At 45.7% G+C, this 144,179-nt stretch overlaps 3 protein-coding genes and 1 pseudogene across 4 annotated transcripts; all 4 read right to left on the bottom strand.

The window, feature by feature from the left end:
* Positions 1–43,706: 43,706 nt before the first annotated feature.
* On the bottom strand, positions 43,707–52,220 carry LOC123427588 (probable LRR receptor-like serine/threonine-protein kinase At1g56130). Its single transcript, XM_045111665.1, has 24 exons — positions 52,010–52,220; positions 51,707–51,893; positions 51,511–51,582; positions 49,379–49,450; positions 49,223–49,294; positions 48,849–48,920; positions 48,640–48,711; positions 48,476–48,547; positions 48,264–48,335; positions 48,096–48,167; positions 47,952–48,026; positions 47,764–47,835; positions 47,616–47,681; positions 47,455–47,520; positions 47,309–47,353; positions 47,147–47,211; positions 46,665–47,044; positions 46,375–46,573; positions 45,598–45,759; positions 45,396–45,514; positions 45,020–45,230; positions 44,701–44,932; positions 44,457–44,607; positions 43,707–44,330 (listed from the first exon to the last, which is right to left on the bottom strand). The coding sequence occupies exons 1-24, from the start codon at positions 52,161–52,163 to the stop codon at positions 43,932–43,934; spliced, it is 3,159 nt and encodes a 1,052-aa protein (XP_044967600.1). The 5' UTR covers positions 52,164–52,220; the 3' UTR covers positions 43,707–43,931.
* Positions 52,221–53,682: 1,462 nt separating this feature from the next.
* LOC123427589 (probable LRR receptor-like serine/threonine-protein kinase At1g56130) lies at positions 53,683–62,820 on the bottom strand. 2 transcript variants are annotated; one of them, XM_045111668.1, is made up of 24 exons: positions 62,679–62,820; positions 60,656–60,845; positions 60,444–60,515; positions 59,953–60,024; positions 59,789–59,860; positions 59,406–59,477; positions 59,215–59,286; positions 59,065–59,133; positions 58,578–58,649; positions 58,412–58,486; positions 58,237–58,311; positions 58,044–58,115; positions 57,885–57,950; positions 57,734–57,793; positions 57,294–57,338; positions 57,130–57,194; positions 56,637–57,016; positions 56,349–56,547; positions 55,558–55,725; positions 55,350–55,468; positions 54,907–55,117; positions 54,589–54,820; positions 54,353–54,500; positions 53,683–54,245 (listed from the first exon to the last, which is right to left on the bottom strand). In XM_045111668.1, exons 1-24 carry the CDS (start codon positions 62,779–62,781, stop codon positions 53,901–53,903), a joined length of 3,054 nt encoding a protein of 1,017 aa, XP_044967603.1. In that variant the 5' UTR covers positions 62,782–62,820; the 3' UTR covers positions 53,683–53,900. The 2 variants fall into 2 exon arrangements, with proteins under 2 accessions (XP_044967603.1, XP_044967602.1); XM_045111667.1 differs by lacking the exon at positions 62,679–62,820 and adding an exon at positions 61,322–61,460.
* An 18,403-nt stretch (positions 62,821–81,223) lies between these two features.
* Positions 81,224–95,042, bottom strand: LOC123428704 (annotated as a pseudogene).
* A 5,434-nt stretch (positions 95,043–100,476) lies between these two features.
* Positions 100,477–108,013, bottom strand: LOC123427587 (probable LRR receptor-like serine/threonine-protein kinase At1g56140). Its single transcript, XM_045111664.1, has 24 exons — positions 107,864–108,013; positions 107,124–107,310; positions 106,937–107,008; positions 106,465–106,536; positions 106,302–106,373; positions 105,862–105,933; positions 105,662–105,733; positions 105,504–105,572; positions 105,060–105,131; positions 104,891–104,965; positions 104,713–104,787; positions 104,517–104,588; positions 104,363–104,428; positions 104,218–104,277; positions 103,812–103,856; positions 103,647–103,711; positions 103,153–103,532; positions 102,863–103,061; positions 102,253–102,420; positions 102,065–102,183; positions 101,651–101,861; positions 101,333–101,564; positions 101,099–101,246; positions 100,477–101,001 (listed from the first exon to the last, which is right to left on the bottom strand). Exons 1-24 carry the CDS (start codon positions 107,991–107,993, stop codon positions 100,648–100,650), a joined length of 3,087 nt encoding a protein of 1,028 aa, XP_044967599.1. The 5' UTR covers positions 107,994–108,013; the 3' UTR covers positions 100,477–100,647.
* Positions 108,014–144,179: the final 36,166 nt, after the last annotated feature.

Raw genomic sequence — 144,179 nt, 5'->3', positions numbered from 1 at the left:
ACTCCTTGTATCCGTGTGCCTGATTGCATGACCAATTATTTCGGGAATTCATAGGTGGGATATCTAGTAGTATCTTATAGGACTATCTTCCTACAGACGCTTGATTGAGGTTTGGGGAAATCTTGATCTTATGTTTGTTCCGAGCAGTTCTAGCTCACACTTGTCCGGCAGTGGCCCTTATCGGAATTTTGTCGTCTGTTACTTTGAGGATGCACTCTTGCTATGTTGTTCGAGTGCTATGCTAAATTCTATTCAGATATTCTGTCTTTTGATTCAGCAATATCTTCAATTATTCTGTGGTCTAATATGATGTCCGTCTTCAGGATGGCTCCACCAACTCGTCAGACCCCAGCGCGTGAGGATATGCCGCCTCCACCTCCTCCTCCGCCACCGCCGCCGCCTCCTCCTGCAGAGGCCTGGCAGGCGATGATGGCAGCTACCAATGCAAACACTCAGATGCTGTTGCAGTTGATCCAGGAGAGAGCCAATCATCAGCAGGGCAATTTCCAGCAGGGTGGCAATCACTTCGCCAGTCTGAGTCAGTTCCTGTCAAACCAGCCTAAGACGTTCACTTCTTGCGACCAGCCGTTTGATGCGGAAGATTGGATCCGTGATATGAACAAGCATTTTGAGTGTAGCAATGTGCGTCCAGAGGATTATGTCAAGTTTGCAACGTTTCAGTTGAAGGGGCAGGCTTCTATTTGGTGGCAGCAGCTTAAGGACTCCAGAGGTGGCAGGGTGATGTCTTGGGACGAGTTTTGTCGTGACTTCAGGTCCCACTACATCCCTTCCAGTTTTGTTGAGGAGATGCGTGAGAAGTTCAGGCGCTTGAAGCAGGGCAGCAATTCTGTGTACAAGTACAATGTCGAGTTCCACGAGCTGGCCCGTTACGCGCTGCAGGATGTTCCGGATCAGAAGAGCAAGATATACCAGTTCAGGGGTGGCTTGAAGGAGGATTTGCAGTTCGCACTTGCTTTGCACGATCCTGAGGAGTTTGACAAATTCTATAACTTAGCTCTCAGAGCAGAGGCAGCCTTACTCAGGGTGGAGAACTCCAAGAAACGTTTCAGAGATTCCAGCTCTTCCTCGACTCAGGTGGTTCAGAAGCAACAGAGGTTTTGGGTTTCTCCTCCTCCTCCTCGGCACTCTCAGCAGCCGAAGCACTCAGGTGGACGTGGTTCTTCCCACCCACCCAACCCTGGATTCCAGCAGAGATATCAGCATCAGAAGCAAGGGCCTCCTCAGATTCAGTTCCGGCAGCCAGCAGATGTCACTTGTCACAAATGTGGGCAGAAGGGTCACTATGCCAACAAATGCACTTCTCAGCTCCGTCTGCCGCCTCCTCCTCTAGGCAAACCTCCTAGCAACGCTCTTGTGAAGTTCAACCCCAGATCATCTCGAGTCAACATGGTGAATGCAGCTAAGGCAGAAAATTCATCGGATGTGATCATGGGTAACCTCCCCGTCAATGGTATTCCTGCTAAAGTCTTGTTTGATTCTAGTGCTTCGCATTCCTTCATGTCTTACCCCTCTGCATTTGATAATAATTTTGCGACCGAGTTCCTTCCCAAGTCATTGCAAGTTGTGTCTCCCGGTATGTGGATGAGCTCTCAGTTGTTCGTCCCACACATTTCTGTCAAAATGGACAATTATGCTTTTCTGGCATCTCCTATTGTCTTGGGCAAGTCCGACATTGATTTGATCCTTGGTATGGACTGGTTGGCCATGAACAAAGCATCAATTGATTGTGCAGCTAAAGAAGTGAAACTGACCCACTCTTCGGAGGATGTGATTATATTCGCGGCGCGCGATGACACAATCCGCTTGTTCTCTTTGAATGAAAAGGGTGAGATCAATCCCATTGAGCAAGTTCCAGTAGTCTGCGAATATCAAGACGTGTTTCCTGAAGAGCTGCCAGGGATGCCTCCGCACCGTGAAGTGGTGTTCATCATTGAGCTTGAGCCAGGCACAGAGCCAGTGTGCAAGCGGCCGTACAAGCTAGGTCCAGAGGAGTTAAAGGAACTCAAGAGGCAACTCGATGAGCAGGAGCGTTTGGGTTTGATCAGACCAAGCTCGTCTCCGTGGGGATTGTGGTGTTCTGTTTGTCAAGAAGAAGGATGGTACGGACCGGCTGTGTGTCGATTACCGCCCATTGAACAAGAAGACAATCAAGAACAAATATCCGCTTCCGAACATAAATGAGTTGTTCGAGCAGGTGAAAGGTGCTAAAGTATTCTCCAAGCTTGATCTCAGAATGGGCTATCATCAGATTCGCATTCGCGAGGAAAACATTCCGAAGACGGCATTCAGGACCAGTTTTGGCTCGTATGAGTATACGGTCATGTCTTTTGGTCTGGCTAATGCTCCTCCGACTTTTCGCCGTTTGATAAACTATATTTTCTCGCCATTCAAGAATGAGTTTGTCTTGCTCTATATCGACGACATTCTGGTCTTTTCTGAGGATGAGGAAGAACATGAGAAACATCTCAGGTTGGTGCTTGATAAACTGAGAGAATACAAGCTGTATGCCAAGTTTTCCAAGTGCGAGTTCTAGCTGAAAGAAGTGGTTTATCTTGGGCATATTATCTCTTCCGAGGGCATTAAGGTTGACCCGTCCAAGGTTCAAGCCATTGTTGAATGGGAACCTCCGCAGAATGTGAAGCAGCTTCGAAGCTTTCTCGGTCTTGCCGGTTATTGCAGAAGATTCGTTGAGAACTTCTCCAAAATTGCCAAGCCGCTCTCTAGTCTTCTTCAGAAGGGTGTCAAGTATGTGTGGTCTTCAGAGTGTCAACTGGCTTTCAATACACTCAAAGGGAAGTTTACCTCCACTCCGGTATTGGCTCCTCCGGATGATTCCAAGCCGCACCAGGTCTTTTGCGATGCTTCTCTCCAGGGTTTCGGTGCAGTCTTGATGCAAGATAGGAAGGTGGTTGCTTATACCTCCAGGCAGCTGAAGCCTGCGGAGAAGAACTATCCTGTGCACGATCTCGAGCTAGCAGCTGTTGTGCACGCCTTGATGACTTGGAGACATCTCTTGTTGGAACGTAAGGTTGAAGTTTTCACCGATCACAAGAGCCTCAAGTATATCTTCACTCAGCCTAACTTGAATCTTCGGCAAACACATTGGGTGGAAATGCTCCAGGATTTTAATCCGAGTGTTGAGTACACGCCAGGCAAGGCAAATGTTGTGGCAGATGCATTGAGCAGGAAGGCATATTGCAACAGTCTGATTCTGCAACCTCTCCAGCCGGGTCTTTCTAAGTCTTTCAGGAAGCTCAATCTTTAGCTGGTTCCTCAGGGTTTTCTTGCGAACCTTCAGATCTCTCCTACCTTGGAAGATCAGGTCAGAGCGGCTCAGCTACTTGATACTATGGTGAAGAAGGTCAAGATTGGTGTGGGAAAGAGTCTTCCCAAGTATAAGTGTTTCACTGTTGATGCCAGGGACACTTTGTTTTTCGAGGACCGTCTTGTCGTCCCGAAAGGTGATCTCAGGAAAGTGATCATGGAAGAAGCTCATAATTCTCTGCTTTCTATTCATCCGGGAAGTTCCAAGATGTACCATGACTTGAAGCAGACTTTCTGGTGGACCCGTATGAAGCGTGAAATTGCACAATTTGTTAATGAGTGTGATGTATGTCGAAGGGTGAAAGCAGAACATCAAAGACCAGCGGGCCTCTTGTAGCCTTTGCCGATTCCCGAGTGGAAGTTCGATCACATTGAGATGGACTTCGTCACAGGGTTTCCGAAGTCCAAGAAGGGCAATGATGCTATCTTCGTTCTCATCGACAAATTGAGTAAAGTGGCGCATTTCCTTCCAGTCAAGGAGTCCATTTCAGCAGCTCAGCTGGCAGAGTTGTACACCTCGAGGATTGTCTCGTTGCACGTTGTACCTATGATGATCTCATCAGATCGCGGAAGTATCTTCACTTCCAAGTTCTGGGACTCCTTTCAGTCTGCTATGGGCACGAAGATCCGCTTCAGCACAGCGTTCCATCCTCAAACTAGTGGTCAAGTGGAGAGAGTGAATCAAGTTCTTGAGGACATGCTGAGAGCCTGTGTTATCTCGTTTGGCATGAAGTGGGAAGATTGTCTGCCTTTCGCGGATTTCTCATATAACAACAGTTATCAAGCTAGTTCTGGCAAGGCTCCGTTTGAAATTCTCTATGGCAGGAAGTGCCGTACTCCGCTCAACTGGTCCCAGACAGGCGAGCGTCAGATCCTTGGCAATGATATGATAGAAGAAGCTGAGGAGATGTGTCGGATCATTCGCGACAACCTCAGAGCAGCTCAGTCCCGCCAGAAGAGCTATTACGATAGCAAGCACCGTGACATGTCGTATGACCTTGATGATTTTGTCTATCTCAAGGTGTCGCCTATGAAGGGTATGCAGCGTTTTGGCATCAAAGGCAAGCTTGCGCCTCGTTTCGTTGGTCCGTTCAGAGTGGTTGACAAGAGAGGCGACCTCGCGTACCAGCTCGAGCTTCCGTCAACCTTTGCAAATTTCCATGATGTGTTCCATGTTTCTCAGCTTCGGAGGTGTTTCAAGAACCCCGAGCGCACTGTGCATCTTCAAGATATCGATCTTCAGCCTGACCTTTCTTATCGTGAGCATCCAGTTGCGGTTCTCGAGGTGACTTAGCGCAAGACCCGTAACAAGACTTTCAAGTTTCTCAAAGTGCAGTGGTCACACCATTCCGATAAAGAGGCTGCGTGGGAACGCGAGGATCACCTCCGTTCCGAATTTCCCGATTTCCTTCAGTCTTAGATCTCGAGGTCGACATCTTCTTTGTAGTGTGGGAGAGTTTGTAATGCCCCAAGTGTAGGACTTTCCCTTTTTGTAACCTTCCATGTGGGACCACCTTGACTTTGTCATGAGAGTTTCTATGCATGTATGATTTCATGTGTCACCTTCTATTTTTCTTTTGCATGCATGCATCCATGCCATACCATCCTTGCCATACCTTATGATTCTATGTCATGTTATGATTGCATGTGATCTTGCTAGGTGTGATGTTGTGGTATTGTATTATCTTGTGTGATTCATGTGATGTTGGTGTGTGATGGGTAGAAGTGAGAGCTAGGTAATTTCAAAGCTCTTTGCTATTTCAAACCCTTTTCCTTTCCTTTTATCTCATGTTCAAAATTCCATCTTCCCAAAAGTTATTCTAAAATGTCTTGTGTTTAGGGATTAAGGTGAGTGTGTAGTTATGCTAGTTTGGTGATTTTTGAGAGTGATTTATACAGGTGGCAATGACACAAAACAACAAACTTAATGCTGTTTCGTAAAATATTTGCCTACTCTAAAAATCTTGTTCTTATTTTTTAAATTTAGGCCATATTTTTCTATGACCAGGGGATTTTTCCTTTTAAGTTTATTCCCACCAGATTATCTGTTTTATTTCTTTTCCTTCTTGGTGTTTCTTTTATTTGGGAAAGGCCACTCGGACCTTTCTTATAGTGGTCGCCTGTGGGCTCCCTCCTACTTGCTGGCCCATTTATCTTCCTCCCGGCGCTAGGAGCCCATGCGAGCGAGCCCCCTCCTCCTTCCTGACGCCGTCACTTCTCCCCCCGCGTGTCTCCTTTCCGTCAGTACGAGAGAGAGAGAGGGGAGTTGACGGTGCCGTGGCACAAACGTCGAGGGCTCCTATTTAGCTGGGCGTCCGAGCCCTCCCCTCGCCTAGGGTTCCCTCCTGCCGCCGCCATCTCCTTCCTCCCCCTCCATCTCTTCCTTTCTTCCCAAGGTAAGCTTTCTGTAGGGATAGCAGAGAGAACAGAGCAATGCCTCGTCGCGTCTACCCCTGTGTGCTCCGTCGAGCGGCAAGGCCGCCATGTCCGGGGGCTCGGGGTGGTTCCCCGCGACCCATTCCTGACGCTAGAAGCCCAGGGGAGCGACCCCTCCGTCGAGCTCGTCCTCGTCAACTCCGCGAACCTGGTGTACTGCTACCTCTACTTCGGTCTACGGCAAAACTACCTCGGCTCGCCTTCTTCCCTCCGGTCCGGCTTCCTCTCCGTCAGATCGGAACCCCCCCCCCTTCCTTCCCAAGGTGAGGCTGCGCCTCCCCCTTCCTTCCTCCTCCGTAGCTCGGCTCGGATCCACCCGTGGTGCGTGCTTACCTCTGTTCGAGTAGCAGCTGTAGTAGGGTGCAGTAGTAGAGGTAGGATCCGCAGCAGGCAGTGTGTGGGGGTGTGTTTACGCAGAGGGGCTTCCTCCCCCTCGTGGTAGCCGCGCCGTGGCTAGGCTGGCCCCCTCGCTGATGTTGAGCCGTAGTAGGCTACCCCGGCAGCTTCTCTGTCTCAGGCGTGCATGGTTGATCAGGGCAACAGGTTAGCGAGGAAATTCCACTTCTGTTTCGCTGCGCGTTAACATACAGATGTCGTGTTGTAGACAAAGTGGTAGGGGTGCTGTGTGTCTGTTGATTAGGACGTGGGTTCGATTCCCCCCTCGGGCTGTTTGTTTTACAGTTTTTCCTGCGCAAGAGCATCAGGGAGATGATACCCTGTTCTCTTCACTTAACCTGTCGACTTGGTGAGAGTGGTGTAGTGGCTAGGTGGTGCTCCTGGGTACCAGGAGGTACTGGGTTCGATTCCCAAGACCCTGATGCATGTTTTTTTGCTATTTTTGCTGTCTTTTATTTTGCTCTTCCTCTTCCTTATGCTTGGGCAGCAAGGTGGCATTTTAATTCTTTTTCCTGCTAGTGTAGTTAGGTGCAGAATTGTTTGTGTGGTGTGTGTTGCACACTAGAGAGTGATAGATGATGTTTGCTAGCCTTGTGAACCTATGATGATTGTACCTTTGTGGTGTCAAATTAACCTTGATAGGAGATGGTGCTAGTTGTTTTGCTACTTGGAGGTGGGTGTGCATTAAGGTGTGTGGATTGCACTAGTTGAGCATGTGTAGCCTTATCTTATGAGTTTAGATGGGCTATGATGTGTTTGTAGATTATTTGCATGTTCAGATTAATGGAGTGTTATTTTGGGTGTGGATGCCTCCCCCTCATCTCATGTATTTGGTGTGTATGTGATGCACTAGGTGGCTAGCTAGGATAAGCATGTGAAGGTGGAGCTTACGAGTTAAGCATGGGTAGATTCTTGTGGGGGTTGCACCTTGAGGATGACATGATTCCTAGGGTGTTCGTTGTGGTGCATGTGAGAGTGTGTACCATCACATGCCCATATGTGAGGGTGTGCAAACTCTCTTGTAGTATAGGAGTTATATTTTGTTGTGCTTGATGCTAGTGATAGTGTGTTATATGTGTTGGTGTTGTTGATGTGCATGACACAAACATGGGGTTCAAACCCCCATGTCACTTTCTCATTGTGCACATGAAACTCAACCTATGTAATTGTCATCTTAGAAGAATACCTTATGGAGTTGCATTTGCAGTTTTGTTGAGAGTTTGGTCCTTGATTCCATGGTATAGATGGAGCCCAAGGGCATGGGATTTTGTGTGTTAATAGTAGGGGTTTGTTCTCAACACTATAGTGGTGTCAACTACCTCTTGGTGACATGTGTGTGCAAACTATGCCTAGACAAAGTGGGCATGTGGCTGGAAAATTCCAGATTTTTGAACTCTGAAAATTTCACAAAGTCTGGGATGCTGGAAACATTTTCTTCCCCTGTAGATGAGGATGTGCTGGTCATTCTGTTGAGAACTGGCCTTAGCTCAGTGCTAGTATTTTGAACATGATATGTTTGTAAAGCTTCCTGTCAATTGTCATATCATTTGGAGTCTAGTAGCTTGTGTTTTGAATGCTGTCAAAAAGCTTCAGAACAGAAACAGAAACTCAGGTGCAGGAATTTTCACTAAGTCCCTGAGATCTGATGGTTTTGGGAAAGTTTGTGGCCTTGTATCTTCTAGAGTTTAATTCCTTTTGCTGTGATTATTGCTGGTGCTTGTAGTGCTCTTGGTTGGCAACAGACACATATATTATTTGTCATGTTTGAAGACCTTTAGCTATGCTTCATGTTGCTCCCAAACAGCTAAGATGCAGATTCTGGCAGATTATGTAGTTTTGCCATTTTGTTCAAAGTTTGTGCTTAATTGTTGTTTTGGTGTTCTACCTTGCTCCATTTCATTCATGTTGGGTTATTACATGTCTTGGCAACCTGGGAATACCAGATTTGTGCCAATTGTGTGTGTGGTGTTGAATCTTTCACGTAGAGCTTCATATCTTGTTTCGTTGATTCCCGTTGATCCGTAGCTCCGTTTGCAATGTTCTTTATATGGTTTTGCACCATTTTTACGAGCTGCATCTATTCAAATCATTCTCAGGCATGTCAAAATAGTTTAGTGCAAAGTTCTGTCCAGAAAATTGCTGTAGTTGATTTTGCTTGTGCTAGTGATAGAAATAGTGATGCATGATCAACTTTCATCCCATGCATCATGCGTTTGTTGCATCTTGTGGTGCTGCTGTTCATTGGCTGTTATTCTTATGTTGGTAAGCACCGGGAGCGGAGAACGAATACGTGGAGTCAGGAGAGTACGTGCAGAACGATCCAGAACCATTCCAAGCTGAGGATATCACAGGCAAGATGATATGACCTTGATTCCATCTCTAGACTTGTTATGTTAGTTTCGATTCCATGTCATATTGCTCGCTTCCTACCACTGAAATTAAATTGCCTCTTCATATGCCATGAGCCTAAACACCGTTCTCTTTCCTAGCAAACTTGTATGGCTAGGTAGGCTTGCTCAGCTACTAATGTTAGCATTGTTAGTTGCAGGTGTTTTAAACTCATGTGATGACATGAGCTTGATATAATTATATTAAACTCTGTTATTTATTTAATGCACCTATATACTTGGTAAATGACGGGAGGCCTAGCCTTTTGCCGGGTGTCTTGTTCCGTTATTGCCGCCTTAGTTACCGGTTACCGGTGTTTGATTCCATAATGATCGCTCCTAACACGTTCGGGGTTGTTTTGGGGACCCCCTTGATAAATCGCGTAGTGTTAAGGCTTGTCCGGCAGGACCCAACTTTGGTGTTAATTTGCTAATCACTTAATAATAATCTGCATAGGGAGTAGCTACCCCGAGGTTTCTTAATCAACAACCCGGGCCAGTGCTCCTCATGAGTGTTGGTCCAAACTGGTCTGCTTGCGGGGCCACCACAAGGAAACTTGAGGTTTGGTACCTGTAGCTAGTTCCATCCGGCGTGTCCTGAGACTGAGATACGCGGCTCTTATCGGGGTCGTCGACACGTCGGGAGGTCCTGCTAGTCTTGTCTTACCTTAGCGGTATATCTTGCGTATAGGAATCCTGGTGAAGCTTTGGTTTTCCCCAGAGTTGAGGTTTTCCTCTAAGGAATCCGACGAGATCACGAGATTCGTGATAGAGGATGCCTTTGCGGCCTCTGTTCGTTTGTGATGGACTAGTTGGAGCACCCCTGCAGGGTTTAATCTTTCGGAAAGCCGTGCCCGCGGTTATGTGGCAACTTGGAATATTTTGTTAATATCCGGTATTAGAGAACTTAAACATAAACTAATAAAAACTGCCAACTGTGTGCGTAACCGTGACTGTCCCTTCGAAGATCTCTCTTCGATCGGGAACACGGTGGGGTTATGAATGCCGTAGGTAGGTGTTCAGGATCACTTTCTGATCAAGTAATCCCGACCGTTAGCGTAGACCACCTTCCCTTCTCTTTTGCGTAAGTTAGCCACTTATTCTATCATAGGATGCAGCAGCCTGAAACACTTCATCCCTTCCTTACCCAATAACATGACTAGTTCTGGCACCAAGGTCTTAGATTGCTGAGTCCCCGTGGCTCACGGATTCCTCCGAAACTCCCAGAAGGTACAGGTACCCCAGAGACAGATGATCCCGACGGCACCCAGCTGGCGTGGCAGTACGACGAGGAGACAGACCGCCTTTACGTGAACTATCCCGAGGACTGAGGCGTGGTCGTGATCGTGGGCCTGCAGCGGGTAGCATAGCATTTTCCTTGTTTTGTAGTCCGTACCGGAACTACCTTGTTTGTAACTGCGTTGTACTCTGTTTTATTAATAGGAAGACAGTTGAATCCCAAATTGTCTACTTGTAATTATTATTCTGTGCTATGTTTACTTGCTTGCGAAACGCTTAGATGCGCTTCTTTCCTATTCGGGGCCTCGACCCCCAGATCGGAAAGGACCGCATCTTGGTCGTTACAGCATGGCACTTCAACATCAAAGATCAATCTTGCTTTGAAAGCCAAGCATGAATGTGACGAAGAAGAAAGTGAAGAAGAAGAGGGTGATGATGACTGCGAAGATGGTGATGATGTTGACTCTGATGAGAGCCCATCTTATGAGGACATTGCTCTCTTTGTAAAGAAGTTCAGTGCAGGAAAGTTCAAGGGATGATTCCCAAAGAAGAAGGTAAGGAAATGCTATAACTGTGAGGAAACCAACCACTTCTCCAATGACTGCCCTTATGAGAAGAGAGAAGACAAACCAAGGTTTCCAAAGACCTTTGTAAAGAAGAAGTTGCCAAATCCTATGAACTCCAAGTTCAAGAGGACAGATGGAAGAGCAATGGTTGCACAAGAAGAATCAAATCCAGAAGATGTTGGTGGAGTTGCCGGAGTAGCTCAGGATACACAAAACACCTTGAGGCTAGTCAACAAAAGTGGTGATGTTGTTCACTACAACTATATGAAGGACTACAAGGGAAACGCTCACAAGTGTTTGATGGCAAAGACTGCCATGGGAGATGAGGAAGACCAAAGCTCCCATGATAAGGTTAAGGTAACTCCACGGTTAAACTCTTTCAGTCTAGCTTCTACTCCATCTGATGAGTATCTTGATGCGGAAGATCACTATGAGGATAATGACTTAGATCATCCCATGTTTGCTAAAATAAACAAATTTATGTGCTCTCTTAAAGGAAAGAAGCTCACTATGTTTCGCATACTTATGGAAATGGTGAGTAAGCACACCAATACCATCAAGGAACTCGAAACCCTCGTCACTGAGGAGAAGGAAAGAAATGAAATCCTTGAGCAGAAAGTCCTGTATGAGGAAGCACAAAATGATGCACTATGCTCAAAAGTTGGTGAAAATCTTGATAAACATGCTAATGATCTTGCCTCCTTGAAAAAGGTTGAATCTGTGTGCAAAGAATTACTAAATGATAAAAACCGACTTGTGAACTCTCATGCTTCCCTTTCTAAGGACTGTGAGCGTCTATCCTTGTCTCTCAAAGACAAGGAAGAGAAACTCACTGTTCTTACAAAGAGCTTTGAGGCACTTAAGGTTACTTATCTTGACATTCTAGCTAAGGCCTACTCCTCACCTATCATTAATGTTGATACCTGCACTACTAACTCTAGTAGTGAACTGACATCTATCCTTGAGGAAAACTGTTCGCTAAAGGCACAGTTAGACAGAGGTCTCATGACATGTGCACAAGGACAAAAGACTCTCAATGAGATCTTAAGTCGACACAATGGAGGCTTCGCCAAGGAAGGGCTTGGGTTCAACCCAAGCACTGCCCAGAAAAGTGCATCTCCTCTCAAGTGTACCACTCCGCTTAAAGAAATATTTGTACGAGAAGGACACAAGGAGAAAGGTAAGGTTGTGAGTGGATCGGCCACTAGGGGTTCGCCTACTCACAACAAGACAACCGAATTCATGCCTCCATCCTATGTACTACGCAAATCAAAGGAAGGAGAGGTCTATGCTAAATTCGTTGGTCCCCGTAATGCATTCCGATTCTATGCTATCTGGGTCCCTAAGACTCTTGTGACTAATGTGAAAGGCCCCATGAAAAAATGGGTACCTCAAACCAAGTCTTAATTTGTTACAGGCTGTTTTCTCCGGAGGAGCCAAATGGGTGATCGACAGTGGATGCACCAATCATATGACCGGAGATAGTAACTTGCTCTATGCCTTCATGCAAGTCATTCGACCATACATGAGCATTGTATTTGGTGGAGGGTCCAAAGGGCAGGTAATTGGGTTGGGCAAGGTAGCAATCACTAATGACATGTCTATTGCAAATGTCATGCTTGTCCAATCTCTTCAATATCATTTACTTTCAGTTCGCCAATTGGCTTCCGTCGGTTATGACACATTATTTGGACTAACAGATGTGAAAGTCTTGAAGAGAGACACTCTCGAATTGGCCTTTGTTGGAGAGTTGGATGGCAACCTTTACACGGTTGATTTCTCAAAATAGAGCACCTTCCATACAACTTGTCTAATGGCCAAGGCCGACATGGGATGGCTGTGGCATCGCCGGCTCGCCCATGTTGGCATGAAAAATCTTCAAAATCTCTTAAACGGTGATCACATCCTTGGACTAACAAATGTATCTTTTAAGAAAGATCGTGTGTGCAGTGCATGCATAGCTGGGAAACAACATCAATCAAAACATCCACCCAAGAACATTGTATCCACTTCGAGGCCATTAGAGCTCCTTCATGTGGATCTGTTTGGGCCTCCTTCATGGGCAAGTCTAGGAGGGAAAAAGTATGGCCTAGTCATTGTTGATGATTACTCAAGATATACATGGGTGTTCTTTCTCAAGTCCAAGGACGAGACGAAGATCACCTTCATTGATTTTGCCAAACACGCCTAGCGGAAGTTTGACAAGGACATCAAGGCAGTAAGAAGTGATAATGGCTCTGAGTTCAAGAACTACACCCTAGAAGAATTTCTTAGTGATGAGGGAATTGAACATCAGTACTCCACACCTTACACCCCTCAACAAAATGGTGTGGCAGAGAGGAAGAACCGGACACTTGTGGAAATGGCAAGGTCCATGTTAGACGAATACAAGTCACCACATAGTTTTTGGGCTGAGGCCGTCAACACAGCATGTCATGCATCAAACCAGCTCTTCCTTCGATCAATATTGGAGAAGACTCCATATGAGCTCCTAACTGGGAACAAGCCCAATGTTAAGTACTTTCGTGTGTTTGGATGCAAGTGTTTCATCCTCAACAAACGGGAACGGTTAGGAAAATTTCAATCCAAAACAACTGAAGGGATTTTTGTTGGCTATGGGTCAAACTCTCACGCCTACAGAGTCTACAACAAATCCACTAGATGTGTTATAGAAACCTGTGACGTGACGTTTGATGAATTTAACCGCTCCCATGGGGAGCAAGTTGATCTAAATGATGCAGGTGAAGAAGACTCCCCACAAGATATCTTAAACATGGGTGTAGGTGCACTTCTTCCCATGGAACAAAGACCTCCTGATGATGATGAAGATGATGAGAGTATTTCTCATCCTCAAGACAGTTCACTGCCCGTACCTCCACAAGATACTAGCACACACATCATGCCAGTTGTTGAGGATCAAGTGGGAGAGCATGTCTCCCACCCTGATCACACTCAAGAACAAGTTGATCTTCAAGAGGTAGACCAAAGTATGGGTATGTTTGATGATGAACCTCAACAAGTGCAACGCGAAGAGGAATATCTTCCTCCACACATAAATGATCCATATGTTGAGGACGTTGATGATGGAAACGAAGTCGAACCTCATGAAACCTTGACCTCCATCATGCCACGTGTGGCCGGTCATGTTGATGTTGATCAAATCCTCACCGGCGTGTCGGAAGGTAGAGTGACTCATAAACAATTAACAAACTTTTGTGCTCACTTTTCGTTTGTCTCTAGTACTGTTCCACACAGGGTTCAGGATGCATTGTGCGACAATGACTGGCTCCTTGCTATGCAAGAGGAGCTAAACAGTTTTACACGCAATGAAGTATGGTCATTGGTAGAACGACCAACTGAGGAACATAATGTCATTGGAACTAAATGGATTTTCAAGAACAAGGAAGATGAGAATGGGACTGTCCTACGCAACAAGGCAAGGTTAGTAGCACAGGGGTACTCCCAAGTTGAAGGTTTGGACTTTGGTGAAACTTTCGCCCCTGTTGCTCGTCTTGAGTCCATTCGCATTTTATTGGCCTATGTTGCTTTCAATGGTTTTACTTTGCATCAAATGGATGTGAAAAGTGCTTTTCTTAACGGTCCTCTACAAGAAGAGGTATATGTATCACAACCACCTGGGTTTGTTGACCCTCACCACAAAGACCATGTATATAAACTTCACAAGGCTCTGTATGGCCTCAAACAAGCACCCCGTGCTTGGTATGATCATCTTAAGAAGTTCCTACTCGATGATGGCTTTGTGGTGGGGGTGATCGATCACACTCTTTTTACTAAGAGGGAAAATGGTGATTTGATCTTATGCCAAATCTATGTAGATGACATCATTTTTGGTTCTCCTAACATCCATTTATGCAAGAAGTTTGCGGCCTCCATGACCAAGACCTTTGAGATGTCACTCAACACGGACTTGAAGTTCTTTCTTGGTTTTCAAATACAACAATTTCAAGAAGGGATTTCCTTGTCTCAAACTAAGTACCTCAAGGACATTCTTGAAAAATTTGATATGACAAATGCTAAACCAATGAAGACACCCATGGGCACCGATGTAGTTCTAAATGAAGACACAAACGGTATTCCTTTTGACCCATCTACTTACCGCTCCATGATTGGTACGCTACTTTATCTTTGCGCATCTAGACCGGACATCATGTTAAGTGTAGGCATATGTGCTAGATTTCAAGCTTCCCCTAGGGAAAGCCATCACACGGCGGTTAAGCATATTCTTAGATACCTTGTTCACACCCCAAAGTTAGGCTTATGGTATCCTAAGGATGCTAAGTTTGATCTTATTGAGTACTCCGATGCGGATTGGGCCGGTGATAAAGTGGGACGGAAATCCACTTCCGGTGCATGTCAGTTTCTTGGACGCTCCTTGGTAAGTTGGTCCTCGAAAAAGCAGAACTGTGTTTCTCTCTCCACGGCCGAGGCCGAATATATTGCAGCCGCAAGCTGTGCAACCCAACTGCTATGGATCAGGCAAACACTAAAGGATTATGGTATCACGTATCGACACGTTCCTCTTCTCTGTGATAATGAAAGTGCCATAAAGATCTCCGTGAACCCCATTGATCACCCTCGCACAAAACATATTGATATTAGGTATCATTTCTTGAGAGACCATGTGCAAAAGGGTGACATTGATATTACCCATGTGGGTACCGACATGCAGTTAGCCGACATTTTCACCAAGCACTTAGCGTAGCTAGGTTCTGTCAACTTAGGCGTGAACTTGGTATCTTGGAGCTTGACAACATATATTGAAACCTTGCATACATACACACACTCACATTATGTTTGTGTCTTGATGTGGGCATGCATTTAGGGGGAGTGAGTCTTAATTTTCTGTTTTTTTAAAGCTTACAAAGTACGCATAAATCAATTTCTGTCTCCAAGTAGTATATGTTATGCTTGTAGGCAACTATGTTCGTACTTTTTGTGAGAAACCATGCAAGTCATCATCTAATCATCAAACAAAATCCAGCATCAGCCTCTGCCTCCTCCTCTTTCTCGGACGTCCAACATGTCTCGGACGTCCGGCGGGAAATCTCCTTCCGGTCGTCCGACCAGTGTCGGTCGTCCGACGCCACAATCACCTCCGAACGTCCGACGCCTGTCGGACGTCCGATGCCTCGGGCCTATAAATAGCTGGGCGCAGGGCTGGGCTCTTGCCCTAACCCTCGGCGCCCCTTTCGTCCCTACCGCCGCTGCCGCCAGCTCAAGGAGCCCGCGCCTGCGCCGCCAGACCTGAGATCGGGCCGATCTCCTCCGCGGATCCTCCTCTTCCTTCGCGGGATCCGTCTACAGGATATTGTGCTCCATGAACAAGACCAAGCACGCCGCTCGGAAGACCGTGGCTGGCTCATCATCTCGCGCCGCTCCTAGCACGGGGTCGGGTTCGGATGGGCCATGTCGTCCCTTCAAACAGACTGCCCGGCGTTCTCCGTCTCCACAACTCCCCTCGTCCTCTGATGGTGACGACCCCGACTTCGAGGAGGAGCTTGCCACCGAGGACTTTGCTGACCAGCACGCCGATTGGAGGTCCAAGCCAAAGCCTGGGACTCGCAGGGCGTCCTACATGCCACCATCTCCTCCTGCCCAGCCCGCAGGTGAAGCTCGTCGCATCTCACTAGAACCTCCTACTACTTTAGGTCGTGCAATGACGAACTTCACCACACTTGGCGCGGCTTCATACCTCACTTTCCGCCGCGACCTTGATCCATACGCTGTCGTACGTGACTCTACGGACTCACATTTCCACACACACGTCCAGGCGGACATTTTTACCACAGTCATAGTTCCTAAGGGTTTATCTGTTCATCTCTATATTGATGTTGAGCATATTCGCACGCACCCTGCGAAATATCCGGGTGCCATTGAGCTTATTGAGGCATCGGGGCTTGCCGGTCCGTTTGCCTTTCATCGCGACTTTAATGCTGCTGCCATTCACCAGTTCTATGCCACATGCTACTTTGGTCCAAACCACACTGTCAGCTGGATCACCTCTGACGTTCGCTTCACAGCTACTTATGATACATTTGTTGCCGCACTTGGTTTCCCCAACTCCGGCTTCAAAATACATAGGGATGATCCTAACCATGCGCATAAGTCCATTGAGGCGTGTGGGTATCTTCTCAAACCACTAACTGAGCTTGATGCGGATGAACGCGTGAAGGACCTTAACCAGGTATCCATCTGGCGCTCACCTTATTTCATCATTTTTCAGTGTCTCATCCGCACCATCTATCCCAAGATGGGTGATAAGGGTTCTTGCAGTGGCTATTGTATTGACATCATGTATCACTTGTTCGAGCACCCCAAGGGCAAAATTAATGTGCCTCATTTTCTATGGCATGAGATTCAGCTTGCTAGCTTTCAGTACAAGCGAGCCTTTCCTCCTTCCCCCTTCATAAAAGCTCTTATTGACCATCTTGCTGATTTCTCTGCGGCTGTCACTCACACACATCGCAAGTGGGTCATTCCCGCTCACATGGCGGATAACTATGCTCCCAGGAAAACCCCCTCCTCCTCCACATCCACTCGCCGCACTGCTGCCCGGTCCGCCACCCCCTCATCTAGCTCCGCTTCTCTCGGTCGCATTGCCAAATTCCTTGGCGAGGCACATTCTGCTTTGATGAAGGTCGTCTCTTTCCAGTGTGGTCAAACCAATGATGTGGTTTCTCGCTTAGTCTCCTCCCAGAATGCCCTCAAGGCTCGTCTGAGAGCCTTGGGCTCTCTTGATGTGAGTGATGACGAGGCCCCTCCTGCTGCTCCTCCTACTGATTTTGGCTTCCCATCTGGTCCTGAGTGGGCTGATTTCTTTGACGAGGCTGGTGGCAGTGGCTTGCCTGATGATGCTGATTATGATGCTGATGAGCTCTGAGCGTGGTTGGTGCTATTGGTGTCACCCTTTTTGGTACTTGGTGCCAAAGGGGGAGTAATGTATCGTACTTTTTAGTCTTTCGAGATTTAATGTAATGGATAAACTCATGTATGGCTACTTATGAATGATTGTGATTTGCTATGGATTGCTATGATATCATCATAGACTATTATGTTTTGCTCCACTACTTCTATGATGATCTATTGTCCTTCTATGATGATCTATTATCTTTACATGTTGATCCATTGGAGCTTTGATATTTTATCATGCATATACTAAGGGGGAGCTCTGTACTAAATATCTCCTAGGCTATAATGTATGTTAAATATTTTTGAGACCTATGTATATGTTGTCATCAACTACCAAAAAGGGGGAGATTGAAAGTGCATGCTATGCCCCTAATCGACTTTTGGTGTTAATGACAACACATACATAGGAAACTAATCCTATTTGTTGAGTGTATCTCAGGATGGCAAGTACTTTAGTAGATTGAGAATTATGTGCCAAAGGTTGTCTGAGAAGATTGGACTTTATATTTCGAGAAGGCTTGGGATTAAGAAAAGATGATGTAGACTATTCTTTTGAGTTTACTGATATTGAGTATAGGGATCCCGCACTATTAAGAGGGGATCACAGGTTTTTGCGATGAACTTGCTCATACCACATCTTCACTGTCATACCCAATACCACATATTCTCCACTCTGTTCTTATCTCAAAACAGTTCTATTGCCTCGGACATCCGGATCCCTCCGGACGTCCGAGGGCCGGACGACCGGTAGGCTTCGGAAATCCGTAGCCCTTCACCAGAAGTTTCTGAGTCATATAACTCGGAAATCCGGCTCCCTCCAGACATCCGAGGGCCGGACGACCGGCAGGCTTCGGAAATCCGTAGCCCTTCACCAGAAGTTTGTGAGTCATATAACTCGGAAATCCGGCTCCCTCCGGACATCCGAGGGCCGGACGTCCGACCAGCCCCGGAAATCCGGAGCCCTGCACCAGAAGAACATGAGCTCTATAACTCGGATTTCCGGCTCTCTCCGGACGTCCGAGGGCCGGACGTCCGTTCCCCTTCGGAAATCCGGAACCTCCCACCAGTAGAAGTTGAGTCGAATAACTCGGATTTCCGGTCCTCTCCGGACGTCCGGTCGCTGTTCAATTCACAGTATTTTCAGTCATATCTACAGGCCTCGGACGACCGACCCCTGTCGGACGTCCGACCCCTCGCGGACCCCCGGACTTCCGACAACTGTCGGACGTCCGGACCCTGTGTGACTTAAAGTGTCCCCAACGGCTGTTTTTCACTCCCCGCTATATATACTCTTCTCCCACCTCGTGAAATAGCTTTCAACACGGCTAGAATACATCCAAGAACACCTTTCCTCTCACTCACTCTTGTCTACACCAAATCCTAGATCCCAAGAGCATTTGTGAGTCCCTTTGAGTGTTGTTCCAATCAAAAGATAGATCATCTCCCTCTCCTCCTTCCCACCAAAGTGATTTGTGATTTGAGCAAGTTTTGAGCAATCCCCGTGATCTTGTTACTCTTGGAGGTTGGAGACTCCTAGGCGGTACGAGTCTTCGGAGAGGAATCAAACCATTGTGATTTCCCCCGGAAAGTTTGTGAAGGTTTGGAAGCCACCTCAAGGCTTACCTCTAGTGGTTGAGAAACGCCTTCGTGGAGTTATCTCAAAGGGAGAATAGGGTGAGCCTTCGTGGCGTTGGTGTGCCTTCATGGTAACATCCGCCCCTCTAACGGTGACGTAGCTTCCCTCCAAGGAAGTGAACATCGGGATACATCCTTGTATCTCTTGGAGTTTCGGTTATTCCTAACCCTAACTCTCTACTTGTGTTAATCCTTATTACGTACTTGTATTTGATTATTGTTTACCGCTTGTCTTACTTCACTCTAAATAGCTTACTCCTTGTCATAGCAATTATTAGGCCCACACTCATATTCCGCACTTTTGCCTAAAATTGCTAAGTAACTATTAAAATTTGGATTTGTACCTATTCACCCCCCCCCTCTAGGTCCGTCTCGATCCTTTTCAATTGGTATCAGAGCCTCGTGCTCTATTCTTGTGGCTTAACCGCCCTAGAGCAAGATGGATGGGGTTCCAGCTACGGTAGCTCCAGTGCAGAGGGACGGGACTTCCTCGGAAGTCAAGTCTTTCACCTCTGAGGACCTGGAACAGGCCCTTGCCAAGCAAAAAGAGGAGCATGATGCTTCTCTTGAGACCATGGTCCAAATGAGACTAGCATAACTAACCACGGGGACAACCACGTCCCCGAGGGCCTCAGGGCCACATGTCCACGGTACTTCATCTGGCCAACAACCTCCGGAAAGGAACCAAACTAGTGTTCCATGGCTTTATGCTAGATCTCAAATTGAGAAACCTAAGTACAATCCTGGAGGAAAACCTCCCTTGCTTGATGACAATTCCGATTTTGCTTTGTGGAGAGTTGGTATGCAGGATCATCTTAGGTACGCCAATGATGAGATGTTGGACATCCTCGAGCATGGGTACAATCCTGTAGATTCAAGGTGCCTCACTCCCAGAGAAACTTATGACAAGCATCTCAAGGACACTGCGATCATGTGCATAAGAAAAGGAATGAATGACAAGCAACGAAGACCTTACATTCACATCACAAGTGCCAAGGAACTATGGGATAGCATTATAAGGACCAAGACCGGTACCTCCACTCTTCGGCTTGCTCAATATGAAATTGCCAAGGGGCAATTACAGAATTTTTGTATGGAAAAGGGTGAATCTCCCAAGCAACTACTAGAACGGCTCATGACTCTCGCTGCAGACATTGAGTCATGTGACTGTGACAATACGCAAGATGGTTTCAATCTGTGGACAAGTTACTTCATGCTCTTGCTCTGTATCACCATCAAATGTTCATGAGGCAGTTTCCTACAATTTATTGACACCATCCATGAATAAAACAAAGTTGAAGAAAACCATAGATTGAAATCTACTTCATCAACAAAACATGAAAGTTTTCAAGAACCCTTTGAAATCTACTTCGCATGAAAACTGTCAAGCACCCTTTGAAATCTACTTCGCATGATTTTTTTTGCTTGGAGACTATCGATTGATTCATTACCAACCTGGAAAAACAAACATAAGATTGGGCTTGAATTGACTAATCAGTTGGTGCATTCGAAAACCTGCCCCACTCATGATCGTCTCGATGAGGTTCTTGCAGGAATACTTTGCGGCTTTATGAAGCATCATTGAAGGTCCAACTCAGGATCAGTTGAAAGGGAAACAAAATTGTGTGCTTGTATGGAAGGGATTTCCTTTGCTATCCAACGATCAAACCATCCAATTGTGCTTTAGATGGACTCAAGCATGGCGGTGGCGATTATTTCAAGTGACGAACCAAACCGGTCAGTGTATGCATCTCGCTGGTTGCAATTGGTGAAATCAAGTATCTATTGAGCCTTAGGAAAACTTGTATTACTCTTATATCTCGCTCTCAAAATAAAGCTAGTAATCGTTTAGCTAGTTTTGGTAGACTACAAGTTCGAACTATGACTTGGGTTGGTTGGGGTTCGGAGGACGTTTTGAAGTTGTTTCTTGATGATTGTTGTAAGGACTTGCAAATTGAGTAATACAAGTATTATTCCCGAAAAATACATGAACATCAACAAAACAAATCATATTTTAGAAGTTTTTACTATTTATATCCAATTTATTGTTCATCCAGGAGCAAATCCTCCCTAGAGCTAAAACAATTTGCCTAGGGCAAGGAAGAAGGGAGGAGAGGGGTGGGAGGGACGAGGGAGTATACGTGGCCGGCTGGAGCAGCGGCGTCGGGGCAGGGCGCGAAAGCATCGGGGCAGGGCAGGGGCACAGGTAGCAGCAGTGTTAGGGCAGGACGGCTCACGATGGGGAGCGGCGGCAGTGGGGCAGGGCATGGGCAGCAACGACGTCGTGGCAGGGAGGCTCACGACGGGGAGCAGCGGCGTCGGGGCAGGGCCGGGATGCAAGCAACAGCAGCGTCGCGGAAGGGCGGCTCACGATGGGGAGCGGCGGCGTCGGGGCTGGGCGTGTGTCGGGGCACGACGCGGCGAGGGCGTCGACAGCGAGGTCTGGCAGCCTGGCGGTGTCGAGGTGGTCGTCAGTGTCATCGAGGGAGAGGGGAGGAGTAACTGTATCGGGGTGAGGAAGCCGGTGGCCAGGAGGCTTTTATACCCATGCATTTTGTCCCGGTTGGTGGCTCCAACCGAGACTAAATGCATGTTCCCGGCACAGCATCGGGGCGGTGCAGTTTTAGTCTCACCTAGCCAAGCGAGAGTCGTGCACAACTCTTTATAAGCACCGCTGCGGCTCCCGATTCGACCTCCTCTCTAAAGAATGATGTGCTGGGTGTTGGAAATATGCCCTAGAGGCAATAATAAATTAGTTATTATTATATTTCTTTGTTCATGATAATCGTTTATTATCCATGCTGTAATTGTATTGATTGGAAACACAGTGCATGTGTGGATACATAGACAAAACACTGTCCCTAGTAAGCCTCTAGTTGACTAGCTCGTTGATCAAAGATGGTCAAGGTTTCCTGACCATAGGCAAGTGTTGTCACTTGATAACGGGATCACATCATTAGGAGAATCATGTGATGGACTAGACCCAAACTAATAGACGTAGCATGTTGATCGTGTCATTTTGTTGCTACTGTTTTCTGCGTGTCAAGTATTTGTTCCTATGACCATGAGATCATATAACTCACTGACATCGGAGGAATGCTTTGTGTGTATCAAACGTCGCAACGTAACTGGGTGACTATAAAGATGCTCTACAGGTATCTCCGAAGGTGTTCGTTGAGTTAGTATGGATCGAGACTGGGATTTGTCACTCCGTGTGACGGAGAGGTATCTCGGGGCCCACTCGGTAATACAACATCACACACAAGCCTTGCAAGCAAAGTGACTTAGTGTAAGTTGCGGGATCTTGTATTATGGAATGAGTAAAGAGACTTGCCAGTAAACGAGATTGAAATAGGTATGCGGATACTGACGATTGAATCTCGGGCAAGTAACATACCGAAGGACAAAGGGAATGACATACGGGATTATACGAATCCTTGGCACTGAGGTTAAAACGATAAGATCTTCGTAGAATATGTGGGATCCAATATGGGCATCCAGGTCCCGCTATTGGATATTGACCGAGGAGTCACTCGGGTCATGTCTGCATAGTTCTCAAACCCGCAGGATCTGCACACTTAAGGTTCGATGTTGTTTTATGCGTATTTGAGTTATATGGTTGGTTACCGAATGTTGTTCAGAGTCCCCGATGAGATCACGGACGTCACGAGGGTTTCCGGAATGGTCCGGAAATGAAGATTGATATATAGGATGACCTCATTTGATTACCAGAAGGTTTTCGGAGTTACCGGGAATGTACCGGGAATGACGAATGGGTTCCGGGTGTTTACCGGGAGGGGGCAACCCACCCCGGGGAAGCCCATAGGCCTTGGGCGTGGCGCACCAGCCCTTAGTGGGCTGGTGGGACAGCCCAAGAAGGCTCTATGCGCCATAGGAAGAAAATCAAAGAGAAAAAGAAAAAAAAGGAGGAGGTGGGAAAAAGGGGAAGGACTCCTCGTTCCAAACCTAGTTGGATTCGGTTTGGAAGGGGAGGACTCCCCCCTTGGCTCGTCCGACCCCCTTGGGGCTCCTTGAGCCTCAAGGCAAGGCCCCCCTCTCCCACCTATATATACGGAGGTTTTAGGGCTGATTTGAGACAACTTTTGCCACGGCAGCCCGACCACATACCTCCACGGTTTTACCTCTAGATCGCGTTTTTGCGGAGCTCGGGCGGAGCGCTGCTGAGATTAGATCACCACCAACCTCCGGAGCACCATCACGCTGCCGGAGAACTCATCTACCTCTCCGTCTCTCTTGCTGGATCAAGAAGGCCGAGATCATCGTCGAGCTGTACGTGTGCGGAACGCGGAGGTGCCGTCCGTTCGGCACTAGATCGGAGCGGATCGTGGGACGGATCGCGGGACGGTTCGTGGGACGGTTCGCGGGGCGGATCGAGGGACGTGAGGACGTTCCACTACATCAACCGCGTTTCTTAACGCTTCTGCTATGCGATCTACAAGGGTACGTAGATTGGAAATCCCCTCTCGTAGATGGACATCACCATGATAGGTCTTCGTGCGCGTAGGAAAATTTTTGTTTCCCATGCGACGTTCCCCAACAGTGGCATCAAGAGCTAGGTTCATGCGTAAATGTAATCTCGAGTAGAACACAAAAGTTTTTATGGGCGGTGATGTGCGTTTTGCTGCCCTCCTTAGTCTTTTCTTGATTCCGCGGTATTGTTGGATCGAAGCGGCTCGGACCGACATTACTCGTACGCTTACGAGAGACTGGTTTCATTGCTACGAGTAATTCTGTTGCTCAAAGATGACCGGCGAGTGTCGGTTTCTCCAACTTTAGTTGAATCGGATTTTACCGAGGAGGTCCTTGGATGAGGTTAAATAGCAATTCATATATCTCCGTTGTGGTGTTTGCGTAAGTAAGATGCGATCCTACTAGATACCCATGGTCACCATGTAAAACATGCAACAACAATTAGAGGACGTCTAACTTGTTTTTGCAGGGTATGCTTGTGATGTGATATGGCCAACGATGTGATGTGATATATTGGATGTATGAGATGATCATGTTGTAATAGTTAATATCGACTTGCACGTCGATGGTACGGCAACCGGCAGGAGCCATAGGGTTGTCTTTAAACTAACGTTTGTGCTTGCAGATGCGTTTACTATATTGCTAGGACGTAGCTTTAGTAGTAATAGCATGAGTAGCACGACAACCCCGATGGCGACACATTGATGGAGATCATGATGATGGAGATCATGGTGTGACGCCGGTGACAAGAAGATCGTGTCGGTGCTTTGGTGATGGAGATCAAGGAGCACGTGATGATGGCCATATCATGTCACTTATGAATTGCATATGATGTTAATCTTTCTATGCACCTTATTTTGCTTAGAACGACGGTAGCATTATGAGGTGATCTCTCACTAAAATTTCAAGACGAAATTGTGTTCTCCCCAACTGTGCACCATTGCTACAGTTCGTCGTTTCGAGACACCACGTGACGATCGGGTGTGATAGACTCAACGTTCACATACAACGGGTGCAAAACAGTTGCACATGCGGAACACTCGGGTTAAGCTTGACGAGCCTAGCATGTGCAGACATGGCCTCGGAACACATGAGACCGAAAGGTCGAGCATGAATCGTATAATTGATATGATTAGCATAGAGATGCTTACCAATGAAACTATTCTCGGCTCACGTGATGATCGGACTTGAGATAGTGGATTTGGATCATGTACCACTCAAATGACTAGAGAGATGTACTTTTTGAGTGGGAGTTCTTAAGTAATATGACTAATTGAACTAATTGTCATAAACATAGTCTAATGGTCTTTGCGAATTACGATGTAGCTTGCGCTATAGCTCTACTATTTTTATATGTTCCTAGAGAAAATTTAGTTGAAAGTTGATAGTAGCAAACTTTGCAGAGGATTGTCCTCATTGCTGCGCAGAAGGCTTATGTCCTTAATGCACCACTCGGTGTGCTGCACCTCGAGCGTCGTCTCTGGATGCTGTGAACATCCGACATACACGTTTCTGATGACTACACGATAGTTCAGTACAAAATACTTAATGGCTTAGAAGCAAGGCGCCGAAGACGTTTTCAAACGTCACGGAACATAAGAGATGTTCTAAAGAGATGAAATTGTGATTTCATGCTTGTGCCCTTGTTAAGAGGTACGAGACCTCTGCCAAGATTCTTTGTCCACAAAGTAAGGGAGAAAAGCTCAATCGTTGAGCGTGTGCTCAGATTATCTGAGTACGACAATCGCTTGAATCAAGTGGGAATTAATCTTCCAGATGAGATAGTGATGGTTCTCCAAAGTCACTGCCACCAAGTTGTGAGAGCTTCGTGATGAACTATAACATGTCAAGGATAGATACAATGATCCTTGAGAAATTAGCGATGTTTGACACTGTGAAAGTACAAATCAATAAGGAGCATCAATAGTTGATGGTTAGTAAAACCACTAAGTTTCAAGAAAGGCAAGGGCTAGAAGGGATACTTCATGAAACGGCAAAACAATTGCTGCACTAATGAAGAGACCCAAGATTAAACCCAAACCCGAGACTAAGTGCTTCTGTAATGAGGGGAACAGTCACTGAGGAGGAGGAACTCTAGATACTTGGTAGATAAGAAGGCTGGCAAAAGTCGAAAGAAGTATATTTGATATACATGATGTTGATGTGTACTTTACTAGTACTCCTAGTAGCACGAGGGTATTGGATACCGGTTCGGTTGCTAAGTGATTAGTAACACGAAATGAAAGCTACGGCATAAACGGAGACTAGCTAAAGGCGAGGTGACGATGCGTGTTGGAAGTGTTTCCAAGGTTGATATGATCAAACGTCGCACGCTCCCTCTACCATCGGGATTGGTGTTAAACCTAAATAATTGTTATTTGGTGCTTGCGTTAAGCATGAACATGATTGGATCGTGTTTATTGCAATACGATTATTCATTTAAAGAGAATAATGGTTACTCTATTTGCTTGAATAATCACCTTCAATGGTTTATTGAATCTCGATTGTAGTGTTACACATGTTCATGATATTGGTGCCAAAAGATACGAGGTAATGATGATAGTACCACTTACTTGTGGCACTACCACTTGAGTCATGTTGGTATAAATTGCATGAAGAGGCTCCATGCTGATGGATCTTTATACTCACTTGATTTTGAATCACTAGTGACATGCAAATCATACCACATGAGCAAAGCCTTGTTTTCATTGAGATGAAACAAGATAGTAACTTGGTTGGAAGTAATACATTTTGATGTATGCAGTCCAATGGGTGCTGAGGCACGCAGTGGATATCATTATGTTCTTACTTCAATGACGATTTGAGTAGATACAAGAGTATTTACTTAGTGAATCATAAGTCTGAAATATTGAAAAGCTCAATTCTGTTACAGAGTGAAGTTCGTCGTAACAAGAGGATAAACGATCTACGATATGATCATAGAAATGAATATCTGAGTTACGAGTTTTGGTACGCAGTTAAGACAATGTGGAAATTTTTTCGCAGTTCATGCCACCTGGAACATCATAGTGTGATGATGTGTCTGAACGTCATAGACACGCACTATTTGGTATGGTGCATGCTATGATGTCTCTTATCGAATTACCACTATCGTTTATGGGTTATGCATTAGAGACAACCGCATTCACTTTAAATAGGGCACCGCGTATTTCCGTTGAGATGACACAATATAGACTGAGGTTTAGAGAAATCTAAACTGTCGTTTCTTGAAAGTTTGGGGCTTCGACACTTATGTGAGAAAGTTTCAGTCTGATAAGCTCGAACCCAAAGCGGATAAATGCATCTTCATAGGATATCCAAAAACAGTTGGGTACATCTCCTATCTCAGATCCGAAAGCAAAGTGTTTGTTTCTAGAAACGGATCCTTTCTCGAGGAAAGGTTTCTCTCGAAAGAATTGAGTGGGAGGGTGGTAGAACTTGATGAGTTTATTGAACCATCACTTCAACCAGTGTGTAGCAGGGCGCAGGAAGTTGTTCCTGTGGCGCCTACACCAATTGAAGTGAAAGCTGATGATGGTGATCATCGAGCATCGGATCAAGTTACTACAAACCTCGTAGGTTGACAAGGTCGCGTACTACTGCAGAGTGGTACGGTAACCCTGTCTTGGAGGTCATATTGTTGAGCAACAGTGAACCTACGAGTTATGAAGAAAGCAATGGTGGGCCCGGATTCCGACAAATGGCTGGAGGCCATGAAATCCAAGAGAGGATCCATGTATGAAAACAAAGTGTAGACTTTGGAAGAACTACTTGATGGTCATAGGACTATTGAGTTACGATGGATCTTTAAAAGGAAGACAGACGATGATGGTGATAAGTCACTATTAAGAAAAGCTCGACTTAAGGCAAAGATGTTTCCGACAAGATCAAACAGTTGACTATGATGAGACTTTCTCACTCGTAGCGATGCTAAAAGTCTGTTAGAATTATGCTAGTAGTTGCTACATTATTTATGAAATATTGCACATAGGATGTCAAAACATTGTTTCCTCGACGGTTTCCTTGAGCAAACATTGTATGTGATACTACCAGGAGGTTTTGTCGATCCTAAAGATACTAGCAAGTATGCAAGCTCCAGCGATCCTTCAATGGACTGGTGCAAGCATCTCAAAGTTGGAATATACACTTTGATGAGATGATCAAAGATTTTGGGTTTGTACAAGGTTTATGAGAAACTTGTATTTCCAAAGAAGTGAGTGGGAGCACTATAGAATTTCTGATGAGTATATGTGGTTGACATATTGTGGATCAGAAGTAATGTAGAATTTCTGTAAAGCATACAAGGTTGTTTGAAAGGAGTTTTCAAAGGAGTACCTGGATTGCGCTACTTCAACGTTGAGCATCAAAGATCTATGGAGATAGATCGAAAGCGCTTAATGGAAGTTTCAACAAGATGCATGCCTTGACAAGTTTTTGAAGGTGTTCAAAATAGATCAGCAAAGAAGGAGTTCTTGGTTGTGTTGTAAGGTGTGGATTTGAGTAAGACTCAAAACCCGACCACGGCAGAATAAAGAGAATAGACGAAGGTCGTCTTCTATGCCTTGGTCGTAGAATCTGAAGTATGCCATGCTGGGTACCGCACCTGATGTGTGCCTTGACTCAAAGTCTGTTGAGAGGTACAGAGAGTGATCCATGATTGAATCACTAGCAGCGGTCAAAATTTATCCTTAGTAACTGATGGACTAAGGAATTTTTCTCGATTATGGAGGTGGTTAAAGAGTTCGTCGTAAAGGGTTACGTCGATGCAAGCTTTGACACTAATCCGAATAACTATGAGTAGTGAAACGGATTCGTATAGTAGAGTAGATATTTGGAGTATTTCCGAATAGCACATAGTAGCAGCATCTATAAGATGACATAAAGATTTGTAAAGAACACACGGATCTGAAAGTTTCAGAACCATTGACTAAAACCTCTCTCACGAGCAAGACGTCATCAGACCCCATAACTATATGGGTGTTGGATTCGTTGAAATCACATGGTGATGTGAACTAGATTATTGACTCTAGTAAAAGTGGGAGACTGTTGGAAATATGCCCTAGAGGCAATAATAAATTAGTTATTATTATATTTCTTTGTTCATGATAATCGTTTATTATCCATGCTATAATTGTATTGATTGGAAACACAGTGCATGTGTGGATACATAGACAAAACACTGTCCCTAGTAAGCCTCTAGTTGACTAGCTCGTTGATCAAAGATGGTCAAGGTTTCCTGACCATAGGCAAGTGTTGTCACTTGATAACGGGATCACATCATTAGGAGAATCATGTGATGGACTAGACCCAAACTAATAGGCGTAGCATGTTGATCGTGTCATTTTGTTGCTACTGTTTTCTGCGTGTCAAGTATTTGTTCCTATGACCATGAGATCATATAACTCACTAACACCGGAGGAATGCTTTGTGTGTATCAAACATCGCAACGTAACTGGGTGACTATAAATATGCTCTACAGGTATCTCCGAAGGTGTTCGTTGAGTTAGTATGGATCGAGACTGGGATTTGTCACTCCGTGTGACGGAGAGGTATCTCGGGGCCCACTCGGTAATACAACATCACACACAAGCCTTGCAAGCAAAGTGACTTAGTGTAAGTTGCGGGATCTTGTATTACGGAACGAGTGAAGAGACTTGCCGGTAAACGAGATTGAAATAGGTATGCAGATACTGACGATCGAATCTCGGGCAAGTAACATACCGAAGGACAAAGGGAATGACATACAGGATTATATGAATCCTTGGCACTGAGGTTCAAACGATAAGATCTTCGTAGAATATGTGGGATCTGTTGGAAATATGCCCTAGAGGCAATAATAAAATGGTTATTATCAGATTTCCTTGTTCATGATAATTGGCTATTGTTCATGCTATAATTGTATTAACAGGAAACAGTAATACATGTGTGGATAAATAGATCACAATGTGTCCCTAGCAAGCCTCTAGTTGGCTAGCTCGTTAGTCAATAGATGATCATGGTTTCCTGATCATGGACATTGGATGTCATTGATAACGGGATCACATCATTGGGAGAATGATGTGATGGACAAGACCCAATCCTAAGCCTAGCACTAGATCGTATTGTTCGTATGCTAATGCTTTTCTAATGTCAACTATCTTTTCCTTCGACCGTGAGATTGTGCAACTCCCGGATACCGTAGGAGTGCTTTGGGTGTATCAAACGTCGCAACGTAACTGGGTGACTATAAAGGTGCACTACGGGTACCTCCGAAAGTGTCTGTTGGGTTGGTACGAATCGAGATCGGGATTTGTCGCTCCGTGTGACGGAGAGGTATCTCTAGGCCCACTCGGTAGAACATCATCATGAGCTCAATGTGACTAAGGAGTTAGTCACACGATGACGTGCTACGGAACGAGTAAAGAGACTTATCGGTAACGAGATTGAACAAGGTATAGGTATACCGACGATCGAATCTCGGGCAAGTTCTATACCGACAGACAAAGGGAATCGTATACGGGATAGATTGAATCCTTGACATCGTGGTTCATCCGATGAGATCATCGTGGAGCAAGTGGGAGCCACCATGGGTATCCAGACCCTGCTGATGGTTATTGGCCAGAGAGGTGTCTCGGTCATGTCTGCCTGTCTCCCGAACCGGTAGGGTCTACACACTTAAGGTTCGATGACGCTAGGGTTATAGGGAATTGTTATACGAGGTTACCGAAAGTTGTTCGGAGTCCCGGATGAGATCCCGGACGTCACGAGGAGCTCCAGAATGGTCCGGAGGTAAAGATTGATATATAGGACGGATGGTTTTGGACACCGGAAGTGTTTCGGGCGTCACCCGTAATGTACCGGGACCACCGGGACCACCGGAGGTGGCCCCGGGGGACCACCGAAGGGGGGCAACGACCCCGGGAGGTAAGGTGGGCCAAGTGGGGGTGGGAACCAGCCCCTAGGTGGGCTGGTGCGCCTCCCCACTCAGCCCATTGCGCAAGGGAGAGAAAAGGGGGGCAAACCCTAAGCCAGGTGGGCCTAAGGCCCACCAGTTGGTGCGCCACCCCCTCCTCCCCCCTCTGGCCGCCGCACCACCCATCTGGGAGGGCTGCCGCACCCCCTAGGGTGGGAACCCTAGGGGTGGCACCCCCTCTCCCCTTCCCCTATATATAGTGGGCACTTTTGGCCATTGGGAATCAGACTTTTCCATCTCCCTCGGCGCAGCCCTGCTCTTCTTCCTCCTCCTCTCTGCCGGTGCTTGGCGAAGCCCTGCCGGGAGACCTCGTCTCTCCATCGACACCACGCCGTCATGCTGCTGGAGTTCTTCCCCAACCTCTCCCTCCTCCTTGCTGGATCAAGGTGCGGGAGACGTCACCGGGCTGCACGTGTGTTGAACGCGGAGGTGCCGTAGTTCGGCACTAGATCGGAATCGCTGCGAGTACGACTCCATCAACCGCGTTCTAGCAACGCTTCCGCTTAGCGATATTCAAAGGTATGAAGATTCTCTTACCCCTCTTTCGTTGCTGGTCTCTCCGTAGGAAGATCTGAATATGCCTAGGAAAATTTTGAATTTATGCTACGTTACCCAACAGTGGCATCTGAGCCAGGTTTTCTATGCGTAGATTCTATGCACGAGTAGAACACAAAAGTTGTGGGCGATGATTTGTCAATTTGCTTGCCGCTACTAGCCTTATTCTTTTCCGGCGGTATTGTGGGATGAAGCGGCCCGAACCGACTTTACACGTACGCTTACGTGAGACTGGTTCCACCGACAGACATGCACACCGTGCATAAAGGTGGCTAGCGGGTGTCTGTCTCTCCTACTCTAGTCGGATTGGATTTGATGAAAAGGGTCCTTATGAAGGGTAAATAGCTTTGGCATATCATCGTTGTGGCTGTCACGTAGGTAAGAAGGCGTTCTTGCTAGAAACCCAAATCAGCCACGTAAAACTTGCAACAACAATTAGAGGACGTCTAACTTGTTTTTGCAGGGTTTGACATGTGATGTGATATGGCCAAAGTTGTGATGTTGCATGTATGATGTATGAGATGATCATGTTATTGTAATAGGTTTCACGACTTGCATGTCGATGAGTATGACAACCGGCAGGAGCCATAGGAGTTGTCTTAATTTATTGTATGAGATGCAACGCCATGTGCTTACTACTTTTACTTCATTGCTAACGGTTAGCTATAGTAGTAGTGATAGTAGTAGTTGGCGTGACGACTTCACGGAGACACGATGATGGAGATCATGATGATGGAGATCATGGTGTCACGCCGGTGACGATGATGATCATGCGATGCCTGAAGATGGAGATCGAAAGAGCAAAGATGATAATGGCCATATCATGTCACTATATGATTGCATTGTGATGTTTATCATGTTTTACATCTTATTGCTTAGAACGACGTTAGCATAATAAGATGATCCCTCTTAAAAATTTCGAGAACGTATTCCCCTAAGTGTGCACCGTTGCGAAGGTTCGTTGTCTCGAAGCACCACGTGATGATCGGGTGTGATAGATTCTAACGTTCGCATACAACGGGCGTAAGCCAGATTTACACACACGAAACACCTAGGTTGACTCGACGAGCTTAGCATGTACAGACATGACCTCGAATACAAGAGACCGAAAGGTCGAACATGAGTCGTATGGTTGAATACGATCAGCATGGAGTTGCTCACCTTGGTGACTAGTCCGTCTCACGTGATGATTGGACACGGGTTAGTCAACATGGATCATGTATCACTTAGATGACTAGAGGGATGTCGATTTAAGTGGGAGTTCATACTTAATTTGATTAAATGAACTCAATTGTCATGAAGTTAGTCTAAAAGTTGTCTTTATAAATATTGTAGATGTCCAACGTCAACCTCAATTTCAACGCATTCCTAGAGAAAAACAAGCTGAAAGATGATGGTAGCAACTATGCGGACTGGGTTCGCAACTTGAAGCTCATCCTTGAAGCAGCTAAAAAGGCTTATGTCCTTGATGCGCCGCTAGGTGACCCTCCCGCTCCCGCAGCAGCCCAGGACATTCTGAACATCTGGCAAACGCGGAGTGATGACTACTCTCTGGTTAGGTGTGGCATGTTATACAGTTTAGAAACGGGGCTCCAAAGGCGTTTTGAGCAACACGGGGCATATGAGATGTTCCAGGAGCTGAAGCTAGTTTTTCAAGCTCATGCCCATGTCGAGAGATATGAAGTCTCCGACAAGTTCTATAGCTGTAAGATGGAGGAGAACAGTTCTGTCAGTGAGCACATACTCAAAATGTCTGGGTTACACGGTCGTCTGACTTCACTTGGAGTCGAACTTCCGGATGATGCTATAATTGACAGAATCCTCCAATCTCTCGCACCAAGCTACAAAGGCTTTGTGCTTAACTACAACATGCAAGGGATGGAGAAGACCATTCCCGAGTTGTACTCGATGCTCAAGTCTGCAGAAGTAGAAATCAAGAAAGAGCATCAAGTGTTGATGGTCAACAAGACCACTAGTTTCAAGAAAGGCAAGGGTAAGAAGAACTTCAAGAAAGACGGCAAAGCTGTTGCCGCGCCTGGTAAGCCAGATGCCGGGAAGAAGAAAAAGAACGGACCCAAGCCTGAGACTGAGTGCTTCTATTGCAAGGGAAAGGGTCACTGGAAGCGGAACTGCCCCAAATACTTAGCGGACAAGAAGGCCGGCAACGCTAAAGGTATATGTGATATACATGTTATTGATGTGTACCTTACCAGCGCTCGTAGTAGCTCCTGGGTATTTTATACAGGCGCTGTTGCTCACATTTGCAACTCAAAGCAGGAACTGCGGAATAAGCGGAGACTGGCCAAGGACGAGCTGACGATGCGCGCCGGGAATGGTTCAAAGGTCGATGTGATCGCCGTCGGCACGCTACCTCTACATCTACCGTCGGGATTAGTTTTAAACCTTAATAATTGTTATTTAGTACCAGCTTTAAGCATGAACATTGTATCAGGGTCTTGCTTAATGCGAGACGGCTACTCATTTAAGTCAGAGAATAACGGTTGTTCTATTTATATGAGTGATATGTTTTATGGTCATGCTCCGCTGGTGAATGGTTTATTCTTGATGAATCTCGATCGTGATGTTACACATATTCATAGTGTGAGTACCAAAAGATGCAAAGTTGATAATGATAGTCCCACATACTTGTGGAACTGCCGCCTTGGTCATATCGGCGTTAAGCGCATGAAGAAGCTCCATACTGATGGACTATTAGAGTCTCTTGACTTTGAATCATTTGACACATGCGAACCGTGCCTCATGGGCAAGATGACTAAGACTCCATTCTCAGGAATAATGGAGAGAGCAACCGACTTATTGGAAATAATTCATACTGATGTGTGTGGTCCAATGAACGTTGAAGCTCGCGGTGGTTATCGTTATGTTCTCACTCTCACCGATGATTTGAGTAGGTATGGGTATATCTACTTGATGAAGCACAAATCTGAGACGTTTGAAAAGTTCAAAGAATTTCAGAGTGAGGTTGAGAATCAACGTGACAGAAAAATTAAATGTCTACGATCTGATCGTGGAGGAGAATATTTGAGTCACGAGTTTGGCACACACCTAAGAAAGTGTGGAATCGTTTCACAACTGACGCCGCCTGGCACACCGCAATGCAATGGAGTGTATGAACGTCGTAATCGCACTTTATTAGATATGGTACGATCTATGATGTCTCTTACCGACTTACCGCTATCATTTTGGGGATACGCATTAGAAACTGCAGCATTCACTTTAAATAGGGCACCGTCTAAATCCGTTGAGACGACACCGTATGAACTATGGTTTGGCAAGAAACCTAAGTTGTCGTTTCTTAAAGTTTGGGGCTGCGATGCTTATGTGAAGAAACTTCAACCAGAAAAGCTCGAACCCAAAGCGGAGAAATGCGTATTCGTAGGATACCCTAAGGAAACTATTGGGTATACCTTCTATCTTAGATCCGAAGGTAAAACCTTTGTTGCCAAGAACGGATCCTTTCTAGAGAAAGAGTTTCTCTCGAAATAAGTAAGTGGGAGGAAGGTAGAACTTGATGAGGTAATTACACCCCCTCTCGAACAGGATAGTAGCGCAGCGAGGGAAGTTGTTCTTGTGGCGCCTACACCGACTGAAGAGGAAGTTAATGATGATGATCATGAAGCTTCGGATCAAGTTACTACTGAACCGCGAAGGTCCACAAGGGCACGCTCCGCACCAGAGTGGTACGACAACCCTGTGATGGAAATCATGTTGTTAGACAACGATGAACCTTCGAACTATGAAGAAGCGATGGCGGGCCCGGATTCCAACAAATGTCTTGAGGCTATGAAATCCGAGATAGGATCCATGTATGAGAACAAAGTATGGACTTTGGTGGACTTGCCCGATGACCGGCGAGCCATAGAAAATAAATGGATCTTCAAGAAGAAGATTGATGCAAACGGTAATGTAACCGTTTACAAAGCTCGACTTGTCGCAAAGGGTTTTCGACAAATTCAAGGAGTTGACTACGAAGAGACTTTCTCTCCCGTAGCGAAGCTGAAATCAGTCCGAATCATGTTAGCAATTGTCGCCTTTTATGATTATGAAATTTGGCAAATGGACGTCAAAACAGCGTTCCTTAACGGGAACCTTAAAGAAGAGTTGTATATGATGCAACCAGAAGGTTTTGTCGACCCTAAGGGTGCTAACAAAGTGTGCAAGCTCCAGCGCTCCATCTATGGGCTGGTGCAAGCATCTCGGAGTTGGAACATTCGCTTTAATGAGGTAATTAAAGCGTTTGGGTTCATACAGGTTTACGGAGAAGCCTGTCTGTACAAGAAAGTGAGTGGGAACTCTGTAGCTTTCCTCATACTGTATGTGGATGACATATTATTGATGGGGAATAATATAGAGATGTTGGAGAGCATAAAGGCCTATTTGAACAAGAGTTTTTCAATGAAGGACCTTGGAGAAGCTGCATACATATTAGGCATCAAGATCTATAGAGATAGATCAAGACGCCTCATAGGTCTTTCGCAAAGTACATACCTTGACAAGATATTGAAGAAGTTCAATATGGAAAACTCAAAGAAAGGGTTCTTGCCAGTTTTGCAAGGTATGAGATTGAGTAAGACTCAGTCGCCGACCACGGCAGCAGATAGAGAGAAGATGAGTTATGTCCCCTACGCTTAAGCCGTGGGCTCTCTAATGTATGCCATGCTGTGTACCAGACCTGATATAAACCTTGCCATAAGTTTGGTAGGGAGGTACCAAAGTGATCCAGGTATGGAACACTGGACAGCGGTCAAGAATGTCCTTAAGTACCTGAAAAGGACTAAGGAAATGTTTCTCGTTTATGGAGGTGACGAAGAGCTCGTCGTAAAGGTTACGTCGACGCTAGCTTCGACACAGATCCGGATGACTCAAAGTCACAAACCGGATACGTATATGTGTTGAATGGTGGGGCTGTGAGCTGGTGCAGCAGCAAGCAAGAAGTCGTGGCAGCATCTACATGTGAGGCGGAGTACATAGCTGCTTCAGAAGCGGCTCATGAAGGAATTTGGATGAAGGAGCTCATCACCGACCTTGGAGTTGTTCCAAGCGCGTCGGGTCCTATGACACTCTTCTGTGATAACACTGGAGCCATTGCCATAGCCAAGGAGCCCAGGTTTCACCGGAAGACGAAGCACATCAAACGCCGCTACAACTCCATCCAGGATCATGTCCAGAGTGGAGTGATAGATATTTGTAAAGTACACACGGATCTGAATATTGCAGACCCGTTGACTAAACCTCTTCCACGAGCAAAACATGATCAACACCATAATGCTATGGGTGTTCGATACATCACAATGTAACTAGATTATTGACTCTAGTGCAAGTGGGAGACTATTGGAAATATGCCCTAGAGGCAATAATAAAATGGTTATTATCATATTTCCTTGCTCATGATAATTGTCTATTGTTCATGCTATAATTGTATTAACAGGAAACAGTAATACATGTGTGGATAAATAGATCACAATGTGTCCCTAGCAAGCCTCTAGTTGGCTAGCTCGTTAGTCAATAGATGATCATGGTTTCCTGATCATGGACATTGGATGTCATTGATAACGGGATCACATCATTGGGAGAATGATGTGATGGACAAGACCCAATCCTAAGCCTAGCACTAGATCGTATTGTTCGTATGCTAATGCTTTTCTAATGTCAAGTATCTTTTCCTTCGACCGTGAGATTGTGCAACTCCCGGATACTGTAGGAGTGCTTTGGGTGTATCAAATGTCGCAACGTAACTGGGTGACTATAAAGGTGCACTACGGGTACCTCCGAAAGTGTCTGTTGGGTTGGTACGAATCGAGATCGGGATTTGTCGATCCGTGTGACGGGGAGGTATCTCTGGGCCCACTCGGTAGAACATCATCATGAGCTCAATGTGACTAAGGAGTTAGTCACACGATGACGTGCTACGGAACGAGTAAAGATACTTACCGGTAATGAGATTGAACAAGGTATAGGTATACCGACGATCGAATCTCGGGCAAGTTCTATACCGACAGACAAAGGGAATCGTATACGGGATTGATTGAATCCTTGACATCGTGGTTCATCCGATGAGATCATCGTGGAGCAAGTGGGAGCCACCATGGGTATCCAGACCCCGTTGATGGTTATTGGCCAGAGAGGTGTCTCGGTCATGTCTGCCTGTCTCCCGAACCGGTAGGGTCTACACACTTAAGGTTCGATGACGCTAGGGTTATAGGGAATTGTTCTACGAGGTTACCGAAAGTTGTTCGGAGTCCCGGATGAGATCCCGGACATCACGAGGAGCTCCGGAATGGTCCGGAGGTAAAGATTGATATATAGGACGGATGGTTTTGGACACCGGAAGTGTTTCGGGCGTCACCCGTAATGTACCGGGACCACCGGGACCACCGGAGGTGGCCCCGGGGGACCACCGAAGGGGGGCAACGACCCCGGGAGGTAAGGTGGGCCAAGTGGGGGTGGGAACCAGCCCCTAGGTGGGCTGGTGCGCCTCCCCACTCAGCCCATTGCGCAAGGGGGAGAAAAGGGGGGCAAACCCTAAGCCAGGTGGGCCTAAGGCCCACCAGTTGGTGCGCCACCCCCTCCTCCCCCCTCTGGCCGCCGCACCACCCATCTGGGAGGGCTGCCGCACCCCCTAGGGTGGGAACCCTAGGGGTGGCACCCCCTCTCCCCTTCCCCTATATATAGTGGGCACTTTTGGCCATTGGGAATCAGACTTTTCCATCTCCCTCGGCGCAGCCCTGCTCTTCTTCCTCCTCCTCTCTGCCGGTGCTTGGCGAAGCCCTGCCGGGAGACCTCGTCTCTCCATCGACACCACGCCGTCATGCTGCTGGAGTTCTTCCCCAACCTCTCCCTCCTCCTTGCTGGATCAAGGTGCGGGAGACGTCACCGGGCTGCACGTGTGTTGAACGCGGAGGTGCCGTAGTTCGGCACTAGATCGGAATCGCTGCGAGTACGACTCCATCAACCGCGTTCTAGCAACGCTTCCGCTTAGCGATCTTCAAAGGTATGAAGATGCTCTTACCCCTCTCTCGTTGCTGGTCTCCCCGTAGGAAGATCTGAATATGCGTAGGAAAATTTTGAATTTATGCTACGTTACCCAACAGGATCCAATATGGGCATCCAGGTCCCGCTATTGGATATTGACCGAGGAGTCACTCGGGTCATGTCTGCATAGTTCTCGAACCCGCAGGGTCTGCACACTTAAGGTTCGACGTTGTTTTATGCGTATTTGAGTTATATGGTTGGTTACCGAATGTGGTTCGGAGTCCCAGATGAGATCACGGACGTCACGAGGGTTTCCGGAATGGTCCGGAAATGAAGATTGATATATAGGATGACCTCATTTGATTACCAGAAGGTTTTCGGAGTTACCGGGAATGTACCGGGAATGACGAATGGGTTCCGGGTGTTCACCGGGAGGGGGCAACCCACCTCGGGGAAGCCCATAGGCCTTGGGCGTGGCGCACCAGCCCTTAGTGGGCTAGTGGGACAGCCCAAGAAGGCCCTATGCGCCATAGGAAGAAAATCTAAGAGAAAAAGAAAAAAAAGGAGGAGGTGGGAAAAAGGGGAAGGACTCCTCCTTCCAAACCTAGTTGGATTCGGTTTGGAAGGGGAGGACTCCCCCCCTTGGCTCGGCCGACCCCCTTGGGGCTCCTTGAGCCTCAAGGCAAGGCCCCCCCTCTCCCACCTATATATACGGAGGGTTTAGGGCTGATTTGAGACAACTTTTGCCACGGCAGCCCGACCACATACCTCCACGGTTTTACCTCTAGATCGCGTTTCTGCGGAGCTCGGGCGGAGCCCTGCTGAGATTAGATCACCACCAACCTCCGGAGCGCCGTCACGCTGCCGGAGAACTCATCTACCTCTCTGTCTCTCTTGCTGGATCAAGAAGGCCGAGATCATCGTCGAGCTGTACGTGTGCTGAACGCGGAGGTGTCGTCCGTTCGGCACTAGATCGGAGCGGATCGTGGGACGGATCGCGGGACGGTTCGTGGGACGGTTCGCGGGGCGGATCGAGGGACGTGAGGACGTTCCACTACATTAACCGCGTTTCTTAACGCTTCTGCTGTGCGATCTACAAGGGTACGTAGATCGGAAATCCCCTCTCGTAGATGGACATCACCATGATAGGTCTTCGTGCGCGTAGGAAAATTTTTGTTTCCCATGCGACGCTCCCCAACATTGGGCCTATTTCCTACGGGCCTACCCTTGTTGGGCCTACTTACCCTACGGGTCTGCATCCTGGCCCATGTTTGGTAGGTTTCTAGTCATATGCGGGTCGTGGTGGCCTAGTAGGTGGGTTTTTTTCATTTTTTGTACCTTAATTTTTTGCTATTCTTGTTTTTAACATCTTTTTGCTATTCAAGTTTTTACCAAAAAATACTTTGATAATTTAGTTTTAAAATTTTATATAATTTTAAGTTATTATTATCCATTTCCAACCCTTTCCTTACTTAATTTGCTATTTTTCATCCATTTTATCATTTGTTTTGAGCTAAATGACCCTCAAATTGAAAAGCACTACGAATAAAATCTGAAAAAGTTGAAACTTGGCATGGTATCATAATTTCACCGACATAGCATGTGATAAAAAGTTGAGGGGGTTATGGCAAAAACTGGGTGCACTTCATGTACAAATTAACTAGACAATCTCTTTCGAAGTATCACGGTTTCACACGAAAACTCATCTATTACAAAGGGATTTCATTTTTTTGAATGTAGTTTAACTCCACACTATTTGTGAGGTCAATATGCATCATTTAAAGCCACATCATGAAATTTTTAATCCTTTCCTAACTTCATTTGCTATTGTTTATACATTTAATCATTTTTGAGCTAAATGACCCTGAAATTGAAAAGCACTATAAATGAACTTCGAAAAGTTTGAAACTTGGCATGATATTATAATTTCACCCACATAGCATGTGCTAAAAAGTTGAGAGGGTTATTGCAAAAACTGGATGCACTTCTTGTACAAATTGGACAATCTCTTTTGAAGTATCACAGTTTCGGACGAAAACTCATCTATTACAAAGGGATTTTATTTTTTTAACATAGTTGAACTTCAGACTATTTGTGAGGTCAATATGCACCATTCAAAGCCACATCATCAATTTTCGACCCGTTCGTGACTTGATTTGCTATTTTTCATGCATTTAATCATTTTTGGACCTAAATGACCCTAAAATTGAAAAGCACTACAAATGAACTCTGAAAATGTTAAAAACTTGGCATGGTATCATAATTTCACCCATATAGCATGTGCAAAAAAGTTGGGAGGGTTATGGCAAAAACTAGATGCACTTCGTGTATAAACTGGACAATCTCTTTTCAAGTATCACGGTTTCGAACGAAAACTCATCTATTACAAAGGGATTTCAATTTTTTGAACATAGTTTAAATTCAGACTATTTGTGAGTTCAATATGCACCATCCAAAGCCACATCAATTTTCAACCATTTACTAACTTCATTTGCTATTTTTCATGCATTTAATCATTTTGTTTGAGCTAAATGACCCTGAAACTGAAAAGCGCTACAAATGAACTCTGAAAAGGTTGAAACTTGGCATGGTATCATAATTTCACCCACATAGCATGTGCTAAAAAGTTGAGAGGGTTATGACCAAACTGGATGCACTTCGTGTACAAACTGGATAATCTCTTTCGAAGTATGAGGGTTTCGGACGAAAACTCATCTATTACAAAGGGATTTTATTTTTTGAGCATATTTAACTCCAGATTATTTGTGAGGCCAATATGCAGCATTTAAAGTCGCATCATCAATTTTCGATCCTTTCCTGACTTCATTTGCTATTTTTCATGCATTTAATCATTTTTTGAGCTAAATGACCCTGAAATTAAAAAGCACTATAAATGAACTCTAAAAAGGTTAAAACTTGGCATGATATCATAATTTCACCCACATAGCATGTGCTAAAAAGTTGAGAGGGTTATGACCAAACTGGATGCACTTCGTGTACAAACATTACAGAACATCATGAATAGAGAAAAGTGACCAAATTAATACAAGTTCATCATCAAATGTTATTACTGAGAAAATAAATACATAAAGTCCATACATATAGTCCTCATAGAACAACATACAACTCTCTAGAGCATCTAATTAAAACATACATTGAAACTAACATACAACTATGTAAAACATTTAAATGCAACAACAAATGCGACCAAAATCGCAACTAAGGTAACAATTGATCCAACAACATAATGATACCAAGCCTCATTATCAATGGCATATTTTCTAATCCTTTTACTCTTCAAACGCATTGCATTCATCTGGATCTTGTTTAGATCGACGACATCGGAAATATGCAACTCCAATTTCATCTTCTCTTCTTCAACTCTTTTCAAATTTTCTTTCAAATAATTATTTTATTTTTTAACTAGATTTAAACTCTCGACAAGAGTATCGGTTGGAATTTTCAGTTCATATACCTCCTACGTAAAGAAATCTATGTCAAGTTGGTCGACATAATTGTCATAAACACAAAATGAAACAAATAGTTATAAAAGATATTATACCATATCTGAATCATAGACCGATGAGAGCTGACAGGGGCGGATACCAAAACCACTATGTAATAACAAACAATAATAAAAGTAAGACAATTATACAAGTAGCTATATAAATCATACAGCTCGGATTTTTTTCTATAGAAAAAGATAATTAAGAACAAGAGACTCACCACGGTGGTGTAGGCGATAGACGCGGTCGACACGGGCAATGGACGAGGAGAGGACGACGTGCATGGGGACGGAAAGGCACCCTACACATGTGTAAACTAAAAAGTTAATTTGAGGTGGCTCGGGCATTTCATTAAACACCTCATGTGCATAGGAGGCGAGAACTAGAGTACACACACCTCCACACGCTGGCCGACCAAAAGTGAGAGGAGTGAGCGGACAGGGACGAGCATATATATAGGCAATCTTTTAGCCCCAGTTGGTGTCTAGAACCGGGACTGAAGATAGCCATTTAGTGGACGGTTCCAGACACGAACCGGGACTAAAGGAGTTACGCTAGGAGCCAGGCCCTTTATCCCCGGTTTGTGGCACGAACCGGGGCTAAAGGTCCTGGAAGAACCGGGACTGATGCCCGCCGAGGCCGACCGGCATCCTCGCCGCTCGAACCGGTCTGATGCACGCATTAATCCCAGTTCGTAAGTCGACCGGGACTAATGCTTTTATCAGACCAGGACCAAAGCCCTGTTTTCTACTGATGCATGTTCTCTTACATGTTTTGTGAGCTGACCATCATCTTTATCACTCTAAGTTCTGCTATGACTCTTAGCTACATTCGTCATTGGTGTGTCATTGATCTGATTTTCTCTACATTACGAGTTCAACAAATGGGAACTACTACTAAAGAAGCTACATCATTCTATGTATTAAAGTTGTGTGTCTCATCTTAACGTCAGAAAGTGTCCTTATTTATGTTGACTAACTTACTCTTTTCGAGATATAGCAATGTGTACTTTATATATGTACTACATGATATGTAAATTAAATATTTGGTGTGTGTCATGGTTCTAGTAGACTCTTAATAATGAAACAATACTAACAAATTATCAAGTATAAACCAGTTGGCTTGTTAAGACTACATCTTATCCTAAAGCATGACAAAGAAACAAAACCAAAAAATAGCAATTCAACTATGCAGAGTGTATGAACTTGAAATAAATCATTTTAATATTGTGAATCATTTTTATGTTGTGTGATCCAAAAGGAAGAGGAATGAACACCAAAGAACAATAGGCATGGGTGGCGACACAAGAACTCAAAACAAAGCCTCTTCGAGTGTTAGATGAGGAACTGAGGTTTTTAGCCTTCCATCTTGTTCTCATGCTCACCTCTCTTAGGCCCTCTTTTCTTCCACTTTCTCTCGCAGTGGACATCTCATGTAACCTAAATATATGTACATATATGTGTTCTTTTCATGCTAAAACAATTTAACAAGAAAAAAGGAAGAGGAAGGAGCGCATAAGAACGATAGGAATGAGAGGCATCGGGAAATGCCAAACCAAATTTCCACCACAACACAAGAGATGAAGAACCAATAAGTTAGGCTTTCCTCTGTGCTCTCATTCCCACCGCTCTTAGGCCCTCTCTTTCTTCCTCTTCCCAGCTCACTTTTCAGATCTCACATAGAATATGTGCACATATATTTTATTTCTATGCTAAAGCAACCAAGCAAGCCAAAGAAAAGGAAGGAGTGCTAGAGAACAATAGGAATAGGAGGCATCGGGAAACACCAAACTGAATTCTCACCTGCCACTAGAGGTGAAAACAAAGCAAGTTTGGATTTCCTCCATGTTCCCATTCCCACTGCTCTCAGGCTCTCTTTTCTTCCTCTTCTCGACCAGCCTACTAGATCTCAGGCTATCTAAGTATGTGCATACATATTTGTGGTTTATGCATTAATCTATTGCGCAAGCGAAACAGAAGAGGAAGGAGTGCTCAAGAATCATAGGAATGGAAGACATCAGGAAAGCACACAATCAAATTTTGCACCTCCAACACTAGAGGTGAAAATAGAAGAGTTAAGCTTTCCTCCATATTCCCATTCCTAGCACTCTTATGCTCTCTCTTTCTTCCTCTTCCCTGCTTACTCTCGGAACCTACAGTTTCTGAAGAAAAAAGTATCAGGCAACAAGCTTGAATTGCTAGACTAGGTGTTTCAACTTTGAAGTATAAATAGATGTGATATGCACTCTGTAGAGAACCATAGGAGGATCAAGAAATTAAGACACCCAGTAAATAGTATCACTTTACAGTCAATGACAACTGGGCCCATTGTCCTGTGCTGTACATTTAGAGCATGTGCAAGGATATCTTCTGCATTCATACAGCAGGAAAATATGGCGTTCGCAGCAGAAGAAAATAAAAATACTCTCCTTCGCCCTGCCAATTACTAGTAGTAGTTGCTACCCCCTGACGATGACAACTAACAAACACCTTGGTGCGCCTCACCTGCCCTCATCGATGATGGAGGTGAACATCGGTGACGGGTTCCCGGTCGCCGGCGTGGCATCCCCGCCTGCAGCAGGGCCGGCGCCGAAAAACTGCTGCGTGGTCGACGACGACGACAGACCGGCCTGGCTGCTCGTGCCCGTGTAACTGCTGCTGCTCCCGGCCTTGACCTGCCACTCCGTGATGTAGCTCGGTTTGATCACCTCCTCCCCGGCCATGTCAGCGTCTCCCGTGAGCATTGACACCACCCTTGACATGGACGGCCGTCGGTGGGGTGATCCCTGGGTGCAGATGAGCGCGACGCGGATCACCCGGAGCACCTCCTCGCTCTTGAACTTCGAGAGCTTGGGGTCCACGAAGTCCAGGGGGTTGCCGTTCTCGTACAGGTCCCACACCTGAAATCATCCAGAGTTTCACTGATCCTAATACAAATTTCAACAGTAGATTTTGCCGACAAAACACCGACCAAAGCACAGTTGTGGATTTACTTTCGAATGTACTGTAGCTTTTATTGATCTTACCTTTTCAAATATATATGTTGTCTCCTCTTCAAGCGTAGTGTGATGGTTCGATTCACCAGCAACAATCTCCAGCGCTACGACGCCGAACGCAAACACATCAATCTTCTCAGTCATGTGACCTCTCATGGCGTACTCAGGTGCAAGGTAGCCACTTTGGAAAAGGAAAGCCAGCCAATCACCATCAGAACATTTACAAACAAATTTGACAAACTCATGAAGGCCGCGTTGATGGAGATGCACTTACAATGTGCCTGCAACTTTTGTGCTCACATGAGTCTTCTTGCCATCATAAAGCTTGGCAAGCCCGAAATCCGAGATCTTTGGGTTGAGATCGGCATCTAGCAAGACATTGCTGGCCTTTATATCCCTGTGCACGATGCGGACGCTCGACTCCTCGTGGAGATAAGCTATACCTCTTGCTATGCCTAAGCATATCTCGAATCGTCTTGGCCAGTCTAGGTTCAAGCCTCCCTTTCCTGAAGATGAACATTGAGGACCTTTAATTTTTATGAAATTAAGGTTCAGCACAGCAGAGTCATAGTCGATCTTGAATGAAATCATACCAAACAGCGCGTGATCAAGGCTTCCATTCTCCAGGCACTCATAAACCAACAGGGGTGTTTTGCTCTCAAGGCAGCAACCGTACAACTTCACGAGATTACGGTGTTGCACCCTTGATATAGTCTCTATTTCCGTAGCAAATTGAACTTTCCCCTGATTAGATGATTCAGAGAGCTGCTTCACTGCCACCACTCTTCCATCACTTAACTTACCCTGCAAGGAAGTTGCACTAATCAACTATGCAAGGTACTTCATAGCTCAGGCTTTGACCAGGTTCTAGCTAATGAATACACCTAAAATCATGAATTTACGCATATCATCTGACTATGGTGTACATTAAGCATTATGAGATACAGATATATAGTAAAACAAACTAACCTTGTAAACTGATCCATATCCTCCTTCACCAAGTAGGTTACTGGAATCAAAATTTTCCGTGGCTGACCTTAGCTCACTATAACTGAATACATTTGGTCTTCCAACTATAGTGTACAGCTCTGCACAACAGACAGAAAAGATCGTTAGCATAATTCTGTCTACAGCAAAGTAAACAATATGATCCTGGAATATCAAGGAGTACCTTCTAACTCCAATAACAATTTTCTCCTTTTCTGCCTCCATACAAAGACTCCAGCAAGAGCAGCCAGCAAACAAACAGCAACACCAATTACAACTCCAACAATCATACCAGTTTTACTGTTTCTCTTGTTATCCACAGAGTAATGCACAGTAGGGATGAAATCTGAAAAAAGTTAACTTAGTTTGAGTAATCAAAACATCAAATGATGCTCGTTTACATTGCAAGAGGACCAATTTAATACAGTTATGATTACATCAAATACAAAAGTGAATCATGTAGAATTTCTACCCTCATCATGGGTCTTCCAACATTTATGCTGATTTTCAATTGAAATAGATGTCATTCAACTTGTTTAAACATGAATCAACCAGTGAGCATACACTGGCAGGAACTATACTACAGAGCACCACTTAATCTTTTTAGGGGAAACGGTCACAAAAAAGATTGATTACTAATTTCAAGTTGTAAGTATCTTTCACATCAAAGTTTCATGTTCAATTTTAGATATTAAACACTCCCTCCGTAAAGAAATATAGGAGCGTTTAGATCACTAAAGTAGTGATCTAAAGTAGCGATCTAAACGCTCTTATATTTCTTTACAGAGGGAGTACACCAGTGGTAAAGGTGAAAAACACTGGCACTATCAATACTACAGTGACATGTTTCCCTGGCCACTGTGTTATACAAGTACTCCCTCCGTCCCAAAATAAGTGACATGGTTTTAGTTCAAATTTGACTTCAAGATGGCAGTGTAGAAGTTCCAGTCCAGGTTCGTACTTGGGGTTGCGCTCAAAGCCGATATTGCAGGCCCATAGTAGCCTTGAGTAGGAATGCAGCAAGTACCCTTGCCAGCCCAGAAGAGATGAATCTCAAGGAAGTTTTTTACCACAGGAACAACATACTGCTTCTTTACAACAACGAAAGATTTCCCTCCTGCAGCCTTTCTTATGTCGAAGTTCTGTTCCCTGCGCTCTCCCTATACAGACACCAATCAAAAGAATGTATTGGTTTCACAATTGATGAGCTAAAAATATCAGACAACAGAGAAATTTAAGCTTCTAAGCTACCTGGAGATAGATATCAAAAACTCTTCTCGCTCTGCTTTTCCAAGCCTGTGGATCAGGGGAGTCAAACTCCGCAAACTGAAGTGTCACGGTATAGTTTCCATTCTCGAGTCCAATGCCATAGTATCTCAAAGATGATGGTGACATCCTTGCTGTTTGGAACAGTCCAGAATCTAGTGTGTTCTGAAATTGGCGTGAGCTGTAGATTATGTAACTGCCATTGGGTGGGTCCATGAATCTTCCAGTGCTGCTAACACCCCATATAGGTGCGCCCCCAACATAATATGACGAAGCACCAAGATTGGCATTATCAGCTTGATACATGGCACCATCTGAGCCTGATATAGTTCTACTACCACCACAGTCCACCGCTAAGGAGGAAGCTGCATGCAAGTTACAAAATAGTAGCCTTTACATTGGAATCTGCAATTAAGGGTCTGAAATTACTGTAGTATACTAAAAGATGCAAGGAGTTGAAAGCTTACAGTGTGGAGAGCCGAGAGAACAGGGGGTATTTCGCTGAAGACAATTCAATCCCAATGGCAAAACACTGCAGATGGGAAAAAAGTGAATATTTTTTAATTCCACTGAGATGAATATTTTTTCCTACATGATTTTGGCAGGAGTAAATGAGATGCAGCAAGTGCCTGTTATTGGAGCTATCGATCACAAAGTCGTTTGCCACCAAATTCCTAAGCACAACACACAAAAGATGGGTGGAAAATCAGATTTTGTTGCTTAATTCAATCAGACTTGCTGTGTAACTTTAATCAGTAATAATCATGAAGCATACAATTGTACGTTTTTCTGGGTAATCCAAGAAGGAAAGCTTCCTGAAAGGTGGTTGTATGAAAAATCTCTGGAAACGAACACAATAAATTAGTAAGTAGATCGAGACATATTTTCTTGTATAGGCCAATATGAAGTAAAAAATCAAGGAGCATATAGTCATACAAATTGGTAAGTAGCGGAGATTTCGTGGCTGGTAGACTTCCCGAAAGGCTATTATTGCCAAGAAATCTGATCAAGAGGGATATTTGCAAACATTAGAGGAACATGATTGAAAAAATATTATGAGAAAACGTTAACAAGTAATGCTTACACAAAATTAAGCGAAGGAAGATCAAAGATTGACTGAGGCATTTGGCCTGTGATATTGTTAAAACTCAAATCCCTGCACCAATAGGGCAAGGAGTATCAGACAGCAAAGTACTGCACTTTAACTGAAATTATACCATAGTAGAAAGGCTTCCATTTAACTGTGATTTTTCTGATAAGGAGGATGCTTACAGTAAAGTTAAATTTACAAATTTTGAGAAGTCTACCGATGCAAGTGTGTCAGATATCTTGCTGTTCCTCAGTACTCTGCAGGTCAAAATAGTTTTCAGGATCTTAAACTATCATGGAAATTAAAGTGAAGAGCACGTGCCATACAGATCACCCAAAGTTGTCATGTTTCCCACGAACACCAGTGAAGAGCTTCCATTTACTATATCGCCTATTCTCCTGTTACATTCAGACAAGGAATGTGTCTGTCAGTGCCACAAGCTTATCTTTGCAATAAGAACAGAGCTGGTGTGACGAAAACTACTAGAAACTTACAGGCTTGTCAACTTGATAAGATTAGAAAGACTTCTGGGAATCGGTCCTTGAAAAGAGTTTCCTTGGAGCCTCCTAAAATTTGTACATATTTTATTAGTAAGGAAGTAATGCAAATCAAATTCCAGACTTACCAATGTCATTGCCTATCATTTATGCTCAGAAAAAAGTTTGAGAAACACTGATATTGGTGGTTGGTGGAACATATATCTTACAGTTGGGTCATATTTGTCAAGCTCCCAAGATAATCAGGTATCTGCCCAGTGAAACTATTGTCTGATGCCCACCTGTATGCACGATGGCAAGAGTGTCCAAGATTATTGGTTGAAAGTTGAAACCTTAGTATAAATTACACTGATATTTTGGTTTGGAAAATTACAAGGTTGACAGGTTTGTAAGCTGGGACAGCGCCGCTGGTAGAGGACCAGTGAAGTCATTACTATCAATATACCTACATTCCAAAGACATACATCATTTTCCATTCAAGAAGATTATTATTAGCCTGAACAATTGAGAGAACACTGATGATCGTGAAAAGGTAGGGTGTGTGCAAAGGGCAATGTAAAACTGACCATATAGATTACTTACAGCTGCTGAAGTTTTTTCAATTTTCCCAACTCATCTGGAAGTGTACCGTTAAAATGGTTTGAGCCCAATGCACTGAAAGCATAAGATAAACCAGGTCAACTCTGGAGCAATATTAAAAAGGAAGTGCTAACTGGATCCTTTTTATAAGTCCAAATGCTGCTCGATATTTATTGGGAAAGAAGCTCGGTTTTGTTAGGTTTTCTATTCCAACTGTTTCAATTTGCATGAACAGGAAGACACATGTCTATGCAAACTTCACGCCCCACAGTATACAATGCCATGCACTTTTGTGCGAGTGATTATACTCCCGAGCTCGTACGACTAATACAAAGAAATGTTAACATTACTTATTGGAGGACAAGATTGGATCTTACAGTGATACGAGATCTGTAAGATTCCATAGCTCCTTCGGGACAGGTCCGGATAATGCATTGGTGCCCACGGTTCTTGCGACATTAGCGGAAAAAAGTGTGAGATCGGCTGAAATCAAGACGAGTAATGCAAAAAAGGTGTTGAGTCGAAAGCCTTACATGTACTTCAGCGCAGTCAGTTCTCCGATGAACGCTGGCAACGGGCCGGTCAAGCTGTTTTTCCTGAAGTCCCTGAAATGACAAGGTCAGAGACAAATAACGTTAATTACATAGATCTTACACTGAGTTTGGGAGATCCAAAACTGTGCATCTCTAGTCAACAATGTATCGATCTTCAGTGCTCGTCGTGGTGGTGGTGTAATGGAACAATGGATTGAAAGGATGGCCAAATGGGCTGAAAACTATACGCGAGAGGGCCAGGCTGAGCTGAAAAAGGATGGGCTTTCAGACCCACTGGACCTGGCCCAGTAGTTATCTAGAGTTTATTTGTCTTTCAATGTCACCATCACATTTCCCCAATGAGATTCTCTCTCAAAACGAATCGCCATGGAGAAAAGACATATCTTTGTCTGTTTGACTATCACCAATAAAGTTTAAGCATGGTCTCTGAACTTTTGTACCAAAGATTTTTGGTCCGTCAACCTACAAAACTATCTGGTTTTGATATTTTGGCACACTTAAAGCGGTTTCAGCATGACATAAAGGCAGTTTTCCATGAGTTGCTACACAAATAGTAGAAAATCAATAAATAAGTTTAAAAATGAGTTTTCTTTATTTTATAACCATAGTAATTTGAAGATAAAATAGCTTATGTTTGTTGAATTTTTTCAGAAAGCAATATCTAGCCTATGAAACTAACCATTATTGTAAAAAGTTCTAATGAATGCTTACATATAAATTTAGTGAAATGAAATATAATTACAAATTTCATGTTTTGCTAGATTTACTGAATATAAGGTCTGCCAGATCTCTTTTGTCATTTTTTATGCTACATGGACTTCCAGGAATGTTAAACTGCCATCACGTCATTTGTTATTCGAGTTCAAGTTGAGGGACCGGGACTATATTCTGACTAGTTATTTGAATTTATATGAAGGTTTGGTCGATGAAAATATTTTTTACTACCTCTGTGCACTAATTTAAGACTTTTTGCAGCTTAAATTAGACTGAGGCATGGTACGAACCATGATGGGTGATTATAATATAAAGGGAGGGGGACTCTTTTCCGGTAAACGAGCTCTTACCAGAACTTCATCATATGGATTAGAGGCTGGATTTTCTACTCTCGGGTGCACTACACCTTTAGCAAAAAAAAAAAAAGTCTTATAAAAAAGTCTAAAAAGTTGAAAGGCCTGCAAATCCATCAGTTCACATTTTTTTCCCTAAGAGTTGAGAGTGGATTTTAAGCTCCCCGGTGCCTAGGCATCCTCTCTCAACAGTAAAATTAAGACAAGTAGAAAAAAAATATAAAACTTTACAACATCAAAGATGATCAAATTTCCTAGGTGGTTACAAATATTCATGCCAAAAAAACATTCGAGGATCTCTACACAGGAAAAGCATTTCAGTGCATCAAGGGTCTGTTCGGAGGCCCTCCGGCTCCGCAACCCCACTTCCGAAGTTGGTGGAGCAGCAGTTAAAAACCGTGGAGCGGGGAAAAGGGTGCTCCCTAGATCCTCAGATTTCAGAGAGCTGGAGGGTCACCGAACACCTCCCAAGTTTTGAGCACTTTTAGCACTAAAATCTGAAACTTGTTTGTACACTTTTCTCTATATGATATTTTGGCATGAGAACTTGCAAGAATCTATAAATTTGATCATCTTTGATGTTGCAATGTTTCAGATTTTTTATTTTGTCTTCTATTTTTTTTAATTTTACTGTTCATACAGGGTGCCTAGGCATCCGGGAGCTGTTACACCTTTCTCTTACGAGTTACAATCCTAAGAAAATCCTGCTTCCTCCGTTCCTAAATATAAATCTTTTTAATTTCAATAGATGACTACATATGAATGTATATAGACATATTTTAAAGTGTAGATTCATTCATTTTGCTTTCTATATAGTTCATTAATAAAATCTCTAAAAAGACTTATATTTAGGAACGGATGGAGTACAAGATATATTGCCGAATAGTAATGGACTTATCATAAATTCTTAATAAATAATCAGAAAGCAAAATTCATCAAACACATTATGCATATGCAGGTAATATAATGGCGTGAGATTTTAGCTTGGCAGCAGTATTGCTTAATTAGCGAACACTCGTGAGCCTAGAAGCGGACAGGACATACAGTTTGATGAGGTGGGTGAGGTTCCGCAGCTCTTCCGGAATGGGGCCAGCCGCGTCCAGCGAATTTATCTTCCTGCTCCATCCAATATACAACATACATGATTGATATATTTGATAACCACTTCACATGCATGTTCATCTCCTGAGATACGATTGATAAAAATGCTGGAGAAGAAACTAGGTTTGCTTGCTCTTACAGTCTGGTGACATGGCAGACGGTGCCGTTCTGGTCGGTGCAGTCGCACTTGATGGCCGGGTTGAAGTTTGGGTTGTCGTCCAGCGGCGTGTCATCCGTGGCGGCGCCGCTGCATGGGTTGCCGCTGATGTTCCACGACGCCGGCGCCGATAGCCCCAGCTTCCCCAGTATCGCGTTCACCGCCGCCGCTGCCGCCCCGCCCCGCCCAGAAACGGAGAAACCAACCAACAACCGTCAACCCGACAGGGCTTAGAAACCAGAGAATCCAGAGATGAGTAGCTAGTACTGCTGCTGTGCTGCATACCTTCGGTCGGGTCGGTCTGCGGCGGCGGCGGCGCCTGAGCCTGAGCGGCCGCCCTCCAGGAAGAGCACAGGGCTGTCAGGAGCAGCAGCGGCGGCAAGAGGAGCACGGAGCCATGGCGGAGGCACGAGCTCCGCCTTGGACTCGGATGACCCATCTGCCTCCCTACCCCTCGGATTGCAGTCCTACTGGAAGCAAGAAGAGGCGAACAATAAAGTAAAGTGGGCGTCCGCTACGACTAGAGATATACTCAGAGGCTCAGAGCTGTGGGAACATGCAGGATGCAGCCAACAAGTGGGTACTCGGCGACTGTTTTTTTATGGAGGTGGCGGCCCCTACTCACTCCTACGCCGATCAAGCTGCATGCATGCACCTGCTCCTACAACAATGTGGCCAAAACAAGAGTTGGGTTATCTTATTGGTACTAGAGTAGTGTTATTTTTTCTGTTGTTATCTTGGTGTGTTGCTGAATTTTATAGATGATGAATGCACATATCATCGGATGGAATAGTCCATTCTCAGATCACTGCCTTGGACCGGAACCAAAAGGCGTGACAAGAACAGATTGAGCTCACATGAATGAATCCGGTAGAGGCTCGTGCTTGGCATTGCTCTGGTCTCCATATCTTGTTTATCCTCCAAAAATATCGTCCCTGACGTTCCTTGTCCTGAATTTCCATTCTTTTTTCTGCTACTCGATGACCGGAGCACAAGTAGGAATATACTTTCTCTGTATTTAAATAATTATAGTTGAAGAAAACTCTTCAATTATAATTATTTAGGTACGGAGGAAGTAATACATGGATCTACATGTACGGAGTGAGTAGGTGACGAATCAAATTGGTGAAAATTTCGCACGGACGTTTTAAGTTAAGCGAATATGGTGCCAGTTGGGCATTTCGTAGGAATGGAAGGCGGCTACCCCATCTCTTTAGGTCTGTATTTATATCTATGTCGATGGTAATTAATAAGGAGCTTAGTTTGTTAGCGTGGTGGGTCCCTCTTTTTGGTGGTGGTGTGCCAACCTTGGCCTGATGCCTGAACATAAGGCATGGATCTTACCATGTTAATTATATCATACATACCAAAAGGCTGCCATCCTACCATGTTAACTATAGCACTCAACTTGCCCAATTTTAAAATGCTAGCTAGTGGCTAATTTTTAAATGACCACATGGTTTTAGAATCATAATGACCATCAACTTTATCAAGCCGATCCAGACATGTCACCCAACACCCAAATGCAATGAACCAGCCAATAGGCAATGACTTTGAGCACATCACCCCGCAAACAATCAACGGTCAAGACTCGAGATGATACCTGTAACATCCAGTATATAACATTTTCCTTCCACCGGACAAAGTTGCAGGAAAATGTCGACGGAGCAACGTCAGCAACCCTGCGTCACGGACGTGTGAGTTGTTCAGCTTTTAGCTACCAAAAAAAAAATGTTTCCTGAAAAGAGAGTCAAGCAAGAGACCAAGCGAATCTCTGAAGTGGATGCCACCAATCTCAAGTAGCCATCGATCACCTGCTCATGGCTCAGTCTAAAAACCAGAAATAAAATGCGCTGTCATAAATGAAAACGCAGAAGTCCAATATCGCGACGACTACTGGACAGACATTCTTCTCAAGCAAGCAGTCAAGCATCGTGGGCAATAAGAAGCCAGGAAACTTCCTCAAACTTGGAAATTTCAAAGTCCAAGCCGGAATTATTGCAAATCGTACGGGCGTCCAAGGAGACCACAGAATTCAGACCTGCCCTACACACGTATACATACAGCTTTACCCGCTGCTCATCCTACAGACACCTCTACTGTACTCATCCGCGAAGATCGTGCATTCTCAACAAATCCGTAGCACGGGAGGTCGCCGTCAACCGGTCGAATTGTATCAGCGGCCTTCGTCGATGACGGAGCTCAGGAACGGCGAGGAGGTTTGGGAGTTGGGCCGCGGCGCCGAGCTCGACTGCCCGCTGACGTCGGTGCTCATGTAGGTGGTGTTGCCGCCCTTGATCTGCCACTCGGTGATGTAGCTGGGCTTGGTCACCACGTCGGGCGCCTCGACGTCGCCCGTCAGCATCGCCACCACCCTCGACATGGAGGGGCGCTGGTGGGGGGAGCCCTGGGTGCAGAGCAGCGCCACCTTGATGGCACGGAGCACCTCCTCGCTGTCGAACTCTTCCAGCCTCGGGTCCAACACGTCCAGCGGCTGGTTGTCCTCGTATAGTTCCCACACCTGAAAACAATCAGGTGATGTTTTAATGTTTAATTCAGAGAACTCGGCGCTTTTTTTACTTGTTGAGAAGGAGATCACTAGGGCATTGGGTTCCTCGGCGAGCTTACCCATTCGAAAATATAAACCTTGTTCTCGTCCTTCGTGCTGTAGTTTGGTCTCCCAGCTAAAGTCTCCAATACTACGACCCCGAATGCAAACACGTCGATCTTCTCAGTCATATGGCCTCTCATGGCATACTCAGGTGCGAGATAGCCACTTCACGAAGGAGAAAGACAAACCCGATCAACATACATATGAAAATACTACATGGACATAAAGGTTGACAAGGTGGAAATGCACTTACAATGTACCAGCAACCTTCGTGCTCACATGTGTCTTCTGGTCATCATAAAGTTTGGCGAGCCCAAAATCCGAGATCTTAGGATTAAGATTGGCATCAAGTAAGATATTGCTGGCCTTTATGTCCCTGTGCACAACACGGATGCTAGATTCCTCATGAAGATAGGAAAGGCCTCTTGCAACGCCTAAGCATATCTCAAAACGTGTTGGCCAGTCTAGGCTTGACCCTCCTTTGCCTGCAAATGTAGGTTTAAGTTTTTAGCTGTCTGTACTAAGCCTGAATCTGCAGATTTGTAGCTCCATCAATCAAAAGAAGTTGTACCAAACAGAGCATGGTCCAGGCTTCCATTCTCCAGGTACTCATAAACAAGCAGTGGCTTATTGCCCTCAAGGCAGCAGCCATACAACTTCACGAGATTACGGTGTTGCACTCGAGATATAGTTTCTATTTCCGTCGCGAATTCCCTTTTCCCCTGATGAGATGCTTCAGACAGCTGCTTCACTGCCACGAACCTACCATCAGTTAACTTTCCCTGCAAAAGGCGACATTTTTCAACAATGAAAGTTTCAGGTACCGCACAGCATTATTTGCGCTTCATTTCAGGAGTTTTATTGACATGTATGTGCAGAAGCTAAAAATACGAAACATAACTCGTATAAACATCGCCTCTTATGATGTTTACTTGTACTACTATCTTATCAGAAGTTACCTCCAGAACAATTTTTGAAAGAAAATTCAAGACTGAATGTACCGGATGAACCAACCTTAAAGACCGACCCATACCCTCCTTGGCCAAGAAGGTTATTAGGACTGAAATTATCAGTAGCTGACCTCAGTTCACCATAACTGAGGACATTAGGTCGTCCCACAATACTGTACAGCTCTGCAAGAAATCACAAAAGATACAACAAGCTTACTTCGTCTACTTCTTTCCTAAGTTAAAATACAATGTGGTCCTAGCATATCCCATACCTTCTTGCTCCAATGATAGTTTTCTCCTTTTCTGCCTCTGCCTCCAAACAAAGATCCCGGCAAATGCTGCCAATCCTAAAACTGCTAGACCAACTATAACTCCTGCAATCACACCTGCTTTACTACCACTCTTCTTTGCCGCAGCATTACGCACTGTAGGGATGAAATCTGATAAAAAGTTCATTGGTTAGAAACATGTGATGCCAACAGTCAGTATATTTCAACTGAAGCTAAATGAAAGGTCCGACTATGTGCGAACTGGTTGGTGTATTATACAGCTTAAATGTCAGGTTATACATGTATTAGGTATTGCACTTCTCTAAATTTATCTTTGGAAATTTAACTAAATACCCGGCATTCCTGAGCAGTTTGTTTAGTATATTTGATTTAGTAATTCTCTTGTGAATGCCTAACCAATGTAATAAGTAATACAGTAGTGGTAATAGATAAATCGATATTCCTATCAAGCCTCTCATTTATTTTGATTAACAGTATCCAAATGTTTTAGTTTGACCAAAGCCTGACTAGATGTGTTTCCACATTCCATGGTACTGAAAGTAGAATAATTAGAACTTCTATGACAGTTATGACCTATGGGTACATCAAGGACTAAATGAAATATGTACAGATCGACCATCATTTTCATATTGAAGCTCTAGTATTTCCCTTTGCTATTATTTCAAGCTGCATAGGATTACATTCAGCATAACATAGTATGTATTTCTACCAAGTTAATCTGGAGAATATATGGTAGTGGTATTAAAACCATTATTTCAAGTCAAGGGAAGTACTTGGTGTTGCACTCAAAGCTGAGATCGCAGGCCCGTAGTAGCCTTGAGTAGGAATGCAGCAAGTGCCCTTGCCGGCCCAGAAGAGATGAATCTCAAGAAAGTTCTTTGTGACAGGAACAACGTACTGCTTCCTAACAGCAGTGTAAGATTTCCCACCTGCCGTCTTCCTTATGTCAAAGTTCTGTTCTTTACGCACACCCTATACCAACAAAATCAAGAATAAAATAATATTGAGTGGTTATAAGTTAAGAGTATTGGTTATTTCTTATAAGGGAGTCAGGAACTTACCTGGACATATATATCGAAAACCCTTCTCCCTACGCTCTTCCAAGACTGAGTGTCTGTGAAGCCAAACTCTGCAAATTGAAGTGTAACTGTATAGTTTCCATTTTCAAGTCCAATACCAAAGTATCTTAAGGATGATGGTGACATCCTTGCATTCCGGAACAGTTCTGTATCAAGTGTATTCTGAAACTGGTGCGAACTGTAGATTATATAACTGTCATTCAGCGTATCTACGAACTTTCCAACGTTGCTGACACCCCATGTTGGTGCTCCTGTAACATAAAATGTCGCAGGTCCAAGATTTCCACCGTCAGGTTCATACACAGATTTATCTGAGCCTGATACAGGCCGGCTACTGCCACAGTCCACAGCAAAGGAGGAAGCTGCAAGCAGGTTAAATTATTTAATATTAGTATTACTGTCAGTAAAACTGCAGTGCAGGCCTATAGTTCCTCAAGTGGGCATATGCTAAAATATGAAGAGGCTGAAGTCTCACACTTTGGAGAACCAAGAAAGCATGGTGTATTACGCTGAAGGCATCCCCACCCCGTAGGTAAGACACTGCAAATGCAACAAAGTGAAATTATGAACCCAATATACAAGATGAGAGAACCTACTAATTATACTTGGTGCTGAGGAGCTATTGAAATACGGACGAACCTGTTGCTCGAACTATTGTCCACGAAATTGTTTGTCACCAGATTCCTAAGTGGAATGAACAATAAGACAATAATTAGATGACTTCATAGCATATTTAGGGCTTATTTACTTAGCTTAAATAAGAAAACTTAAGTTAGGCATAAATCATTGGCTCTATTTTGTGCTAGGCTGTAAGAATAATATCTAACCTCATACATGATCGGAGTCGTAGGCATCTTAAACAATTTTACAAATACTTTTAACTTTTAAGATATATGCAACAAAACAGCATTTCAGATTTATGAAATATGATTCTAGATCAAAAATACCCTTAGTTGCGCTATATTTGGGTGAATCAGTAAGCCACAAGTAAGCTCGGGAGCCTAACCTAGACCAAACATACCCTTAGTTGGGCATATTTGGGTGAATCAGTAAGGAACGTTTCAGAACTTGGAACTTACAATTGTGAATCTTTAGCCCATGAAGGAATGCTTCCTGAGAGCTGGTTGTAAGAAAAATCTCTACAGAGCAAAAAATATGAAAATACCATTAGAAACTAAATAAAGATCTTCCTTCTTTTATTGTGCAAACAAAGTTAATCATGTTACATACAAATTTTTAAGCGCAGATCCTACTGAGCTTGGAAGGCTTCCTGAAAGGCTATTATTCCCAAGAAATCTAGTCACAAGAAATTTTATAAATGTTAGAAATAAGAATGATGAAAGCCTTCATTTCATAGAAATACGCTTTGCAAGTCAAGATAGTCCATACAAGAATCCTAGTGAGCTCAGATTCAACAAGGTTTGTGGTACTTGGCCTGTGATATTGTTGAAACTCAAATCCCTGCAATAAAAAAACAAGAAGGAAAGATGGCATCAGACAATGTATAATCCATAGCGATGCATTTAAGTAATTTGCACGAAAGAAATTTGGCTGTAGCCTACTGTCGAAATAAAATGCTTACAGTAAGTTTAAACTCGTGAACTTTGAAAAGTCTATCGATGAAAGCTTATCAGATATCCTGCAGTTCCTCAAAATCCTGCAAAAAAAAGTTATGTTTTAGGATTGAACAACCTGGCGAATTGCATCAAATTGGGACTGTAATCTGAGCCATCAACTGAATAACAAGTTATACATACAAGGTGCTCAAAGATGTCATGTTATTGAGAAATGCCAGTGAAGACGAACTCCCATTTAATATATCACCGATTCGTCTGCACCATAGAAGTAGATTATTAATATTCCCTGGTGCAGCCTTGACATTTAAGAATCACATTTAGCTCTCATCCGGAAATAGGGACTTACAAGCTTGCCAATTGGTCAAGATTGGAAAAGGTAGTTGGAATTGGACCTTGAAAAGAATTGCCTTGAAACCTCCTACAGTGTCATAGTTCTAGTTAGTCACTTGAAGCATCATTTCTTGACGAATGCAGTAACCTACTAATAAAAGCTATGTTTACCAAGTAACATCTGGCCTTAAATGGATTGTTTCTTAAGAGCCCACAGATGGAGATTCAAGCACGGTAAAAAGACACTGTAGAAACAAAAATAAATGCTACCTCTGGCACAAAAAACAGTTAACTATTTGAAATTAACCCCCGACTTCCACAAAAATTAATGTTTTGATAAGTTAAAGCTCGGCTTGTAGCTAACGGTAGCAAACTACACAAATTCTCTGAAACTTTCCCGCAAGAAACAAATATTTTGAAATTGTTTAAGCAACATATTCATATCGTTTGCAATATTTATATTTTTGAAGAATTGCTATGGGTGAGATCAACAGAGATCTTACAGGTCTGTTAAACTCCAGCTCCCAATATAATCTGGTAACTGCCCAGTAAAATCATTATCTGATGCCCACCTAAACAACAGAAGAAAAGTACATAAGATGGAATGGTGTGGAACACTATAATGTCAACAACACATCAATTATTGAACATACAATGTTTTCATTTGCGTAAGCTTGGAAAGTGATGCTGGTAGTGGACCGCTAAGGCCAGCGCTGTCCATGTACCTGTAAGTGAGAAATACAAAAATAGCACAAATTAGACATGGAGTTGGCACTAGTCCAAGACAACAAACAATTCGCTTGGCAGAAGGAAAAAAGGGTGCCCATAATTCGTAAATACGTACAGTTGATTAAGTTTGGGCAGGTTTCCCAATTCCGAAGGAAGTGAGCCACTAAAATTGTTTGAGCCAATGCCACTAAAAGTACACCAAAAAATCCAGGTTAGACATGCGAAATTGAAAACTGAATTTATATTCTATGAAGCATGAAAGCTATCGGCATAGTTACCCGAGCTTAAATCCTCAGTACAAGAATGGACAACAAATGAAGGTGCAATTTATACTTTCACTAACAGTTTTAGAGTCTTTTACTGAATAATGCAAACTTGAGGTTGGTGGTATATTAAACATTCCTCCATCTCTTGATCATTTATACAACGATATATTTTTTACTAACTAAAGATATAATACAGTATGATGAAATAAATCATGAAATATATATTTCTTACAGTGATACAAGATTCGTAAGGTTCCCAAGCTCCTTTGGTAGAGGTCCAGATAGCGCATTGATGCCAAAACTCCTTATGTGTTCAAGAGAGGAGGTGTTAGATAAAATGAGAAGGAAAAAATCTATTTATTTGATGCAATCACGTGTTTGAGTTCAGAATCTCACATGTACTGCATCTCAGTCAACTCCCCAATAAAAGATGGTAAAGACCCTGTTAAGTAATTCTGTGCTAAATTCCTGAAACAAAATCAAATCAGATACACAACTGAATTTGGTGCGAAATTGAAATATTATACAGAATGTTTTTTTTTTCAAATTAGCATAGCGGAGCATAAGAAACCATAGCCACTATAAGTAGATAGTCGATACGGGGGGGCATTCCATCAATGAAATCAGGGATGCTATAAAAAAGTACTACCTCCATTCCTAAATACTAGTTCCGCGGCAGTGGAAAAGGCTAGAATGTGTAAACTTGAGCACAAGTTCCGCGGCAGAGTTAACAAGCAAACAGTGAACTCTGCCCGTGGTCTACGGCTAAAGATAAAGAAATCTTATTCTATGGTTTTGGAAAACAGAACGAACTTCTCAGTGCCTCAAACACGATGCGTTGTCCTACAGACCATTAATTTGACCGTGTGAAAGTTGAGAGTTCATACAAGTTGGTCAGTCTCGTGAGGTTCCGGAGCTCTTCTGGTATCGTGCCGACTGCGTCCAGGGCGTATATTTTCCTGCATCACGAGCACACCTCCAAGTTAACACCTTATCATCATCAAGGTACCAGTTTCTATATTCGGCCGGAGAAAACGAAGCCGCCGCGCGCTGCAGCTGGCATTTCGTCGAGCAGCTTTGGGGGGAGGGGGGGGCTTACAGCCTGGTGATGCGGCAGACGGAGGCGTTGCCGGCGGGGCAGACGCACTTGATGGCCGGGTTGAAGGTGCCGTCGTTGTCGATGTCGACGGCGTCGTCGGTGGCGGCGCCGGTGCAGAGGTCGCCGCTGATGTTCCATGCGGAGGACGCCTTCTGGCCGAGCTTGGCGAACACCGCGTTCAGCGCCGCCGCTGCGAGAGGGCGAAACCGGGTCAGCGCTCGCCCGTCCGATGCGGATCCGACGGCTGGGGGGTGGAGGCAAAACCAGCCAGAGGAAAACCGGACGTGGTTTCTGACTTTTCTTCGTCACCAGACAAGCCAAAGTCAAACGCCGAAATGGCAGACACAGCCATCGAGGTGCGGCGACTGACTTTTTTTCTTCTTCTTTTTGAAATGCGGCGACTGACTTTCTGAACGCGACATCCACAGCGAAGAAGGAGGTTTAGTTTCTTGGAACGGCAAGGAGCAAGATCTTGCGCCCATTCAAGCTCGCAAAGATAATTGGTGGTTCCGAGTTCCGACGACAGCAAAGGGACAAGATGAAGAAAGTGAACCGAGAAACTGGCTGGAGCAGGATGCGGTCGGAGTTGATGAAGAAGGAAGGGCAGCGTGGGCTAGCCTTGGGGTTGAGGAGAAGGACGGGATGAGGCGAGGCATGCATGCTTACCGTCGCCGGGATGGGTCCGCTGCCTCTGAGCATGGGCGACCGCCGCGAGAAGCAGCAGCAGCAGCAGGGCGAGCGCGGCGCCATGGGCATGGCCGTGGAGGAGCTGCTGCCTCCCCCGCCTCATCTCCCTCCCTCCCTCTCTCGCTCTGCCTCCCTTCCCCAGGTCCCTAGCTCGACGGCCCCTCTCTTTGCGAATAGGTTGTCAAGGGTGGGAGCCGGGACAAAGAAGATAAAACCTCAATACTCGGAAAGGGACATGTGTGAGTTGCGTTGGTGCTCTGCTCCCGGAGGCATGTACGCAGGCAGTACAGACGACGGTGATGGGCACAGGCCAACAGCCCAACAGTAGCACGGTCGTCTCTCTCCCCTCGTTCCTTCCCAGTTGCCCAAGTGGGAGTAGCATACGGTGGTGGTGCCTCGATCCGACGAACACGTGCGCCTCTGGTTTGAAAAAGGGGTATAATGTCAGATGTGGGACTGGAATTGGATGTCTGCGGCCGCCACCCTCGCATGCGGATGCGACCCGCGATCGGGATGTCGATGGATCCACATGCGACCGTTGCGACGCGACGCGAGGGAGGAAGCTGCCAAGCTGGACGCGGACGGGGGAAGCTTTGACACTTTGCCCCGCGCGCCGCAGAACGGGAAGGGGTCTCGCCTTTGTTTATTTTTTTCCTTTTTACTCCTACTTGACTTGGGGCATGCATGAAGATGACAACCAGGACAAAACCCGTCAGATTTTCGCATGCCCATCCCTGTCCTCGTGAGAAAACCACAAGCCCTTTTCTTTTTCCCATCCCCTATCCATCCATGGGCGGAGACAGGGGGACGATCGACGAAATCTGAAGTATTTAATATATGTTTGACTGATATAAGCAAGTATGTACTCCTTTCGTTTCGGTGTATAAGGCATTCACGTAGTTTTAGATCACCGATTTGAGAAATTAAATATGTGTTATATGTCATGAAAAGTATATCACTAAATTTCTATACGGATGTAGTTTCTAAATATATATTTTTTGTCTCATATGATACATATTTAGATAGTTAAATTATCGACCTAAAACTATGCGAATGACTTATACACCAGGACGGAAGTAGTATGTGTTTGGTCCCTCTCATCAGCAGCTATATCCAAACCCTGTGTCCGCCACTGTCTTTATCGGGTTTTCTGTAACCAGTCCCCGCGAGCAAAAGAACAGGACGAAGAAAATGAACCAAGAAACCGGCAAGATGATTGGAGCAAGATGCGGTCAGAATTGAAAAACGAGCAGCATGAGACGTTGGGTTGAGAAGGAAGGATGGGTCGTCGGCGTCAGAATTGAAAAACGAGCAGCATGAGGGAGATGAATCTTACCGTCGCCCGGATGGGTCGTCGGCGTCTGCTGAGCATGGGTGACCTCCGCGAGAAGCGGAAGCAGCAGCGCGAGCGAGAGCGCCGCGCCATGGAGGAGCTTCATCTCCCTCCCTCGCTCTAGGCCGGCCTCTAGCTTGGCTCTGGCTTAGCCTAGCTCAGCTCCACGGCTCCCTTCTGTAATTATTGTGGTGACTTGTGAAGTTGTGAGAGGGGCGAGAGACGGAACAACGAAGATAAAAACCTCACCCGGAAAGGGACGTGCGTTGCGCGTTGGTGCTCCTGGTGGACGCATGACGATGACGGGTGCATGTATGTAGTAGTACAGGCCTACGGCCAATGAGAGTACAAGGTTGGATGGTAACAGGAAGCAGCAACTTGAGCGCCTCCTTCGTTCCCAATTGCCCAAGTGGGAGGACTAACTCAAGGGCCACTTCATCAATTATACAATTGCACAGCACTACCTCGATTGGAATTGGATGGACGAGAACGTGTGGCTCCGGCCTCCGGTCAGAAATACGGGGTATAATCTGAGATGTCGGATTGGAACTGGATGGCCAGCCGCCAACCCACCCGCCACATTATTATTTTTACTAAATGATCCCCAAGGATCTTATATCGCCACCGACCCCCGAAAAACTAATTTCGTTGCCTGACCCCGCATATCGCGTCTTACTGCTAGGCATGTTACTTGCAGGTCTGCACACCTTACTGCTAGACGCCTTTGACTGGGTGTGTGTGACAATTCGAGACCGACGTTTCAGAAGATTCCCCTTTTCTTTTCGTTTTCGTCGTGTGATTATTTTTATTTGTCGCATCATCACCGCATTATTTGCATCATCTGCATTGCATCTGCACTCCGTTGCCGCCAGTTTTCAAACCTGCATCCGTTATTAGTTGTCGGTTATGTCTCGTGCCTCCCGCGACCCACGCCAGGGCGGCAGGGCCCTTCTCTGCATTTTTTTTGCCACGGCCGCAACCTCTTCTTCTCCTCTGTAAGAAAACCCCCTCCATAACTGAACCTCTGTTCTTATTTCCAGATCCGTTTGGGCATGTTAGCTTATTCTGTATAGCCTCAATTTGTTTCACGAGCACGTTAGTAGCCCAGTTGGCTAGCGCAACAGTTCTGCACCCTAGAGATGCAGGGTTCGAGTCCCAGCTGAGCCCCATTATTTTGCTTATGATTTTCGTTTTGCACACCCCGAAAGCTCCCAGTGTCTGCAGCCCAGTGCACAGATTTGGCCCATAAGTATTTTTTTTATTAACCTACGGTTTTATTAATTTCAGAAAAATTGCATGTTTTAAAAGGCTCGTGTCTTTTAATCCGTGCGTCGGATTGTGACAAGTTATATATGTAAATTGGCTAGAATTTCGCGTAGAATAATATTTTCTAACTCTCATGCATATTTAAAACTGTTTAGCATGCTGTGTGCATCGGTTTGTGTGTCATCGTGTTAAACGGTTTAGGTCGTAGCTAATTTTCCGTAGCTCCGTTGGAGATGTGCCATATATGTAAATGGACCAGAACGACGAGTAGAATCACGTGAACCACTTCGTTTTTCCGTTTAACAAACCTAAAATGTGATTAGGACAAATCTGGAAGAATTAAGATTTAACACGTGGGGTCATTTCGGAGATGCTATATGTCGTTTCCGGTCTCATTTAAAATGCCTAGATAGGTGGTTTAATTTGTGCTTCACCCCTTGCAATGTTAACAACATTTTAAATATTGCCGTGTACCTAATCGGAATAGAACTAAATAATTAACGTGGATTTTCGTCAATATGCAACTCGTTGCATATTGAGCTTCACTTAATGTGTAGTGTTTGCGTGAGGTGAATTGCCATGCCATCCCGTGCATCGATGAACTGATCATGCATCATATTAGGGTATGCATCATGTTCTGCATTGTGTGGTGAATATCTGTGTTGATGTTTGTTTCCGGTTTTCTCCGTCTCGATAGACTTCCGCAAGCGTGTCGGAATGTGAGGACCCGTTCAACTACGTTGGTTCGTCAACTTCTCGGAGTCATTCTTCTTCTCAGCGGGATCTCAGGCAAGATGACCATTTCCCTAGATACCAGTACTATCATTGCCATGCTAGCTTATCGCTTCTATCGATTATGTCTCGTTGCCTACCACATGTTAAATATCAGCCTCTCAACAATGCCATGATTACCTTCAACCTGTTCGACCTAGCAAACCACTGATTGGCCATGTTTCCGCTTGCTTAACCATGTTGTTAGCGTTGCTAGTTGCAGGTGCAGTTGCTTCCATGTGATAACATGGGTCCCTTGTCATATCACCATATATTAATGCTATTAAATTTAATGGACCTATATACTTGGTAAAAGGTGGAAGGCTCGGCCTTTCTAGCCTGGTGTTTTGTTCCACCTTTGCCCCCTTAGTTTTCGGCTACCGGTGTTATGTTCCATAAATGAGCGCTCCTAACACGATCGGGGTTGTTATGGGGACCCCCTTGATAATTCGTTTTAGATTAAGACTGGTCTGGCAAGGCCCAACTTTAGTACTACATTTTCCTAAACACCTAATAAAATTGCATAGGGACTTTCCGGACCCCAAGGATAATTTAATCAACCCCCGGGCCAGTGCTCCTCATGAGTGTTGGTCCAAATTGGCAGACTACGGAGCCACCGCGGGGCAACCCGAGGTTTGGTTCTCCTAGTGTGACCCATCCGTCGTGTGCTGAGAACGAGGTACGCGACTCCTATCGGGATCGTCGACACGTCGGGCGGCCTTGCTGGATTAGTTTTACCTTTGACGGAATATCTTGTGCATCGGGATTCCGGTGATGCTTTGGGTAATCTCAGAGTTGAGGTTTTCCACTAGGGAATCCGACGAGATCGCGAGCTTCGTGATTGAGGATTTCTATGCGGCTTGTGGTAATTTGTGATGGACTAGTTGGAGCACCCCTGCAGGGTTAAATCTTTTCGGAAAGCCGTGCCCGCGGTTATGTGGCAGCGTGGGAACTTTGTTTAACACTGGTTCTAGATAACTTGAAGTAACTTAATTAAAACATGCCAACTGTGTGTTGGGGAACGTTGCATGGGAAACAAAAAATTTCCTACGCACACGAAGACCTATCATGGTGATGTCCATCTACGAGAGGGGATGTGTGATCAACGTACCCTTGTAGACCGTAGAGCAGAAGCGTTAGTGAACGCGGTTGATGTAGTGGAACGTCCTCACGTCCCTCGATCCTCCCCGCGAACCGTCCCGCGATCAGTCCCACGATCTAGTGCCGAACGGACGACACCTCCGCGTTCAGCACACGTACAGCTCGACGATGATCTCGGCCTTCTTGATCCAGCAAGAGAGACGGAGAGGTAGAAGAGTTCTCCGGCAGCGTGACGGCGCTCCAGAGGTTGGTGATGATCTCGTCTCAGCAGGGCTCCGCTCGAGCTCCGCAGAAACGCGATCTGGAGGTAAAACCGTGGAGATATGTGGTCGGGCTGCCGTGGCAAAAGTTGTCTCAAATCAGCCTTAAAACCCCACTATATATAGGAGAGGGAGGGGGAGCCTTGCCTTGGGGTCCAAGAACCCCCAAGTGGTCGGCCGAGCCAAGGGGGCAAGGATTCCCCTCCCAAACCGAGTCCTACTTGGTTTGGAAGGTGGAGTCCTTCTTCCCTTTCCCACCTCCTCCTTTTTTTTTTCTTTCCTCTTTGATTTTCTTCCCAATGCGCATAGGCCTCTCTTGGACTGTCCCACCAGCCGACTAAGGGCTGGTGCGGCACCCCAAACACCTATGGGCTTCCCCGGGGTGGGTGCCCCCCCGGTGAACTCCCGGAACCCATTCGTCATTCCCGGTATATTCCCGGTAACTCCGAAAACCTTCCGGTAATCAAATGAGGTCATCCTATATATCAATCTTCGTTTCCGGACCATTTCGGAAACCCTCGTGACGTCCGTGATCTCATCCGGGACTTCGAGCAACATTTGGTAACCAACCATATAACTCAAATACGCATAAAACAACGTCGAACCTTAAGTGTGCAGACCCTGCGGGTTCGAGAACTATGTAGACATGACCCGAGAGACTCCTCGGTCAATATCCAATAGCGGGACCTGGATGCCCATATTGGATCCTACATATTCTACGGAGATCTTATCGTTTGAACCTCAGTGCCAAGGATTCATATAATCCCGTATGTCATTCCCTTTATCCTTCGGTATGTTACTTGCCCGAGATTCGATCGTCGGTATCCGCATACCTATTTCCATCTCGTTTACCGGCAAGTCTCTTTACTCGTTCCGTAATACAAGATCCCGTAATTTACAGTAAGTCACATTGCTTGCAAGGCTTGTGTGTGATGTTGCATTACCGAGTGGGCCCCGAGATACCTCTCCGTCACACGGAGTGTCAAATCCCAGTCTTGATCCATACTAACTCAACTAACACCTTCGGAGATACCTGTAGAGCATCTTTATAGTCACCCAGTTACGTTGCGACGTTTGATACACACAAAGTATTCCTCCGGTGTCACTGAGTTATATGACCTCATGGTCAAAGGAACAAATACTTGACACGCAGAAAACAGTAGCCACAAAATGACACGATCAACATGCTACGTCTATTAGTTTGGGTCTAGTCCATCACGTGATTCTCCTAATGACGTGATCCAGTTATCAAGCAACAACACCTTGTTCATAATCAGAAGACACTGACTATCGTTGATCAACTGGCTAGCCAACTAGAGGCTTGCTAGGGACAGTGTTTTGTCTATGTATCCACACATGTAAATGAGTCTTCATTCAAAACAATTATAGCATGGATAATAAACGATTATCTTGATACATGAATTATAATAATAAGTATATTTATTATTGCCTCTAGGGCATAATTCCAACAGTCTCCCACTTGCACTAGAGTCAATAATCTAGCCCTCACATCATCATGCGAATTACATTGTAATAAATCTAACACCCATACAGTTCTGGTGTTGATCATGCTTTGCCCGTGGAAGAGGTTTAGTCAGCGGGTCTGCTACATTCAGATCCGTGTGCACTTTGCATATATTTACGTCCTCCCCTTCGACGTAGTCACGGATGAGGTTGAAGCTTCGTTTGATGTGTCTGGACTTCTTGTGAAACCGTGGTTCCTTTGCTAGGGCAATGGCACCCATGTTGTCACATAACAAGGTTATTGGATTCAGTGCGCTTGGCACTACTCCAAGATCCGTCATGAATTTGTTCATCCAGACACCCTCCTTAGCCGCCTCCGAGGCAGCCATGTACTCCGCTTCACATGTAGAATCTGCTACGACGCTTTGCTTGGAACTGCACCAGCTTACCGCACCCCCATTAAGAATAAATATGTATCCGGTTTGCGACTTAGAGTCGTCCGGATCTGTGTCAAAGCTTGCATCAACGTAACCTTTTACGGCGAGGTCTTCGTCACCTCCATACACGAGAAACATCTCCTTAGTCTTTTTCAGGTACTTCAGAATATTCTTGACCGCCGTCCAGTGATCCACTCCTGGATTACTCTGGAACCTACCTGCCATACTTATGGCCAGGCTAACATCCGGTCTAGTGCACAACATTGCATACATGATAGAACCTATGGCTGAAGCATAGGGGACGGAGAGCATATGCTCTCTATCTTCATCAGTTGCTGGGCACTGAGTCTTACTCAATATCGTACCTTGTAAAACTGGCAAGAACCCTTTCTTGGACTGTTCCATTTTGAACCTCTTCAAAACTTTATCAAGGTACGTGCTTTGTGAAAGTCCTATCAGGCGTTTTGATCTATCCCTGTAGATCTTAATACCTAGAATGTAAGCAGCTTCTCCTAGGTCCTTCATAGAGAAACTTTTATTCAAGTAATCCTTTATGCTCTCCAAAAACTCTACGTTGTTTCCAATCAGCAATATGTCATCCACATATAATATTAGAAACGCCACAGAGCTCCCACTCACTTTCTTGTAAATACAAGATTCTTCAACCACTTGTATAAACCCAAATGCTTTGATCACTTCATCAAAGCGTTTGTTTCCAACTCCGAGATGCTTGCACCAGTCCATAAATGGATCGCTGGAGCTTGCACACCTTGTTAGCATTCTTAGGATCGACAAAACCTTCGGGTTGCATCATATACAACTCTTCCTTAAGGAAACCGTTAAGGAACGCCGTTCTGACATCCATCTGCCAGATTTCATAATCGAAAAATGCAGCTATCGCTAACATGATTCTGACGGACTTAAGCATCGCTACGGGTGAGAATGTCTCATCGTAGTCAACTCCTTGAACTTGTGAAAAACCCTTTGCCACAAGTCGAGCTTTATAAACGGTCACATTGCCGTCAGCGTCCGTCTTCCTCTTAAAGATCCATTTGTTCTGAATAGCCTTGCGGCCCTCAGGCAGTACTTCCAAAGTCCACACTTTGTTCTCATACATGGATCCTATCTCGGACTTCATGGCTTCTAGCCATTTGTTGGAATCTGGGCCCACCATTGCTTCTTCATAATTTGCAGGTTCATTGTTGTCTAACAACATGATCGATAAGACGGGATTGTCATACCACTCTGGAGCAGCACGTGGTCTCATCGACCTGCGTGGTTCGACAAAAACTTGAACCGGAGTTTCATGATCATCATCATTAACTTCCTCCTCAACCGGCGTCGCAACGACAGAGGTTTCCCCTTGCCCATGCGCCACCATCCAGAGGGATGAGAGGTTCGACAACCTCGTCAAGTTCTATCTTCCTCCCACTCAATTCTCTCGAGAGAAACTCCTTCTCGAGAAAAGCTCCGTTTTTAGCAACAAACACTTTGCCCTCGGATTTGAGATAGAAGGTGTACCCAACTGTCTCTTTTGGGTAACCTATGAAGATGCACTTTTCCGCTTTGGGTTCCAGCTTTTCAGGCTGAAGCTTTTTGACATAAGCATCACATCCCCAAACTTTAAGAAACGACAACTTTGGCCTTTTGCCAAACCACAGTTCGTATGGTGTCGTCTCAACGGATTTTGATGGTGCCCTATTTAAAGTGAATGCAGCTGTTTCTAATGCATAACCCCAAAATGATAATGGCAAATCGGTAAGAGACATCATAGATCGCACCATCTCTAATAAAGTACGATTACGATGTTCGGACACACCATTACGCTGTGGTGTTCCAGGCGGTGTCAACTGTGAAACAATTCCACATTGTCTTAAGTGAGCACCAAACTCGAAACTCAGATATTCAACCCCACGATCAGACCGTAGGAACTTGATCTTCTTGTTACGATGGTTCAACTTCACTCTCAAATTGCTTGAACTTTTCAAATGTTTCAGACTTGTGCTTCATTAAGTAGACATAACCATATCTACTCAAATCGTCAGTGAAGGTGAGAAAATAACGATATCCGCCGCGTGCTTCTACGCTCATCGGACCACACACATCGGTATGTATGATTTCCAACAAGTCACTTGCACGCTCCATTGTTCCGAAGAACGGAGTTTTAGTCATCTTGCCCATGAGGCATGGTTCGCACGTGTCAAGTGAATCAAAGTCAAGTGACTCCAAAAGTCCATCGGCATGGAGTTTCTTCATGCGCTTTACACCAATATGACCTAAGCGGCAGTGCCACAAAAATATGGCGCTATCATTGTTAACTCTAACTCTTTTGGTCTCAATGTTATGTATGTGTGTATCACTATCAAGATTCAATATGAACAATCCTCTCACATTGGGTGCATGACCATAAAAGATGTTACTCATAGAAATAGAACAACCATTATTCTCTGACTTAAAAGAGTAATCGTCTCGCAATAAACAAGATCCAGATATAATGTTCATGCTCAACGCAGGCACTAAATAACAATTATTCAAGTTCATAACTAATCCTGACGGTAACTGAAGTGAGAATGTGCCGACGGCGATTGCATCAACCTTGGAACCCTTTCCCATGCGCATCGTCACTTCATCTTTCGCCAGCCTTCGTCTATTCCGCAGTTCCTGTTTCGAGTTGCAAATATGAGCAACAGAACCGGTATCAAATACCAGGCACTACTACGAGAGCCGGTTAAGTACACATCAATAACATGTATATCAAATATACCTGATTTTTCTTTGCCCGCCTTCTTATCAGCCAGATACTTGGGGCAATTGCGCTTCCAGTGACCCATACCCTTGCAATAGTAACACTCTGTTTCAGGCTTAGGTCTAGCTTTGGGTTTCTTCGTCGGATTGGCAACAGGCTTGCCGCTCTTCTTCGAATTACCCTTCTTGCCTTTGCCGTTTCTCTTGAAACTAGTGGTCTTATTTACCATCAACACTTGATGCTCTTTACGGAGTTCAGACTCTGCGACTTTCAGCATCGCAAACAACTCGCCGGGAGACTTGTTCATCCCTTGCATGTTGTAGTTCAACACAAAGCCTTTATAGCTTGGCGACAGTGACTGAAGGATTCTGTCAGTGATAGCTTCTTGCGGGAGTTCAATCCCTAGCTCAGCTAGACGGTTTGAGTACCCAGACATTTTGAGCACATGTTCACTGACAGACGAGTTCTCCTCCATTTTGCAAGCATAGAATTTATCGGAGGTCTCATACCTCTCGATCCGGGCGTTCTTCTGAAAGATAAACTTCAACTCCTGGAACATCTCAAATGCTCCATGATGCTCAAAGCGACGTTGAAGCCCCGGTTCTAAGCCATACAAGACTGCACATTGAACTATTGAGTAGTCCTCCTTACGTGCTAACCAAGCGTTCTTAACATCCTGATCAGCCGTAGCGGGTGGTTCATCTCCTAGCGCAGCATTAAGGACATAATCCTTCTTCCCAGCTTGTAAGATTAGCTTAAGATTACGAGCCCAGTCTACAAAGTTGCTTCCATCATCTTTCAACTTAGCTTTCTCTAGGAACGTATTAAAATTCAGGATGACTCTCGCGTGAGCCTTGATCTACAACACAAATATATTCAAAGTGGACTTAGACTATGTTCAAGATAATTAGAGTTTAACTTAATCAAATTATTCGCTAAACTCCCACTCAAAAAGTACATCTCTCTAGTCATTTGAGTGGTTCATGATCCACTTACACTAGCTCAAGTCCGATCATCACGTGAGTTGAGTATAGTTTCAGCGGTAAGCATCCCTATGCTAATCATATCATCTATATGATTCATGATCGACCTTTCGGTCTCATGTGTTCCGAGGCCATGTATGCACATGCTAGGCTCGTCAAGCTTAACTCGAGTGTTCCGCGTGCGCAACTGTTTTGCACCCGTTGTATGTGAACGTTGAGTCTATCACACCCGATCATCACGTGGTGTCTCGAAACGACGAACTGTAGCAACGGTGCACAGTCGGGGAGATCACAATTTCGTCTTGAAATTTTAGTGAGAGATCACCTGATAATGCTACCGTCGTTCTAAGCAAAATAAGGTGCATAAAAGGATTAACATCACATGCAATTCATAAGTGACATGATATGGCCATCATCACGTGCTCCTTGATCTCCATCACCAAAGCACCGGCACGATCTTCTTGTCACCGGCGCCACACCATGATCTCCATCAACGTGTCGCCATCGGGGTTGTCGTGCTACTCATGCTATTACTACTAAAGCTACATCCTAGCAAAATAGTAAACGCATCTGCAAGCACAAACGTTAGTTATAAAGACAACCCTATGGCTCCTGTCGGTTGCCGTACCATCGACGTGCAAGTCGATATTATCTATTACAACATGATCATCTCATACATCCAATATATCACATCACATCGTTTGGCCATATCACATCACAAGCATACCCTGCAAAAACAAGTTAGACGTCCTCTAATTTTGTTGTTGCATGTTTTACGTGGTGACCATGGGCATCTAGTAGGATCGCATCTTACTTATGCAAACACCACAACGGAGATATATGAGTTGCTATTTAACCTCATCCAAGGACCTCCTCGGTCAAATCCGATTCAACTAAAGTTGGAGAAACTGACACCCGCCGGTCATCTTTGAGCAATGGAGTTACTCGTAGCGATGAAACCAGTCTCTCGTAAGCGTACGAGTAATGTCGGTCCGAGCCGCTTCGATCCAACAATACCGCAGAATCAAGAAAAGACTAAGGAGGGCAGCAAAACGCACATCTCCGCCCACAAAAACTTTTGTGTTCTACTCGAGAAGACATCTATGCATGAACCTAGCTCATGATGCCACTGTTGGGGAACGTCGCATGGGAAACAAAAATTTTCCTACGCACACGAAGACCTATCATGGTGATGTCCATCTACGTACCCTTGTAGACTGTACAGCAGAAGCGTTAGTGAACGCGGTTGATGTAGTGGAACGTCCTCACGTCCCTCGATCCGCCCCGCGAACCGTCCCGCGATCAGTCCCACGATCTAGTGCCGAACGGACGGCACCTCCGCGTTCAGCACACGTACAGCTCGACGATGATCTCGGCCTTCTTGATCCAACAAGAGAGACGGAGAGGTAGAAGAGTTCTCCGGCAGCGTGACGGCGCTCCGGAGGTTGGTGATGATCTCGTCTCAGCAGGGCTCCGCCCGAGCTCCGCAGAAACGCGATCTGGAGGTAAAACCGTGGAGATATGTGGTCGGGCTGCCGTGGCAAAAGTTGTCTCAAATCAGCCCTAAAACCCCACTATATATAGGAGAGGGAGGGGGGAGCCTTGCCTTGGGGTCCAAGAACCCCCAAGGGGTCGGCCGAGCCAAGGGGGGAAGGATTCCCCTCCCAAACCGAGTCCTACTTGGTTTGGAAGGTGGAGTCCTTCTTCCCTTTCCCACCTCCTCCTTTTTTTTCTTTCCTCTTTGATTTTCTTCCCAATGCGCATAGGCCTCTCTTGGGCTGTCCCACCAAACACATATGGGCTTCCCCGGGGTGGGTGCCCCCCCCCCCGGTGAACTCCCGGAACCCATTCGTCATTCCCGGTACATTCCCGGTAACTCCGAAAACCTTCTGGTAATCAAATGAGGTCATCCTATATATCAATCTTCGTTTCCGGACCATTCCGGAAACCCTCGTGACATCCGTGATCTCATCCGGGACTCCGAACAACATTCGGTAACCAACCATATAACTCAAATACGCATAAAACAACGTCGAACCTTAAGTGTGCAGACCCCGCGGGTTCGAGAACTATGTAGACATGAACCGAGAGACTCCTCGGTCAATATCCAATAGCGGGACCTGGATGCCCATATTGGATCCTACATATTCTACGAAGATCTTATCGTTTGAACCTCAGTGCCAAGGATTCATATAATCCCGTATGTCATTCCCTTTATCCTTCGGTATGTTACTTGCCCGAGATTCGATCGTCGGTATCCGCATACCTATTTCAATCTCGTTTACCGGCAAGTCTCTTTACTCGTTCCGTAATACAAGATCCCGTAACTTACAGTAAGTCACATTGCTTGCAAGGCTTGTGTGTGATGTTGCATTACCGAGTGGGCCCCGAGATACCTCTCCGTCACATGGAGTGACAAATCCCAGTCTTGATCCGTACTAACTCAACTAACACCTTCGGAGATACCTGTAGAGCATCTTTATAGTCACCCAGTTACGTTGCGACGTTTGATACACACAAAGTATTCCTCCGGTGTCAGTGAGTTATATGATCTCATGGTCAAAGGAACAAATACTTGACACGCAGAAAACAGTAGCAACAAAATGACACGATCAACATGCTACGTCTATTAGTTTGGGTCTAGTCCATCACGTGATTCTCCTAATGACGTGATCCAGTTATCAAGCAACAACACCTTGTTCATAATCAGAAGACACTGACTATCGTTGATCAACTGGCTAGCCAACTAGATGCTTGCTAGGGACAGTGTTTTGTCTATGTATCCACACATGTAAATGAGTCTTCATTCAATACAATTATAGCATGGATAATAAACGATTATCTTGATACAGGAATTATAATAATAAGTATATTTATTATTGCCTCTAGGGCATAATTCCAACACTGTGTGCGTAACCGTGACTGTCTCTTTCGTGAGTTCCTTCTCCGATTGAGGACACGGTGGGGTTATGTCTGACGTAGGTAGGTGTTCAGGATCATTCATTTGATCATCAGTAGTTCACACCCGTTATGTGTAGATCTTCCCCCTCTTATTTCCTTGTACTCGTAAGTTTAGCCACCAAATATATGCTTAGTCGCTGCTGCAACCTCACCACTTATCCATACCTTACCCATTAAGCTTTGCTAGTCTTGATACCTTTGGAAATGAGATTGCTGAGTCCCCTGTGGCTCACAGATTACTACAACACCAGTTGCAGGTACAGGTAAAGGTTACTTGACGCGAGCGCGTTGATTGTTCATTTGGAGTTGCTTCTTCTTCTTCATTTCATCGATCTAGGATGGGTTCCAGGCCGGCAGCTTGGGATAGCAAGGATGGACGTCGTTCTTCTTTTGTCGTTTGTTTTCGTCCGTAGTCGGACCCTGCTCTTACTCCTGATGATTATGTAATGTACTGATGTGACTCTGATGTAGCTTGTGGCGAGTGTAAGCCAACTCTTTATATATCTCTTCTTTTCAGTACATGTACTTGTAACGATATCCATTCTTGCGACACGACGAGATGCGCTTCTATCCCTGACGAGGCCCTCGTGCCAAATTGAGGATAGGGTCGCATCTTGGGCGCGACAGCGTGGTCCAAGGTCATCGGTCACGTCGTCAGCATGGCACCGTCCTCAAGCGCCAAATGAAATGGCGCCATACTGGTGGGATAGTCTGCTTTTTCCCTATCCCCGAGCGTCATCGCATCAGACCATCTGTTGTTTCACTTGGACGTTCTAACGGATGGTTGGCATGCTTGACGTATATGCGTGACAACTTGAAGGTTAACGCGTCAGTCCGTTTGGCGTTCCAATACTGAATCCACCTTATGGTTTGGCGTTTCTATCGCAATGCATAGCACGTCGTGTTGTTTGGCGTGGCGGATCATATATATGGTGTTGTCTTCAAACAGGTGTGTCATGCGGTTGGGTGTGTGTGGCGCCTTTCAATTCGGCGTTTCATGTCGGCCTCATGCGCCTCCTAACTGACGAGTTTGTCATTTGCCCTTGCCCTTCTATTTTTCATTTACGCTAAAGTAATAAGCGTGTACTTTTAAAAAAATCATCGAGGTGCAATTTGTCCATCTGAGCTCCGGTACCCCTGCCCCCCATCCACCCCACCAAAACAAGTCGTCCCCTTCCTAGCGTCCACTCCACAGAGCCACACTCCCAGGTCTTCGTCCCCTTCCCCTATTGTCCTTGTTCCTCCACGGACCATGCGGCAATTCCTCCACAAGCTTATCTCTCAAATTATCAATGGTGATCGAGTCTTCTAGCCATGGTTGAGGTGCTGGTTGACTGAAAGATGGTTTATGCATGATGAACCGGACCATCCACAGCTTATCCATCTGCACAATATCGTATATGAAAAATGACGCAGTTCATGCTGAAGATCTGAAAAAAAATGAGTTGATGAAGACAACATAGGCAAATATCTGCTTCGTGAATGGGGATGCAAACAAGCTCTGATGGACACATGGATTGATGACGTCCTTGATGGTCGACGACGATGACATCCTTCCTTAATGGATTTGGATTGAGAGTGGAATGAGATGAGGCAAGCAAAAATGATGCTTTTGCAGGGGACCGCGGAGTGCGAGGATGGATGGGTGGACGCAAGGGCAACAATATTTAAACAACCGAAAGGCGTCGAATCATCTAACTACTCTATGAGTAATAATATCCCTACATAATATATCAGATGGTCTAACGTGTGTCAAATATGTGAGACGGTCTGGCAATTAAGAAGCGCCAATTAGACCGACGGGTAATCAAGATAGTGGAGACGCAGATAGAAAGCCAAATGATCCGGTTCCGTAGATATAAACGCCTAGGGAATAGACATGTTCTGATTCCACAACGCCTAAAATAATGGCGTTTTAGGAATTGACGACGCCTAACTACAAGACGTGACAGAAAAACTCGTATAGCGCTATTTAATAGAGCGTTTTAGGATGGCGGCAGCTCGCAGCGTGGCTGACGATCGTGGACCGTGATCAGTCAAAGCCACCTAAGGGCAAGTACATCGGTTTAGACACCTATTGTCTGTAACGATCGTCCATATCATCTGTAGACAGTGTTAAATCATCTCATACAATAGATCGTCCTTTCTTGCCATCTGTAACAACCTAAAATTAGTAAATATGTTAATTAGTCTATTAAGTTAAATCCCATCCACCTCCGACTGATCCCACAGCTTTACTCTACAGAAGGGACGGTTGCCGTTTTTTACAGACACACTCGATGCAACGCTAGAAAGGTTGTCCTTAACAAGAGATTTTCAAGCGCTGCAGACCGTCGTTAATTATACCGACGGGCCCTTTCTCTCTCCTCAATTTCTCTCCCCCACGTCATCTAAAATCCTAGCTGTAACCCCTTCTAAACAGTTGATTGTACATTATTGTACATGCCCTAACAGGAAGACGTGCAAACATGCAAATCACACGCCGAACGATCAGGCATGAATGGAGCGGACACACGACGAAATAAGTTTTCCATAGGCTCAGTGCTCGACATAAGATCCTTCAAAAACCATTTAGTAAAAAATAATACCCCACCACATGCCACGTACGACCAGCGATCCAGATGTCGATTCACATGCGACCGTTGCGACGGAAGGAAGCTGCCAAGCCAAGCTGGGCGGAGGCGGACAGCTTTGACACTTCGTGTTGTATATATAGGAACTGGACTTGTTATTATCCATGTCTGATTTTTCGTCTGCGTTGTTGTGCGTGTCCGTCTTGGCCGGGGTTTTCTTTTTTTAAGGAAAAGCTCTTTTTCTTTCTATATATACAACACGGGGAAAGATGGAACTTGGTTGGCTTCTTTTTTCCGTGTTTAATAATTGGGTTAGCTGCATGCACGATATGTATGGATGATGTAGGTATAATTTTCTTGAGGAACGATGGACCATCGTACACGCTTGATTTTATTTTTATAGTATTATGAAAGATCCAGCAATTCCGGGCTTTTGAGTGGTCATCAGCACGAAAGCAACAAGGTGTGGTCAGATCCTAGTAGGATCTAAAGAAAAAAGAAAAGAAAGACAAAAGGCTAGCTAGACAGGCCATTTTGGTCCGGCCACTAGGAAGTGGTGCTAATTCTCTTAGTGAGGGCTTTCTATGCATTTAGTGCAACTCCAACGGACACAGCACGTTAAAAAAATTCCAGCGCTGAAATCCATTTTTCTTTTTGCAGGGCAGGGCGTCCGCTTCAGCATACGCAACAAAATGGGACGCGGCACTGACGTTTCAGCAGACGCGTTGAATTCTAAACGCCCGTACCTAGCACAAACCATATTTCTCATTTTTGAATCATGAAAAAAATCAAAAACATAAAATAAATCAATAATAAAATACTTCCTCCGTCTTAAAATAAGTGATTCAAAAATGATTCTACTTTGTACTAAAGTTAATACAAAATTGAGCCATTTTTGAGTCACTTATTTTAAAACAGAGGAAGTAGTTCATATCATTGTTCACAAACATAGTTCAAGTCCAAACGTTACGAATGTAAACGATAAACTAGATAGTGATGTCCTCCTCCTTGCTCTCTTATGGTGTACTTTCCTGTGAGAAAGGCGTCATGGTAGCGATCATCATCACTGCTTCATATCAACGTCTGCCCCAGGTCGCAATGCGCTACCGCTGCAGCCTTTCGCTCACGCCTGTCCACCCGCTTCGCAGCTCGCACCGTCGTGTGCCGCGTCCAGAACTCACGCTCGTCGAGGACATCCTACGAGAAGCGCTGGCGCCACACCTCCATGCTCTGCTCGTCCGTCTCGCCGATGAGGAGGCGGCGCTCCCGTCTCTGGTGGATGCGGCAGTCCTCCGCGGTGATTAGCCGAGGGAGAGGCGCGCAGGCCTACGCCTCCTCGCGCGTTCGAACTTCCAAAAAATTCATCTGTGACTGTGGCCTCGCGAGCCGCCACGCCGCCGCGTCATACGCACGAGCGGCCTCTTCGCTGGTCTCAAACGTCCCGAGCATGAGTTGTGTATCATCGGAGCGTATCTCCGCATAAAACACCCCGAAGGGGCGGGCACGGTCGTCCGAGCTGCCCCGATGGCGCGACAGCATGGCAACGATGGGGGAGAAGGGCGGCGGGGCAGAGGGAGAGGGGTGCCGGAGACGATGAAAAAGGGCGCGGCGACAGTGAGGGCGCGACGGAGACGAAGTCGCACGCGCTAGGATGAAGTTTTATGGGTGAGCGCGCGGTTTTTTATAGGGTGTGATGGGCGCGCCAAAAATACCGCTCGCGTTGCCGCTTTTTCACGCGCGCGCCTTTTTTTTGCGTGCCAGTTTTTTTGTGTTTGCTAAAGCACGAAAACCGTCTACGCTTTCTCCTGCACGCGTCATATTTACCGCACGTATTGGAGATGCTCCTAGATCTAGCCAGTCTCCAACTCTCCATAGCTCGATGTTTCTTGCCACTGCATCGACAGTATCCTTCGATGCAGAAACTTTCCCCCTCAAGGTGTTGTTGTTGCCTTCTTGTCATATCTTGCAGCAAATCAGTAGCAGCCTTGATTTGGCTCCCTTCCTTTTTTTTACGATGCTACGCCAGCCTGAACCTTATTATTAATAAAACAGTAACACATTTACACAGGAGGGAGAGGTGAAGGAGAGGGAGGAAAAAGGGGGTGTGGATTACAATGATTTAAGTTACAATCTCTCAGATAAGTGGAACAACATGGTACACCAGTCCTGCAGAATGAGCATGGGTTGTTCACTCGAGCACCTATTCGACCAAAGCATGACGTCATCCGCCGCCGAGCGAGCGATGAAGTGAATAGGTTGCAGGTCCCCTCTGAAGACTTTGGCATTTCTTCTTTTCCAGATATTCCATAGAACAACAATGATGATCGTGGAGCCAGTCTTGTTGGTAAGGTGTGGTCCCATAGAGAGATGCAACCCTTCTATTGTGCAATTTTGCTCCACATATCCTTTGCTAAAGGGCAGCTCCAAAATAAGTGCTGGGAGATCTGCAGATTTCAAAGGCAAAGTTGGCAAAAGTAGTTGCTCTCCCATCCTCTCCGTTGAAAAATGTCGTTGCACCGCAGCCTATTTTGTACTATTAACCAGACGAACATCCTAATCTTCCCAGGAGCCCATGTCTTTCATATAATCAAGTCAAAATCAGTGCACTTAGAGAATCTCTAGCAGATACTGCAAAACCCCGAAAACTGTAAAGTTTCAACGAGTTTGCGGGCTGGGCCCAGTTTGCTGCGCAGAGTAGACTCCGCATCTGCAGCCCGGCCCGCAAACATTTTCCACGAATCCGCAAATATACACGGGGTAGGCATAAAAGCCGGCTCCATTTGCGGGGCCAAACCCTCATCTCCTCCATCGAATTCGTCATCGCCGTTCCCTTCCCTTCCCTAGCTCCAGCCGTTCGATTCGCTCGCCATGTACGCCCTTCCTCCGCATCTGCAGCAGGAGCGGCGCAGGTGCGTCATCGCTGACACCGCGCGGAAACGGTCGTCGCATAAGTGGACGGGGAGAGGGCTCCCGGTGCCGGCGTCGCTGCTGTAGCGGGAGACCAAGGAGTTCGACATCCGCCACGGTCTCATGCCGACCCCCGCGCCTCCTGATTCGCCACCGCCGGAGTTCGAGGAGGGGAGCTCCTCCGGTACCTGGACCCTCTCCACCACGGCCCGCGAGGTTGCCGTCGACGAGGACGGCTTCGAGATCTACGATCCGGCCGCCTTCGAGGGCTCGGTGACCCGCGAGGACTTCGTCCCCGAGGAGGTCCTCGCCACGGTGATCGGCGCGGTCGCGGCGCGCTCTGCGGAGGAGGTCGAACACGACGCCAAGCGCCGCTTCCGTGAGGTCGACATCGATCAGCTCTTGCTCGAGCAGAACCGCCTCCACCGCGAGCAGGTGGCCGCCAAGGCGCGCGAGAAGGAAAAACCCGTCGTCATCTACGTCGATGACGACTTCGACGAGGAGTGAATGCACTCCGGCGACGGTGCGGCCGCACCCTTCGAGCTCCGGTGAGCTAATTTTGGTCTGTTTAACCCCCCCCCCCCTGATGTAAATCTTAACGAACAACGGATGACCTAGTATTGGATGAACTAATCTCCCGCGTAGTTTGAATGTTTAAATTTACAGTTCTGTTTACCGTGTCTGTTCTGCGCAACACGTTTCTGAAACTGCAACGCAGTTTGCAGTTTCAAAAACTGCAGGGTCTGCTAGGGATCCTCTTAAACCCGTGGAACTGCAAGCTATACGCCGATCTCATCGAGTGCTATCCTCATCTCTCAAAATTCCAACAGTCGGTGTCCTCAACTTCTTCATTTGTGACAATGCCTGCCTCCTGGATCTTCCGACGCATGACGATGAAATCGTGCACCAGGTTTTTGCACGCTGCCACGAGCGACGAGATCCAAGATTCAGGTGTCCTCTGCGAGCGCCGCCTTCACCGTCATGTTCTTCCTTCTCCAGTGCTTGTATAGCATGGGGAAGTCCATCCCATGCCCATGGTCGCTCATCAGGGTGGCGCGGCGCCATGCCAGCCACAACCATCACAAGCTGAAGCGCTTCAGGTTGTGGATGCCCAGGCCGCCGTGCGTCGTGGGAGCGCTGACGGCCGTCCAGTTCACCTTGCAGCTCCCTCTGGTGATCCTGTTGTTCTTGCATCCATAAGGCCCTGTTTGGTTTCAATAAGTCAGGTGACTTATAAGTCAGCTGACTTAAAATCAATGACTTATAAGTCACGCCTATTTGGTTGTCATCTCACTTATAAGTCACCTTTCCATGCAAAAGTGAGTGACTTAGAGCATCTCTAGTGGATGGTGTATATGGAGGTGGATGGTAAATATACACGTTGCTAACAGAAAAATGCCTCCCAGTGGAACGTGTATACGGGCGTGGAAGTTATACACGTCCATCCACGAGGCTACTCGTCGTGGAAATAAACACGAGCGAGCCATGCTCGTGGAGCTCGCGGCGCTGTGCGGGGCGGGGTGCGGGCGGGCGGGCTGGCTGGCGGCGGCGGGGCGGCGGGGTGCGGGGCGGCGGCGGGGCGGTGCTGCGGGGTGCGGGCTCGCGGTGGCGCTGGAGCAGGGGGGGCTCCTCCTCCCTGAGGAGGAAGGCCGCGCAGCCGCCTCCGGTCTCCCCTCCCCCTTCCTCCGGCCGCCGCCCGCCGGTCCACCGCCGCCTCCTCCTCCCTGAGAAGCAAGGCCGGGGCTCCCTGTGCCCGGACGCCCGCCCGTCCCGCCCACGCCGCCTGCGGCCCGGCCGCGCCGTCCTCACCCCCAGTTCGGCCGGATCTCGGAGGTGCGAGGCCTCTAGGGTTCCCGGCCACCCCGCAGTTGCTCCTCCTCCTCAGGCAAGGCCGGGACGGGGGGCTGCGTCGGGCGCCGAAATGGCTGGCTGGAGCACAGGGGCTCCTCCTCCTGCTGCAGGGCTTCGGCTCCGGGTACTCGTCGGAGACGAGGTTGGGGCCGTCGCTGTGGTGGCCCACCGGTCACCCTAGCGATGGGAATGGAACGAGGGAGGCACCCTCGAGTCCATGGACATCTTGGATGCCACGGGGAAGGCTGCCGGCGACGAGGGAGACGGCTGCAATGCGGCGAAGCTCCCCTGTCTTGTTCTCTGAACCTGTGTGCACTGCTGAATCTCTTATCTTGCAGAGGGGGAAAGAATGAGGAGAATATACACGTCCTAATTTACACGTTCCACTGAAAACTAGGACGTGTATAATTTCCACGCCGTGTATATGGACGTGTATATGAAGATATACACGTTCAAATATACACCATCCACTAGAGATGCTCTTATAAGGCCCTGTTTGGTTTCAATAAGACACCTGACTTATAAGTCAGGTGACTTAAAACCAGTGACTTATAAGTCACGCCTGTTTGGTTGTCATCTGACTTATAAGTCACCTTTTCAGGCAAAAGTGGGTGACTTATAAGTTTTAAGTTGGGGTTGAGCAACTTATGACTTATAAGTTGGGGTGACTTATAAGTTGGGTCTGGTTGGTAAAATAAGTCACTTTTTGCACTTTTCAACTTATAAGTTGGTGACTTATTTGGAACCAAACAGGGCCTAAGTTTTAAGTTGGGGTGGAGCAACTTATGACTTATAAGTTGGAGTGACTTATAAGTTGGGTCTGTTTGGCAAAATAAGTCACTTTTTACACTTTTCAACTTATAAGTTGGTGACTTAGAGGGTGTTTGTTTCCAGGGACTTATTGGTTTTGGGACTTAAAAAAGTCCCTATAAGTCCCACCTAAACCAAACACAAGGGACTTATTGGGACTTATTATGGTTATTTGGGACTTATCAAATAAGACTCTCTAATAGGAGCTTATTGGACTTATTCTGGTTAGGCCCGCGGAAGTCTCCCGATCCAGTGGCCGCCGCCCTGCCCCTCGTCGCTCGCACCGCCCTAATCGTCGCCGGCCGCCCGCCCCGTCGCCGTCCGGCCGCCGGCCGCCCGCCCCGTCGCCGCCCGCCCCGTCGCCGTGATGGCACAATGCCTAGAGGAAAAAAAGGAACACTTCAATTTCACCCATTCTTCACTTAGAAATGTCATCGAGAGGTGTTTTGGAGTCCTGAAGAACAAGTGGAGGATTTTGTTTCACTTGCCTAGTTATCCACAGCAGAAACAAAGCAAAATAATTGTGGCTTGCATTGCACTGCACAATTTTATTAGACAAAGTCAACTCGCCGATATAGATTTCGACTTGTGTGATCAAGATGAAAATTATGTACCATTGTCTATGCCAACGACTACAACAAATGATTCAACAAATGAGATGGACAGTGCTGCTATGAATCAATTCAGAGGTTGGGTCGCTGATGGGTTGTGGTCCTTGAAACAACAATGATATGAAGAAGTGTTCTTCGCTTATGTAATTTCTGTTCTCTCGGTTGTTATGTACTCTGTCTTATTTTGGTTCTTATGAACAAGTGTTAATTCGTTTGTATGAACAAGTGTTATGAACAATTATTATTTCGGTTGTCACTATTCTGCAATTCATTTGTATTATTTCGGTTATGTGCACAAGTGTATTTTATTAGATGCAACATGGACTTATAAGTCCCTGTAAACAAACAGGTAGGGACTCGGGACTTATAAGTCCCTGTAAACAAACAGGTAGAGACTTATGACTTATAAGTTGAGACTTAAAAAAGTCCTAGGACTTATGAAACAAACGGGGCCTTATTTGGAACAAAAACTATTTATGAGTTTATGCCCCACCAACAGAGCAAAAGAACGCTCAAATGAGGAACTAGAATATGAAAGTGCAAAATCTGCGTAAGAATCGTCTTCTGCACTTGTCCATGTCCTTGAACAGCTTTTTCGGCACGCAAAGAACGGTGAATGAAAACGTTGGCATCGCGCTTCGCACACATCGGACGAGAACTGACCTAGCTTTAATGCAATGAACTGGAGATGGCGGCACTTAAAGGTCCAAGCCAAAATTATTGCAAATCGTACGCGCGTCCAAGGAGACCAAAGAATTCAGAGCTTCGCCTACACACACGTACTGCACATACAACAACCTGCTAGGCTGCTACTCATGCTACATAAGTACGTAGTACTGTACAGTTCAATACCAAATTACCACTGCAAAAACTGCCTGTATCGACACCATCCATAAGATGCATGCATTCTGAGCAAATCTGTACCACAAGAAGTCGAATCTAATAACTGTATCAACGGCCTTCGTGGAACGCCGACAAGTTGGGCCTCGGCCCCGAGCTCGGCTGCCCGCTGACGTCGGTGCTCATGTCGTTGGTGTTAGCGCCCTTGATCTGCCACTCCGTGATGTAGCTCGGCTTGGTCACCACGTCGGGAGCCTCGACGTCGCCCGTCAGCATCGCCACCACCCTCGACATGGAGGGACGCTGGTGGGGGGAGCCCTGGGTGCAGAGCAGCGCCACCTTGATGGCCCGGAGGACCTCCTCGCTGTCGAACTCTTCCAGCCTCGGGTCCAACACGTCCAGCGGGTGTTTGTCCTCGTACAGTTCCCATACCTGAAAACATTCAGATGGTTCGCTTGGGTTAAACTTGATTCAATGGTGCTTTATTCAGGGGAATCATTTCTTTTTTTAGAGCTTACCCATTCGAAAATATAAACCTTGTTATCGTCCTTTGTACTGTAGTTTGGTCTCCCAGCTAAAGTCTCCAATACGACGACGCCGAATGCAAACACGTCAATCTTCTCTGTCAGATGGCCTCTCATGGCATACTCAGGTGCGAGATAGCCACTTCAAGGAGACGACAAACGACATCAGCATACATATGAAATACTCTCTCCGTTCTTAAATATAAGTTTTTTTTAGAGATTTCACTAAGGAACTACATACGAAACAAAATAAGTGAATCTACACTCTAAAATACGTCTATATACATCCGCAAGTAGTCTTCTAGCGGAACCTCTAAAAAGACTTATATTTAGGAACGAAGGGAGTACAACGTAGACATAGAGGTCGGCAGGGTGGAAATGTACTTACAATGTACCAGCAACCTTCGTGCTCACATGTGTCTTCTGGTCATCATAAAGTTTGGCGAGTCCGAAATCCGAGATCTTAGGAGTAAGATTGGCATCAAGTAAGATATTGCTGGCCTTTATGTCCCTGTGCACAACACGGATGCTAGATTCCTCGTGAAGATAGAAAAGGCCTCTTGCAACGCCTAAGCATATCTCAAAACGCGTTGGCCAGTCTAGGCTTGACCCTCCTCTGCCTGCAAATGTAGGTTTAAGTTTTTAGCGGTCTGTACTAAGTCTGAATCCGCAGATTTGTAGCTCCATCGATCAAAAGAAGTTGTACCAAACAGAGCATGGTCCAGGCTTCCATTCTCCAGGTACTCATAAACCAGCAGTGGCTTGCCCTCAAGGCAGGAACCATACAACTTCACCAGATTACGGTGCTGCACTCGAGATATAGTTTCTATTTCCGTCGCGAATTCCCTTTTCCCCTGATGAGATGCTTCAGGCAGCTGCTTCACTGCCACGAACCTACCATCAATTAACTTTCCCTGCAAAAGGCAGCATTTTTCAACAATGAAAGTTTCAGGTACCGCACAGCATCATTTGCGCTTCATTTCACGAGTTTTATCAACATGTATGTGCAGAAGCTAAAAATACAAAACATTGCTCGTATAAACATCTCCTCTTCTGATGTTTACTTGTACTACTATCTTATTATCAGAAGTTACTTCCAGCACAACTTTTGAAAGAAAATTCAAGACTGAATGTACCGGATGAACCAACCTTAAAGACTGACCCATACCCTCCTTGGCCAAGAAGGTTATTAGGACTGAAATTATCAGTAGCTGACCTCAGTTCACCATAACTGAGAACATTAGGTCGTCCCACAATACTGTACAGCTCTCCAAGAAATCACAAAAGATATAACAAGCTTACTTCGTCTACTTCTTTCCTAAGTTAAAATACAATGTGGTCCTAGTATATCCTGTTGGCTTTTGATCTCGTATATCAAATCATCCAGCAGCTAGCTATGCACGTGCAAGAAAGCAGGCACACAAGCTGGTGGATGGATCCTCTCGAGCTAGCTTGAGGCTGTGCTTTGATCGATGCGGCTGTACAAGCGTAAGTATGTATAGGCGAGACACGGCGCGAGAGTTGATAGCTAAACAAGAGCGTGTCGTCCCTGTTGCTTTATTGCTTTGATCTGAATCTGGTTGATCTGATTGATCTGTTCGCCGAGCAAGTTTCCGATCAGACAATAGCTCACGTACGTACGTACGCAATACATAAACCACAGCGACCCATGTACTAGACTCAGAAGAATCGATCAAGCTGCCTGCTTGGTTGCTTATTCGGCCAGCTACGTGTGTCTTGCTAAGGTGATCTGTTCCAAGCGTTTCAAAACCAACAATTGGTATCTAGAGCCTCGACGATTTACGATCTACGATGACAGACAGCGATGCTGAGTCGGTCAAGTCCGGAAAGGGCGGTGCCAAGGCGAACAAGAACGGCGATAAGGTGAAGAAGGGCGTCAAGTCAGCAACCAGTGGTGGAGGAACGAGCGGCGCCAACGTCCAGGCGCATCGCAACATCCCCATCCAGTACCCGATGCTCATCGATGCCAACTACGGCGTGTGGGCGGTGAAGATGAAGATTATTCTTCGATCCCTTCGAATGTGGGAGGCCATCACGTACGACGACGTCGACGAAGAGCGCGACGAAGGTGCCATGGCCGCCATATCTCAGTCTGTGCCGGATTCCGTGCTAATGACATTGGCGGAGTTCGAGACGGCAAGAGAGGCGTGGAACGCACTCAAGGAGATGAGGATCGGAGAAGATCGCGTCACCAAGGCTCGGGCACAAGTGCTGAAGCGCCAATTTCACAAGTTGCAGATGGAGGAAACTGAATCGGTGAACGACTATGCCATGCGTCTTACTACTTTGGTGGGAGAGATCCGCGCGCTTGGTGCAAAGCTCGATGAGACCGAGATTGTGGAGAAATTTTTCAGTTCGGTGACTGATAAATTCACGTACATCATCGGCACACTCGAGCAGCTTTACGACATCGACGACATGACCATAACGGAGGCGATCGGACGCTTGCGGACATGAGAAGAGAATGCTCGTGGCTGTCGGAAAGGCAAAGGAGGAGGTAGGGACCAACTCATGTACTCGCGCGCAGATTGGGAGGCCCCAAGTAGCAAAGGAAGGCGTGACGGTGGCAAAGGCTCAAGCAACACGAAGGGCGATGGACAAACCGAAAAAGGCAAAGGAAAAGGCAAACCACAAGGTCGTGGTAAGGCGGGCCAATCTAAAGAGCAGAAACCACGGAACTTGGACTTGTCCGAGGTCAAGTGCTATAACTGCAATAAGATGGGTCATTTTGCGAAGGATTGTCCAAAGCCTAATAAGCGGGAGATCAAGGCAAATTTGGCAAAGCAGGAAGATGAAGGTCCAGGTCTTCTGATGGCCGAAGTTTGTGATCTCGCTGAAACGGTGGTTGTGAAACCAAGCCGGGAGGTGCTACTTCATGAGGAAAAAGTGACACCAAAGTTATCCGGTGATCAGAACGTGTCGTGGTATCTCGACACGGGTGCCAGTAACCTGACGGGGTGCAAGGGGAAATTCCTCGAGCTGGAATACGATGTTGAAGGCTCGGTCAAGTTCGGTGATGGTTCAGCTGTGGAGATTTGCGGGCAAGGATCTGTCCTATTTGAGGGTCTCACAGGCGAACATCGCATACTCACCGAAGTGTACTACATCCCACAGCTTCGCAACAACATCATCTCTATTGGGAAGCTTGACAAGAATGGATGCAAGGTGAATATCGAGAGCGGAGTGATGACGATCTTCGACAACCTCCGAAACGTGCTAGCTCGTGTTAATCGCACACGGAATAGGCTCTATATCCTCAACCTTGATCAATCTCAACCGGAGTGTTGGCTTGCCAAGAGTGATGATGATTCGTGGTTATGGCATGCTAGATTTGGACACGCTAACTTCTACGCCTTGAAGAAGATGTCAAAGATGGAGATGGTATCCGGGATGCCAGTTATCGACCATGTTGATCGAGTATGTGACGGGTGCTTGGTTGGAAAACAGCACCGCAGGCCATTCCCTGCTCAGTCTACCTATCGTGCAAGTGATGCACTCGAGCTGCTCCATGGTGATCTATGTGGCCCTATCACCCCGACAACTCACGCTGGAAAGAAGTATTTCTTCCTTGTGGTAGACGACTACTCGAGATATATGTGGGTCATTCTCCTACGATCTAAAGATGAGGCGTTTGAAGCGTTCAAGAAGCTGAGGGCTACAACGGAGCTGGAACACAAGTTGAAGGTTCGCGCTCTACGAACAGATCGCGGCGGAGAGTTTACGTCGAATGAGTTCAATGACTAATGCGAGAAGATTGGCATAAAAAGGTTTCTCACGGCACCTTACACGCCACGGTAGAACGGGGTCGTTGAAAGGCGCAATCGAACCGTCGTTGACATGGCAAGGAGTTTACTCAAGAGCAAGAACCTGCCGGGGACTTTTTGGGGAGAAGCTGTCTCGAGGGCGGTCTATCTTCTCAACCGGGCTCTAACGAAGGCGGTGGTCGGCAAGACTCCGTATGAAGCAATTTACGGACGTAAACCGAATGTGTTTCATCTACGGACGTTCGGGTGTGTGATACATGTGAAGACGGCGGAGCTGCAACTCTCAAAGCAAGTTTAGACGCATCGAATAAAACCAGTTTCACTCCTGATTGATCCGTTCGCCGAGCAAGTTTTCGATCAGACAATAGCTCACGTACGTACCGTACGTACGCAATACACAAACCACAGCCACCCATGTACTAGACTCAGAAGAATCGATCAAGCTGCCTGCTTGGCTGCTTATTCGGCCAGCTACGTGTGTCTTGCTAAGGTGATCTGTTCCAAGCGTTTCAAAACCAACATATCCCATACCTTCTTGCTCCAATGACAGTTTTCTCCTTTTCTGCCTCTGCCTCCAAACAAAACCAGTTTCACTCCTGATTGATCCGTTCGCCGAACAAGTTTTCGATCAGACAATAGCTCACGTACGTACCGTACGTACGCAATACACAAACCACAGCCACCCATGTACTAGACTCAGAAGAATCGATCAAGCTGCCTGCTTGGTTGCTTATTCGGCCAGCTACGTGTGTCTTGCTAAGGTGATCTGTTCCAAGCGTTTCAAAACCAACATATCCCATACCTTCTTGCTCCAATGACAGTTTTCTCCTTTTCTGCCTCTGCCTCCAAACAAAACCAGTTTCACTCCTGATTGATCCGTTCGCCGAGCAAGTTTTCGATCAGACAATAGCTCACGTACGTACCGTACGTACGCAATACACAAACCACAGCCACCCATGTACTAGACTCAGAAGAATCGATCAAGCTGCCTGCTTGGTTGCTTATTCGGCCAGCTACGTGTGTCTTGCTAAGGTGATCTGTTCCAAGCGTTTCAAAACCAACATATCCCATACCTTCTTGCTCCAATGACAGTTTTCTCCTTTTCTGCCTCTGCCTCCAAACAAAGATCCCGGCAAATGCTGCCAATCCTAAAACTGCTAGACCAACTATAACTCCTGCAATCACACCTGCTTTACTACCATTCTTGTTTGCCACAGAATTACGCACTGTAGGGATGAAATCTGATAAAAAGTTCATTGGTTAGAAACATGTGATGCCAACAGTCAGTATATTTCAACAGAAGTTAAATGAAAGGTCCGACTATGTGCGAACTGGTTGGTGTATTATACAGCTTAAATATCAGGTTATACATGTATTAGGTATTTCACTTGTCTAAAATTATCTTTAGAAATTTAACTAAATACCTAGCATTCCTGAGGAGTTTGTTTAGTATATTTGATTTACTATTTCTCTTGTGAATGTCTAACCAATGTAATAGGTAATGCAGTAGTGGTAATAGACAAGTTGATATTTTTATCAAGCCTCTCATTTATTTCGATTAACACTATCCAAATGTTTTAGTTTGACCAAAGTCTGACTAGATACGTTTCCACATTCCATGGTACTTAAAGTAGAATAATTAGAATTTCTATGACAGTTATGAGTACATCAAGGACTAAATGAAACATGTGCAGGCCGACCATCATTTTTTTATCGAAGCTCTAGTATTTTCCTTTGCTATTATTTCAAGCTGCATAGGATTACATTCAGCATAACTTAGTATGTATTTCTACCAAGTTAATGTGGAGAATATATGGTGGTGGTATTAAAACCATTATTTCAAGTCAAGAGAAGTACTTGGTGTTGCACTCAAAGCTGAGATCGCAGGCCCGTAGTAGCCTTGAGTAGGAATGCAGCAAGTGCCCTTGCTAGCCCAAAAGAGATGAATCTCAAGAAAGTTCTTCGTGACAGGAACAATGTACTGCTTCCTAACAGTGGTGTGAGATTTCCCGCCTGCCGTCTTCCTTATGTCAAAGTTCTGTTCTTTACACACACCCTATGCCAACAAAATGAAGAATCAAATAATATTGAGCAGGTTATAATCTAACGGTATTGGTTATCACTTATAAGGGGGGCAGGAGCCTACCTGAACATATATATCGAAAACCCTTCTCCCTGTGCTCTTCCAAGTCTAACCATCTGGGAAGTCAAATTCCGCAAATTGTAGTGTAACTGTATAGTTTTCATTTTCAAGTCCAATACCAAAGTATCTTAAGGATGATGGTGACATCCTTGCATTTCGAAGCAGATCTGTATCAGATGTATTCAGAAACTGGTGTGAACTGTAGATTATATAATTGCCATCCGGTGCATCCATGAACCTTCCAACATTGCTAACACCCCATGTTTGTGCTCCAGTAACATAAAATGACGTAGCTCCCAGACTTGCATCATCAGATTCATACACAGAATTATCTGAGCCTGATATGGACAACCTACTACCAGAGTCCACAGCAAATGAAGAAGCTGCGGGAAGATTAAATTGTTTAATACTGGTATTAGTTTAGTAGAGCTGCAGTAGCAGGTCTATAGTTCTTCAAAGTAGGCATATGCTTAAATTTTCAAAAGGTAGTAGTCTTACAATGTGGCGAACCAAGAAAACATGGTGTATTCCGTTGAAGGCACCCCCACCCCTTAGGCAAGAGACTGAAAACATAGCAGTGGCAATTTAAACCCAAAATGAAAGCCGAGAGAACCTACTAAATAAACTTAAGATGTTGATGAGATATTGAAATATGGACGAACCTGTTGCTGGAACTATCAACCACGAAATTATTTGTCACCAGATTCAGATTCCTAAGTAGAAGGAACAAAAGGCAAAAAATCAGAAGGCATTGATCGTACTTCATACCATATTCAGGACTTCTTTGCGATAGCTTAAATAAGAAAAGATAATTTATGCATAAATTTTGAGCTAGTCTGTAAGATTAATGTCTCACTTCACACACAATAGGAGCCATAGGCATCTTAAACAATTTTATAAATACTTGTAAGATAAATGCACCAAAACAGTGTTTCAGATATATCAAATATGGTTCTCGCTTATTTCATCTGTACACTATAAGCTTAGCAAGTAAGCTCAGGGGCCTAACTTAGACCAAACGTGCCCTTAGTTGGGCTATATTTGATTGAGCAAAAAAGGAAAGTTTCAGGACTTGGAACTTACAATTGTGAATCTTTAGCCCAAGAAGGAACAGTTCCTGAGAGCTGGTTGTAAGAAAAATCTCTACAAAGTAAAAAACATGAAAGCACCATCAGAGATTAAATAAACACCTTCCTTCGTTTACTGTGTAAATAAAATTAACCACATTACATACAAATTTCTAAGCAAAGATCCTATTGAGCTTGGGAGGTTCCCTGAAAGGCTATTATTCCCAAGAAATCTAGTCACAAGAAAATTTATAAACATTAGCTACAAGAATGATGAAAGCCTTCATTTCATAGAAATATGCTTTGCAAGTCAAGGTAGTCCATACAAGAAGCTTAGTAAGTTCAGATTCAACAAGGTTTGTGGTACTTGGCCTGTGATGTTGTTGAAACTCAAATCCCTGTAACAAAGAAAAAGAACGAGAAGGAAGGATGTCATCAGCCAATGTGTAATCCAGAATGATGCATGTAAGTATCTTGCACAAAAGGAATTTGGCTATAGTTTACTTTGGAAATAAAATGCTTACAGTAAACTTAAACTCGTCAACTTTGAAAAGTCAATTGATGAAAGCTTATCAGATATCCTGCAGTTCCTCAAAACCCTGCCAAAAAGAAAAACATGTTACATGTTTTAGGATTGATGAACCTGACGAGTTACATCAAATTGGGACTGTAATCTGAGTCATTAAGTGAATAGCAAGTTATGCATACAAGGTGTTCAAATATGTCATGTTATTGACGAATGCCAGTGAAGAAGAACTCCCATTTAATATATCACCGATTCGTCTGCACCATAGAAGTAGATTATTAACTGTTCCTGCTGCAACCTCGACATTTAAGAATGGCATTTAGCTCTTATCACCGGTAATAGGCACTTACAAGCTTGTCAATTGGGCAAGATTGGAAAGAGTAGCTGGAATCGGACCTTCGAAAGAATTGCCTTGAAACCTCCTACAATGTCATAGTTCTAGTTAGTCACTTCAAGCACCATTTATTGATGGATGTAGTAACCTAGTAGTGAAAGAAAGGACAACTCTATTCTTGAGAAAACAAAAGAATGTGAATATATGTAGCCAGAAGTACAACTTATTTCTGAAGAAACGACAGAGTATTCAAAGTGATTCAATGCTTACTCATTACCTTATCCGGAACTAGCAATCATCTAAGGTTTAATTATTTGAAATGACTCTCTCACTTCCACACCAATTTATGTTTTAACAACTAGAGCTTGGCTTGTAGCCTTTGTAGATAACGGTAGCAAACTGCACAAATATTCTCTGAAAACTTTCCCGAAGAAACAAATCCTCTTTGAAATTGTGTAAAACAATGTATTCATATTACTTGCAGTATTTTATATTTTTAGAGAATTGCTATAACTGAGATCAATAGCAATCTTACAGGTCTGTTAAATTCCAGCTGCCAATATAATCTGGTATCTGGCCAGTAAAATCATTATCTGATGCCCACCTAAACAAAGAGCAGAAAACTACAATAAGATGGGATGGTGTGAAACACTATAATGTCAAAAACACATCAATTATAGGCATACAATATTTGCATTTTTGTAAGCTTAGAAAGTGACGCTGGTAGTGGGCCACTCAGGCCATCACTGTCGATGTACCTGTAAGTGATAAATACAAAAACAGCACACATTAGACATTGAGATGACACTAGCCCAAGCCCCCAAAAAAATCGCTTGGCAGAAGGACAAAATGAGTGCCCAGAATTCAGTAAATATGTACATTTGTTCAAGTTTGGCCAGGTTTCCCAACTCCGAAGGTAGTGAGCCATTAAATTTGTTTGAGCCAATGCCCCTAAAAGTACACCAAGAATTTCAGGTTAGACATGCGAACTTGACAACTATAATCTAGTGTATTCTAAGAAGCATGAAAGTTATCAGCATAGTTACTCTTCAACCCGAGTTTAACTAAGTCATCGGTACAAGAAGTCAAGAATAGAGAACGAGTGAAGATCTCACTAACAGTTTCAGAGTCCTTTACTGAATCATGCAAACTTGAGGTCGGTGGCATATTAAACACTTATCCATCTCTTGATCATTTATACAACCGAACCAATTGATATTTATTGTTTTTTTTATTAATTAAAGACACAATACAGTTGTATGATGAAATAAATAAATTACTAAAGGTATATTTCTTACAGTGCTACAAGATTCCTAAGGTTCCCGAGCTCCTTTGGTAGAGGCCCAGATAATGCATTCATGCCCAAACTCCTATAATATATTCAAGAGAGGAAGTGTTAGACCAAATGACAAGAAACAAATCTATTTATTTGATGCAATCATGTTTTGAGTTCTGAATCTCACAAGTACTGCATCTGAGTCAGCTGCCCAATGCTCGATGGTATAGGCCCTGTTAAGTAATTTTTTGCTAAATTCCTGAAAAAATATCAATTCCGATATAAGAAACAATTGAATTTAGTGTGGAATTGGCATATTATTATATAGAGTGTTTTTTCACGTTAGCACAGCAGAGCATAAGAAATCATTGCCACTATATGTATATAATCGTCAATCAATATTGTGGGCGGTTCCCTTGATGGAATCAGGGCTGTCATCTTTAGTCTCGGTTGGTACGGAACCTTTAGTCTTGGTTTATGTTACCCACAGGAACTAAAGGCCTTGACCCGGTTGATAACACTAACCCGAACTAAAGGGTCTAACTTTAATCCCGATTGATATAACCAACCCGGACTAAAGGTTATCCATATGCTAGTTTAAAAGAAAAGCATCTCATCTCAAGTTACATGTTCTGTGTAGGCAGCGTGATAAGTTATACTCCCTCCGTTCCGAAATATAAGTCTTTCTAGAGGTTCAACTAATAAACTACATACGGATGTATATAGACATACTTTAAAGTATAAATTCATTCATTTTGCTTCGTATGTAGACACCTAGTGAAATATCTTAAAAGACTTATATTTAAGTACGGATGGAGTACATGGCAATATAGATGCGGTCTTGAGTTCAAATCTTCCGTCCAGGATCGTGTTCAACCGCGAATAAAGGAAGGAGGGCTTTATGTATAGAGTCGATAATCGATGGCGTTCCGACGATAGGAAAAGACAATGCGATCGGAGTCGAGGAAGGAGCAGCGTGAGCCTTGGGGTCGAGGAGAAAGACGAAGAAAAATCAGGCGTGCTCTGCTTACCATCGCCCGGATGGGTCGTCGGGGTCCGCTGGGCATGGGCGACCGCCGCGAGAAGCGGGAGCGCGGGGCAAAGGAGGAGCTGCTGCCACCCCCGCTTCATCTCCCTCTAGCTGGGCTTAGCTGAGCTGAGCTAGCTCCACGGCTCCCTCCTTTAATTGTGATGTGATGGCTTGGCTAGCTCGACAGCTCCCTTCTGGCTGTGTGCGTTGCGTTGCGTTGCGTTGGTGCTCCTGGACTGGACGTATGCGCATGTACGGAGTACTATACAATGAAGGAGCACGTGTGGCTCCGGTTAGAGAAGGGGTGTAGTCTCGGATGGGCATGTCGGGTTGGTACAGGACAGGACGGCTGATGGCTGCTTGCATGTTGCGTACAGCCGCCAACCCCCACCCCACATGCCACCCGCGACCGAGACGTCGATGGATCCACGTGCGATCATTGCGACGCGAGGAGAGGACGGAGGCGGACATATTTGACACTCCGCCGCGCAGAACGGGAAGAGGTCTTCCGTTTGACTTTATCCTTTCTATTTATTTATTTATTTATTTTCTGTCCATGTGTTGTGCGTGTCTGTCTGTCTTGACGGTTTTTTTAAGGAAAAAAGGGATTTGTTTCTTTTTATATTATACTCCATCTGTTTTTATATATTTTCCTTTTTAAAGAATTAACTACGCACCACATATGGAACAAAATAAGTGAATCTATATACTTTAACATCCGTATGCAGTCCGTAATGAAATATTTTAAAAGACAAATATTTAGAAACGAAGAAAGTATATGCAAGACGAGGAAAGGTGGAACTTGGTTAACTTCTTTTGGACGGAGGTGCTACGTGCCAGCCGGCTGATCTTTTTGAAAGATTAACCGCCTTACGAGCCGTCCGATCTAAGTTATTCACCGTATGATCCTTATTTGCAACAAACGTATTTTTCAAAAACATAGGTGAATATTGTAACAAGAGTTTTATTTTGGAGACACCATCGATGATTATTGCAACAAGATCTTTGTTTTAGAAACATAGGTCTGTCTTTCGGACGAGCGAAAATCTTTTGCAACACGAGTCTTGCTACAAAAACATTTACAACAAATATTGTGTTGTATTTTTTTTCTAAAACAGAGGTCTTGTTGCATAATTTTTTTAAGGATTTTTTTTGCAAACACAGGTCTTGCTACTGACTTTTTCTGCAACAGAGGTGTTGTTGTAGATTTTTTCTGCAACAGAGATGATGTAGCGAAAGCTCTCGTTGCAAATTTTTGTAATAAAGGTCTTGTTGCAAAAATCTTTGTAACACATGCCTTGTTGTAGAAAACTTCCGGCCAGATGTCACCGGAGCTGCCGCTAATCACCCACTCTAGCACCGCCTATTCCGACACTCCGCCTCGCGCAGCTCCAGCCTCCGCTCTCCGACAACAACAAGATTGCCTCACCGCCATGTGCATGATCTCCTTCCTAACCTCAGCTTGCTCGCCGGATCTCCGTGTGGGATCCAACGCGTTCTAACCTAAGTTTGCTCGCCGTGGAGAGCGATGCTAGACCGTTAGGTGGGTGCTGTGGTGGGGTCGGCTGCCAGCACCTCGGTCTGATCTATAGCGAGGGAAGAAGATAACACTAGAGAGAGAGGAGAGGATGCCTAGGAGTTGTTTTCAGGAGTGGAGACGTGTGTACGCCCACAAGACACGTATAAATCGTGCAGAGCGGCGAACCAAAATTGCGAATCCGCCGGATGATGCCAATCATTTACCCTTAATAATTGGGACAGGTGCATGCACGGTATCTGTGGATAATCGTAGGTACAAAACGATTAGGAAACTCGTATTCGAGGCATTTCACTGATCCCTTGACTGGGCCGGCCAAATAGTGGGTGCCGTAACGAGTATGCCTATTTGCGTATAATGTAGCGTGCAGTGACTATTTTTCGTCTTAAGCGACGCGAGAGAGCTATAGTATCGGGTCGGCCTGTTACACATGCGTAGTCTTGAAAAAGAGAAGAAATGGTCTCGTCGTTGTTGGACAGTGCTCCTAGTCACTACGACAATGTCAATTTTGCGTTAAAGTATTTGTGTGCGACCTATTTAATGCTTTTTCGAGCCCTTTTTCGTTGTGTTTTTTTTTCCTTCCCCATTTTTTTTCATTCTTTCTTGCATTTTGTTTCTTCGTCTTGGTTTTTTTCCTTTTGTTTTGTTCTCCATTTTTTGTTTGGTTTTCTTTTTCTTATCCATTGATTGTTTTCCCTTTGTTTTTTCTTATGCTTATTCTCACATTCACTCTACATTTTCATATGTGACAAAAATATATTTTTAGTAAGTGATCAATTTTTTGTATACGTATTCAACATTGTCAGAACGTTTATTCAACATTTTTCAAATATTTTTTTTTAACTTTCTAGTACTTATTCAACATTTTTTAAATACTTGTTCTACATTTTTGTATACTCATTCAATATTTTTTAATACTAACTCAACATTTTGAAATACTTGTTTGACATTTTGAATACTTATTCAACATTTTTGAATACTTGCTCAACATCTTCCGAATACTCGTTCAACAATATTTAATACTAATTTAACATTTTGTCAAATAATTGTTCAACATTTTTATATTATAAAAAAAATTCAAATACTCGTTCAAAATTTTCAAAATAATTATTTAACTTTTTTTATTAATTATTAAAAAATTAAATACTTCTTAACATTTTTTAAATACTTATTTAACATTTTTAATACTTATTAAAAAAATCAAATACCTTTCACCATTTTTCAAATGTGTTTTTGAAGAGTGTTTTTGTATATGTACATGGAATATTATAAAGTATAAAAAAAGTAAAGAAAAACAAGAACAAAAAAATGAAAAGAAAAGGTGGCGGTCTCCCACGGGGCTAGGTTGGTCCATCTGGGCTCTCCCCAACGCGTGGCTTGCCCCTGACAAAGGGGCACCCCATTGTAGCGCAGCGTTGTTTAAATAATGGAACCACACAAAGTTTCGCTAGGATTCGACTCTGGACCTCCATCTTGTGTATGAGAGCGGCTAAGAGCATCTCTAGCACATCCCGTAACTGACCGACCCGCTAATTTCATTTATAGTTTTCTGTAAATAAAATTTGCGATACGGAAAACGCAGAGACAGAACAAACCCCACGTACTTCACCAGAGTTCTTCTCGATTTTAAAAGTAGTAGTTTACGCCATTAAACATCACTGGAGTTCCACATAGAGCATAATTCATACAAGCTTAATATACATAGTTCAAACAATTATTAAACTAGTTCAAACGGAAATTAAACGCGGGGTTCTACTTAAATTAAACTAGGTTCTACTCGTCGACACCGGAGCCAGAGTCGCCATCACCTTCGCCGGCACGGGTGGCGGGGCCGTGGAGGTGGTATTTCATTAGAGTGCTCATGAATACCTGGGCGAGCTAGTACTCCTCGAACAAACCTCGGGACGTGCGGCTGCAGCCTAGTCGCCGCGTGGCGGCCGCCTCATTCACTACCTGAAGGCGCTGGATGGCCGGATTAAAGATCTGCCAAAGGCAATGAAAGTTCCTCCACCCTGGCAAGGTGGCGCCGACACTGCGGGACAACGTGTCGTGGTAGCACGCCTGCTACTTGAACCATTCCTGCACCAGAGGACGGAGGGAGGAGCTCTCGGCCTCGTTGTTGTTGTGCCGCTTGCGGACGTCGACCCCCCCTTCCCCTCGTCCACCACGACCGACACCCCGTTGATGCCATCTCTGACAACTTCCGGTGGTTAAACGCGCTGCAAATCGCAGCTGGAGGGCGCTTGATTTCTCGCCTGAAGAGAGCAGTAGTGATGGAGGCGGATGGGGGTAAAGCCGAACGGGAACCCTAAATCATCCCAGATCTGGCATATATATCAAAATCGCGAGCGGTCCAGTAAATGTTTTACGGGTCGGGTCGATTTTATCGAACCTGCTTGGGCCATCTTTTGCGGCCCTCCCGTCAAACCACTCGAAAAATGCAAGCCAGCGAGGTTACATGGGATATGCTAAAGATGCTCTAACCACTAGAGGCAACAAACGTTGGAAGACAATCTGGAGTGTGCTAATATAAGAACTAATTCGAAGGCCCAGACAGTTTTTAGATTTTTTTTTAACTTTCCTTGGAAATTGTGAACTTTTTGTACTAACGAGTAATTTTTGAAAATCTGATAATTTTTTGAAAATCTGGGACTAATTTTCAAATTTCAGAAAATAAATAAAAACCGTGAATTTTTTCAGCAGAAATAAATGTTGGAATATCTGAAAATTTGCTGAAAACATGAACATTTATTAAATTTTGAGAACAAAAAATGGTAATGAGAACAATTTTTGAAATTCCCGAGCATTTTTTAAAAACACGAACATCTATTTAATTGTTGGATAATTCTTGAAAATCACAAACATTTTTTAAAATTCTCAAATATTCTCCGAAAACATGAATAATATTTATATTTTCACCACATTTTTAATATTCTGAATATTTATTTGATAATGGGACAATTTTTTGAAATGTTGAACAATTTTTTAGAAGCACATTTTTTGAAAGTCCTGAATATTTTCTGTAAACGCAAAAGAAATTGAAAACAAGTATAGATTTTTTTAAACATGAATATTTTATTAAATTTCGAATTATTTTTGAATTTTGAACAAAAATATGAAAATATGATCATATTAAAAATCTTGAACAAAATTCAAAGACTCAAACATTTTTGAAACTTTCATGTATTTATTCTGAAACAATTTTGGAAAACACAAACATTTTTTCAACAAATCCGAACATTTTTTTGCTTTTTTGTAAAATCCTAACTTTTTGGTAAAACTACGAACTTTTTTTGAAAAATAAACTTAAAAAGGAAAAGAAACAAAAAAAGGGTGAAAGATAAAAGATGTTTATGTTTTAAGCTATGTACATAAATCAAAAAAAGAAAGAAAACAAAAAAGTGAAAAAGCCAAAAAACTGATAAAAGAAACATAAACCCGGTTCAGGGAACCTTTTAGAAGGTTGAAAAAAACTGATTGGGTAGTTTGTAAGCTATCTACATAAGTGCGCCGGCCCAAAAAGCGTCACTCGGTCACTCAGCCTGTTCGAAGCCCCGGTAGTCTACCGCAATGAGCGGCCAATGGAAAATTCCAGGGATTAGCCCCTCATTTTTCTTCAGGAACAATGGAATCGTACACGCTTGATTTTATTATTTTTATTTTTTGAAAGATCCAACAATTGCTGGCCGTGTGAGTGGTCATTAGCACAAAAACAACAAGGTAGGGTTAGATCCTAGTGGGATCGAAAAAAAAGAAGAGAAAAGGCTAGACCGGCCATTTTGGTCGGGCCACTAGGAAGTGATGCTAATTCTCGCAGTGAATCCCCCGAAAGGGCTCTCTATGCATTTAGCTCCAGCCAGCCTCCATAGCTCGATGTTTCTTCCTACTTTCTAGAAGGAAAGCAGCATTGATTTGGCTCTCGCTTCCTTTTTTGCCTGTTTTCGTCCTCTCGATGCTGTTACGCACGGTCGTTGAGGTAGATTGTTGCCACCAGCAAGTTAGAGAGATGCAACCATTCCATTGTGCAATTTTACCTGCTACCCATCCTACATACAACCACCGTACAGTTCAATGCCAATGCAAAAAAAAAACTGCTTGTATCGACACCATGCATGCATGCATGCATTCTCAGCAAATGTGTACCCGACAAGAAGTCGAACCAAACTGTATCAACGGCCTCCGTCGACGACGGAGCTCAGGAACGGCGAGGAGGTTCGGGACGACGGCGAGTTGGGCATCGGCCCCGAGCTCGGCTCCCCGCTGACGTCGGTGCTCATGTAGGTGGTATTCCCGCCCTTCATCTGCCACTCGGTGATGTAGCTCGGCTTGGTCACCACGTCGGGCGCCTCGACGTCCCCCGTCAGCATCGCCACTACCCTCGACATGGAGGGGCGCTGGTGGGGGGAGCCCTGGGTGCAGAGCAGCGCCACCTTGATGGCCCGGAGCACCTCCTCGCTGTCGAACTCTTCCAGCCTCGGATCCACCATGTCCAGTGGGTGGTTGTTCTCGTACAGTTCCCACACCTGAAAACATTCAGGCCATGTTTTATTCAGGAAATCAGTTTAACCATACTTTTTTTGCAGGAGACCCCCTGCGCGTAGAGTTCCTCGGCGAGCTTACCCATTCGAAAATGTAAATCTTGTTCTCGTCCTCCGTGCTGTAGTTTGGTCTCCCAGCTAAAGTCTCCAATACCACGACGCCGAAAGCAAACACATCGATCTTCTCTGTCATATGGCCTCTCATGGCATACTCAGGTGCGAGATAACCACTTCAAGGAGACGACAAACGGCATGAGCATACATATGAGAAAATATTGCGTAGACATAGAGGTTGGCAATGTGGAAATGCACTTACAATGTGCCAGCAACTTTCGTGCTCACATGTGTCTTCTGGTCATCATAAAGTTTGGCGAGCCCGAAATCCGAGATTTTAGGATTGAGATTGGCATCAAGTAGGATATTGCTGGCCTTTATGTCCCTGTGCACAACACGGATGCTAGATTCTTCATGAAGATAGGCCAGACCTCTTGCAACGCCTACGCATATCTCAAAACGCGTTGGCCAGTCCAGGCTTGACTTCTCTTTGCCTGCAAATTTAAGTTTAAGGTTTTAGTTGTTTATACTAAGCGTGAATCTGCAGATATGTAGCTCCATCAATCAAAAGAAGTTGTACCAAACAGAGCATGGTCCAGGCTTCCATTCTCCAGGTACTCATAAACCAGCAGGGGTTTATTGCCCTCAAGGCAGCAACCATACAACTTCACCAGATTACGGTGTTGCACCCGAGATATAGTTTCTATTTCCGTCGCGAACTCCTTTTTGCCCTGATGAGATGCTTCAGACAACTGCTTCACTGCCACAAACCTACCATCAGTTAACTTTCCCTGCAAAAAGGTGGCATTTTTCTCAATGGAAGTTGCAGGTATCGCACTGTCAAACATCATTTCCTCAAGCTCCAGGTACACTGAAATAAATCACCCCCCCCCCTCCCCTGCGCCATCTCATTGTAGGTTTTTATCGGAAGTTACTTCACAAACACTTCGTTTTTAGAAGAAAATTCAAAACAATATGTACGGGATGAACCAACCTTATAGACCGATCCATATCCTCCTTGACCAAGAAGGTTATTAGGACTGAAATTATCAGTAGCTGACCTCAGTTCACCATAACTGAGGACATTCGGTCTTCCCACAATACTGTACAGCTCTGCAAGATATCACAGAAAGATATAACATACTTAAACCACTCCTTTGCTCAGTTAGTGTAATCCCATACCTTCTTGCTCCAATGATAGTTTTCTCCTTTTCTGCCTCTGCCTCCAAACCAAGATTCCGGCAAGTGCTACCAATCCTAAAACTGCTACACCAACTATAACTCCCGCAATCACGCCTGTTTTATTACCATTCTTTTTTGCTGCAGCATTACGCACGGTAGGGGTGAAATCTGACAGAAAGTTCACTTGTTAGAAAAATGTGATGTCTTATATTTCAAGTGAAGTTAAATGGAAAGTCCAGCTATGCATAAACTGGTTGGAATATTACATCTTAATGTCAGATTGTACATGTATTAGGTATTTCACTTCTCCCAGATTTTCTTAAAGAAATCTAACCCTATACATAGCATCTTGTTTAGTATATTTGATGCACTAGTTCTTTTGGTGAATGTTGAACCAGTGTAATACTAGTTAACACAGTTGAGGCAATAGACAAATTGATATTTCTACCGAATTTCTCATTTATTTCTATGAACAATATCTGAATCCTTTAGTTTGAGCAAAGCCTAACTGGATGTGCTTTCACTTTCCATGGTACTGAAAATAGAATGATGATAACTTCCATTATAGCTACTGGTACATCAAACCATTATTTCAAGTCAAGGGAAGTACTTGGTGTTGCACTCAAAGCTGAGATTGCAGGACCGTAGTAGCCTTGAGAAGGAATGCAGCAAGTGCCCTTGCCAGCCCAGAAGAGATGAATCTCAAGAAAGTTCTTCATGACAGGAACAATGTACTGCTTCCTAACGGCAGTGTAGGATTTCCCACCTGCCGCCCTCCTTATGTCAAAGTTCTGCTCTTTACGCATACCCTACACCAACAAAATCAATAATACAAAATATTGAGTGGGTTATATATGCTAAGAGTATTGGTTATCACTTATCAGAGAGACAGGAACCTGCCTGGACATATATATCGAAAACCCTTCTCCCTGTGCTCTTCCAAGACTGACCGTCTGTGAAGTCAAACTCCGCAAATTGAAGTGTCACTGTGTAGTTTCCATTTTCAAGTCCAATACCAAAGTATCTTAAGGATGACGGTGACATCCTTGCATTCCGGAATAGTTCTGTATCGAGTGTATTCTGAAACTGGTGTGAACTGTAGATTATGTAACTTCCATTTGATGCATCCACAAACTGTCCAACATTGCTGACACCCCATGTTGGTGCTCCTGTGACATAAAATGATGCAGCTCCAAGACTTGCATCATCAGGTTCATACACAGAATTATCTGAGCCTGATATGGAGGTCTTACCACCACAGTCCACAGCAAAGGAAGAAGCTGCAAGCAGGTTAAATTATTTAATATTGGTATTAGCTCAGTAAAACTGCAGTTGCAGGTCTATAGTTCCTCAAGTAGGCACATGCTTAAAGTTTCAAAAGGCGGAAGTCTCACACTGTGGAGAACCAAGAAAACATGGTGTATCACGCTGAAGACACCCCCACCCCGTAGGTAAGCCACTGCAAATGTAACAAATTGACATTTGAACCTAAAATACAAGCTGAGAGAATTTACTAATTATACTTAAGGTCTTTTGGAGATATTGAAATATGGACGAACCTGTTGCTGGAACTATCGGCCACGAAATTGTTTGTCACCAGATTCCTAAGTAGAATGAACAGACAATAATTAGAAGGCATTGTTCATACTTCATGGCATATATTTAGGGCTTCTTTGCTATAGCTTAAATAAGAAAACTTGAGTTAGTCATAAATAATTGGCTCAATTTTGTGCTAGTCTGTAAGATTAATGTCTCACTTTACAGACAATACGTGCTATAGCCATCTTACACAATTTATATATAATTGTAAGGTAGATGCACCAAAACAGCCTTTCAGATTTATTATTCTAGCATATTTCATGCGTACACTATAAGCCTAATAAGTAAGCCCAGGACCAAACAATGCCCTTAGTTGCGCTATATTTGGTTGAGCCAGTAAGGGAAGGTTCAGAACTTGGGACTTACAATTGTGAATCTTTGGCCCAAGAAGGAACGCTTCCTGAGAGCTGGTTGTAAGAAAAATCTCTGCAAAGTAATGAAAGCAGCATTAGAAATTAAATAAACACCTTCCTTCTTTTGTTACGTAAATAAAATTAACCACACTACATACAAATTTTTAAGCGAAGATCCTACTGAGCTTGGAAGGCTTCCTGAAAGGCTATTATTCCCAAGAAATCTAGGCACAAGAAATTCTATAAACATTAGAAAGAAGAATGATGAAAGACTTCCTTTCATTTCACTTTGCAAGTCAAGATAGTTCATACAAGAAGTTCAGTGAACTCAGATTCAACAAGGTTTGTGGTACTTGGCCTGTGATATTGTTGAAACTCAAATCCCTACAACCAAAAAAAGGCGAGCAAGAAAGATGTCATCAGCCAATGTATAGTCCATAGCGATGCATTTAAGTATCTTGCACAAAAGGAATTTGGCTGTACTTTATTGTCGAAATAAAATGCTTACAGTAAGTTTAAACTTGCGAACTTTGAAAAGTCTATCGATGAAAGCTTATCAGATATCCTGCAGTTCCTCAAAACCCTGCACAAGAACATGTTACCTGTTTTACGATTGACCAACCTGGCGAATTACATCAAATTGAACTATAATCTGAGCCATTAACTGAATAACAAGTTACGCGTACAAGGTGCTCAAAGAAGTCATGTTACTGAGAAATGCCAGTGAAGAAGAACTCCCATTTAATATATCACCTATTCGTCTGCACCATAGAAGTAGATCATTAATTTCCCCTGTTGCAACCTTGGACATCTAAGAATGACATTTAGCCCTTATCACAGGCAGTAGGTACTTACAAGTTTGTCAATTGGTTAAGATTGGAAAATGTAGCTGGAATCGGACCTTGAAAAGAATTGCCTTGAAACCTCCTACAATGTCATAGTTCTAGTTAGTCACTGAAAACATCATTTCTTGACGGATGCAGGAACCTAGTAGTAAAAGAAGGGAGATCTCGATGGGGATTCCACACGGCAAAAAAAAAACAAAGACTCTAGAAACAAAAACGAAATGCGGACACACACAAAAAACAGTTAACTATTTGAAACGAATATCCCACTTCCACCTAAGTTTATGTTTTGCACAAACTAAAGCTTGCTTGCAGGTAAAGATAGCAAACTGCACAAATATTCTCTGAAACTTCCCCGCAAGAAACAAATATGATTTGAAATTGTATAAAGAACATATCCATATTACTTTTATTTATAGAAAACTGCTATGACTGAAATCAATAGCGATCTTACAGATCAGTTAAACTCCAGCTCCCAATATAATCTGGTATCTGCCCGGTAAAATCATTATCTGATGCCCACCTAAACAAAGAGAATAAACGTACATAAGATGAAATGGTGTGGAACGCTATAATGTCAAGTTGTCAACAACACATCAATTATAGGCATACAATGTTTTCATTTTCGTAAGCTTGGAAAGTGACGCTGGTAGTGGACCACTAAGGCCAGCACTGTCGATGTACCTGTAAGTGAGAAATAAAAAACATCACACATTAGACATGGAGCTGACACTAGTCCAAGCAAAAAAAAAAAGACAATTCGCTTGGCCGAAGAGAAAAAATGGAGTGTCCAGAATTCAGTAAATACGTACAGTTGATCAAGTTTGGGCAGGTTTCCCAATTCCGAAGGAAGTGAGCCACTAAAATTGTTTGAGCTAATGCTCCTAAAAATACACCGGAAATTCAGGTTAGACATGCGAAATTGACAACCGCAATTTATATACTAAGAAGCATGAAGTCTATCATCATAGTTACACATCAACCCGAGTTTAACTCTTAAGTCCTCAATACAAGAATAACACACCAAATGAAGATACTGTTTGTACTGCCACTAACAATTTTGGAGTCCTTTTACTGTAATGCCGCTTGTATATTGCAAACTTGAGGTTGTTGGCATATATGAAAATTCCCAATTCAACGATTCTCCCCTCTTGATATTTCATACAATTCATTGATACTTGTATATTTAATTAATTAAATATATTAAAGATACAACAATGTTGTGTGATAAAAAAAGTTATATATTTCTTACAGTAATACAAGTTCCGTAAGGTTCCCGAGCTCCTTTGGTACAGGTCCAGATAACGCATTGATGCCCAAACTCCTTATATTTTCAAGAGATAAAGTGTGAGATTAAATGCAAACAAGTAAATATATTCATTTGATGCAATCATGCTTTGAGTTCTGAATCTCACATGTACTGCATATTAGTCAACTCTCCAATGAATGATGGCAAAGGCCCTGTTAAGTAATTCTGTCCTAAGTTCCTGAGACAAAATGGAAGCAAATATTAAAAATAGTCGAATTTAGAGCGGGATTAGAATATTATACAGAATGTCCTTTTCAAGTTAGCACAGCGGAGTATAAGAAATCATAGCCACTATAAGTAGATAATCGATATAGTGGGCAGTTCCCTTGATGAAATCAGGGATGCTTAAAATCCGAGAAGATAATGGAACCAATAACTGAATTATGTAGCAATCCATGCACGAGCGCTTCAGACAAATATGAGGGCAATAGGAAAACCAGAATCTGTAAACGCAGTCACAAGATCGGCGGCAGATAACCGGCAAACAGCCAACTGTGAAAGAGATCTACAACTAAAAAATTCTTATTCCAGGTTCAAAACAAAAACGAACTTGGCGTGTGAAAGTTGAGAGCTCGTACAAATTGGTCAGGCTTGTGAGGTTCCGGAGCTCTTCTGGTATCTGGCCGACCGCGTCCATGGCGTATATTTTCCTGCATTTACAAACGACAAGCGTCACATCGGCTTTTCCGCACCGTAGGCATTTCATCGAGCAACCTGAGCGCGTGGGATAAGAGGAGCGCGGGGGGGGGGGGGGGGGGCGCTTACAGCCTGGTGATGCGGCAGACGGAGGCGTTGCCGGCGGAGCAGACGCACTTGATGGCCGGGTTGAAGTTGGGGTCGCTGTCGATGTCGGTGTTGTCGGTGGCGGCGCCGGTGCAGAGGTCGCCGCTGATGTTCCATGCGGAGGACGCCTTCTGGCCGAGCTTGGCGAACACCGCGTTCAGCGCCGCCGCTGCGAGAGGGCGAAACCAGGTCAAACGCTTAAAAGGGGAAGGCCAAGTCGCCGCTCGACCGTACGATGCGGATCCGACGGTCAGGATGCGGGTCAAACGTTTAAACCAGGATGTGGTTTCTGATTTTTCTGTTGAGACGGGCCAAAGTCAAACGGCGAAATGGCAGGCACAGCCATCGAGGTGTGGCGGTTGACCTTCTCACCGAGACATCCAGGACGAAGAAGGTAGTAGCTAGTTTGTTGGAACGGCAAGATCATCATGGCCTGCTCGTAGGATGATGGGAGATTGCCAGATCGTGGATGAAGAATTGAACAAGGGACCTATGGGAAATACTAGTATTCAGTGGAGGAAGCGTTCCCCTGCTTTCTTTGAGGCTCAGCAGTAGCGGTTGATCAAACGGAGGCGAATCATGGTGGTTTTGGAAGAAAGGGGCCAAGAAGCTGGCTGAGACTCGTTCGAGGAAGACGCGATCAGAGTTGAGGAGCGAGCAGCGTGAGCCTTGGGGTTCAGGAGAAGAGAAAGACGAAGAGATGAGGATTGAGGCGTGCTTACCGTCGCCCGGATGGGTCCTCTTGGCCTGCTGAGCATGGCCGACCGCCGCGAGAAGCAGGAGCTGCAGCGCGAGCGCGATCGCGGCGCCATGGGCATGGCCGTGGAGGAGCTGCTGCCTCCCTCGCCTCATCTCCCTCCCTCCCTCTCTCGCTTCTGCCCGCTCCAGGCCTCTAACTTTGTGGCTTGCGAGATAAAAACCTGACCCACAAAGGGACATGTGTGCTGGGATTCCGGGAGGCATGTAGACGACGGTGATGGAGCCTGCCTGCCAGGTACTCACTTCAGCTAAGACTACGAGTTGGTCACATACACAAGGCAGCAACTTGAAGAGCCACCGGTCATACGAGCAATGTAGAGCCGCATGCCGAGCTGGACGGAGGCGGACAGCTTTGACACTTCGCCGCGCGCGCGAGCCGCAGAACGGGAAGGGGTCTCTCGCCTTGGATTATTTTTCCATTTGACTTGGGAACTTTTGTCCTTTGTTTGATTTCCCGTGTGCTGTGCGTGTGTTATCTTTGGACGGGTTCTTTCCTTTTGAGACGGGAAAAGGTGGAGCTTGGTCGACTTCTTTTGCGCTTAATTATTACTCCCTCCGTTCCTAAATACTTTCTCAGTAATGCTAAAGTACATAAGTTTATAGAAGTTTTACAGGCAGGTGGTTTTTAATTGGAGGTTAAGAGGGATGTGCCCCACCTCTTGAAATCAGGGGGAAGAGGTTAGTTAGGAAGAAAGAATCCGAAAGAATCCTAAAGAGCGTGTAACCATGTGTAACTATTTGTTTCTTTACCATTTTTGATACTTTTGGGGGGCTGCTACGCGTCCACCGTAAACATCCGCCGCCTAAACGGCCGTTGGATGTATCGATGCAGCCGTCCGATCTACGTCCCCACACCCAATAGCTTCTGAAATAGAGGTCGAGTTGAAGAAACAATAGTCGCATTGCGAAAACAACGGTCGTGTTGCAAAAAAATATCTCAAACAACGGCCGCGTTGCAGAAAATAACTTATGCAACTCCTGAAACAATGGCCGAGTTGCAGAAACAACGACCCCGTTGTAGAAATGTTGCAGGCTCAGTTGCGGAGCAGCCCCGATAGTGGAGGGCGGTGGGTACGCCGGCGGCGGAGGACGCCCTGGGCCGCGGGCGAGCAGGGCGGCGGGCAGGCCGGTGCACGGAGGGGCGCCAGGGCCGCAATAGGGCGGCGACGGAGGGGCGGTGGGTCGCGAGCACGGCGGCGGGCAGGCCGGTGCGCGGAGGGGCGGCAGGGCCGCAATAGGGCGGCGACGGAGGGGCGGCGGGTCGCGAGCACGGCGGCGGGCAGGCCGGTGCGCGGAGGGGCGCCAGGGCCGCAATAGGGCGGCGACGGAGGGGCGGCGGGGCCGCAGCAGGCCGGTGGCGTGAGGTCGTCGGGGCCGAGGCGGAGGCGGAGGCACGAACTGGGCAGTTTTCTAAAACAACTGCCCAGTGTTCAGAAATCGTTTGGTGCGGGCACGGTCGGTTAGATGGAGTAAGATCCGATGAACGAGGAAGCGGTGGACAGTTTGTTCGGATCCGTCGGTGAAAGGTAAGAGTTTTCCATACTTTTTAGAGATTTCACTATTAAACAACATACAGATATATATGGACATATTTTAGAGGGTGGATTCATTCATTTTGCTCCGTATGTAGTCCCTACTAGAATATCTAAAAAGACTTATATTTAGGAATGGAGGGAGTACTACTAAATGAGACAGGTGCATGCAGATGCACATCATGTATGGACGACGTGGGAACTGGGCGACTAATCTCTCATTTTTGTGACGAAGGTTCCGTAAGAGTTCCTCGGGTCCACGTGCCACGGAGGGCCCTATGGGCTGTGGGAGGTGGCGCACCAGCCCGTGGTGGGCTGGCTGACCCTTCCACCCGAGGCCCTACGGTCAAGGAGGTGGGTTGGCCCACAGGTGGTCGCTGCCCAACCTTCCTTCAGGGCCAAGGCAACCCTTGGTGGCCTCCGCCCCACACTAGGGCAAACCCTAGGGCGTCGACCTCCTCCTCCCTTCCCCTATAATACTCGAGGAGAGGGAGGGCATCTGCACCTGAAAATCCACGGTGCAGCCCTCCTCTCTCTCTCTCTCTCTCTCTCAGTTCCTCTCCATCGTCCTGATCGTGGCAGCACTTGGCGAAGCCCTGCCAAGATCACACCACCACCGCAGCCACCACGCATCATGTTGTCGAAGAACTTAATTACCACTTCATCTACGATCACTGAATCGAGTTGGTGAAGGTGTCATCGAGTTGTACGTCTTCTGGACGCGGAGCTGCCGTCCGTTCGGCACTTGATCGGGACGTTCGTGATTGGACCACAGGATGGATCGTGATTGGATCATGAAGACGTTCGACTACATCAACCGCGTTTCTTAATGCTTCCACTTAGCGATCTACAAGGGTATGTAGATGCACTCTCCTCTCGTAGCAGTTGGCTCCATGGATAGGTCTTTGGTGTTCGTAGGAATATTTTTGTTTCTCATGCAACGTTTCCTAAGAGTCAGCCCGGGCGTTTGAGGCTCGTTTAAGGCGTCCGTCTGGGTCGCTTTTTGGTGACCAACCAGTGACCGGGAGGCCCGCCCGGGCATTTGAGATGTGTTTGAGAGGTTCGACTATAGATTCTCTTAACAACATCTACCGCTGCGGACACCAATTCCGATCCCTCAAACATCCATGACATATACCAATTTTGAGACCTCAAACATCCATGGATACGTTCGGGCGCATTCATGGGCAGTGATGGTCACATTCAAATTTCATCCGCTTCATCCAAGTACCTTAAATTTGATACCTCAAATCCATACAAATCAAGAACTGCCTAAAAAGAGTGACAATTGGTTCGATCTGGAGATATACTTAACAAAGCACTTGAAATTGGCAGATATTAGTCATTGAATTGGGGACAATATCTTGAGGCCTGAGTTGGAACAAACGGAGTAAATTCCTAAAGAATTTTGACATGGGCGGCCGAAAACCCTGCCGCAGATGGTCAGCAAATTCAACAACTTCTTCTTATTCTAGTTGTGGAGTGATATGTCTCGAACCTATCTACAATTTTTGATGGTTTCACGCCGTTATCTTGTCATCTTTGGATGTTTTATGTACCTTTTATATCTTTTTTGGGACTAACTTATTAATTCAGTGCCAAGTGCCACTTCCTGTTTTTTCTGTATTTTTGGCTCTTTTCAGATCTGATTTTGGAACGGAGTCCAAATGGAATAAAATCCCCGAAATGATTTTTTCCCGAACGAAAGAAGATCAGGGGGCCTGTGGGCCAAGCCAGGAGGGCTACAGGGAGCCCACAAGGCCCCACTCCGCCACCAGGGGGGCTGTGGGCAGGCTTGTGGCCTCCCTGGCGCCCCCTGGCCTAGATCTTGCGCCTATATATTCCCTAAAAATCAGAAAAAAAAATCAAGGGAGCCACGAAAATACTTTTCCGCCGCCGCAAGCTTCCGCTTCCGTGAGATCTCATCTGGAGACCCTTCCCGGCGCCCTGCCGGAGGGGACTTTGGAGTTGGAGGGCTTCTTCATCATCATCATCGCCCCTCCAATGACTCGTGAGTAGTTCACTTCAGACCTACGAGTCCGTAGTTAGTAGCTAGATGGCTTATTCTCTCTCTTGGATCTTCAATACAAAGTTCTCCATGATCTTCATGGAGATCTATCCGATGTAATCTTCTTTGGCGGTGTGTTTGTCGAGATCCGATGAATTGTGGATTTGTGATCAGATTATCTATGATATATATTTGAGTCTTTGCTGATTTCTTATTTGCATGATTTGATATCCTTGTAAGTCTCTCCGAGTCTTGGGTTTTGTTTGGCCAACTAGATCTATGATTCTTGCAATGGGAGAAGTGCTTGGTTTTGGGTTCTTACCGTGTGGTGACCTTTCCCAGTGACAGTAGGGGCAGCAAGGCACACATCGTGTAGTTGCCATCAAGGGTAACAAGGTGGGCTCTGTCGTAGATATGAGATTGTCCATCTACATCATGTCATCTTGCTTAAGGCGTTACTCTATTCTTTTGGACTTAATACACTAGATGCATGCTGGATAGCGGTCGACGTGTGGAGTAATAGTAGTAGATGCAGAAAGTATCGGTCTACTTGTTTTGGACGTGATGCCTATAGATATAATCATTGCCATAGATATCGTCACGACTTTGCGCGGTTCTATCAATTGCTCGACAGTAATTTGTTCACCCATCGTCTACTTGCTTTCATGAGAGAAGCCACTAATAAACACTACGACCCCCGGGTCTATTCACATCTATCGTTTCCACTTTCGTTTTTTACTTTGCTTTGTTACTTTGTTGCTTTCAGTTCTCACTTGGCGAACAATCTATAAGGGATTGACAACCCCTTCATAGCGTTGGGAGCAAGCTTTTTGTGTTTGTGCATGCTCTTGTGATACTTCTTCACTGGATCGATACCTTGGTTCTCAAACTGAGGGAAATACTTACCACCGCTGTGCTACATCACCCTTTCCGCTTCGAGGGAACACCAACGCAAGGCTCCAAGGCCACGGGGGAAATCCTTTGCATATTTTCCTAGGAAGTCCCTTAAGGCGTAGCCGTAGCAGAAGGATTCCTGGTGCCGTCAACACACCTATTTCTGGCGCCGTTGGAAGGTCTTTTGTTGCAGTAGCAGAAGTATTTCTGGCGCCGTTGCCGGGGAGGAGAGATCTATCCAAGTAGGTCTCACAAACTCATCTCTTACATTTACTTTTTTTGCCAGTTGCTTCTCGTTTTCCTCTCCCCCACCTCACATTTGCCATTTTCATTTGCCTTTTTCCTTTGCCGTTTTCATTTGCCTTTTTCCTTTGCCGTTTTCTTTTGCTGGTTTTCTTGCTTGCTTGTGTGCTTGTTTGTTTGTTGAAGTCATCATGGCTGAAAACACCAAACTTTGCGACTTCTCGAGTACCAATAATAATGATTTTATTAGTACTCTGATTGCTCCCGCCACTAGTGCGGAATCGTATGAAATCAACACAGCTTTGCTGAATCTTGTTATGAAAGAGCAATTCTCTGGCCTTCCTAGTGAAGATGCCACATCCCATCGCAATACCTTCATTGAGCTTTGTGATATGCAAAAGAAAAGATATGTGGATAATGACGTGATTAAGTTGAAACTTTTTCCTTTCTCGTTGCGAGATCGCACAAAAACTTGGTTATCTTCTTTGCCTAAAAATAGTATCGATTCTTGGGATAAGTGCAAAGATGCTTACATATCCAAGTATTTTCCGCCGGCTAAGATCATATCCTTGCGTAACGATATCATGAATTTCAAGCAACTTGATCATGAACACGTTGCACGATCTTGGGAGAGGATGAAGCTTATGATTAGAAATTGTCCCGCTCATGGCTTGAGTTTGTGGATGATTATACAAATCTTTTACGCTGGCTTGAATTTCGCTTCTCGCAATATCTTGGACTCCGCCTCAGGTGGAACGTTCATGGAAATCATGTTAGGAGACGCTACAAAACTCCTAGACAGTATCATGACCAACTACTCTCAGTGGCACACTGAAAGGTCACCAGCTAGCAAAAAGGTACACACTATAGAAGAGATTAACTCGCTTAGTTCTAAGATGGACGAGTTGATGAATTTGGTTGCTAGTAGAAATGCTACTATAGATCCTAATGACATGCCACTATCTTGTTTGATTGAGAGTGGCAACGCTAGTTTGGACGTGAATTTTGTTGGTAGGAACAATTTTGGCAACAACAATGCTTTTAGAGGAAACTATGTTCCTAGGCCTTTTCCTAGTAACTCCTCTAAGAATTATGGCAATTCCTACAACAACACTTATGGAAATCACAACAAATTACCCTCTGATTTAGAGAGTAATGTCAAAGAGTTCATCAACTCTCAAATGATTTTCAATGCGTCCATAGAGGAAAAACTACTCAAAATAGACGATTTGGCTAAAAGCGTTGATAGGATGTCTTGTGATATTGATGCTTTGAAAGTTAGATGCGCTCCTCCCAAGGTCAGCTTGGATGAAACTTTGAAAGCTATGCGTGTCTCCATGAATGAGAGCAAAGAAAGAACCACCCAAATTCGCGCTAGGCATGAATGGTTTAAAAGGGTGCGTTCTAGTGATGCAAATCACGAAGATCTTAAAGTGCTTGGTGTGTCTCCTCTTGAATCTTTGTTTTCACGTGTCAAACCTATTTATGGAGGGGCTGGATATGAATCCATTTTGGTTGAAAAACGCCCCAATGATTCAGAGTCCACCCATCTTGATGATAAAGGTGTGGAGAGTGGAGTAGAAGAAATCAAAATTTTGGATAGTAATGAAACTCCCACTTTGGATTTCAAGGAATTCAATTATGATAATTGCTCTTGTTTGAATGCATTTCCTTGATGCAATCCATTGCAAACTCTCCACATGCTTATAGCCAAAGCAAAGCCTTTACCGCGCATATCGTAGATGCTATGATGAAATCTCTTCAAGAGAAGCTCGAATTAGAAGTCTCTATACCTAGAAAACTTCATGATGAGTGGGAACCTACTATCAAAATCAATATCAAAAACTATGAGTGCAATGCTTTGTCTGATTTGGGTGCTGGTGTTTCCGCGATTCCAAAGTCTTTATGTGATATTCTTGGTTTTCATGAGATTGAAGAGTGTTATCTTAATTTGCATCTTGCGGATTCTACTGTCAAGAAACCCATGGGAAGGATCGATGATGTTCTTATTGTTGCAAATAAGAACTATGTACCCGTGGATTTCATTGTACTTGACATAGATTGCAATCCTTCATGTCCCATTATTATTGGTAGACCTTTCCTAAGGACTATTGGTGCTATCATCGATATGAAGGAAGGGAATATTAGATTTCAATTTCCTTTAAAGAAGGGCATGGAGCACTTTCCTAGAAAGGAAATAAGATTGCCTTATGAATCTATGATGAGGGCTACTTATGGTTTGAGCACCAAAAATGACTATATGTTGGGGATATTATCTGTTGGATAACCCGCCCTAGTTGGGCCAGGTCACCAAAGCTGGCGACTCATCTAAATGTGGTTCAGGCCTTGGCCTGGCAAGGCCGAAAGTCGTATGGCGGTTTCACAGCTTCGGAAGGATTCCATAGTAGAGAAGGTCTCCAAGCCTTGGAAAGATGGCGACTTAGAGATCGCGAGAGTCACGATTTGTGTAAAGGAAAGGACCCTTGTAAACCCTAAGGACTCGACCTATATATAAAGGCGAGTCCCAGGGAAGAAGAGGGCAGGTTAGAAATCATCGAGTGCTAGGTCAGGCAAGTTACGCCCTCCTTGTAATCGAAACTCCATCAATACAACACAAAGCAGGACGTAGGCTTTTACCTCCTCATGAGGGGCCCAACCTGGGTAAATCTCTGTCTCGCTCCCGATCAACCCCTTTGAGTCGCCACCAAGGTGCGATGGCTCCAACATTAAGTCCTTTCACGAGGACATCTGCCGTGACAAAACCACGACAACTGGCACCCACCGTGGGGCCTACGCACGGTGGAGTTGATTTCTCAAAGGGAGCCCTACCAGGGTTTGGGAGCTACGCGACGGGGCTCATGACCCGGAGCCGCCGCGGGAAGTACTACATCAACAACTTGCTATGGGGGCCCGAGGCGGATTCGATCGAATCTGGTTACAGGGTCCCCTTCGGCAGGATCAGCGTCTTCATCAGCATGATTGGATCGCCCGTGCCTGAGCCAGACACCTCCTCCGACATCGTGGAGCCGGCCAGGTACGTCCGCACGGTCGTGACGCCAAATCTAACCCGCCCGGTCTTTGTTGGATTCACGCAGGGATCTGAGGAACCAGAACACTCGGTGACCCACGAAACCACGCCGGTCAACACTGATGACGAATCGTCCATGGGCAATTCAGATTCAATCCAGTCTCTACACGGGAGCTGCCTTGGGGGCTTGTCACTGGCCATGGACCCCGAAGTTCTTGACCGGACTCGCCGTCAGATCACCGTTTACATGGCAGGGGCGACTCAACCCTCGCCAAACCCGGCAGGCGGAGATGGAACTCGCAGACGTCTAGAAGCCCGACCGCGATTTTGGTGGAGTTAGCAGCGGAAATAACAAGGCTCATGGCGACCCCCATCACACCGGAAAACCAGAAGGCGGTAAACACGTAATTGACGAAGCTAAGAGAAGGGGTGGCAAAGGCTCAGCGGGATGCCGAGGTGGAGACCGCCAGGATCGAGACCCAGCAAGCTCAAATTACCGCTGAGATAGCTCGCTTGAATACCGACAACTGGCGGCTCGAAAGGCACCAGCGCGCATCTGACGCCGTCCATCAGCGGAGGCACCAGGGTCGCCTGCCCCCTGATCTCAACCCGACCCGCCTGTTCGACACTCCGCGAACTCCCGGGGCGGGAGCCGTCCCGGGGGGAGGGCCAGGCCAGCCACCGAACCCGCCGTTTCAGCCAACTGTGGATCGTGTTCCCCGATTCCAGACACCTCAAGGTCACTTTTCCAACCCGGTGGACAACGTCCTTGCAGCAACTCGCCATTTGGAATCCCTTCCGATTCACGGCAACACTCCTGCCGAGATAGAGGCGAGGAACACCATTGAGATGTTGAAGACGTCGGTGGTTCAAAACGCCCAGTTCTCACAGAGCCTAGATAGGCTGCATTCCACTCCCCAGGCAAGCCGCACCAGGAATCGGCCAGAGGACCAGCCCGCTATAACCAGCGGACTGCGGCCCTTCCCCCAGGACAACTCGCCTGATCATTGAGACCCGCCAGGTCGGGATCACCCGGACACCCAAGTCGCCCCAGCGCCTCTTGTTGGGAGCGGCAGACAAGTGGGGGTGCCGTGCTTGGCCCCCGCCTTTCACAACGAGCGAATGCCCAAGGATTTTAAAGGGCCAAGAAAGGTGCCTAACTACACTCTGGACCTTGAGCCGGCGTCGTGGGTCGAGAGTTATGAAATCGCCATGGACATGCTCGATGTAAGCGAAGCAGTTTGCGCCAGATACTTCACAATGATGCTCGAAGGGACGGCGCGTACTTGGTTAAAGAACTTGCCCCCCAGCTCCATCCAGACTTGGGCTGAATTGAAAGAGCGTTTCGTCAAAAACTTCCGAGGAACCTGCAAGCGTCCGATGACAATAGTCGATCTACAACACTGCATTCAACGCCCGGATGAGTCGGCCCACCACTGGTCGCGGCGGGTCGCGGAAGTCATTCACTCATTAGACGGTATTACGGCGGCTTAGGCTGTGCTGATCCTCGAGCAGATTTGCCACTACGAGCCTTTGGTGCAGAAGTTGGGGCGACTCAAGCGAAAGGTCCAAGACATGGGGGAGCTAATGGACACCCTCACTAGGTACGCTGAGGCGGACGACACCAAAGATCCCGGCGAGGATGGTGGTAAAGCTAACTCGCCAAGGAAGGGCGAGTCATCCAAAAATCATACCCGGTTCGAGGGACGCGCCTGCCATAATCAGGGAGCGAATAGCAAGAGAAGGCAGCAGGAAGAATCTTCGGACTTAGTCGCAAACACCAACACCAATAATGGCAACCAGCGCCAGAAGAGAAGTAGAGGTTATAGTGGAAAAAAGCTGCGCAACTATAATGAGTTACTCAAGGGCCCCTGCTCGCACCACGCCATGGCAGACGGACCGGCGATTCATTCCTGGGAGGACTGTTACGTGATGCGGGAGTTTCGGGCGGAGGCGATCAAAAAAGGGCAAAGCGGTGACTCGGACCAACGGCAGGAACAGTTTGGCGCACCCAATCAACGCCAGAACCCCTTCGGCGGTTTCCCCGAACCTCGGGCTCAGGGTGGCTCGCAGCCAAGCAGCGACCAGTATCCGGTGCATCACCAGCGACGGTATAACCCGCCTGGAGTTTTTCAGCAACCACCCCCACAGGGGGCTTCGCAGGGGCAGGATGATAATGGCGGCTTCCGCAACAATCCCAAGCAGTTAAGCAATGGGCAGTACCACGTTTTCACCACCAATGCTTGCAGGCGTGATAAAAAGGTGAGTCACCGAGCGTACAGTGTGTCTGAGCCGGCACTCCCTAGATACCTCCACTGGTCCGAGCAGACCATATCATGGAGTAGGGAGGATCACCTGCCAAGAGTTGACAATCCCGGCGACTTAGCGTTGGTCGTGGCTCCCCAAGTTGGGGGATATACCTTGTCGAAGGTACTGATGGATGGTGGCAGCAGCATCAACATTTTGTACTTCGACACTTTCCAAAGGATGAACCTGTTGGAGAAAGATTTGATGCCTTCAACCATGGTATTCCACGGGATCGTCCCAGGCAAATCAACGTACCCCATAGGCCGAGTCAGGCTCACAGTTGCATATGGAACAACATCTAATTACACGAGTGAGTCGCTGATGTTTGAGGTGGTCAAGTTAAAAAGCCCCTATCATGCGCTGTTTGGGCGGCCGACTTACGCTCGGTTCATGGCTCGCCCATGCTATGTTTACCTTAAACTCAAGATGCCTGGTCCTAAAGGACCCATCACGGTTGATGGTGATAGAAGGATTGCAAGAGAATGTGAAGAAGGGGATGCGGCTTACGCAGAAGTCGCCTGTGCTGCGGAGGAGCTCAAATATCACCAGGCCAATGTTGATCCGGCTGATATGTCACCCCTAAAAAAGCCGACGACAGACGCTGAGCCGCCCCTCAAATACAAGCCAACAGATGACACTAAAATGGTGGATTTCGTCCCTGGCGACTCAACCAAGCAGTTCACTATTGGGACGGGTCTGGATCCCAAATAGGAAAGCGCGCTCATTGAATTCATCCGTGAGAATCGGGACATCTTCGCATGGAAACCTTCTGACATGCCTGGTGTGCCGACAGAATTCGCTGAGCACCACCTTAATGTTGACCCAAAGGCAAAACCTATTCAGCAATATCTTCGTAGGTTCAATGAGGAACGACGCAAGGCAATCAGGGAGGAAGTTGCCCGGCTCTTGGCCGCCGGATTCATCGTTGAGGTCTTCCACCCCAAATGGTTGGCTAACCCGGTCTTGGTGCTCAAGAAGAATGGTACCTTCTGTATGTGCATTGATTACACGGACCTTAACAGAGCTTGTCCGAAGGATCCTTTCGCTCTTCCCCGTATCGACCAAATTATTGATTCAGTGGCGGGATGCGAACGTTTGTGCTTCCTGGACGCTTATTCTGGATATCACCAAATCAAGATGGTCGTGGAAGATCAAGAGAAAACAGCCTTTATAACCCCCTTTGGGGCTTTTTGCTATGTGTCCATGCCATTCGGACTCAAGAGTGCAGGGGCGACTTATCAGCGCTGCATTCAAAATTGCCTTCGTGGCCAAATCGGACGCAACGTCCATGCCTATGTTGATGACATTGTGGTTAAAACCCACAGGAAGGAAACACTATTGGAAGATCTCAAGGAAACTTTTGATAATCTGCGGGTATATCAGATGAAGCTTAATCCCACCAAGTGTGTCTTTGGTGTTCCTGCAGGAAAGTTGTTGGGCTTCCTGGTGTCTGAGCGCGGCATCGAAGCTAACCAGGACAAGATCGAAGCGGTTACCTCCCTTGGGAAACCAGCGAATATTAATCAAGTCCAACGGATGGCGGGTCGTATTGCGGCCTTAAGTCGTTTCATAAGCCGTCTGGGAGAGAAAGCTATTCCCCTTTATCAATTGCTTAGGAAATCTGACCATTTTGTTTGGACAGACGAAGCCGATGAAGCTTTCGAAGCTTTAAAGCGGCAGCTGGTCAACCCGCCGGTCTTGGCCGCCCTGACTAAGAAAGAGCCCATGCTTTTATATATTGCGGCAAACTCCAAAGCGGTGAGTGTGGCAGTGGTCGTCGAAAGGAAGGAGGAAGGGAAGGAATACCCTGTGCAGCGCCCGGTGTATTTTATCAGCGAGGTGCTAACTCTTTCCAAGCAGCGATACCCACACTGGCAAAAATTAGTTTATGGGGTCTTTATGGCAAGCCGGAAGCTTAAACATTATTTTCAAAAGCATCCCATCACGGTGGTTAGCTCCGCTCCCCTCGAGGACATCATCCAGAATCGGGAGGCGACAGGGCGAATTGACAAGTGGGCGATTGAACTTGGGCCGCACCACGTGCGATACACCCCCGCACGGCTATCAAGTCTCAGGACTTGGTTGATTTCGTCAATGATTGGACCGAGTTACAGATCCCAGAAGACAGGCCTGACCATACATACTGGACTATTTATTTTGACGGATCGAGACAGTTGGAAGGCTCGGGGGCTAGTGTGGTGCTGATATCGCCTCAAGGGGACAAATTCTGTTACGTCCTCCGACTCATGTTTCCATGTACCAACAACGCTGCGGAATAGGAAGCTTTGCTTCACGGCTTACGACTCGCCAATGAGATGAACCTTACGCGGGTCAGATGTTTCGGCGACTCTGATCTCGTGGCTTAGCAAGTTTCAGGCACTTGGGATTCTTGGGACCCCTTGATGGCGGCTTACAGGAGGGCTGTGTCGGATGTGGCGGGTCATTTCCATGGCTATCAGGTCGATCACATTGACCGACGCCTTAACGAAGCAGCTGATGCCCTTTCACGTCTCGGTTCCCAGCGTAAGCCGGTTCCCCCCAATGTTTTTCTGGATACTCTACATAATCCTTCCATAAGGTTGCCTTCAGAGGAGGAGTTGGCAATACCAGATCCTGAGTCCCAGTTCGTGGCGGCTCTCCATGTTACGCCAGATTGGGTTCTTCCGTATCAGGCCTATCTCGCCCGAGGCGAGTTACTACGGACGATGTGTTGGCTCGCCAAATCGTTCGGCGAAGCAAATCCATGGTGATCATCAATGGCGAACTATATAAGCGAAGCACTTCCGGAGTTTTTCAAAGATGTGTTTCCTCTGAAGAAGGGTGCGTAATTCTAAATGACATTCATTCCGGAGATTGTGGGCATCACGCCGGGTCACGCTCCTTGGTTTCAAAGGCGTTCCGTCATGGTTTCTTCTGGTTGACGGCCCATGCAGATGCAGAGGAGATAGTTCGTCGATGTGATGGATGCCAACGTTACAGGCGACAGGCCCATGTGCCGGCTCAAGAACTAAGGATGATACCTATCACTTGGCCTTTCGCGGTTTGGGGGTTAGACATGGTTGGCCCCTTTAAGATGTCGTCCAACAAGAAAAGTCATTTGCTAGTGGCGGTTGATAAGTTCACCAAGTGGGTGGAAGCAGAGCCTGTTGGAGCTTGCGATGCGGAGAGAGCGGACAAATTCTTGAAAAAATTAATCTTCCGGTTCGGATATCCGAACAACGTCATTACTGATAATGGCACTAATTTGTCTCAAGGAGCGATGCAGGAGTTTTGCCGTCATGAGCACATCCGGCTTGATGTTTCTGTAGTTGCTCACCCGCAATCTAATGGACAGGCGGAGCGGGCGAACCAGGAAGTTTTGCGGGGAATCAAACCCCAACTCATGGTTCCCTTGGAGCGTACCCCGAGGTGTTGGGTTGAGGAGTTGCCTTTGGTACTATGGAGCATCCGGACCACCCCGAACCATTCTACGGGTTTTACTCCTTTCTTTCTGGTCTATGGAGCAGAAGCCATTCTTCCCACTGACATAAGGCATGACTCGCCCATGGTTGCTGCTTATGTGGAACAGGACAACGAACTGGCGTGTCAAGACTCTTTGGACGCCTTGGAGGAAGCGCGTGATTTGGCTGTAGCCCGATCGGCCATTTATCAGCAGGACTTACGGCGTTATCACAGCCGCCGGGTCAAGAGCCGAACTTTTCAGGAAGGCGACTTAGTGCTTCGGATGATACAAGATCGTACTGGCATGCATAAGTTATCACCACCATGGGAAGGACCGTTCGTCATCAGTAAAAACCTTCGCAACGGGTCTTATTATCTGGTGGATCTACGGCCTGACCGGCCAACCACGGAGGCTGAGTCAACTTGCCCCTGGAACATAGCCCACTTGCGGCCTTATTACACTTGAGCTATTAGCTCTACGTTTTGTAAGTTTTTCATTTCTTATAAAGCAATAAAATTAACGCCACCCGACTTGGGGGCTTTCCTGCTAATTCATCTTATTGAAAGGTATGGATCTTTATTCTTTCATCAACAAGTCGCCCAAACATGGACACTATCCATACCAAAGAGCTTAAGTCGCGACGACGCGCTTATTACAAAACTGGGTATCGATAAGCCAAAGAGGATCGAAGTCGCCACAAGCGCGCGATTCAAACATAGGCGCCTTATGTGATTCTGTGGATTAGGCCGGCTTACTTGAGGACAGTGTGTTCTCAAGTCGTTTTGTGGTAATAGCGTATACGCTTCTACAATCCTATGACGGTTTTTCCCTTAATCATAGGTCACTTGGGGGCTTCCTCTCACTGAGATCAGCCTTACTACCCATTTGGCCTGCGAAAAATTACCGCATTACAAATGGTTATACTGGACTGTGTGTTAGCCGAATCGCCATATGGACCCGTGAAATCTTGGCGAGTTATTCTGCTCATGGACCCTGAACTCGCCTTGGTTAAAACATGTTTGGTACCGGCAAGCATCTCACATGGAAAATAGAGAAACCATTGGTTCATTGAACCCGCTTCACTGAAGCTTGACTTGTGCCTGATCAGCTGGTATAAATACTTGAGCTTTTGATACAAAAGTCTCCCTTGGGTGGCGCTTGAGTTTATTTAACTCGCCCTATCCTGTCGCGACCTGATGAGCCGATGAAATTGCTATTTTTTACCTTCCTAGCACTGCCACAAGGTTTTTCAGACTTTTTTCTGACTCGCCTCAAAATATCTTGGGGTGATTGCTATTTATTATCACCCATTACTCACTGAGATGGTTTGATATATGTTTTCAAGCTTAAAACAGGTTGATGATCAAAATCACTCTAGCCATGGCGGATCAAGCATCATGAAAATGCCTCAATGGCGGGTCAAGCATCATAATAACGCCTCAAACGGCGGATCAAGCATTTCAAAACGCCTTAAGGGCGACATAAGGATTTTTCGAGATATCACAGAAGCAGTTTGATTCCTAAAAAGACTTATTACATGGCTCTCATGGCCAAATCTATGAAGTTTTATTCTGCTGATGTCCTTGGATCAGCTTGCTGCGAGCTTTGGCCGACTTTAATTTGCAAATCGCCCAGTACCCAGTTACACTTGGATAACGCGGCGAACTCATCTTCATCGTTCAGCACTGATGAGAGATCCGCCTCCAAGTCAAAAGGATTCTTGGGTCGACACAGAGTTAAGCTGGTCGTCACAAAGGTTGGCGGGTTAACTTTCTTGTTCTTGTTGTCATAGGCGGCTTGGTATTTTGATAAATCCAAGCTTGCAGCAAGCTGAGTCGCCGCCAAATGAGAGTCTTTAACAACACGCTGGTAGTCCTCTTCAGCAAATTCTGACCCGTCATCCTTGAGCTGAGGAAAGCCCGCCGCTACTTCTTCTGGGTTTATTTCTGGAGCATATGCCAAACACCGACTCAACGTAGTCAGTGCTCCTTTTCGGGCGGCTAACCGAGTTAGCTCGCCAATTTGAGGAGGAAGAGTAGATAAGAAGCCAAGCATCTTATTTATTGATGTTATAGGTTCCTTGGCGCCCATCACTGCTTTCACGGTCAGCACACTTCCGGTATACAGTTGCTCCGTCAACGTGTAAATCGCCTTTAGCATTAGGACGCAATCATCCTGAAGGTTGGCGGCTCTTGGACCTGTATAAGAGGTAATGATAGTCAGCGATTTATACAAAGCTATTTGTTTACAAAGGTCAAGGGTTGGTTTTTATCAAAGACAGCTTGCGCCATGTTGGAGATATGTCGCTTTAAGCCGGACAGCTCTTGTTGCACAGTGTCCAATTTGGCTTCAGCTTTTTCTGCTCGCTTTATTAAGGCATCTTGATCAGCTTGAGCCCTTTTTAAGTAGGCTTTTAGCTTCTCCATCTCAGATAAGATCATTTGATACTTCTCTTCTGATTTTGCCCGGGCATCCTGCTGATCGGTTAAACTTTTCTTCAAGTCGCCAAATGCTGATTCAGTTTGGATAAGTGATTCTTGTCAAAATATATAGTCAAGGGGCAAGTCTCAGAATTATTGCAAGCAACATCCCTGACACTTGGGGGCTAATGTATAATTTTTTAGACAAAATTATACAGTATCAAGACCCGGCTCATCTTTTTACAGATGACCCGGCCCTTGGGGGATACAGGTCGAACGTTTTTTCTTCAATTATCAAAACCCGGCTCATCTTTTTACAGATGACCCGGCCCTTGGGAGTTACAGGTCGAACAGATTTTTCAAAGTATCAAGACCCAGTTCATCTTTTTACAGATGACCCGGCCCTTGGGGTTACAGGTTCACATATTCATTTTTATTATCAAGACCCGGCTCATCTTTTTACTGATGACCCGACCCTTGGGGGTTAATGAAGATAATACAGTGTGCAATAAGACGTACCTCATGTTTGTTCTTCAGCAATCGAAGCAAACTTTTCTCCATCTCATAACTCGCCTCCAGGCGACTTGCAAAGCCAGAGCAAAGTTCTTTGAATTCAAGATTCTCATACTGGGAGAGCTTAGCCTTGGAAAGTTCATGCTCAAAAACAGGTTGAGATGATGATGATACATGCTTCGATAGAACCGATGTGGCCGGCTTAGAGAAGTGAGTACCGGTGATAACTACAGCGTCTGGGTCTTCTACTATTTTCAATGGACTTGGCGGGTTAGGCGTTTCCATGGTTTCCTTGGGCGAGCTGGGGAGATCCACTTGATCTTCAGGCTTGTTTTGGTCTGGGTTATCCTGGATCGGCGCCAATTTTTCAATAGGCTCCGAAGCTGTAAGGGGAGTTGATCCGCCAGTTTTCCTTTTCTTTGTCTGTGCCCTAAAGAGAGAAGGGGGTGCGTTTAAAGGAGTTGATGTTACCACCATCAGAACAAACGTAAATGTTGTCAAAGGCTTACCCGGGGACACGGATCATTGGTGGAAGTGCCGACATCACTGAGTCGGCAGATGTGGGAGGAGAACTCTACAAAAATAATACTTCGAAGATATGAGCGAGTTACAAACGCGATCCAAAAGGACCTGAAGAAGTGTTGTTAAAAGATACCTCATTTTGCCTTTTCTTGTTTCTTGTTGGTAATCCGGACACCAGGTCTCCAGAATGACTTCGAGTTTTCCGATTTGAGGCATGTTGTGCTTTCTTCAGAAGGAAATTTGGATCCAAACAAGCATTTGGGTGTGAGAAGGGAACTTTCCCAGCTTAGGTGGAGAAGAAGATGAGTCGGAGGAAACAGAAATTACCTCTACGGAGTCTTCCTAGCTTTCATTGTCCTCATTCTACACAAAAGATAGAGGTGTAAACACAAAATTATCAGTAAATGGATGGCGAGTTAAAGAGGATGGATTTTTTACCTCTGAAAGTACGTCGCCGACTTGGGATTCATCGGCTTCAGATGGCTCAGTAACGGCGGCCTTGCCCTTGCCCTTGGACTTTTTCTTTGGAGGCGGCCTAGCTTGCTTCATGGCCGACTTCTTTGGCCTCTTGGACCTGAATTTATCACCTTTCTGAAATGGCATATTTTATAAGAGGTCATGGTTCAAGTAAGACGAAAGGAATAAAAACAAGAGGCGGGTTAAGTTGTTTACCTTTGGTGCCGGGTTGATCTTACAGAAAGGCTTAAGACCTATTTGGCCGCATTTTGCTGCGGGTTCGCCAGTCAACTTCTTGATGATGGTTACAATATCACTCTCTGTCAGAGCCGTGTGGAAGTAGCACTGAGGGTGATCCAGGGTGCTGTCAAAATCACACATTAATCCATCCCGACGACTTAAAGGGAGGATACGCCATTCGACCCAGCAGCGGATCAGGTCAACCCCAGTTAGGCCATTGTTTGTCAGAGATCTTAACTCGGACAATACTGGGATAAAGTCCGACTCCTCTTCTTCAGTGAGCTTGTCTGGGAGTCTAAAATTTGTTGGAAGGCGATCTTTTCTATAACCGAGAAGCTTGTTCTCGCCCTCAGGCGAAGTCTCCCGGCAGTAAAACCAAGACTCGCCCCAGCCTTTGGGATGGCTTGGCATGGCGAGTGATGGGAATGAACTATCCCTACGGTGCTCAACATTGACACCTCCAAGCTCCAAACTAGGGCCATTGTGAAATTCTGTTTGGCGATTCAAGTGGAAGAAGTACCAGAATAAAGGAATCGAGGGTTCCATCCGCAAGTAAGCCTCACAAAACACTTGGAACTGGCATAGATTGCTTATCGAGTTGGGCCCTAAATCCTGGAGGCGGACATTCATAAAGGTCATGCCGTCTCTGAGGAATTTCGATCCGGGCGGCTTAAAGCCCCGTTCAAGGTGTTCAACAAAAACAACTATCTCCCCTTCCTTCGAATTGGGGACTTCTTCTCCTAACCCGGTGCGCCAACCGATAACCTCTTGAGGGTCCAGATTCCCCGTTTTTACATAGTCATTAAGTATGGCATCATTGACCTTGGTTGGGAGCCAGTCACTTTTGAAAACAGTGCCCATGCTACAAAGGGATAAAATTACGGGTAAATCAACACGCCAAGCATCTACTGAAAATGGTGAAACTAAGTTCATTTGACTCGCCAAACAATTTGCCTAATGGTTGAGGGAGTTTTTTGACCCGCCAACGAAGGTCCGGGACAGGCTGCCAGGGCGACTTATGAAACTCTTACTACTTAAAGGAGAGGCGTTTCAGAGCATCAGTAGTATTTGTCAAGATGGTGAAGCATTAGATTATAAACAGATTTCACTTGACAAGCGATAGATTATGGATTTACCGGACAGACAGAAATGAATGCGAAAAAGGTCTAATAAAATGGCCTGCGACTAAGATGGGAGCAATACTGTTGATCTGGTGAAACCGTTTCTAAGTATGCAAGTCAAGGCCGAACAAATAAAGGTATGAAAAACATTGTTGTGCTCGCTATCATCACCGCCAACTAATCAGGAATTACGAAGCCGTTCGGGAGGTACCAAGAACACAATAGGTATGAACCTCGAAAAAACTTGGATCTGCTTTCAATGGCGGAAGGCTGACCTGATGGATACGGCTGGAGACGTCCGAGGAGGGGTTCGCCGCGAGCGTTGCGCGGACGGCGACAAAGATCTCGGGCGGACACGAAGATCTCGACGGCGACAAGGTGCTCGACGGCGGCGAGGCGTTCGACGGCGACGAAATGCTCGGCCTCAATAAAGTGTTCGGCGGCGATGAAGTCTTCGGGCGGCGCCGAAGCTTTCGGACGACGACGAAGTCTCCGGGTGGCGGCGGAGCTCTCGGGTGGCGATAAGGTTTTCACTGTGATGGCGAGGAAGAGAAGGGCGACAAGACGGGTAGGTGAAATGCGCCCAGTCCCTTCCTCCCGCCTATTTATCAGGCCGGGCGCTAGGATCGAGGCGACACGAGCAGGAACTGCCAAAAGATAAAGATTCGCCATGATGGCGCCCCGAAATTTTTGGGATAACGATATCGAAGGATCCGTTGGGGATTACGTCATCATCTTTTCCGGGATTCAAGGGATAAGGAGGTGCCAACAAGAAGTGGTTTGGCGACTTGAGTTTTTCTGCAACAGATGGCGGTTTAAGTGCATGGTGCATAAGAGGAGTGAAGATGAATCGCCCCTAACTGAATAAGCATATTGGCGTGAAGGAAATTCAAGTCAATCTGGGGCCTAATGTTGGGGATATTATCTGTTGGATAACCCGCCCTAGTTGGGCCGGGTCACCAAAGCTAGCGACTCATCTAAATGTGGTTCGGGCCTTGGCCTGGTAAGGCCGAAAGTTGTATGGCGGTTTCAGACCTTCGGAAGGAGTCCATAGTAGAGAAGGTCTCCAAGCCTTGGAAAGATGGCGACTTAGAGATCGCGAGAGTCACGATTTGTGTAAAGGAAAGGACCCTTGTAAACCCTAAGGACTCAACCTGTATATAAAGGCGAGTCCCAGGGAAGAAGAGGGCAGGTTATAAATCATCGAGTGCTAGGTCAGGCGAGTTACGCCCTCCTTGTAATCGAGACTCCATCAATACAACACAAAGCAGGACGTAGGCTTTTACCTCCTCACGAGGGGCCGAACCTGGGTAAATATCTGTCTCGCTCCCATTCAACCCCTTTGAGTCTCCACCAAGGTGCGATGGCTCCAACATTAAGTCCTTTCACGAGGACATCTGCCGTGACAAAACCACGACACTATACGTGATTCCATCACCTTTTGCCTAGCTAAGGGCGTTAAACAAAAGCGCTTGTTGGGAGGCAACCCAATGAATCTTTCCTTTTTCTTTCTGTTTTGTGTTTTCCACACTTTCATAATTCTGTTATGATTGTGTTTTTTGTGTTTCTTTTTGTGTTTGTGCCAAGCAAAACCGTTATGATTAGTCTTGGGGATGATCGTTTGGTCATGCTGTAAAAGACAGAAACTTTCTGTTCGTTTTTTTTTCTGTAAGAGATTTTGAGTTGATTCTTTTTTCTGCTGATTGCTACGCAAATTCTTCAGAATGTCGTAATTTTTCAGAATTTTTGAAGTACCATAGGTATACGAAATATACAGATTTTTACAGACTGGTCTGCTGTTAACAAATTCTGTTTTTGTTGTGTTGGTTGCTTATTTTGATGAAACTATGGATAGTATCGGGGGGTATTAGCCATGGAAGATTGAAAATACAGTAACCCAACATCAACATAAGTACAATTTAAGTTTGCTACAGTACCTAAGGAAGTGGTGGTTTGCTTTCTCATACTAATGTTATCACGAGTTTCTGTTTAAGTTTCGTGTTGTGAAGTTTTCAAGTTTTGGGTGAAGTTCTTATGGACAAAGAGATAAAGAGTGGAAAGATATCGAGCTTGGGGATGCCCAAGGCACCCCAAGAGATTCAAGGATGCCGTAAAATCCTAAGCTTGGGGATGCCCCGGGAAGGCATCCCCTCTCTCGTCTTCAATCCATCGGTAACGTTACTCGGGGCTATATTTTTATTCACCACTTGTTATGTGTTTTTGCTTGGAGCGTCTTGTATCATAGGAGTCTTTTATTTTTGTTGTGTCACAATCATCCTTGCTTCACACCTAGAGATATAGACATGCACTCACCATGATTTTGTCGAGCTTCACTTATATCTTTTGGTAGACAATTCAGCTCACATGTGCTTCACTTATATCTTTTGAGCTAGATACTTTTGCTCTGTGTGCTTCACTTATATATTTTAGAGCACAACGGTGCGTGGCTTTGTAGTTGATCTATGCTTTGAAAGTAGTCTCAAAAGGGGTATTTATCCAAAGGGATAAGAAAACTTCCACTTTCATGTACATTGAATAGTTAGAGAAGTTTGATTCATCTCAATTAGTTTTGAGTTGTGGTTTTGGTAATATTGAAGTTAGGCTAGTAAGGTTTTGTAGATCTTGAAATACTTGTGTTGAAGTTAGTGATTCCCGTAGCATGCACGTATGGTGAACCGCTATGTGATGAAATCTGAGCATGATTAGTCTATTGATTGTCATCCTTTGCGTGGCGGTCGGGATCGCGCGATGGTTTATACCTACCAACCCTTCCCCTATGAGTATGCGTTGAATGCTTTATTTTGATTACTAATAAAACTTTTGCAACAAGTATATGAGTTCTTCATGACTAATGTTCAGTCCATGGTTTAGATGCACTTTCACCTTCCACCATCACTATCTTCTTAGTGCGGTGCAACTTTCGCCGGTGGACAAAACCCACCATTAGCCTCCCTCAAAACAGCCACCATACCTACCTACGATGGCTTTTTCAAAGTCATTCCGAGATATATTGCCGTGCAACTACCACCATGACATGTGCCATCACGTCTACATTGCCATTGCATGATCGTAAGATAGCTAGCATGATGTTTCCATTAATGTCTATGCCATGCTAGATCATTGCCATGGTACACTACCGAAGGCATTCCATATAGAGTCATCATTGCTCTAAGTTTTAAGTTGAAAGTGTGATGATCATCATTAATGGAGCATTGTCCCATGTGAGGAAATAAAAGAGGCCAAAGAAGCCCACCAAAATAATAATAATAAAAAAGAGGCCAAAGAGCCCACCAAAAAAATGAGAGAGAAAGAGAGAAGGGACAATGTTACCACTTTTCCACACTTGTGCATATTAAGCACCATGATCTTCATGATTGAGAGTTTCTCGTTTTGTCACCACCATATAGCTAGTGGGAAATTTTCATTATATAACTTGGCTTGTATATTCCAATGATAGGCTTCCTCAAAATTGCGTGAGGTCTTCGTGAGCAAGCAAGTTGGATGCACACCCACTAGTTTTCCTTAAGAGGTTTCACTTACTCTTAGCTCTAGTGCATCATTTGTTTGGAAATCCCTACTCATTCACATTGATATCTATTGATGAGCATCTCCACAGCTCATTGATATGCCTAGTTAATGTGACCATCTTCTCCTTGTTTTGTCTTGCAACCTCCACCACACTCCACACCATCTATAGTGCTATAACCATGGCTCACGCTCATGTATTGCGTGAGAGTTGAAAAAGTTTGAGAAAGTAAAGGTGTGAAACAGTTACTTGGCCAATACCGGGGTTGTGCATGATTTAAATTCGTTGTGCAATGATGATAGAGCATAGCCAGACTATATGCTTTTGTAGGGATAACTTTCTTTTGGCCTTGTTATTTTGAAAGTTCATGATTACCTTGCTAGTTTGCTTGAATTATTATTGTTTCCACGTCAATAGCAAACTATTGTTTTGAATCTAATGGATCTGAACATTCACGTCACATAAGAGGAGTTACAAAGGACATCTATGCTAGGTAGCATGAAAGCATCAAAAATTCATTCTTTATCACTTCCCTACTCAAGGACGAGCAGGAGTTAAGCTTGGGGATGCTTGATACGTCTCAAACGTATCTGTAATTTTTGATGGTTTCACGCTGTTATCTTGTCATCTTTGGATGTTTTATGTAACTTTTATATCTTTTTTGGGACTAACTTATTAATTCAGTGCCAACTGCCAGTTCCTGTTTTTTTTGTGTTTTTGGCTCTTTTCAGATCTAATTTTGGAACGGGGTCCAAACGGAATAAAATCCCAGAAATGATTTTTTTCCCGAACGAAAGAAGATCAGGGGGGCTGTGGGCCAAGCCAGGAGGGCTACAGGGAGCCCACAAGGCCCCACTCCACCACCAGGGGGCGGTGGGCAGGCTTGTGGCCTCCCTGGCGCCTCGTGACCTAGATCTTGCACCTATATATTCCCTAAAAATCAGAAAAAAATCAAGGTAGCCACGAAAATACTTTTTCGCCGCCGCAAGCTTCCGTTTCCGCGAGATCTCATCTCGAGACCCTTCCCGGTGCCCTGCCGGAGGGGACTTTGGAGTTGGAGGGCTTCTTCATCATCATCATCGCCCCTCCAATGACTCGTGAGTAGTTCACTTCAGACCTACGGGTCCGTAGTTAGTAGCTAGATGGCTTCTTCTCTCTCTTGGATCTTCAATACAAAGTTCTCCATGATCTTCATGGAGACCTATCCGATGTAATCTTTTTTGGCGGTGTGTTTGTCGAGATCCGATGAATTGTGGATTTGTCGAGTCTTTGCTGATTTCTTATTTGCATGATTTGATATCCTTGTAAGTCTCTCCGAGTCTTGGGTTTTGTTTGGCCAACTAGATCTATGATTCTTGCAATGGGAGAAGTGCTTGGTTTTGGGTTCTTACCGTGTGGTGACCTTTCCCAGTGACAGTAGGGGCAGCAAGGCACACATCGTGTAGTTGCCATCAAGGGTAACAAGGTGGGCTCTGTCGTAGATATGAGATTGTCCATCTACATCATGTCATCTTGCTTAAGGCATTACTCTGTTCTTTTGGACTTAATACACTAGATGCATGCTGGATAGCGGTCGACGTGTGGAGTAATAGTAGTAGATGCAGAAAGTACCGATCTACTTGTTTTGGACGTGATGCCTATAGATATAATCATTTCCATAGATATCGTCACGACTTTGCACGGTTCTATCAATTGCTCGATAGTAATTTGTTCACCCACCGTCTACTTGCTTTCATGAGAGAAGCCACTACTAAACACTACGGCCCCCGGGTCTATTCACATCTATCGTTTCCACTTTCGTTTTTTACTTTGCTTTGTTACTTTGTTGCTTTCAGTTCTCACTTGGCGAACAATCTATAAGGGATTGACAACCCCTTCATAGCATTGGGAGCAAGCTTTTTGTGTTTGTGCAGGCTCTTGTGATACTCCTTCACTGGATCGATACCTTGGTTCTCAAACTGAGGGAAATACTTACCACCACTGTGCTACATCACCCTTTCCGCTTCGAGGGAACACCAACGCAAGGCGCCAAGGCCACGGGGGACATCCTTTGCATATTTGCCTAGGAAGTCCCTTAAGGCGTAGCCGTAGGAGAAGGATTCCTGGTGCCGTCAACACACCTATTTCGGGCGCCGCTGGAAGGTCATTTGTTGCAGTAGCATGGAGTAGCTTCTTCTTCAGGGGCTCGCCATTCGAGTTCTTCTTGAGCCAGCAAAAGCCCTTGGCCAACAAGGTCTTCCAAGGTGAGCATTGATACTTTCGACCTGACTATCGTGGTTTTGTCACGGCAGATGTCCTCGTGAAAGGACTTAGTACTGGAGCCATCGCACCTTGGTGGCGACTCAAAGGGGTTAGGCGGGAGAGACACGGCGATTTACCCAGGTTCGGCCCCTCGTGAGGAGGTAAAGGCCTACGTCCTGCTTTGGTTTGTATTGATGTGGTTTCGATTACAAGGAGGGCGTAACTCACCAAACCTAGCACTTGATGATTTCTAATCTGCCCTCTCCATCCCTCGGACTCGCCTTTATATACAGGTCGAACCTTTAGGGTTTACAAGAATACTTTCCTTTCTACAAATCGTGACCCCTGTGGTCTCTAAGTCGCCGTCCTTCAAAGCTTGGAGACCTTCCAGAAATCATAAACCGCCATATGACCTTGATCCGGCCAGGCCAAGGCCCAAAGCACTTTTTAGGTGAATCGCCTGATTTGGTGACCCGGCCCAACTAGGGCGGGTTATTAACAGGTAATATCCCCAACATTAGGCCCCAGATTGACTTGAACTCTTTTCACGCCAATACTTTTGCTCAGTTAAAGGCGATTCATTCCTCATTTTTCTCCATACGTCAAAAATTGTAACCCGCCTAACCCCTTTGAGTCGCCACCAAGGTGCGATGGCTCCAGTACTAAGTCCTTTCACGAGGACATCTGCCGTGACAAAACCACGACAGTTGGTCGTGGTTTTTTCACGGCAGATGTCCTCGTGAAAGGCCTTAGTACTGGAGCCATCGCACCTTGGTGGAGACTGAAAGGGGTTAGGCGGGAGAGACACGGCGATTTACCCAGGTTCGGCCCCTCGTGAGGAGGTAAAGGCCTATGTCCTGCTTTGGTTTGTACTGATGTGGTTTCGATTACAAGGAGGGCGTAACTCACCAAACCTAGCACTTGATGATTTCTAACCTGCCCTCTCCTTCCCTGGGACTCGCCTTTATATACAGGTCGAACCTTTAGGGTTTACAAGAATACTTTCCTTTCTACAAATTGTGACCCCTGTGGTCTCTAAGTCGCCGTCCTTCAAAGCTTGGAGACCTTCCAGAAATCATAAACCGCCATATGACCTTGATCCGGCCAGGCCAAGGCCCAAATCACTGTTTAGGTGAATCGCCTCATTTGGTGACCCGGCCCAACTAGGGCGGGTTATTAACAAGTAATATCCCCAACATTAGGCCCCAGATTGACTTGAACTCTTTTCACACCAATACTTCTGCTCAGTTAAAGGCGATCCATTCCTCATTTTTCTCCATACGTCAAAAATTGTAACCCGCCATCTGGCACCGAAAATCTTTAAGTCGCCAAACCATTTCTTGTTGGCATCTTCTTATCCCTCGAATCCCGGGAAGACTAATATAATCCCAACGGATCCTGGTGCATCATTATCCCAAAATCTTCAGAACGCCATTATGGCGAATCTTTTTATTCCCCGGCGGTTCCCGCTCACGGCGCCTCGATTCCAGCGCCCGCCCTGTTAAATAGATGGGGGGGGAACAGGACTGGCGCATCCCACCTACCAGTCTCGTCAATCTCCTCCCCATTATCACAGCGAGGAAGTCTCATCCCCTCCCGAGGGCTCCGCCGCTGACCGCACTTTCCGTCTTTGCCCAAGAGGCTTCGGCACCGCCCATAGATCTTCGCCGTCGTTAAGATTCATACCGCGGCCGATCGTTCGCCGCCAGTGACCACCGTGTCGCCGTCGACCACCTCGCCATTCGCCAAAAACTCCGCCGCCGTCGAAGGTTTCTCTGCTTGACAGGACCTACGTGCTTCTCCAACAGCCTCCGTCGCCGTCGACCACTTCCGACCGAAAGCATTAGGTTAGGCCACCGCCCATTTAAGGACAGATCTAATCTTCGTTCGAAGCTCCAGCACTGCCATGTTCTTGATATTCTTCGCGAGCATTTGTTGCCTGTCCTTGACTGATTAACACAAATGTCGACGAGATAGCCAATGCTTTGAATACCTTCATTTATCCGCTCTTACTTGCGAATCTAGAGTAATGTTTCATCAAGCGAAGGACATCACCTTGTCCTGGTAATAAATTGCTGCATCCAGCCACTTTTCTCATGTTTTTTCATCTGTCCAGTAGATCCATAATTTACCTACTGTTTGCAAAAAGTGGTTTGTAGTCCTCACACTTTGCTGTTTTGAACGAACGTCTCCGACACTTTTAGAACGCAACTCTCGTGAATAGCCAAACTCCGTAAGTCGCCATAGCAACCCAACTCGGCTCTTAATATGGCGGGTCAAGTTTTTTCCCTCAGTCCGTGAAAAAATTATTTGGCGAGTCAAATGAACTTATTTCACCCCTTACAGTAGATGTTCGAGGCATGTAAATTCATCCGTACTTTACTTCTTTGTAGCATGGGCACCGTCTTCAAAAGTGACTGGCTTCCTACCAAAGTCGACGACACCATACTAGCAGACTATGTGAAAATGGGCAACTTGGACCCTCAGAATGTTATCGGCTGGCGTACCGGGTTCGGAGAGGATCTCCCCAACCCCAAAGAAGGGGAGATAGTCGTTTTCGTTGAACACCTGGAGCGGGGTTTTAAGCCGCCCGGATCGAAGTTTCTTAGAGACGCCATGGCTTTCATGAACATCCGCCTCCAGGATCTGGGACCTAACTCGATAAGTAACCTATGCCAATTCCAAGTGTTCTGTGAGGCTTATCTGCGGATTGAACCCTCAGTCCCCTTATTCTGGCACTTTTTTCCATCTGAATCGCCAAACGGAATTTCACAATGGCCCCAGCCCGGAACTCGGCGGTGTCAATGTCCAGTGCCGCAGGGATAGCCCGTTTACCACACTCGCCATGCCAAGCCATCCCAAAGGTTGGGGCGAGTCTTGGTTCTATTGTCAAGAGACCTCACGTGCAGGCGAAAACAAGCTTATGGGCTACAGGAAAGATCGCCTTCCAACAAATTTCAAGCTTCCAGACAAGCTCACCGAGGAGGAGGAATCAGACGTCATCCCAGTATTGTCCGAGTTAAGATCTTTGACAAACAACGGCCTTACTGGGGTTGACTTGATCCGTTGCTGGGTCGAATGGCGCATCCTCCCTCTGAGTCGCCTGGACGGGCTAATGTGCGAATTTGATGGCACCTTAGATCATCCTCAATGTTATTTCCATACGGCTTTAACAGAAAAGGATATTGTCACCATCATCAAGAAGCTGACTGGCGAGCCTGCGGGAAAATGCGGCCAAATCGGCCTCAAGCCTTTCGGCAAAATTAATCCGGCGCCCAAGGTGAGCAAATATAATCCGCCTTTTGTCTTTACTTCTTATGTTTCACCTGTATCCTGGCTTTTGTAACATATACTATTTTAGAAAGGTGATAAATTTTGGTCCAAGAAACCCAAAAGGCCAGCCATGAAGCACGCTAAGCCGCCCCCAAAGAAAACCAAAGGCAAGGGCAAAGCTGATGCGGCTGAGCCATCCGAAGTCGATGAGTCTCAAGTCGGTGATGCACTTTCGGAGGTAAAAACCTATCCTCTTTTCACTCGCCATCCACTACTGTTAACTTTTGTATTTATATCTCTGCCTCTCTTGAATAGAATGAAGACAACGAAAGCCAGGAGGACTTTGTTGAGGTAATTTCTGTTTCCTCCGATTCATCTCCTTCTCCACCTAAGCCGGCCAGGCAAATTTGTGGGAAAGTTCCCTTCTCACACCCAAATGCTTGTTTGGACCCAAATTTCCTACTGAAGAAAGCACAACATACTTCAAATCGGAAGACCCTAAGTCATTCCGGTGATCTGGTGTCCGGCTTACCAGCAACGAACAAAAGGAAACCAAATGAGGTACTCATGAATAACAATTCTTCATGTTTCTTTGGATCACGTCTGTAACCCGCCTATATTTTTGACGTATAATTCTTGCAGAACTCTCCTCCTACATCTGGCGACTCAGTGATGTCGACACTTCCGCCAATGATTCGAGTCCCTGGGTAAGTCTTTTGATAATCTTACTTTGAATCTGAAGGTAATAAACTTTCAGTTCCTTAATGCGCTCCTCCCCTCTTTTAGGGCACAGGCCAAGAAAAGGAAAACCAGCGGACCAACTCCTGTCATAATTTCAGAGCCCATCAAAGAGTCAGTGCCAATCCAAGATAACCCGGATCAAGGCGAGCCCGAAAATCAAATGGATCTTCCAAACTCGCCCAAGGAAACAATGGATGCCCCTAAGCCGCCAAGTCCATTGATGACAACAGAAGACCCGGATGCTGTAGTTATTACTGGTACCGGCTTCTCCAAACCGGCAGCAACGGTTTTGTCAAAGCATGTGGCATCCTCCTCTCAAACCATTCCTGAGTGTGGACTCTCCAAGGCTAAGCTTTCTGAATATGAAAATATAGAGTTCAAGGAACTCTGCTCTGGTTTTGCAAGTCGCGTGGAGGCGAGTTATGAGATGGAGAAAAGCCTGCTGCGGATACTAAAAAACAAACATGAGGTAAGCTTTGTTATATTGTATTACTCCCATTAACCCCCAAGGGCCGGGTCATCAGCAAAAAGATGAGCCGGGTCTTGATAAATTTAGAAAAAACTTCCGACCAGTAACCCCCAAGGGCTGGGTCATCAGTAAAAAGATGAGCCTGGTCTTGATAAATTTAGAAAAAACTTTCGACCAGTAACCCCCAAGGGCCGGGTCATCAATAAAAAGATGACCCAGGTCTTGATATTGTATAATTTCATCTAGAAAGAAAAAATTATACATTAGCCCCCAAGTGTCAGGGATATTGCTTGCAATAGTTCTGCGACTTGCCCCTTATTTTGTACTTTCAACAGGAAACTCTTGCTCAGACTGAATCGGTGCTTGGCAATTTAAAGAAAAACTTATCTGGTCAGCAAGATGCCCGAGCTAAGTCAGAGGAGAAGTATCAATTGGTCCTGGCTGAGCTGGAAAAACTCAAAGCCGATTTGAAAAGAGCTCAAGCTGACCAAGATGCTGCCACAAAAAGAGCAGAGAAGGCTGAAGCCAGGCTGGCTACTGTGCAACAAGAATTGTCCGGCTTGAAGCGTCATATCTCAAACATGACGCAAGCCATCTTTGGTAAACTTACTCAAACTTTTGATCTTTTCTCCCCTTTTTTATCAATAACTCTTATTGTAAGTCGCTGATTATCATGACCCCTTACATAGGTCCGAGAGCCGCCAACCTTCAGGATGATTGCGTGCTGATGCTGAAGGCGATTTACACGCTGACAGAGCAACTATACACCGGCAGTGTTTTAACTGTTAAAGCTATGATGGGTGCCAAAGAGCCTATAACTTCCATAAAGAAGATGCTTGGCTGCCTATCCACGCTTCCCCCTCAGATTGGCGAGTTAACTCGGTCAGCCGCCCGGAAGGGGGTTCTGACTGCCTTGAGTCGCTGCTTGGCGTATGCTCCAGAGATCAACCCGGAAGACGTAGCAGCAAGCTTTCCTCAACTCAAAGATGACGGGTCAGAATTCGTCGAAGAGGACTATCAACGTGTTGTCAAGGACTCCCGGCTGGTAGCAACCCAACTCGTAGCAAGTCTGGATTTATCAAAGTATCAGGTTGCTTATGACAGCAAGAACAAGAAGGTCAACCCGCCAACCTTTGTGACGACCAGTTTAACTCCTCGGCGACCCAAGAACCCTTTTGACTTGGAAGCAGATCTGGCATCAATCCTGACTGATGAAGATGACTTCGCAGCTCTGGCCAAGTGTAACTGGGTACTGGGCGACTTGCAAATTGAGGTCGGCCAAAGCTCGCAGCAAAATGATCCGAAGGCGCCAATAGAATAAACCTCATCAATTTGGCCTGAGAGCCATGTAATAGGTCTTTTTCATAAGTCGATACTGCTTTTGTGATACTCTCGAAAGAATCTTTATATCGCCCTTAAGGCGATTCGAAATATTTGACCCGCCATTTGGGAATCCTTTATAATGCTTAATCCGCCATGGGTGAAGTGACTTTGATCATCAACCTGATTTAGGCTTTGAAAACAACATATGTGAAACCAAATAAATGATAACAAATATTTTCAAGATGAATCAGAAAAAAGGTTTTGAAACCCTTGAGGCTATGCCATGAAGGAAAATAAAAACACCAATTTCGTCGGCTCATAAGGTCGCGACAAGATGGGGCGAGTCAGAAAGCTCGAGCACACACCCAAAATGATGGTTTCGTCGGCTCATAAGGTCGCGACAGGATGGGGCGAGTCAGAAAGGTCGAGCACACACCCTAAAATGATGGTTTCGTCGGCTCATAAGGTCGCGACAGGATGGGGCGAGTCAGAAAGCTCGAGCGCACACCCAAAATGATGATGGTATCGTCGGCTCATAAGGTCGCGACAGGATGGGGCGAGTCAGAAAGCTCCAGCACACACCCTAAATGATGATGGTTTCGTCGGCTCATAAGGTCGCGACAGGATGGGGCGAGTCAGAAAGCTCGAGCACACACCCTAAACGATGATGGTTTCGTCGGCTCATAAGGTCACGACAGGATGGGGCGAGTCAGAAAGCTCAAGCGCCACCCTAAATGATGATGGTTTCGTCGGCTCATAAGGTCGCAACAGGATGGGGCGAGTCAGAAAGCTCAAGCGCCACCCTAAATGATGATGGTTTCGTCGGCTCATAAGGTCGCGACAGGATGGGGCGAGTCAGAAAGCTCAAGCGCCACCCTAAATGATGATGGTTTCGTCGGCTCATAAGGTCGCGACAGGATGGGACGAGTCAGAAAGCTCGAGCACACACCCAAAATGATTATGGTTTCATCGGCTCATAAGGTCGCGACAGGATGGGGCGAGTCAGAAAGCTCAAGTGCCACCCTAAGATGATGATGGTTTCGTCGGCTCATAAGGTCGCGACAGGATGGGGCGAGTCAGAAAGCTCAAGCGCCACCCTAAGATGATGGTTCTGTCGGCTCATAAGGTCGCAACAGGATGACAAAATTGGTCTTTAAATGAAGAAGCCCCCAAGTCGGGGAGTATTTTTAACTTTATTACTTCATAATGAAACTGAAAAACTTACAAAATGCAGAGCTTAAGAGCTCAAGTGTAATAAGGCCGCAAGTGGGCAATATTCCACGGGCGAGTTGACTCAGCCTCCGTGGTTGGCCGGTCGGGCCGAAGATCCACCAGATAATAAGAGCCATTGCGGAGATTCTTGCTGACGACGAACGGTCCTTCCCAAGGTGGTGACAACTTATGCATGCCAGCACGATCTTGTATCAACCGAAGAACCAAGTCGCCTTCCTGAAAGGTCCGATTCTTAACCCGGCGGTTGTGATAACGCCGTAGATCCTACTGGTAGATAGCTGAACGGGCCGCAGCCAGATCACGTGCCTCCTCTAAGGCGTCCAAAGAATCCTGACGCGCCAGCTCATTGTCTGGTTCCACATATGCGGCGACTCTAGGTGAGTCATGCCTTATATCAGTAGGAAGAACGGCTTCTGCTCCGTAGACCAGAAAGAAAGGGGTGAAACCCGTGGACCGGTTCGGGGTGGTCCGAATACTCCACAATACTGAAGGTAATTCTTCAACCCAACACCCTGGGGTTTTCTCCAGGGGAACCATGAGTCGGGGCTTAATTCCTCGCAAAACCTCCTGATTCGCCCGCTCCGCTTGCCCATTAGATTGTGGGTGAGCGACTGCAGAAACATCAAGCCGGATATGTTCTCGACGGCAAAACTCCTGCATCGCCCCTTGAGACAAGTTAGTACCATTATCAGTAATGATACTGTGCGGATATCCAAACCGGAAAATCAACTTTTTCAAGAATTTGACCACCGTCTCCGCATCACAAGCTCCAATAGGTTCCGCCTCAACCCACTTGGTGAACTTATCAACCGCCACCAGCAGATGGTCTTCTTATTAGAGGACATTTTAAAGGGGCCGACCATGTCCAGCCCCCAGACCGCAAAAGGCCAAGTGATGGGGATCATTCTTAATTGTTGAGCCGGCACATGAGCCTATCGCCCATAACGCTGACATCCTTCGCACCGACGAACTATATCTTCCACATCTACATGAGTCGTCAGCCAAAAGAAACCATGGCGGAAAGCCTTTGACACCAAAGAGCGTGACTCGGCATGATGCCCACAGTCTCCGGAATGAATGTCATTTAAGATTATGCATCCTTCTTCGGACGAAACGCATCGCTGAAAAACTCCAGAGGCGCTCCGCTTATATAACTCGCCATTGATGATGACCATGGATTTGCTGGCTGAACGATCTGGCGAGCCAAAACTTCGTCTGTTGGTAACTCGCCCCGGGCGAGATAAGCTAGATAAGGAAGAACCCAATCCGGCGTGACGTGGAGAGCCGCCACAAGCTGAGACTCAGGATCTGGTATCGCCAATTCCTCCTCCGATGGTAGATTCACAGATGGTTTATGCAAAATATCCAGAAAAACATTGGGAGGAACTGGCTTTCGCTGGGAACCAAGTCGTGAGAGGGCGTCAACAGCCTCGTTGAGGCGCCGATCAATGTGGTCCACCTGATAACCATGAAAATGACCCGCCACATCAGACACAGCTCTTCTGTAAGCTGCCATCATGGGGTCGCGAGAATCCCAGGTACCCGAAACTTGCTACGCCACCAAATCAGAGTCGCCAAAGCATCTGACTCGCGTTAAATTCATCTCCTTGGTGAGTCGCAAGCCGTGAAGCAAAGCTTCATATTCCGCTGCATTGTTAGTGCACGGAAACATGAGTCGGAGAACGTAGCAGAATTTATCTCCTTGAAGGGATACCAACACCACCCCAGCCCCCGAGCCTTCTAGCTGCCTAGATCCATCAAAATAAATAGTCCAGTAAGTGAGATGAGGCCTGTCTTCCGGAGCCTGCAACTCCGTCCAGTCGTTGACGAAATCAACTAAAGCCTGAGACTTGATGGTTGTGCAGGGGGTATAATGTATATGATGCGGCCCAAGTTCAATTGCCCACTTAGCAATCCGCCTTGTTGCCTCCCGATTCTGGATGATGTCCCCAAGGGGGGCAGAGCTAACCACTGTGATAGGGTGTTCTTGGAAGTAATGCTTAAGTTTCCGACTCGCCATAAACACCCCATATACCAACTTCTGCCAGTGTGGGTACCGCTGCTTGGAAAGGGTTAGCACCTCGCTGATAAAATACACCGGGCGTTGCACTGGGTACTCCTTCCCTTCCTCATTTCTTTCAACGACCACTCCCACACTTACTGCTTTGGAATTTGCCGCGATATACAGAAGCATGGGCTCTTTTTCAGTCGGGGCGGCCAGGACCGGCGGGTTAACCAATTGGCGTTTCAGGGCTTCAAGTGCCTCGTCTGCCTCGTTCGTCCAAACAAACCGATCAGATTTCCTTAGTAACTGATAAAGAGGAATCGCCTTCTCACTCAGGCGACTTACGAAACGACTTAGGGCCGCAATGCGACCCGCCAGTCGTTGAACTTGATTAACGTTCGCCGGCTTTCCAAGGGATGTAACTGCTTTGATCTTGTCCGGGTTAGCTTCAATGCCGCTCCCCGATACCAGGAAGCCCAGCAATTCCCCTGCAGGCACACTAAAACACATTTGGTGGGATTTAGCTTCATCTGATATACCCGTAGATTATCGAATGTTTCCTTGAGATCCTCCAGTAGTGTCTCCCCCTGGCGGGTTTTGATCACGATATCGTCGACATAGGCGTGGATGTTGCGATCGATTTGGTTGCGAAGACAATTCTGGATGCAACGCTGATAAGTCGCCCCCGCACTCTTGAGTCCAAAAGGCATGGACACATAACAAAAAGCCCCGAAGGGGGTTATAAAGGCTGTTTTCTCTTGATCCTCCACGACCATCTTGATTTGGTGATATCCCGAGTAGGCGTCCAAAAAGCACAATCGTTCGCATCCCGCCACTGAGTCAATGATCTGGTCGATGCGGGGAAGAGCGAAGGGATCTTTTGGACAAGCTCTGTTGAGGTCTGTGTAGTCGATGCACATACGAAAGGTACCGTTCTTCTTGAGTACCAAAACTGGGTTAGCTAGCCATTTGGGGTGAAAAACTTCCACGATGAATCCGGCGGCCAAGAGACGGGCTACCTCTTCCCTAATCGCCTTGCGTCGTTCCTCGTTAAATCTACGAAGGTACTGCTGGATGGGTTTTGCCTTTGGGTCAACATTAAGATGGTGCTCAGCAAATTCTCTCGGCACACCAGGCATGTCAGAAGGTTTCCATGCAAAGATGTCCCGATTCTCATGGATGAATTCGACGAGCGCACTTTCCTATTTGGGGTCCAGACTCGTCCCAATGGTGAACTGCTTGGATGAATCGCCAGGAACGAAATCGATTGTCTTAGTGTCATCCGTTGGCTTGAACTTGAGGGGCGACTCAGCATCTGTAGTTGGCTTCTTTAGGGGTGACATGTTCGTCGGGTCAACATTGGCCCGATGGTGTTTTAGCTCCTCTGCAGCGCAGGCGACTTCCGCATAAGCCACGTCCCCTTCTTCACATTCCTTTGCAATCCTTCTATCCCCATCAACCGTGATAGGTCCTTTGGGACCAGGCATTTTGAGCTTGAGGTAAACATAGCACGGGCGAGCCATAAAGCGGGCGTAAGCCGGCCGCCCGAATAACGCGTGGTAGGGGCTTTTCAATTTGACCACCTCGAAAATCAGTGACTCCGACCTGTAATTCTGCGCAGTTCCAAACGCCACTGTGAGCCAGACTCGGCCTATGGGGTAGGCCAACTTGCCCGGGACGATTCCGTGGAAAACCGTGGTGGAAGGCATCAGGTCCTTTTCCAATAGGTTCATCCTTTGGAAAGTTTCAAAATATAAGATATTAATGCTGCTGCCACCATCCATTAGCACTTTGGACAGGGTGTAACCCCCAACTTGGGGGGCCACGACCAACGCTAAATCGCCTGGGTTGTCAACTCTTGGCGGGTGATCCTCCCTGCTCCATGTTATGGTTTGCTCAGACCAATGGAGGTATCTGGGAAGCGCCGGTTCAGATACACTGTACGCCCGGTGACTCACCTTCTTATCGTGCCTGCAAGCATTGGTGGTGAAAATATGATACTGCCCATTACTTAACTGTTTGGGGTTGCTGCGGAAGCCCCCGTTATCATCCTGACCCTGCGGAGCCCCCTGCGGGGGTGGCTACTGAAAGGCTCCTGGCGGGTTATACCACCGCTGGTGGTGCACCGGGTATTGGCCGCCGCCTGGCTGTGGGCCTCCCTGAGCCCCTTGTTCAGGAAAGCCGCCGAAGGGGTTCTGTTGTTGGTTGGGTGCGGCGAACTGCTCCTGGCGCTGGTCCGGGTCGTTGTTTTGACTTTTCTTGATCGCCTCCGCCCGAAACTCCCGCATTACGAAGCAGTTGTCCCAGGAGTGAGTCGCCGGACCGTCTGCCGTGGCATGGTGCGAGCAAGGGCCTTTGAGTAGCTCTTCATAGTTACGCGACCTCTTCCCGCTAAACCCCCTGTTTTTCTTCTGGCGTTGGTTGCCATTGTTGGCGTTGGTATTGGCGACTAAGTCCAAGGGCTCCTCTTGCGGTCTTCGTTTGCCGCTGGCCCTTGATTGTGGCGGTTGCGTCCCTGGAAGCGGGTATGGTTTTTGGATGACTCGCCCTTCTTGGGCGAATTAGACTTACCGTCCTCACCGGGATCTTTGGTGTCATCTGCCTCAGCGTACCTAGTGAGGGTGTCCATCAACTCTCCCATGTCTTGGACCTTTCGCTTGAGTCGCCCCAATTTTTGCACCAAGGGTTCGTAATGGCAATTCTGCTCGAGGATCAGCACAGCTTGAGCCGGCGTAATACCAT

This window comes from Hordeum vulgare, chromosome 2H, assembly GCF_904849725.1.
Source record: "Hordeum vulgare subsp. vulgare chromosome 2H, MorexV3_pseudomolecules_assembly, whole genome shotgun sequence".
In the NCBI taxonomy this organism is placed as follows: domain Eukaryota; kingdom Viridiplantae; phylum Streptophyta; class Magnoliopsida; order Poales; family Poaceae; genus Hordeum; species Hordeum vulgare.
The sequence above is the reverse complement of the archived record's forward strand: the minus strand, read 5'-3'. Positions and strand labels throughout refer to the sequence as shown.

Excerpts from the sequence above, each read along its gene's own strand:
- LOC123427588 (XM_045111665.1), bottom strand. The coding sequence starts at position 52,163 with ATGGGTCATCCGAGTCCAAGGCGGAGCTCGTGCCTCCGCCATGGCTCC. Across the intron at positions 47,212-47,308 it reads ATCGATAGCTCCAATAACAG|TGTTTTGCCATTGGGATTGA; the intron begins GCACTTGCTGCA and ends TCCCATCTGCAG. Across the intron at positions 44,933-45,019 it reads CCTTGATCACGCGCTGTTTG|GAAAGGGAGGCTTGAACCTA; the intron begins GTATGATTTCAT and ends GTTCATCTTCAG.
- LOC123427589 (XM_045111667.1), bottom strand. The coding sequence starts at position 61,445 with ATGAGGCGGGGGAGGCAGCAGCTCCTCCACGGCCATGCCCATGGCGCC. Across the intron at positions 56,548-56,636 it reads TTTTCGATATATATGTCCAG|GGTGTGCGTAAAGAACAGAA; the intron begins GTAAGTTCCTGA and ends TTGTTGGTATAG. Across the intron at positions 54,821-54,906 it reads CCTGGACCATGCTCTGTTTG|GCAAAGGAGGGTCAAGCCTA; the intron begins GTACAACTTCTT and ends CTACATTTGCAG.
- LOC123427587 (XM_045111664.1), bottom strand. The coding sequence starts at position 107,993 with ATGAGGCGAGGGAGGCAGCAGCTCCTCCACGGCCATGCCCATGGCGCC. Across the intron at positions 104,788-104,890 it reads ATGACTTCTTTGAGCACCTT|GGTTTTGAGGAACTGCAGGA; the intron begins GTACGCGTAACT and ends GTTCTTGTGCAG. Across the intron at positions 103,062-103,152 it reads TTTTCGATATATATGTCCAG|GGTATGCGTAAAGAGCAGAA; the intron begins GCAGGTTCCTGT and ends TTGTTGGTGTAG.